We start from the raw sequence: 144,179 nt of genomic DNA on the forward strand, positions 1-144,179 counted from the left end.
TGTCCTTCCATGCTAATCCCTTTTTCCTGCACTTGGCCTATATCCTTCTAAACCTGTTCTGTATTTGTTCAAATGCTTTTCAAATGTTGTTAATGTACCCACCTCAAACACTTCCACTGGCAGCTCATTCCATATGTGTACCATCCTCTGTGTAAAAAAGTTGCCCCCCAGGTTCCCATTTATTCTTTCCCCTCTAACATTAAACTGATGCCCTCTAGTCCTCGATTCTCCAACCCTGGGAAAAAGACTGAGTGCATTCACCCTATCCACGCCTCTCATACACTTCCATTAGATCCCCCTCAGTCATCTACGTTCTAAAGAAAAAAGTTTGAGCTTGTCCAACCTCTCCCAATAACTCAGACCGTTGAGTCCTGGCAACATCCTTGGAAACTTCTTCTGCACTCTTTCCCATTTAATAACATTCTTCCAATAGCAAGGTGACCAAAACTGAACACAATACTCCAAATGCAGTCTCACCAATGTCTTGCACAACTGCAATGTAACTTCCCAACTTCTATACTCAGTGCCCTGAATGATAAAGGGCAGTGTGTCAAAAGCCTTCTTCATTGCCCTGTCTACCTGTGACTCCACTTTCAGAAAACTGTGTATCTGAACTCCAAGGTCCCTCTGTACTATTACACTCCTTAATGTGCGACCATTCACCATTAAGTTCCTACCTTGATGTGAATTTTCAAACAGTAATACCTCTCACTTATCTATATTAAGCTCCATTTGCCATTTCTTGGCCCACTTCCCCAGCTGATGCAATTTCTGGTAACCTTCCTCACTGTCCATGATACTAGCTATTTTAGTGTCATCTGCAAACTTACTAAACATGCCTTGTACATTCTCATCCAAATCATTGATATTGAAAACAAACAGTAATGGGCCCATCACCGACCCCTGAGGCAACCCACTAATCACAGGCCTCCAGTCAGACAAGCATCCTTACCCTCTGCTTTCTACCATCAAGCCAATTTGCTCGCTTGCTGTAGATTCCAGCTGAAAATGTGTTGCTGGAAAAGCGCAGCAGGTCAGGCAGCATCCAAGGAGCAGGAGATTCGACGTTTCGGGCATAAGCCCTTCATCAGGAATGAGGAAAGTGTGTCCGGCAGGCTAAGATAAAAGGTAGGGAGGAGGGACTTGGGGGAGGGGCGATGGAGATGTGATAGGTGGAAGGAGGTCAAGGTGAGGGTGATAGGCCGGAGTGGGGTGGGGGCGGAGAGGTCAGGAAGAAGATTGCAGCTTAGGAGGGCGGTGCTGAGTTCGAGTCCCTGCAGTCAGCCCTACCCCAGCTCAGGACAACACTCTCACAGACCTGCAAAGGACCTCTACTGTTCTTCATCAACAGAAGAATCCACACACTAAACAAACAGTTCTTCCTAGCCACATCAGAAATTAAAGACAGTAAGTACCAAAAACTTTCATGTACTTACCCCCACACTCGTGGTTCCTCAACTGTTCCAGAATCCTCTTGCTGTAGATTCCATACGATCTAACCTTCCAGAGCAGCCTACCAGGGTCTGCTTAATTTTGTCATTTTGTAGCAAGAAGTGCAACTGAGTATCTTTCCCACCACCAAAATCACAGTGACTTTGTTTTCATTTTTTTCTTTTAACTCCCACCAGTTATTTGCAAACAAAGCCCAACACAAACTGTGTGGGTCTGCTTTATAAAGGGCTCAAATAATGAGCTGCTGCCAAACAGACAGGAGCTCCATGAGGAGATGAGTTAGGGATCCCCCAAGGGCCTTGTAAGGGTTATCACAAGTGCACAATCACAAACTTCTCCAGTAGGTTGAGGGTATTGGGCCTGGAGGACTTGGTCAGCTTTGGGGAGGTGGAGGGGGAGCAGTGCGAAAGGGATGAGGAGTTTGGGTTGAGGAAAGCACCCCAACTCTTTCCCAGCCTTTTCAAAAAAGTTACATAGGAAGTAGGTAGCCCAAACTCACCCAACCACTCATGCCAACTGCATTATGTCATGGGCAGAGTATTATTGAGGGGGCAATTGGAGTGTTTAGATTAGATTACTTTCAGTGTGGAAACAGGCCCTTCGGCCCAACAAGTCCACACCGACCCGCCGAAGCGCAACCCACCCATACCCCTAACCTAACACTACGGGCAATTTAGCATGGCCAATTCACCTGACCCGCACATCTTGGACGGTGGGAGGAAACCGGAGCACCCGGAGGAAACCCACGCAGACACGGGGAGAACGTGCAAACTCCACACAGTCAGTCGCCTGAGTCGGGAAATGAACCCGGGTCTCAGGCGCTGTGAGGCAGCAGTGCTAACCACTGTGCCACCGTGCCGCCCACGTTGAAGATGCTGAAAATGACCCTGAAATATTTATTTACTTATGAGGATGGTCTGCTAATTTAGGTACTTCCCTATAGTCCCACATTGGGGTGTGGGAGTTTGGGAGGTGTGGGAGTTTGGGAGGTGTGGGAGTTTGGGAGGTGTGGGAGTTTGGGAGGTGTTGGAGTTTGGGAGGTGTGGAATGGCAGAAGCTTGTACTTGAGCACTTGTGCCTTACAAAGTCCTTGTGGAATTAATAACACTGCAACCCAAAAGAAGCTCCTGGCTGAACCAGCTCTGGACCTGAAGAAAGCCTGAGAACAAGCCCTTTCTCTTGAAAACTCAGAAATAGGGGCTCAGGAGCCTCAGGGTCCAATCCTCAGTCTTGGATAGTTCCATATGGCACAGACAAGTTCCCAACTGATAATACTCCCGGGTGCAGAATGGGAAGGGTGATTGGAATGGGAGGTGGCAAGGTTCCAGAATTGGACAGGAGGTTTCTCCATAATACAGAGAGGAGTAAGACAAGAGGGCCGAAATCTGTGTAGACCCAGAGGCCCAGCTTATATCCTTCAAGGAATGGCCTGTCCCCTCTGGCCTATGTGCAAGAATCAAGGCTGAACTGGAATATTTTGAGGAGCTGGGCACCATACAACCAGGACCATTTTCATCTCTGTGGAGGTTAGGTCAACAGAGAGACAGATTAGACAGATGTAGAAGACTCGTATGAAAAGCTGTCAGGGTGGGGAATGGATTTTCCAAATTGGATATGAGTCACATCTACCTCCAAATGCAGCTTGAGCTGTCATCCAGGAAGTATGTTAGTATAAATACTTACAGAGTACTGTATGAGTTCATTCACTTTGGGGTATTTTTGGCTTGTGCCAGTTTTCAAAGGGTGATGGAAAACATCCTCCAAGGGGTGCCTGGGGTAGCAGTCTATTTGGATGATGTTCTAACCCCAGGGACGACGGCAAAATAATGTGGAGAGTTTAGAGGAGGATTTTAATGCGTTTTGCTACAGTTGGCATCTGATGATCATGAAAATACTTGCAAGGAGCTATGCTTGGTGGCCTGGCACAGACACAAGTATCCAAAACTTGGTCAAGTGGTGGAAAACCTGCCAGGAAAACCAGAAGGCCTCAGCAGCAGCCTCATAGGGATGGGTGGGAAGACCATGGGTACGGGTACATGCAGATTTCACAGGACATTAATACGTAATCCTTATCGACACCCACTCAAAATGGATCAACATCACTGAATGGTCGCTACTATCCTTTCAACACCACAGAAGAACTCCACCAATCCCTGAAGTCCTTATAAGAGACAGTGGGATCCTATTTCCCTACGGGGAGGGGGGACGTGTGGGAGTTGGTGGGGGTTAGTTTCAGATCTTGATGGGACAAACAGGTAAGGCACATCCCCATGGCACCCTACCACCCCATTCTTAAGCCTTCCAGCTGGGTGGGCAGTCCAGGTATTCTAAAAGAGTGTGAGGAAACAAACTATGGGGTGTTTGGAAAAGGATACTTGCACGTTTCCTCATCAACAACAGGATAACGTCTCACACGACAATGGCAGTGGTCCCAATGGAACTATTGGTAGACCAAAGCCTTTGGAGTAGGCCAAGCTTGACTTTCCCAATCTTGGGCGGTGAGTTTGAATTAAAACAAGGCACCCAGAAAAGAGGCCACAATGGGCATAGGCCAGACAGAGATCTTAAACCGGGAGATACGAACCACTTAACGAATCTCTGCCCACTAAAAACTCAAGAGCCAGTCTTGAGATCTACTAGGATTTGGACTCGAAGATGGAGATAGAGGCAGCAGAACCTCAGTTGGAGGACACCACCGAGAATGAGCTCCCTGAAGTGGCTCTTTGATTATCTTCACAAAAGAGACTTTGTTTTATAAAACTTGATTGATTAGATTGAGTTGGTATTGAACCGCTGTTGGTAGGGAGGGTGTTATAGACATAATGGGCGGACAAAATGGCAGAGCTTGGCATGAGGGTGTGAGGCAGGAGTTAGAAGATGGGGCATAAGGTGCCGAAGGGATGGAAGCTGAAGGATTCTTTCATAATTTATTTTTAGATGTTGGATACTGTGCTGATTCTAGAGACAGGCCAAGCCCATCTCCAAACACAGCAGCTACTGCTGTTCTTCCAGAGTTCCCTGCCCCTACTTCAAATTATCACTAGAGAAAATGTACTACAGAAACTAATAGCACATAAGACAAATAGGCCCCCTGGATCTGATGGGAAATATCTGAGGATATTAAAAGAAGTAGCTACAGTGATAATAGATGATCTGTTAGTAATCTCCCAAGAATCCTTAGATGCTGTAAAAAGTCCAGAGGATTGGAAAACTGCCAAAGTAACATCTTTATTCAAAAAATGAAGCAGACAAAAAGAAACAGCCTTTGGCTTGTTAGTTTAACATGTATTATTGGAAAAAAATATTAGGGTGCATTATAAAACACATAACCGCAGAGTGTTTATGTGATTATTGTGTCTTCATGATGTTTGACAAATTTACTAGAATTCTTTGACAAGTAACAAGCAGGATAGTTAAAGGGATGCAGTGGATGTAATGCATTTGGATTTTTGATGGTATTTGATAAGATATCACACATTAGCCTCCGCTAAGGTCTGCATGTAATGATCAGTGAGGCAATGGGCTGGGAAGCATTGAGTCCAGTTTTGGAGGTTACTGCTGTACACGGATCTTGGAGATCTGAGCAGAAGCAAAAGTGAATTAATGGGAGTGCTGGTGGGAGGGCAAGTAATGAGAATGACAGAAAGAGACTGCAGAGGAATGTAGACAGCTGACAAAAACAATGTTGGAGAAACGCAGCATTTTTGGAGAAAAAGCAGTCAATGTTTCAAGTCTGATATGACTCTTCAGAACTCTGGTTTCGGTGAGTATACACAGGGTAGTGAATGGGAAAACACATGACAGATAGAATACAGTGTGACAACATTAGAGATTATGCCCTTTGTCAGGAACAATAAAGGAACTGAATATGATCTAAATGGATGAAGACTGCAGAAAGCTGCAGGGATTTGGGGGTCATTGTTTACAAGTCACAGAAAAAAACTAGCATTAGATTCTGGAGGTAATTGAGAAGAGAAATGGAATGTTGGTCATAATTTCAAAGGGAATGGAGCAAAGAAGGCTGAAAGTCTTGCTAAATGTACACAATGAACTGGTCAGACCACAGCTGGAACACTGTGGTCAGTTTGCAGCCCCTAATATTTGAAAGATGTACTGGTATTGGAGGCAGCCCAGGAAAGGTTCACTAGATGGCTGTCAGACATGGAGGGCTTTTCTTATCAGGAGAGGCTGAAGAGGCTGAGCCTGTACGCATTGGAGTTCAGAAGAACAAACAGAGGATTTGAGCTATAGGGAGAGGCTGAACAGGCTGGGGCTGGTTTCCCTGGAGCGTCGGAGGCTGAGGGGTGACCTAATAGAGGTTTACAAAATTATGAGGGGCATGGATAGAATAAATAGACAAAGTCTTTTCCCTGGGATGGGGGAGTCCAGAACTAGAGGGCATAGGTTTAGGGCGAGAGGAGAAAGATATAAAAGAGACCTAAGGGGCAACCTTTTCACACTGAGGGTGGTATGTGTATGGAATGAGCTGCCAGAGGAAGTGGTGGAGGCTGGTACAATTGTAACATTTAAGAGGCATTTGGATGGGTATATGAATAGGAAGGGTTTGGAGGGATATAGGTCAGGTGCTGTCAGGTGGGACTAGATTGGGTTGGAATATTTGGTCGACATGGACAGGTTGGACTGAAGGGTCTGTTTCCGTGCTGTACATCTCTATGACTCTATGACTCTACAGAAGGTTCTTAGAGAATTGACTGGATAGCTGCAGAAAGGTTGTTTTCCCTTGAGGATGAGTTTAGGACCAGACAGCATAACCGCAGAACAAAGGGTTGCCCCATTTAAGGTAATGATGAGGAGGAATTCCTTTGCTCAGAAGGTTATCAATCTGTGGAGCTCTTTACCACAGAAGGCTGGGTCATTAAGTATATTCAAGCCTGAGGTAGAGAGATTTTTATATCAATAAAGGAAAGTGTAGGAAAGTGAATTGAGGTTTATCAAATTAGGCTTGATCGCATTGAACGGCAGAGCATATCCAATGGGCTGAATGGCCTATTTCAGCTCCTATAACTTATGGATCCAATCTAGCCCCCACCCATGCGCCCAAAACCGGAGGGGCTAGACTCATTTCTCTTAAAGGTCAGGTTTGAAAATTCCTCCTCTGCGTGCTTGATTGGGAAGTGAGAATCTAAGCTAAAGGGAAACACACCCACAATGGTGCCGGGAAGCAGGTAATGGAAGTTTAAGTGTGAGTAGGATGGTTGACTTCATGAAGAAAGGAGGAGGGCATGCACGCCCCTATCTGCATCAACGGAATGGAGGTGTTGAGGGATGAGAGCATCAAGTTCCTCGGAATGACAAGAACCGACATCTTGTCCTGGACTTCTCATGTAGATGAGATGGGCAAGAAAGCACAACAACGTCTCTTCTTCCTCAGGTAGCTTAGGAAATTTGGCATGTCCATATGTCACTCACCAACCTTTCACAGATGCACCATAGAAAGCATTCGGGTGCACAATGGTCTGGTACAGCAACTGCTCTGCCCAAGGCAGTAAGAAACTACAAAAGGTTATGTGCATAGCCCAGACCATCACGGAAGCAAACCTTCCATCCATGGCCTCCATTTACATTTCTTGTTGTTGTGGAAAGGTTGCCACATAATTAAAGACCCCTCCTACCTCTATAATGCTCTCCTACAACGTCTTCCATCAAACAGAGGATATAGAAGCATGAACACAAACACCAACAGGTTCAAGGACAGCTTTTTCCATGGTGTTATTAGACTGATAAATGGATTCTATAACTTCAAATAATGTTGATCTTGCTAAGGTTTATCCTGCTTTGTGCACCTCCTGTGCCTGTATGCCTCACTCTGTCTAAGCACCCTATGATCTGTATGTTCTTGCTTGCTATGAGCTGCCTGTACTGATCACAAAACAAAGCTTTTCACTGTGTTTAATGTTATGACATGGGGTAAACCCCTCTGCTAATTTAAACCAGCAGCATAGAAAAGGTTCACCCCGTCTGTAATCTGTTAAAGTTCAAGAGGCAAAGAACTATCCCAGAGGTCACTATTTAAAGTACAAATTGACAACTTTATTCTTAAAACCAACATGTATTTACAACTCCTTTCTCTTAAACCTATCTTTTACCTCCCACTCTACAATACTGGCCTGATAAAAAATCCCAGTTAAGATTTACAAAAAGAAAATCACATTTTAAAACCAGTCGACTTTGCCGATTCCCCTCGGGAGATTCCTTCCAGGTCAGCCTCAATGTTCTGCTGCTCAAACTCCCCAGAGACAGGTACCTTTTAGAGAGGTCTTCAGCTAGTAGTCAACCTTTGCTGGTCTTTGGTAGTTCTCTCCCTAGCTGTTCAAAATGTTCAGTTTTATACCCTAAAACATCAGATTGTTTCATTGGTTTTAATATTATCAAAATACTAAATTCAAATTTGATTGGATTTTGGTACCTTGAGGCATAATTTAAATTAATTGGCCGAATTTGAATTTGTTTTTGTATGATGACAACTCATCTGCACTATTGGTTTCACAGTCAAATGTTATATTTTAACTTCTTTCAGTATGCTCTGTGCCAGCTTCCAGTCTCTCTTAAAGTTACAGTATACCTCTACACCTTCATAACACCTCCCCCCTTAAGAAAACATGAACCATCATAATGAAAAGATGGGTTTTTTTTGTCTCTATACCTTAACCACAATATCATGACATGTATATGACTTTAATCTGAATTCATATTAACATCTTCTCACATAACTATAACATTGAATAGATATCAATCTTATCTATACTTTATCAGTTAAACCCACGATAATGTATCCGTGTACAACATGTAAATTAAAAGTCTGTAACATAAGACTTCAAAGAAATAATTATGTATTTTTGTATTTAAAGCATTCCAAGAATGTAAGAGGATTGTGATCCGTGTTACAACCATCTCCAACACATTATTTGTGACGTTCACATTAAAATGTTATAAGGCCAGGAGCAAACTCAATAGTTCTTTTTCCTCTGGTGGGTATTGAGTTTCTTTGAAAAGTAACCAACCAGCAGTTCAAACCCATCCTTATCTCCCTGTATCAGTACAGCTCCAACTGCTATGTAACTAGTATCGGCAGCAACTTTAAAAGATTTTGAAACGTTTGATGTAGCTGAAGCTGGTTGTTAATATTCCTTTCAAATGGTTGATTGCCTTCTGGCATTGTTCTGTCCACCGAAACTTTGCATTTTAGATTAGATTAGATTAGATTCAGACCAACCAGTCCACACTGACCCTCTGAAGAGTAACCCACACAGACCCATTTCCCTCTGACTAATGCACCTAACACTATGGTCAATTTAGCATGGCCAATTCACCTAACCTGCACATCTTTGGACTGCGGGAGGAAACCAGACCACCCAGAGGAAACCCACGCAGACACAGGGAGAATGTGCAAACTCCACACAGACAGTTGCCCGAGACTGGAATCGAACCTGGCAGCCTGATGCTTTGAGGCAACAGTGCTAACCACTGAGCCGCCCGCGTTCTTTTTCAACAAATCAGTTAACGGTGCCACTACACTGCTGAAGTTTGGAACAAACTTCCAATAGAATCCGTTGAGTCCCAAGAAGTTCCTCTTTCTTCAAGGATGGCTGTGGAAATTCCTCGATGGCCTTCCTTTTTGCATGCCATGGGGTCAACCTTCCATGAGCAATGTTATGTCTCAAGAACGTCACCTCTGCTTTTGCAAATTCAGTTTTGTTGAAGTTTCTAACCAGTTTTGCTTGTTATACTTGTTCAAAGAGCTCTGCCAACTGTACCATGTGATCTTTCCAGGATTTACTACACGTGACTCCAGATAGACTACAGTTTGTTAACCCAGCAACAACTCTGTTCATGAGTCTTTGGAAGGTGGCGGGTGAGTTCTTCATTCCAAAGGGCATCACTTTAATTTGATATAGCCCATTTGAGGTTACAAACAGAAATGTATTTCGCCGTCTCTAATAAATTTACCTGCCAGTAACTACGCTATAAATCCAACTTAGTGATGTAACTAAATAAAAGCGAATTACTGCGAATGCTGGAATCTGAAACCAAAACAGAAATGCTGGAAAAGCTCAGCAGGCCTGGCAGCATCTGTAAGGAGAGAAATGAGCTGATGTTTGGATTCTAACTGACCCTTTATCAAAGCTGCTTTGACAAAGGGTCAGTTAGACTCGAAACGTCAGCTCTTTTCTTGCCTGACCTGCTGGGATTTTCCAGCATTTTTCTTTTGGTTGGTGATGTAACTGACTTGTCCAACTTTCTTGATACTGTCCTCCAATCTCTGAATTTGATATGAGTCCAATTTTGTAATGGCATTGATCTTCCAATAATCCAAAATTATTGAGTCCCACCTGGTTTGGGAACTAAGACAATCCGTGAACTCCACATGTTCTGGCTTGGTTCGATGATATCTTTGTTGAGAATGGCCTCCACCACCAATTGGACCTGTCTGGCTTTGAAAGGATTAAGTCAATAGGGGTGTTGTTTTATTGGAACAGTATTTCCTACTTCTACTTCATGTGCAATAGCATTAGTCCTCCCCATCTGATTCTTACATATGTCCTTACACTGCTGTAACAAACCTTTCAACTGTATTCTGAGACAGATAGCTCACTAACCTATTCCACTTCTCAAGGACATCTTCATTTTTAAACATATTTTGAGGCAAATCAAAATCCACACCATCAGAACTTGATTCCTCACTCTGCGGGGCAGTAACTAACACCAGTTTCTCCAGTTCTTTCTCTTTGAAGGGATTTCCTATCACTGGTAACAGTACTAATATGTCATCCCCTTGGGAAAACATCCGAGTCTCAGAGATTTTATCTGCCACCTGCTTCATTCTATGTTGTGCCCTCTTTAGGTGCTGTTTAGCTAACTCACTTACTTGATTTAATCTCTCCCTCACCTCCGATACATAATCTAAGTGTGAAATCTCCAATTTTGGTCTTGTCGAATTTCATTAGTAAATTTCAAAGGGCCTCTCACTTCCTGCCCAAATATTAACTCAAAGCGAGGGAACTGAATAGATTCATTTGGGGCGTCTCTAATGGCGAACAATATGACTGGGATTCCTTTATCCCAGTCATTCGGATAATCCTGACAGGTTGCTCTCAACATAGTCTTCAAGGTCTGATGCCACCTTTCTAAAGCTCCCTGGGATTCAGGATGATATTCTCCGGATTTAAAGTGCTGTATATCTAAGCTATCCATAACCTCCTTAAACAGCCTCGCAGTAAAATTTGACCTTGGTCTGACTGAATCTCTCTGGGTAGCCCATACCGCGTGAAGAAAGCTATAACTCCTCTACCGCCCTTTTTGCCTTGATACTCCGTAATGAAATTTCCTCCGGAAATCAGGGAAAACATCCCGTAAGGTTAACGAGTACTGGTTCCCACTTTTCATTCTCGGGAGGGGACCTACACAATCAATTATAACCTGTGTGAAAGATTCTGCAAATGCAGGAATTGGCAACAAAGTTGGTGGTTTTATTACCACCTGGCGTTTACCTACCATTTGACACGTATGACACGTATGGCAAACGTTAACCACATCCTTGTGCGTTCCAGCCAATAAAAATGTTTCTGTACCTGTGCCTGAGTTTTTCGTACCCCTAGGTGACCTCCTACAGGTAGTTTATGAGCAACCCGTAACACTTCGGCCCATTTCTCCTCTGCACTAACCTGCTGTGGTCTCCATTTCCATCTTAGGCTTCCATCTTTCATATAATAACCCTTCAGAATATTCTCTGCTTCCTTTTCAGAGTACACATCCACATATTTTTTTTTTATTATCTTGTCTTTCTGTTACAAGTCCTTTAGCCTCAGGACTAAACATTTCTGTCTGACCTTCTCCCTGTTCAGATTTATCCTGCACCATTACATCAAACAGGATGTCCGCTAACTGAACCTCAGTTCCTTCATCTTTCTCTTTAGTTTTTGCTTCGTGCTGTGATTTACGATCATGGGATCTTGTTACTACACAGTCTGGTAAAATACCAGGATACTTCTGTTGTAACTCCTCAGTGTCTTGGTCTTCCTTGGGCTTCCCGACAACAAGAGGTGTCACTCCCACCTTGGACCCTGCCAAATCATTCCCAAGAACAAACTGAATTCCTGGAATTGATGCTATGTCAACCATTCCCACTGTTACTTCTCCAGTCTTGAGTTGACACTCGAACATGCCCTTACATAGGGGAATGCTAGATTTCTGCCCACCTATCCAACAAATTACCACACTCTCAGATAACAGAGCAGAAAGAGTACAAATTCACCCATCTCTTACTATCAGTGACTGGTTAGACCCTGTATCTCTCAAAATTATAACTTCTTGCCCTTCTCCCCCTGTTCTCTTTGAGTAAACTTTACCCATAGAGGCAAATGCTTTATATAGATCAGGTACTAACTCATTTCAAGACCCTGCCTAGGCTGTGCACTCTCTTACAGCTCCTCGTTATTCCCAGGGGTTTCCTTTACTACGTCCACTAATGTCACTGGCTTAGCTTCTTTTACCACACCTTTTCCCACAATGCCTTTCTTTAATGACCAGTGCTGTGACTTTATGTGCCCCACCTTCTGGTAGTGAGAACACCCTTTCCCAGCGCCTTTCTGAAACCACCGACATTGTAATTTCCTGAGTCCCACTCCATTACAGTGGAAACACCTGAGGCCTATCACCTCCTGTCCATCCTCTTGGGCTTCTTTTTTAATGTGTGGTAAACTCTTACCAGTGTTCACTACTCTTCATTTTGCAGTGTAGGATCTCCCCTTCTCCCAATTTGAACCCCTCACAGGGCCAAACCTGACAGGAAGCACGCTCACAACTATCAAACTGATTATGTTTAATTCTTCCGAACTCAACATAAGTCTGTCCTGGTTCCTGAACCGCTGTCTATATGCTTCTGGTACCAATCCATAAGCACTTAAAATGACCTGCTTGACATCAGTATAATCTCTTGACCCCTCATGTGACACCACAGCAGATACCTCACTAGCTCTGCCTACCAGTTTAGTCAGAACTAGCATTTACCCATAAATCCTCAGACCACTTCATCAGCCTAGCCAATTTTTCAAATGAAATAAAGAAGGCTTCAACATCTTTCTCATCTAAATCTGACAGAGTTTTGACATATTCATATATATCACACCTTCGCTTTTAATCTTCATCCTGTTAATTTGACTTTGCTGACTAAGTCACAACTTCTCAAGTTCAAATTCTCTGTTTTTACTCAGCTAGGAACCTTCTCTCTCTCTCTCTCTCTCTCTCTCTCTCTCTTTCTCTTCCTCTTTCCCTCTCCCTTTGTTTATCTTTCAACTCTATTTTCCTCAATTGTAATTTAAGTTTTTAAATGCACTTGTCTGCGTCACTGACACACCTAAGTGTTTGAGTAATTCCCTGACAATTTCAGCTTTACTTTTGTCCTTGGTTAAACCCAAGTCTTTGCTAATGCTAAAAGTATGGCCTTTTCCTTTCCTTCTAAACTTTCTTGGCAAATTTGAGAATCATCTTCAAATCCCGGAATCTCTTTAGCAAATTTAAGAGCCATTTCTCTCACTTTTTAGATTAGATTACTTACAGAGTGGAAACAGGCCCTTTGGCCCAACAAGTCCACACCAATCTTCCGAAGAGCAACCCACCCAGACCCATTTCCTTGCATTTAACCCATGACCAAACACTACGGGCAATTTTAATTTAACCATAAGTCACCAAAACTAAACAAATTGTCTCACCTACATTTTATTTAAAGATCGAGGACACTAACCTGCAAGTGTTTAAAACCACTGGGTGTTGCCATACCCCAAATCTATTCAAATCTCTACAAATCTCAGACTGGATCTGTCTAAACCAGTTCAAATTGAGACGAAAGCTTCCAAGCTATTTGGGCAGCACAGTGGCACAGTGGTTAGCACTGCTGCCTCACAGCGCTATCGAGACCCAGGTTTAATTCCTGCCTCAGGCAACTATCTGTGTGGAGTTTGCACATTCCAACATTATTCTTTAAGTCCAATAGAGAATGTTAAAACCAACAAGTATTTACAACTCCTTTCTCTTAACCCTATCTTTTACCTTCTACTCTACAATACCAGTCCAATAAAAAATCCCAATTAAGATTTACAAAAAGAAAATAATCTCATTTCAAAACCAGTCAGCTTTGCCGATTCTTCTTTGTAGATCTTCCTCTGTAGATTCTCTCCAGGTCAGCCTTGATGTTCTGCTGCGCAAACTCCCCACAGACAAGTATCTTTCAGACAGCTCTTCACTAGCAGTCAACATTTGCTGGTCTTTGGCAGTTCTCCCTCTAGCTGTTCAACATGTCCAGTTTTATTCCACAAAACATTGGATTGTTTTATTGCCTTTAATATTCTCTAAATATCTAATTCAAATTTGATTAGATTTTGGTAGCTTGGGGCATAATTCAAATTGCTTGGCCGAATTTGGATTTGTTTTTGTATGATGGCAACTCATCTGCACTATTGGTTTCACAGTCAAATGTTATATTTTTAACTTCTTTCAGTATGCCCTGTGCCTCTATAAGTCCATGCCAGCTTCCAGTCTCTTTTAAAGGAACAATACACCTCTGCAGCTTCATAAATTAGGTACATGTGACAATAAATCAAATCAACTTAAATCAGAAACACGATGACAAGGAAATTGCACAAAGACTTGAGTCATAGTTGGAGAGCTGCCTTCGGTTTTCTGCTGCCTCGTTATAGCAGGTATATAAATATAATGATGAAGATACAGTGGAGACTCATTGGATGATACCAGAAATGAGGAGAGATTTAAGATGTTAGAGATTTGCAGTTGATCAGAACACTACAGGTTGACCTTGTTGGAGAACGTTCTAGGAATCAGCTTCCACCATCCATCACATAACAAAGAGAAGGTAGGACTCTGATATCATTCACCAAGGCGATGATTAGAACACAGGACCCTCGTCACAAGCTGTTGAAACAGAGTCCGCAATATCTTCCTGAAGGAAGTGAGATGGTGTGTCTGAAAAAAGGTGAGGCATAATGAATATGAGGAGTGGACAGGAGAATAGGACAAGACTGGATGATTCCTGGAGAGAGAAGGACTGGTGGAGGTGTTTCTGTCAGTTATATACAGATCCAGTCATTCTGAGATTTATTTTCAGCTTTAAGTAAATTACAGCAGGGAGTTTCTCTGCTACGGGATTTCATCATCAGTGGTATCTCCCAGTTACTATTCAAATGCAACAGTTCACTCTGATGTTCATGCCTGACTGTTTCTGCACTGTAGTGATTGGAACAAGGTCAGTCAGGTGAACCTCACTGAATATGAGTTCCCTGCTTCGGCCTGTTAATCTGGTCCAATCAGGGAGCCCTGGCTTACAGATTAAAAACAAGAGTGTTAGACATCCTGTTCCCTCTGAGGGCTGGCTCTGAGTGAGCTGGATCAGTGTCAATGACTCTCCACGTGGAAATAAAGGGTGACTTGGTGACGAGATACCAGCCTCTTTCGAGTTATTTCACCAACCATCAGATTCACAAGTCATTCATGGTACTGGGTCTCAAACAACTTCACAACCTCAAATTCCATGAGCAGTGGAATGATTACCAGAGAATAAGAAGAATATTGATGTTCACCAGGAGATTTCACATCAAAGAAAATGGATTAAAGTCTGAGCAGTTCAAACATTCACAACGGAGCATTTGCAACAGCCCTAACATACACCTCCTTTGTTTTGATCAATGATATTTTAGTTAATGTGAAGTATTTATTCAATTTTCATGCCATTGTTGGTAGAGATGAGGCTAGTTCTGCAGTCAGCTGTAACCAGCATGCATTTTCCTGGGAAATTGTTCAATTGTCAGGATCGGTGGGGGGGTGGGCACAGAGACGGCATGGCATTGCAAATATATGCAAATCAGATGGCGGGCCGAAAGGCCTGTTTCAATGCTGTACTGATCCTTGCTTTAAATACAAATACATCTTCATAAATGTACTGCTTATTTTACATTATCACCTTGTTGAGCAATAAACGCTGTAACTGCAGCTGCAGGCATAAAAATACAAAAATTACCCATCCTCTGAGTGTTGACTCGTCTTAGAGCCCTGTCTCAAGGAGTATTCATCTTTCCCCAGTGTCCAGTGTACTTCTATATCTTTTCCCTGTTTAATATCAGAGATAATGGAAAACCCTTCATTCAGCAGCAATGAAAGTGACAAAAACTAAACAAAGAACGTTGCTGTGGGAGAATAGGGAACTGCGTACTAATGTGTTGAAGCTAGGTATTAATAGCATACTAATGCCACAAAATATACACAAACATACCCCTCTCTGTTCACTGGCGAGATTCTCATCTCAGTCCAAAACCTGATTGCAGAATCTGAGTATTTCCCCTTGAGATTGAGAATCTTGCCCTGTTTTTCCAGTTGACTCATCAATACCCTTGTGACTCAGGGGCAGGGTTGATACTGTCAAAGGTGTTATTTTGTGAATTAAGGTACTCTCAGCTGCCCGAGAGTTGAAGCTGTCAGCTTCGGGTGAGGAGAACACAGATCACAGAATCCCACATCCTCCTATACCATCATTCCTTAGTTACATCCGGCCAGAACCTGGAGCTGATTGCTGGGTAATTCAATATTCATTTTGCTATCATGTTTGATTTCCTACATCACAGGTTCAAAGAAACGACCGCTGATATTTTTATTTAAACTGCCTAGCTATATTATGGTGCATATCTGGACCAGGTGGGACTTGAATCTGGGTCTCTTGACCCAGAGGAAGGGACATGACCATTGTGCTACAAGACACTTACAAACACATACTTGAGGTAATCTGCATGTGAGGAGGTGTCCCTCGGTGACATCGTCCAAAGGTTGGTGTTCCTGTTTACACTGAGCGTACCTCACCATCACCTCTCCCAACATCTACATTATTGCTAAACTCTCAGAATGCTTCTCTGACATTCAGTATTGGAGGAGCAGGAATTTCCTCCAACTTAATATTGGCAAGACTTTTAGTCCTCATCCCAAACCCTGCTCCCCCTTGTCACAGACTCCATCCGTCTCCTTGGTAACAGTCTGAGACTAAATCGTGTCCTGTCAGGTCTCATGATGAACTTTCACTCTCATATTTGCATTATTATATAATCCACTTATTTTTACTTCCAAAACATGGCTTGACTTTGCCCCGTTTGAGTTCAATCTGCACTCCATAAGCTGGACATTGTTGGAATCTCTGCTGCCCTGTCCTAATTCACAGCTCACTGTGTTGCTCCATTGCAAGACTGCAATGCAACTCCTTTGCAACAAGAATGGCATCGCGACAACAGCCTCAGTACTCAACACCAACAACTGCCAATCTCCAAACACCATCCTACAACTCACCTGCTTTATCCTCGATCACAACGTCTTCACCTTTGACAACCAATTCTTCATCCAGACACACAGAACAGCCATGGGGACCACATTTGCATCCCAATGTGCCAACATCTTCATGCACAGGTTCAAACAAGACTTCTTCTCTATGCAGGATCTCCAACCAACATTGTACACCAGGTACATTGACGACATTTTCTTCCTCTGGACCCATGGCGAGGACTCACTGATAAAACTACACAGTGACATCAACAAGTTTCATCCCACCATCAAACTCACCATGGACTGCTCTCGACTATCTGTCTCATTCTTGGACACATGCGTCTCCATCAAGGACGGACACCTCAGCACTACACTCTACCGCAAACCCACAGACAACCTCACAATGCTACACTTCTTCAACTTCCACCCAAAACATATTAAAACAGCCATCCCCTATGGACAAGCCCTACGCGTACACCGGATCTGCTCAGATGAGGAGGAACGTGACGGACACCTGGAAGTACTCAGGGATGCCCTCACAAGAACGGGGTACGATGCTCAACTCATCGACTGCCAGTTCCGACGTGCCACAGCAAGGAACCGTAATGACCTCCTCAGGAGACAGGCACGTGCTGCAACCGACAGGGTACCCTTCATTGTTCAGTATTTCCCAGGAGCTGAAAAGTTACGCCATGTTCTTCGTGACCTGCAACACATTATCAATGAGGATGAGCACCTCGCCAAGACCTTCCCTACACCTCCACTACTTGCCTTTAAACAACCGTCAAACCTCAAACACATCATTGTTTGTAGCAAACTGCCCGGCTCTCAGGACAACTCCATACAGCCCTGTCCTGGTGGACGCTGCAAGACGTGTCAGATTGTGGACATAGATACCACTATTATGCGTGGGAACACCTCCCACCTTGTACATGGCAGGTACTCATGTGACTCAGCCAACATTGTCTATCTTATACATTGCAGGCAAGGACACCCGGAGGCATGGTACATTGGGGAAACCAAGCAAAGGCTACGGCAACAGATGAATGGACACCGCACAACAATGAACAGACAAGAGGGTTCACTCCCAGTTGGGGAACACTGTGGTCCAGGACTTTCGGGTGACCATCCTCCAAGGTGGACTTCGGGACAGGAAGCAGAGGAAAGTGGCCGAGCTGAGGCTTGATAGCTAAGTTCCGTACCCAGTGGGAGGGCCTCAACTGGGACCTTGGGTTCATGTCACATTACAGGTGATCACCATTGCAGTATATACACACAGATATTCCTACACACATACACTCTCACATACACACGGACACAGGTACACACAGACGCGCACACAGACACCCACACTCACCCTTATAGACACACAACACTCCCACACTCACAAATGCACCCCCTCACAGACTTAAGACACTCTGCATCTACCACACACACACACACACACACACACACACACACACACACAATTTCTCACACTCACAACCCCCACCTCAGACAGACAGACAGACACACACACACACACACACACAGAGACAAAGACCCACATGCACACATATATTTTGTGGGGTGAATTTGCACTTGCAGTGTTACGTTGTACTTTGCTCAAAAACTGCAGGAATTTATGTAAAATACTGTTATCTCACTTATTAGATTAGAATCAATCTAAACATCGGGTCATAGACAGAGAACACAGGGGGGTAACACCACCAGCATATTGTCTCGTTATCACCATTGTTAGCAGCTAACCCGAGAACGCAACTTTAAAAAGAAGGGTTTTGTGATTTACACATGAAAGAAGTGAAACTTTCACTGTATTCTAACAGATGAAAGTTTAACAGACAATCAATTTTTAATGCATAATTTCAGTTACATCACACTGTAAATTTTTGCTATAAATTCTGTGTGTTACGATTGAGTACTCCACAATCACCTGATGAAGGAGCGTCGCTCCGAAAGCTAGTGCTTCCAATTAAACCTGTTGGACTATAACCTGGTGTTGTGTGATTTTTAACATTGCAACACTGTTCACTGACCTTCACAGGCTTCCAGTTTGTCAATATTTTATTGCTCTCTTACTCTGCCTCCTTGTGCAGTTCCCGTTTGAATGGCTGTGCCTTAATCTGCTGGTGGTCCAGGCTCTCCAATTGCCTGGTTTCAGATCCCCACCTCTCTAGTTCGCGTTCTCCCTCTGACCTCTTTAACCAAGTTTTTGATCATCTGACCTGAATTCTCCTGATATGGCTGGTAGTGATGGTAACGAAGTCAGCCAGCTAGACCTCATGGAATATGAGTTCCCTGATTGTGGCTGTTGATCTGGTCCAATCAGGGAGCCCTGGCTGACAGATAAAAAGCGGTAGTGTCAGTGACACTGACACTCTGACAGCTGACTCTGAATAGGCAGGACTAAAGTCAAGGATTGGTCATGTGTAAATAAAGGGTGACTTGGTGATGGGCTACAGTACTGCTCTCTGTGGAGTTGAATTCTGTTTTATAACACTTGCATGAAGCACCTTGGGATATTTTATTGTCATTCCTAATAAATCCAGGCTAATTTCACCCAGACAGGTATTAATAAGACAATAATGTAACAAGATGGGCACAAATAGACCTCTTTCAGCTCAGTGGTGAGACTCAGTGGTAAGGGGGCGGCACGGTGGCACAGTGGTTAGCACTGCTGCCTCACAGCGCCAGGGACCTGGGTTCAATTCCCGCCTCAGGTGACTGACTGTGTGGAGTTTTCACATTCTCCCCGTGTCTGCGTGGATTTCCTCCGGGTGCTCCGGTTTCCTCCCATAGTCCAAAGATGTGTGGTTCAGGTGAATTGGCCATGCTAAATTGCCCGTAGTGTTAGGTAAGAGGTATATGTAGGGGTATGGGTGGGTTGTGCTTCGGCGGGTCGGTGTGGACTTGTTGGGCCGAAGGGCCTGTTTCCACACTGTAAGTAATCTAATCTTATTTCACTGTCCAAAACCTGATTGCAAAATCTGAGTATTTCCTGTTGCCCTTTTTATCCCAGCTGACTTGCCAAAGCCCATGTTTTAGGGGCCTGTATTTATATAGCTGCCTCTGTATTTCTGACGGGCGATTCTGATCAGGGCTTCCTCAGGCTATAGGTCCATCCTGGCAGTGCTCTTGGGGAACAGAGCTGTCAGAGGAAGACAGACCACATGGCTTTTCCCAGCACTCAGCCGCCGTACTGAAATGTCCGGAATCACAGACTTTGACAGCTGCTGTCAAATGGAAAGTATGTAAGATAAGAGTGAAATTAAGGTTGTGTTAAAAAAGGGGGTAGGGTAGGGCCCAAGGTGTGTAGGGCGCCAGTTGGGTGGGGTGCCAGTTGGGTAGGGTGTCAGGTGGGTAAAGTATTGGGTGGGTAGGATACTGGGTGGGTAGGGTGGCAGCTGGGTTGGATTCCAGGTGGATATGGTGCCTGGTGGATAGGGTTCTAGATGGATAGGGTTCCAGGTGTTCAGGAACCAGGTGGGTAGGATCCAAGTGTGTAGGGTGCCAGGTGGGAAGGGTACCAGGTGGGTAGGGTACTGGGTAGGTAGGATTCCAGGTGGCTGGGGCACCATGTGGGTAGGGTTCCAGGTGGGTAGGGCACCAGGTGTTCAGGGTACCATGTGTGTAGACTGGCAGATCTATAAGGTACCAGGTGTGTAAGGTAGTAAGTGGGTAAGATGCCAACTGTTGTAGGGTGACAGCTGGTTAGAATGCCAGGTGGATCAGATGTCAGTGGGCGGGTTGGCAAAGGGACCAGCTGAGAGCTGCAATGTCTCAGTTCAGCTGAGGTATGTGGGAGAAATTGTGTCCAGCGGGGCAAGGGCAGGGTGGGTGTCAGAGAGGAGTGTGGGGGTGTAGGGGAGTCAGAGCTGCTGGCGGGGGAAGGTGGGTTTGGGTCTGGAGCGCGGGGGAATGAGCAGTGTTCCAAGTGGGAATGCCATCACCTCGAACATTCCTCCCGAGTCACACAGAGGTGGAAGTCGCTCTGTACTGTGGTTCCTGCAGATGCAGATGAAAGCATCTCTCAAACAGCACCATCGAGAACTTTCCCAACATAGACTCCCATGGTGACCAATATCCTCCTCAGATTCTGGCCTTGCCTGTGATGCCCAGAGACAAAGAATGAATGTGGAGGGATAAAGACAACTGGATAGAATGTCAGGTGGATCAGATGGCAAGCCTTAGATTATTCTAACACTTCAGAGTGTGTGACATGGGGTTAAACACAATTTCAGTTCTTTTGAAACATCCGAGAGGTGTTCTGAAAATAGCCTTGTGTACACAATGGGTAACCTTGATCAGTCAGAGAGTGATGGAATAATGGGAATCAGGCTTTTGGCTCACGAATCCTGATGACTTGGTATTTGCTGCTGTTACATATTCATTACACAGCCCCCACTGCTCAGGATCAGTTTATAACAAGCGGGCAGTTGGCTGTAGTTATCAAGTGAAAATCACCCTGGTGTACGTGATTGTGTAGGAGTAACGTCCACAGATTGATTTGTCTTGGCTTTTGTCCTGTGAACCTACTTGGGCTCTTTACAAGCTAATATTTGTTTTTGAATAAAAATACACAGAGGGTATCTGAAGATCTTCTCTGTCCAGGGACCCCTGCCACTAGATGTCACTGTTGTCCTGTTGCACTATCTTCATGACAGCCAGAACAAATTAACATTGAGATGAGCTGGTAAGGGTGGTTCACTTCCCCCCAGGGTCTGGGCAGGATTTGTGACTATGGGAAAATGACATAATTCAGAGAATCTAACCTCAGCATCCATTAGGTTGCTGTTTCCTTTAATTTGAAATGAGCCAATTGCTAAACTATTGATGGTCTACTCACGATGGGATGGATCACACACTGTGGACGACAAGCAGGGCTGAGCCCAGAGCTTATCCACTCCCTTTTTTTCTTGTTTTCACTTTTTCTCTTTTTTCTTATTTGTTTTCTTTTCTTTGAAGCCTTTTTGTGGACATTCAGCAGCATCACCGTAGCAGCGAGAGCAGACTGTGCGCAGAATAGCAGCAACCTCCCGGTGGTCCCGGTGATTGGAAACGGCATAATGCCCTGCCTCCTTCCAGTGGTCGGGGGCAGCAGCGGCATCGTCAATGGCAACAAGAACATGGCTCCTCCTGGTGATCGGTGTGAGGGTTGCAGGCTGACCGAGACTTCAGGCCATGACTAGGCCTACGTCTCTGCAACAGTGGCCAATTGCTCCAAAAGTCTTTATACAGGGTTAGGGTTAGAGTTGGTTAAACTTTAAGATCTGGCTATTTTCTTACCTTTTGGGCTTTTTTTTTCTGTTTTTTTCTTAAACTCTGGATTTGTAACCAAGGTGGCGCTGGAGAACGGGGACTTTGTACACTTTTCACTGTACTCATGTATCCCCATGACTCGAGTACATGTGGGCAATAAAATCTAATTCCTGTTCTAAAGTCCTTGAGGAAACTCCACGGATGGAAGTATTTCTATTTCCGACTAATCCCAGGGGACTTCATGAGATTGAATCACACAACACTTCAAAAAGTACTTTGCCGTTAGCTTTAATCTTTAACATTCTATTCACAAGTGCACACCGAAGCAGTGAGAAAGTGTTTGACATTATCCTTGCTCATTGCATTGCTAATCAGAAGTCAGATTATGGCCGTCGGACTTCACTATAACTTGCAAACCTAGAGAAAGAGAAAGACTTCCATCTCTCTAGCACCTTTCATGACTTCAAGATGTCCCAGAGTGCTTCAAAGCTAATGAAGCACTTTGTTCATGTAGTCACTGTTGTAATACAGCAGCCAGTTTGTGCATTGGAGGTTCCTGAACCGAGCAAATTGATCATGTCCAGGTGATATCTTCATGATATTTCTGAGGGATAAATATCAATTTATACTGCCGATAAATCTCCTTCTTTTCTTCAGAGAGCACTATTGGACGCACCTGAGAGGCAGACAGGACTATAGTTTGACATTCTCTGTCACAGAAAGTGCTTGAGGCCAAATCATTGAGTATTTTCAAGAAGGTGTTAGAGCTAGTTCTTAGGGCGAGAAGAATCAAAGAGTAAGGGGCAAACACGGGAACAAGGGAGTTGGATGATCAGCCCGTGATCATATTGAATGACGGAGCAGGTTCAAAGGGCTGAATGGCCTACTCCTATTTTCTGTGTTTCTATGTAACATCTCATTGGAAAGATAGCACCACTGCCAGTGCAGCACTCACTTGGTATGACACAGTAGCTTCAATTATGGGCTCAAGTTCCTTGAGTGGGACTTAAATCTACAAACTGCATGAAATTGCTGACACTAGAGTCTTGTCAAAGATTCACATCAGTAGCTTTGCCTGTGATTAACAGGTTAGCTTTTGTTTTCATATTAAACTCCACATTGTGTACAAGCAGAAACATATATAAGGATGGTTCATTTGAAAGATGAGCTTATTGGTTTCAAATTAAGATGTGTGCCTTCTTGATGGCATTCTGTGAGATTCCTGAGTACAAAGCTGATTTCATAAACACCAAAGCACACTCCTCTGAATGTCAGATGAGAAAGTGGCTTAATCTGATTAGTGCAGGTCATAATGCAAGATAATGAGTGACATTAATAAGGCTGTATTCTCTAACTGGCATTCATTGCAGTATTCCAGTTTGATCTATTGTAATGAGGATCTCAAACATTGGGAAGAAGGTACTTTTTGCGTGTTTGGTAAAAGTACTGATGCCTCAGAATCAAAAGGGTCACTACAATCATCTTGCAGCATTGCCTGAGAACCAGCATTAACTGCAGCCCTCCTTTATCTCAATGCCATCAGTATTCTGAACAAGTCATGAGGTTTCTTCTACCCACTGTCCAGAGAATTGGTAAGATCTAACTCCTAGAGCGTTTTACTTAGATCTTCACACCAAGTTTTCTTTTCAGAAACCAATGGCATTTCTAAGGGAATATATACCCTCATCGTGTGTGAACTGTGCAAGTGCTCAATCTTACAAACAACTATAGTTTGTTTTTATACAGAAACACATTATGTTGACCAGCCAGTCTCAGCATGCACCCCTCATCTAATCCCACTTTTCTCGATCCCTGACCTGTTTTATATTCCTCATTGTCAGAACACTGTGAAATGAGCATGAATAATACCTACATCAGATTCTGGAAAGTTTAATAACCCTGATACTGAACGTTAATGTGAAAGAAGTTTGGAGAATGACTTCCTATGCAAAAAATATTTAAATTGTAAGGTTGAATTAACCTTAAAAGTCTTGTCTTTCAGAAAGAAAAGCTCATTAATGAGCCAGGTATTGCAGTGCAAGATATTTAAAATTATTCATTCGTGGAATATAACCCATTGCTAGCTGGGCCCACCTTTTTTCCCCTGTCCCAGTGGAGTTCCAAATGGTGCTGAATTTGGACTGGACCTGAAATGTTAACTTTGATTTCGCTTCACAGATGCTGCCAGACCTGCTGAGCTTTTCCAGCAACTTCTGTTTCGCAGCTGAAGGTGTCTGGGCCGAGCACACTACCCTAACAATCTCTTGCAGACATGTCCTGGAGCTGAGATAACTGACCTCCAACAACCATGACCATCTTCCTTTGCTTTGATCTGTCTCATTTTCTACCCATACTCCAGTTGGAGAAAATGCAAGCGTGGAGCCGGTCAGCATGTCGCCAGTGTCTAATAATCCTGTCCCTCAGCCAAAGGAAATAATGTTGAGATAATTGCAGTCAGTTTGGCCATTCTGGCCAGTTCCTTTGTCATTCGTGCACAATATGACAGATGGCTGTGATGCGGCAATTTGCACCTCATTTCAACACAGCTTTTATTTCTTCACTACATGCATGAGCATTTGGTGTTTGCATCATAAAATGTTCTGTTATTTAATCTCCAACCTCTCACAGAGCTTCTGTGCGCTTGTCCTCTCCTTTGCGCTTCCTGCACCCTAGCTTTTCACCGGCTTAAAACCTTTTCTTTTCCTATTTCTCTTCAGTTCCAATGAACCCTGTCCATGATCAGAAATGCTAACCCAGGTCTTTGACACTGATGCTGAGTTTTTCAACCATTTTATGTTTGTTTTATTTCTGGGTTTCCAGCTTCTACAGTGTTTCGCTTCTGAAAATAACAATTGCCTTGAGACAGTGATTGAAGTAGTTCTCAGTTAGAGATTCTCATATTTGTAATGAAGATCTTTCTCAATGAAGAGGCCTGTCACAGGAGAACAATGAGGCAGAACTCCAGAATGTATGAGGAATGACTTGCCAAACCTGGGCTCTTCAATCTCAAGGAGACATGCCTCAGAGAATGCCTTGCAATGCTCTACAATGTAAACCTTGCACTGCTTATTGGAAAATAAACTCAACAATCCACTAAAGTGGAAATAAAATATTGAAGGAAGACAATAGCAAATATTCCTTTACAGTGAAGCTCGCCAGCAGGAAGGCCAGGTTGAGGTGAAATGACTGGACCTAGGTAAGTAGTTGTCTGATGTCATAAGTCAGTAACATTGAGATGCCAAAAGAGTAAGATCAGATGGGATGGCTGGGGGCTTGTTCATGCGAACCCAAATTTAATAACCTCTGCAGTCACTACCTGTTCGGCAGCACTATGGCTCAGAGGTTAGCACTGTTGCCTCATAGCACAGGGACCCAGTTTGATTCCGGCCTCTATCACTGCCTGTGTGAGTTTGCACATTCTCCCTGTGCCTGTGCATGTTTTCTCTGGGTGCTCTGCTTTCTTCCCTCAGTCCAAAGATGTGCAGGCTAGGTGGATGGGCCGTGCTAAATTGTCCCGTAATATCTGGGGATGCGCCAAGCTAAGAGGATTAGCCATAGGAAATACAGGGTTAGGGGGAGGGGATGGGTCTGGGTGGGATGCTCTTTAGAAGGTCAGTGTGGACACGATAGGCTGAATGGCCTGATTCCAAACTGTAGGGATTCTAAGATTATTATTCGGCTGTGTCTAGGATTGCTGTGTCTCACAGTCAGTGTACATTTAACAGAGACACTCACACTATTATCACTGCATCATAGCATGTGACCAAATATCCTGTTTCTCCATCTTATTTGGAATCCCTTGAACCCTGACATGCTACAAGATGTACACTCTTCTGATGTAACCCCATTGCTTAATATCAGCCCTGACACTGGTGTGTTTGCGAATGTAATTATTGTATATAGTAGCCAGCTTTAATAAATGCCTAAAATAAAACAATAAACTGCTGATGCTGGAGGTCTGAAACACACAAAGACACAGAAATTGCTGGAGAAACTCAGCAGGTCTGGCAGCATCTGTGGAGAGAAAGCTTTGAGAGCGGTAACTGTTCTTTAAGTCTGTTCTTGATGAAGTATCACTGAGCCTGAAATGTTAATTCGATTTTCTCTCTCCCCGGATGCTGCCAGACCTGCTGTGTTTCTCCAGCAGTTTCTGCTTTTGTGTGTTTAGCAAACATCTGTTGAACGTTGTAGTAGTACATTCACTGCTTTCTTATGTTACAAAGGAGAACACTGGGGCATCTGGTAAGGAATCCAGCTCGTTACAAAAACTACATGGATCGATAGAGACTGGGGAGGCCAACATGTCAATAAACATCATCATTTTTATTTAACATTGTCATCTAACTAATTATAGGATTAGGCTTCACATGAGCTTTCTAAATTTAAAAAAATCCCAATAGTTCTATCATAACTCATTGATGATGCAGATTAGCCTAGTTATATGTTGATACTAACTGCTTACGCTGCATGGAATGTTCCCCATCACTTAGTCATTTCAATTGAGTTGAATGTTGGTAATCTTAACTGGAACTCACTGATGGATAGAGGATCCATCTAGTATCTGATACAGCTTCGCTAACTGTTACCTGACTCGAACTGGATGCATACTCAGATCACAGAGCAGAGGGTATCGGCTCCCTCTCATAGGTGTTGACACTTGGGGCAGGAACAGCAATCATGGTCCTTGGAAATGCCACGGTGTGCCCCTTAGAGCCCTGGGCCTGGTTGTTGGAGTCAGAGCTAAGCCCTGTTCCAGCTCTTGAGGTAGTAACAAGGATGGCTGGAGGGTGGGGCTGGTGCAGAAGTTTGGTCTTGCCAGGATAGGGAGCAAAAATAGCAGGAAGAATTTGACATTGGAGAGCCCTCTCATGAATTCACTTCTGGTCACTCGCAAGTGACGTAGCTGTGATGCCACTTGGCATGGTGGTTCAGGCCGAGAGAAAGCTACAGCACTGTATTTTACTAAATTGGGAGCTGGCAAGATAAATATTTATTACCCATCCCTAATTACCCTCAAACTTTGTAGCTTGCTGGGCCATTTCACAGGGCAGTTAAGAGTCAATCATATTTCTGTAGGCCAGACCAGGTAAGGATGGCAGAATTCCTTCCCGAAAGGATACTAGTGAGCCAGATGGATTCTTTTGACAAATAATGATGGTTTACTAACCACCATTGCCAAGATCGAAACTAACTTTGTATTCCCGATTATAATTTGTTGAACATATGAATTGAGCTCAAATTCCAGCAGCTGCCCAAATGCAATTTGAACCTTTTTCCCCAGAGCATTAGAATTATAGTTAGATTTTATTTTCATACGTACGTAAGCACAGGGATACAGGAGTACAGAGAAATGTGCATAATGTCACCATTCCCGATGCCAGCTTAAGTACAAAAATATTCAGGTACAAAATCTTAGGTACAAAAATAGGAAAATAGGAAACAAGTTAAAAAGTTCAACATTAGCCTGGGCCTCTGGATTACTCATTGCAATGATGTCCCATTAATGTCCAACCAGCATCTCCCCCATCGAAAAAGATTGGGGAGCAGAAGTGAAAATTGAAACCTCTTGGCAATAGGGTGCCCAGAATAACATGACACAATGATCATGAGAAAATTAAATATAATGTGTAGGAGCCACTGACGTGTGAAAGAGCTTCTAATATATTGCTCCACTTCCAGTGCTCTGTCACATTTGCCCATTTCAAGATTGCACACGAGCTAAGGCATGACAATGGGAGGACACTCACACTTACCCGAGTTACCATCATCCTTCGCTCCAGTTGTTCTGATACCCATTCAATCCTTCATCAGCCATTACAAACCTCAATGTGTTGAATGTTGAATGGAATGACATAACACACTGCTGATAGTGCAACTGTAGTGTCCCTACATCTGAGACAGGAGGCTTGGTTTTAAGTCCCACCTGCTCCAGGAGTATTTCTTTTAGTTCATTCACAGGATGAGAGCGTTGCTGGATTGGTCAGCATTTATTGCCCATCCCAGAGGGCAGTTAAGAGTCAACCATGTTACTGTAGGTGTGATCTGGAATCAGCTGTAGGCCGGACCAAGTAAGGATGGCAGATTTCCTTCCCTAGTGAGCCAGATGGGTTTTTCCAACCCATTCGTGCCCATCATTCATTTTAATTCCAGATTTTTATTGAATTCAAACTCCGCCATCTGCTGTGGTGGGATTTGAATTGGGTCTCCAGAAAATTACCTGGGTGTCTGGATTAACAGATTGCTGAAGATTTCAGAGCATTTCTTAACAGGTTGTTAAAAAAAAACTCATTGATCAGGCTGTTGCCGAAGCACCTTTCTCTTGTTTTGCTCTTTTATTGGTTGCCTGTTCTATTATTCAGATCCCATCGAGTATGTTTGATCTCACAATGAGACGTCTGATGGCAATGGAACTATCCCTTGACCTGATCTCCAAGATGTGACTGCGCTAATATTGTGGCGCACACAGTTGCTTTGCTGCTACTATTGAGTTACTGTTCAAACTGGGTGATCAAGGATACAGCAAATGCTGAAATGAAATCAAATTCCTGTCTCTCCATGAGATAAATAAACCATCCGTGCCCACTGTAACCACACTGCGCACAGCTAGAGATTTTGATCGATTTTTGTGTGGAAGCTGAAAAAATGTTAACTTTTCAGCTTGAGATATCTTGAAAATGGCAAGTGAATTATTTGTTGAAGGGCTATGTACGTGCGGTGCATTTAGGATTTAAGGTATCATCCTGTCAGGTACCATGGTTGTGATCATTTTCCTTCTGACTCGGAGTTGATGATTGTAAATAGAGGCTTTGTGACTTGTGTTTGATATCTGTATTTCCTACTCATTTATCCACAGAAGCTTCTAATGCAACGAATGGAACTCATTCAGGAAGAATACATCAATGGGAGCTGGAGTGGTTCTCAATTCTTTTACAGAAATTTCCATAGTCTCAAAACCTGCATGCTTTCAAACAGCTGTTGAGGGAACAGAGAGTGGTGTTTGATTGCAGTTTTGAGTTTAGGAGCAGTATTTCTCTTTTTCCTGGGATAGGGAATGTCAGGGAAGGACTGTGGATGCTACTTGATGGAGTCAGGTGAGGGGGAGGGAGTGAGAGAGCAGCGAGGCAGGTGGCAGTGCGCACTTGGATTCCCATCATTGGTATATCTGTTCCCAATTAAGCTGTGGTTGGGATGGAGGGCCAAGGTCCCCAATGTGGGGACTCTTGTTCCCTCTTTCACAGGATGTGGTGTCTCTGGTGGATACCAGTATATAATACCCATTCTGAAATGCCCTTCAACACTCCCATTTCAGAGGTCAGTTTAGAGTGAACCTCATCAGAGATAGGCCAGATCAGGTGCAAAAGGATTGAGTGAACCAGATGGGTTATTTTTTAAATGCCAATCAGTGAGACCGTTAATGGTGACTATTATGACACTTCAAAATCACACAACAGCAGGTTATAGTTCAACCTCATGTTGCGAGATTTTTAACTTTGTGCACCCCAGTCCGACACTGGCATCTCCACATTAGTGACGCTAGCTTTCAATTCCAGTTTTTGTCTAATATCCAGAAGAGTTCTTATGTACAACAGAACAGCGTTATTCTCCCTATCACCAAGTCACCCTGGTATATTTTTCACCTAATAATCATAATTTATTTGATTGGAAAAAATGGGTTACGGGCAATGTATTCCATCAAAGGCAAGGGTGGGGGTGGGGAGTGGGAAGAGCTAAATCAAAATGGAGTTGGAAAGGGAGATAAAGCACTGTGCCCAACCCCCACCCCTAAAGATACTGGGACCATTGGTGGACATTGTGTACTCCCTCTCCAAGGACACCCGGGCACAAACATCACCACAGAAGGACAGAGAATTGGCCAGATCTGTGAAGGGCCAAGTTGGCCACCCCCCAGCAGCAGGTCCACAATGAGATCCTTATTCCCAATTTAATCAACAGGCCCAGCTGCTGTGGCAGTGTTTGAACTCATTATACTGCAAGCATTTTACTGCTTGTTCCCTGACAATGACCACCATTTTTCTTTTATTTCTCCCCTAATCAATGTGTTCAGAGATGTTGTTACACACGTCTAGAACAGGTGGGACTTGAACCCAGGCTGTGATTCATGGGTAGGACGATACCACTCCACCACAAGAAGCCCTCACACTAGCCTCTTCCAGCCACGTCAATCAAGCTCATTGATAAGACTATTGAAAGCAATCTCCATGAACCCGGTATTGAATGGCTACTGAAGGATTTATTGGGAGTCACAAGGTCATGCAGCAAACTCAACCAAGAAGGGGATGACATGGCTGAGGGAACCCAACATTGGGAATGCAGGGGCTTACTGAGAGCTGCTCTCTTGTCTTTACTGCATGCCTCCCCCAAAAATGACTGCCATTTTGTCCACATTTCCCTGCAACCAGGGATCCAGTTACAATCAATCAATCAATGGTGAAGTCCTTCACACAGTACCAGCCATTGCTCAGTGGGAGTGGGGAAGTCCACTGCTGGCAGTGGAGATTAGCTTTTGATTGCACATCAGCTATTGTGGTGGGGGTTTTGACCTCTGGATCCTAAATCTTGTGGGAGGCGGATATACTGAACAAGTAAACGTAGGGATTTCCGGGTACTATTCAATCCCCATACAAGGCTGTCACTGAATCTCCCACAATATGGGAGGCCCATTGGTGGTGCTGGCTGGTGGACCATGTACCAACAGTCTTTGGTTCCTCACATTAACTTACCGCTGTCATTGAGTCATAGAGATGTACACCATGGAAACAGACCCTTCAGTCCAACCCTTTCATACCGACCAGATATCCCAACCCAATCTAGTCCCACCTACCAGCAGCCGGTCCATATCCCTCCAAACCCTTCCTATTCATATACCCATCCAAATGCCTCTTAAAATGTTGCAATTGTACCAGCCTCCACCACTTCCTCTGGCAGCTCATTCCATACACCTCCCACCCTCTGGGTGGGAAAGTTGCCCCTTAGTCCTCTTTTATATCTTTCTCCTCTCACCCTAAATCTATGTCCTCTAGTTCTGGACTCCCTGACCCCAAGGAAAAGACTTTGCCTATTTACCCTATCCATGCCCCTCATGATTTTATAAACCTCTGAAGGTCACCCTTCAATGCTCCAGGGGAAATAGTCCCAGCCTGTTCAGCCTCTCCCTGTAGCTCAAATCCTCCAACCCTGGCAATGTCCTTGTAAATCTTTTCTGAACCCTTTCAAGTTTCACAACATCTTTCCGATAGGAAGGCGATACTGCTGCAGTAAATTACAAAGTTTGCTGCTTTAGGGAGACTGGTTCTAGGTTGATTCCAAAGTACACCATTTGGTTAACTTCAATGTTTTCAAATTGCTCCCAACAGAAGCTAACAGAAATATAGGATGGAAAATTAGCCAGTAGTTCCCTTGTCAGTCTGTCTAGGCCAGCACAGAATCTCAGTTCAAACAGGACAAACCCCATAAACCCTCTTTCATTGAAACCAAATGTGCAAGTACTGAGTCTGTAGGATAGGTGGAAATAAACGCAACACCAGTTAGATTTAAGTCTGAGGTAGGTATATTTTTGTTAAGCAAAAGGTGTTAAGGGATTGGGTCAAAGTATGGAGTTAGGTCACAGATCAGCCACGATCTTACTGAATGGCTGAACAGATCTGAGGGGCTGAATGGCCTTCTCCTGTTCCTATGTGAAAAAAACACAGTGTACTATATAGGGCTTGCTAAGGGAAACTCCGTTCCCAGGTATCACCTGAATCAATGCTGACTTCTTTATTTGGCCATTCTTTATTCAGTGAAACAACTTGCACCTTTTTATATCACACCTGTATTGGGTGTTGTTCAACAATCCTATCCATGTAAGGTGACATTACTAAAGGCCACTACTGAGAAGATGACAAGAGAGGGAACATAATGGGGGGAAACTGGGATACAATAATGTGATAATCATTTCTCTTGAGGAGCTTAGCAAGACATTCCCTCTTTACATTAAACTTTGTTTTGAACTTTGCCTCTTTACATTAAAACTCTTATCAAAACTTAAAATATAAAAAGCTGATCAAGTTTTCTAACTACTTTTCACATTCCCAATGGTGAAATCCTTTCCCAGGGGAGGGAGTAACGGCAAGTTATGTTAATGACCATGAGCAGCCTGTGATTGGGTAGTTTGCTGTCTCCACCATCTTTCCTAAACTGGGTCCATTTGATTTACAGTGGGAATATATGAGTGAGCCTGAGCAAGGTGGAGGCTGATACAATTGGAACCTGTAAGAGGCATTTGGATGGGTATATGAATAGGAAGGGTTTGGAGGGATATGGGCCTGGTGCTGGCAGGTGGGACCAGATCGGGTTGGGATATCTTGTCAGCATGGACGGGTTGGACTGAAGGGTTTGTACATCAGACTCTAAAAAGGATCTTGGCTTTAACAAGGCATATTTTATTGTAAAATAACAATTAGATACAACTTACATGGATATTTATGAGACTTTGGGAGACATGTGGATGTAGATCTTCATTCTACAAGATCTTAAGATATTTTACCTCTCTTCACCCCAGTCCTTAATACATTATTAGATTGGGTAGAGCTTAATGCAGTTATCAACAGTCAGTACCTGTACTTTATACAATAATGACAGGCTCAACTTCTGGGCAGAATGAGCCAGATTGGATTCAATTTGTCTATTCCATCTTTAATGCCACCTTCCTGTGAAAATCCTAGAATGAATATTGGAGAGTGCGACAGGCCCAAGTCTGACATCCAACCTCTAACCCTGTATGTTCACACTTTGGTGCCAGAAATGCCCATCCCTAACTGCTATAATGGGCCATTGACTTAGGAAAACTTTGCCGGTCATGTAGGATTTCTGATTACAAGGCTGCGTCATCTGTATCGCTGATTGTGATGTTAGGTATTCAACATTGTAGTGTAGTAGACCGTATAATAGTCTCAGAATATAGAGGGACACGTTCAACCTGTTGTGACTCTATAAACATCTTGGACCCACTAGATCCCCATTTCCCCTTTTCCTTCATGACTCTGTCAACAACTTCCCCATGAATGCTGGAAGTGCAGAATTCAAATTTGAATATTTCCCCAACTTGATGTTACTTTTCACAAAAGGGCCGGCAGGTGTTATTTGCTTAATTATATTAACATTTGCCACATCTCATCAACTTGCCAAATTAGAGAACTCTCTCAATGCTAAGTTTCAGAGCCATCCTAAGCATAACAGGAATTAATTATACATGGTTCACACCCTTTCAAACACAGTTAGCTAATTGTGCTTATTGACAGAATGTTTTTAGTAGGGCTTTGTTCTTCTCCTGTGAGGGGGAAGTGAAGACCTGGGTACGTGTAAACTGTCCTCATTGTTCCAGGGTGAGAGATTTGCAGACGACTTTGTTTTTAGGTTTATTCACATTCAGGTGGCTCTCTGCATTTTGATGGTTTTAATCCCATCAATGTCATTGTGTTTTACACCACCTTTCTTCATTTGAAAGAAGTGAAACTATCTCTGTATTCTAACAGATGAAAGGCTTAACAGACAATCAATTTTTCAATGTATAATTTCAGTTACATCACACAGTAAATTTTTGCTGTAAATTCTGTGTTACGCTCGAGCCCTCCACAATCACCTGATGAAGGAGCGTCGCTCCGAAAGCGAGTGTGCTTCCAATTAAACCTGTTGGACTATAACCTGCTGTTGTGTGATTTTTTTAAACTTTCTTCATTTGACTTTACATAAGAAAAATGGACCATTCAGCCCATCAATGCTGGTGTTGATGCTAGGCATGAGCCTACTCCAGCTTACATCATCCACCCCCCTCCCCCTTCCTTTCCCCAGATTTAAGTTCTTCTTAAATATATCTACATTACTCACTTTAAATACTTGAGATGGTGGAAAGGTACATTTTCTCAGGCACTGTTTGGCATTGTATTTCTGAATCCTTTATTGGATTTATTAGTGACCAACTATATTTATATAGTTTTGGCTCTGTTGTGCTGTTGAGCGTTTTCAGTTTGCTGACCTGAAGGAAAATATTAATGTTAAGAAATGTCAATGGCATGAGCCTCCCATGAAGAGAAAGCAAGATCATGTGACTATGCATCGCTTCATGGTGATGCCCATATCACAGTCAAATCATTTATACTATATTTATACAATATTTAATCATGTTTAAATTATATTTATAACATAGCCATGTTATTTATTGATATTTATTTTGGTTTGGTTTGCTCAGACTCTTGTGGCTCCTCATGTGCCCAGCAGGCTGCCTGAAGGAGCCTGCCAGAGAAACAAACAAAACAAGTCTGTCACTGTCCTGGGGCACAGAGGAGACCTGCACCTGTTTGACCCAGGGGTTCACTCTGAGCTTGAAGCCCATGCTTTACAACTCAGGAACTGAACCCCATGAGGATACACACTGACCTGACCACAGCGCAGTGTGATGGCTGCTGCTTCCATGGCAACGTAAGCAGAGACCACCCAATGTTTGAGTGCTGTCGTGAAAACTCAGAGGCTGGGTCCCATAAATGTGGCACTTGCAGTGTTTTAATCTGAAGATCACCATGGCAGGGGAGAGTTCTTCATGGCAACCTCAGCTGGCGTAGGAATTGAACCTATGTTGGTGGCCACAAACCCATCATCCAGCCAACTGAGCTTACCAACTTCCTTCAAGTTACATGTAGATGGTCATTAAGAGTTATAGAGATGTATAGCATGGAAAAAGACTCTTTGGTCCAACTCATCCATGCCGACCAGTGATCCTAAATTAATCTAGTCCCCTTTGCCAGCACTTGGCCCATATCCCTCTAAACTCTTCCTATTCATATACCCATCCAGATGCCTTTTAAATGTTATAACTGTACCAGCCTCCACCACTTCCTCTGGCAGGTTATTAGATTAGATTACTTACAGTGTGGAAACAAGCCCTTCGGCCCAACAAGTCCACACCGACCCGCCGAAGCGCAACCCACCCATACCCCTACATATACCCCTTACCTAACACTACGGGCAATTTAGCATGGCCAATTCACCTGACCCGCACATCTTTGGACTGTGGGAGGAAACCGGAGCACCCGGAGGAAACCCACGCAGACACGGAGAGAATGTGCAAACTCCACACAGTCAGTCGCCTGAGGCGGGAATTGAACCCAGGTCCCTGGCGCTGTGAGGCAGCAGTGCTAACCACTGTGCCACCGTGCTGCCCTTTATTACATACATGCAACACCCTCTGTGTGAAAAAAACTGCCCCTTAGGTTCCTCTTAAATCTTTTCCCCTCTCACCTTAAACTAATGCCTTCTCGTTTTGGACTCCCCCACCCAGGGAAAAGACTTTGTTCAATTTATCCTATCTATGTCCCTCATGATTTTATAAGCCTCTATAACATCCCCTCAGTCTCTGATGCTTCAGGGAAAACAAACCAACGTAGTGCACAAAATCCCATGCAAGGACTGCAAAAACACTACATAGGACAAACGGGAAGACAGCTAATGATCCACATCCATGAACACCAACTAGCCACGAAACGACATGATCAGCTATCTTAGCCACACACGCAGATGACAAGCAACATGAGTTTGACTGGGAAAATACTACTAATATAGGACAAGCCAAACAGAACAGCCAGGGAATTCCTAGATGCATGGCATTCATCCACAGATTCAATCAACAAACACATCGACCTGGACCAATATACCGGCCACTGCAGCAGACAGCTGGAACTGACAACCGGAAGCGGCAGATTCAAACCACTACAAATGTCGGAGGAAAGATCACAGAAGCGCTTCACAGGAGGCTCCCAAGCACTGAGGATGTCACCTAGACAGGGGACGAAATGTTTGCAACACAAATTCCCAGGAGAAAGTGAGGTCTGCAGATGCTGGAGATCAGAGCTGAAAATGTGTTGCTGGAAAAGCGCAGCAGGTCAGGCCGCATCTAAGGAACAGGAAATTCGATGTTTCGGACATAAGCCATGATGAAGGGCTTATGCCCGAAACATCGAATTTCCTGTTCCTTGGATGCGGCCTGACCTGCTGCGCTTTTCCAGCAACACATTTTCAACACAAATTCCCAGCTTGGTGAACAGAACCACAACAACGAGCACCCGAGCTACAAATCTTCTCCCAAACTTTGAAATCTGATCCAGCTTATTCAGCTTCTCCCTATAGCCCAAACTCTCCAACCAGTGCAACATCCTTGTAAATCTTTTCCGAATCCTTTCAAGTTTCACAACTCACTTCTGATAGGAAGGAAGCCAGAATTGCATGCAATATTCCAAAAGTGGCCTAAGCAATATTCTGTACAGCTGCAACATGACGTCCCAATTCCTATTCTCAATGTACTGACCAATAAAGACAAGTAGACCATATGCCATCTTCACTATCCTGTCTACCTGTGACTCCAATATCAAGGAGCTATAAACCTGCACTCCAAGGTCTCTTCGTTCAGCAGCACTTCCAGGATCCTAGCATTAGTGTATAAGTCCTGCCCCATTTTATCTTTCTAAAATGCAATACTTCACATTTATCTCAATTAAACTCCATCTGTCACTTCTTGGCCCACAGATCTGTTGCACTCTGAGGTAACCTTCTTCACTGTTTACTACACCTCCAATTTTGGTGTCGTCTGCAAACTCACTAACTATACCTCCTGTGTTCACATCCAAATCATTTATATAAAATGATGAAAAGCAGTGGACCCAGCACCGATCCTTGTGGCATTCACACCTATAAAAAAGTCACATTTATACGTGCACACAATAGCTACACAAGCACATAATCACACCTATACATTAACTCTCACATTAACCGACACACTCACCTGTACATAGACAGTTATAACCAGATAGTTAGGATATTTTCTATGGAAACTTTGAGTTCCTAGATAAGCAAGAGGAACGGACTTCCTTGCTTTATCTACCCAATCCCTCTCCAACCAAATGTTTGAAAAGGAGCCAATTTATTTTTGAATTAACAAAAAGTGAACTATTAGCTACTAAACACAAGAAGAAATGGTAACACAACACACATACCCATAGACATGAGAAGTGACTTCAAAAGTAAGTTAATTCACCTGACCTGCACATCTTTGGATTCTGGGAGGAAACCGGAGAACACCCATACAAACAAGGTGAGAACATACAAATTCCACACAGACATTTACCTGAGGCAGGAATCGAACCAGGGTCCTTGGTGCTGTGAGGCATCAGTGCTTACCACTGAGCCACCATGTCACCCATGGAATGCTTTTGACCGTGGCTATCTTGCAGCTCCCAGTGAGAGAGACTGCCTTCTCCCTTAGTTTACCTATAGTGTTGGGGTGTTTAATTGCTTGTTCTCAGTGTTATGATCTTTACAAGACACTGTTTCACAGACACTAGGCCATCTTCTTCCACAAGCAATGCAGACCAGAGTTGATCTTGCTTTAACCCCTATCTTAGTGTATTCTTGAAAGGAAAGTTCTTGCCCTGATTGCTGCCTTTTCTTCCATCATGTTCATTGCCTGAGGTAACTCCCAGGAGATTACGGTTTAGTTTGTCATGCAAGTCCCCCTTTAAGTCCACCTGTTTGAAGCTTTCTTGATACCTTGTCAGGTGTGATATTCCAGTATCTCTCTCTCTCTCCTACCATAAGCTTACACCTGCAGTCGGTTGTTTGGCTGGAACAGTTCACTTTTTTAAAAATGTTGTTGGAATTAAAAATTTAGTATGCTAACCCTGGTGATCAGGGGTTAAGATCTGGGATGATGAAAGTACACACACACGTACTTATACATGCACACAGACACACTCCATATGTTATATTTTTCCTGCTCTTGCAGTGAGAAATACAGGTTGTTGTTAAGTATTCAGGAACCTCAATAAATTACTGCAGCTAACGGTGCTGCTCAATTTCCAGGGCCGTTAACACTTCTCTGCACATTCTGACATAGGCACAGCAGAACGGTAACTTACAGCTGTCAAGGACCGAAGAAACCATTTTAGACAATTTTAGGGAAAAGATCTAATTAATTTAAGTAAGAGTGTACCACGTCATTCTGTAAAATTCTTACACTACAATTCACAGAATTTTATTGCCATGAAGATAATGTATTCAACAGAGCTTTTGTATAACTGGCAGCAGCATTTCAGGCTTGACATTCTGAAAGCTTTCAAATGGACAATAGCATATGTGGAAATGACACAGGCTGAATGTTCCAACGTCACTGTGCGTGTCTGTGCTTGTAGTTGTATGTGTGTGCGCCTGTCTGAGTGTGCGCGTGCACGTGTGTGTGTGCGTGTGTGTGTGTGTGCATAGTATTTGTGTGTTTGTGTACCTATTTGTCTGAAACTGTTTGTCTGTTGCATGTGTTTGTCAGTATGTGCCTTGTGTTTGTCTGTGTGTATCTTTTCCAGCACCACACTTTTCAACTCTGGTCTCCAGCATCTGCAGTCCTCACTTTCTCCTGTCTGTGTGTATCTGTGCCTGTGTGCCTGTCAGTGTAGGTGTCTGTGTGTGTCAGTATGTACTTATATATATCTACAAGACAATGTACACTGTATAAATGTTTAAACACATTGTAAAAGAGAGACAAGGTAAGTTATTCAACCCATTGAATATGTTCCATCACACAATCAAATCGTAGTTTATCTGGATCTTCACACCCTCTATCCAGACATGGTGCCTTTGTCCTTAATAATGTAATCCAATCAAAAGTTTCCATTGAACTCCAGCCTCAGCAGTTTTTTCAGGAAGGGAATATTTGGTTTCTCCTTATAGAAGGGAGAAGCTTGCAATGCTCACGCCTATGTGGCACAGTGTCTCAGTGGTTAGCACTGCTACCTCACTGCCAGGGACCTAGGTTCAATTCCATCCTTGAGCAACTATCTGTGTGGAGTTTGCAAATTCTCCCTATGTCTGTTGGTTTCCTTCTGGTGTTTGGTTTCCTCCTGCAGTCCAATGATGTGTGGGTTTGGGTAGATTGGCCATGTGCAATTGCCCATTGCATCCAGGGATGTGCAGGCTTGGTAGGTTAGCCATGGGAAAGGCAGGGTTACAGGGATAGGGTGGGAAGCTGTTTGGAGGCTTGGTCTGCACTCGAGTGGCCTGATTCCACATTGTCGGGATTTGAGCTGATGGACAACCTCTTCAATGGGATGTGTCCAACATGGAAATGTTTCCATATTTCTCAATCCTGACCTGGTTTGAATTTTAAATTTTTTGGCTAAATCTGAGTTGGGTCGGAGTTTTTCCGAGGGATTTTTTCCTGCGACATTGATTGGGTTCTCTCACTGTATCTTACCAAGCCTAGCTCGTTCATTACTTACCAGGCCCCTATGGTATTCCCATCCCACCTTAACGTAGGCCATTCCCAGACAAACTCGATACTCAGCAGATATCCCAGATTAACAGGAATCCATGATTGCTGCACCATCTTTAACAGCCTGTTGTGTACCCAGAGGGAACTGCCCTGCCTGGTTGCTGATCTTTGCTCTTGGGGCAAGGACCTGGAGTTCCTGCTGGGACTGGATGGTGCAGGGAGCTGGGGTTCCTGCTGGGACTGGATGGTGCAGGGGCAGACCCTTCTCTACCCCCATGACCAGCAGCAGAGACCCTGACACCAGGCCGTGCCCATCCTGGGTTGAGGTTAACCCCCCCCGGGTCGGTGCAGTCTCAGCGTCTGGGGGAATGCCTGGCGCTGTGGGGAAAAGTAAAAAGTGAGGTCTGCAGATGCTGGAGATCAGAGCTGAAAATGTGTTGCTGGTTAAAGCACAGCAGGTCAGGCAGCATCCAAGGTACAGGAAAATTCCTGATGAAGGGCTCTGGCCCGAAACGTCGAATTTCCTGTTCTTTGGATGCTGCCTAACCTGCTGTGCTTTAACCAGCAACACATTTTCAGCTGTGGGGAAAAGGTCAATGACCTTACCTCTCACCCGTATAAGACCCACCATCTTCTCCCAATAGCTCACACTCACTCTCTCTCTGCTCCTGTACCCACATCCTCCCCTGAGGCTCATGTTTTCCCACTCTCACCATTGGCTGCAGCATCATCCCTCACTCACTCTCACCCACCCCAACCTCCTGACACCACTGACCCTGCATACCCTCTGTGCTGCCCACTCCCTCACTGGGACAGCTCTCCACCTGCACCAACAGGAACATCTCCCTCAATACCTATGTCCCGCTCTCATTCCAGGAAGGAAAAGCTCTCAATAGGGCAGGAAGAGTCGGTGGGCTGCCTGATCTTCAGCTCTTCCCCCCTAATGTTGAGAGGTATCTGTCTGAAGCAAGGTATTGGATGCTGTGGAAAAAGTGAGGACTGCAGATGCTGGAGACCAGAGTTGAAAAGTGCGGTGCTGGAAAAATACAGCAAGCCAGACAGCATCCGAGGAGCAGGAGAATCGGCGTTTCGGGCATGAGCCCTTCTTCAGGCATGGCCATTCCTGTTTCATTCCTCATTCCTATTGGATGCTGTCCCTGCCTTACTGAGCTAGGACCCTCTGAGTGAAAGTTATACACCTTTACATGACTGAGTCTGGCTGATTACTGGCTTATATGACCCTAAATGGCACAGAATTATAGCAGTACTGTGTGTCTGCTATCTCTGGCTGAGGGGACAAAGTAAGGCAGGCACTGTGAGCATCAGAGTGAGTGAGTGAAGATGTCAGAGATGCAGCTTGGTGCAGTCCCCGAGCTGGGTGTACGTCATTGAGCTCAGTGTCCTTGGTGCAGCGTTACAGTGAGTGTTACCAGGGCAGCCTGATATGCTGAAGTGGATCAGAGACGTGTCATGAAGGTTCTTGGAGGCTGGCACCAATCAGATGTGAGTAATCATGGTCAGGTGGGTGCTGTGACTGGTGCCCATGGAATGTGCCTTGAGATATTGGTGCCCAGTATCAACATGGAGTCCACATTGGAGCTAACAGTGAGCTGAATCCACCTGGTACACACGTGGTTTCCATGGTTGAGTTATCCCGCTGTCTAGTTTGTTTGGTGAAGTTGGTAAGATGGGAGGCTGACTACTGAGGAGGTGAAAGTGAGGACTGCAGATGCTGGAGATCAGAATCAAGATTAGAGCTGTGCTGGAAAAGCACAGCAGGTCAGGCAGCATCCGAGGAGCAGGAAAATCAACGTTTCAGGCAAAAGCCCTTCATCAGGAAGGGCTCATTCCTGATGAAGGGTTTTTGCCCGAAACGCTGATTTTCCTGCTCCTTGGATGCTGCCTGACCTGCTGTGCTTTTCCAGCACCGCTCTACTCTATTAATAATGTGAGTTAGACTGTCAACAAGGTGGTTAACAAGCAATAACTCCCCTTGGTTGGCAAATTGCCTTCACTTCATGAGAATCTTGCCACACAGCTTATGGAAAGGGGAATGGATGGAGCAAGTGGATCATGATTTTGAGATGATCCTTGTAGTGGGTGGCACGGTGGTTAGCACTGCTGCCTCACAGCGCCACAGACCCGGGTTTAATTCCCTCCTCAGGCGACTGACTGTGTGGAGTTTGCACGTTCTCCCCTTGTCAGCGTGGGTTTCCTCCGGGTGCTCCGGTTTCCTCCCACAGTCCAAAGATGTGCAGGTCAGGTGAATTGGCCATGCTAAATTGCCCGTAGTGTTAGGTAAGGGGTAAATGTAGGGGTATGGGTGGGTTGCGCTTCGGTGGGTCAGTGTGGACTTGTTGGGCCGAAGGGCCTGTTTCCACACTGTAAGTAATCTAATCTAATCTGAACTGACCATTTGATTCTGCATGTTCATCTCACTGTAACCGACAGTGCTCAGACCTCTGTAAAATTCAGTCTGATCTTATTATAATAAATAGCAGGGGTTTAGAATGCCACACAATTCTAAATCTCAACAAAATCAACCATTCTCTACCCTCCTATCATTTTACCATGAATGATTTGTTTACAACATCTCCTGATTTACCTTATGCAGTCTTTCTCATACAATAAGATGCAGTCAGTCTAGCCTGCAGTGGTTCAAGGATAACAGTACTAAAGCTTAAATGTTTTTTGTAATTTTTTGTTGGAGAAAAGCTAAGATGTTCCTGAGCCATTATGTTTTGACAGTCTTTCTAGAAACCTGGATATGGAGTCAAAGAGTAATTTCCTCTTCCTGACTTTAACGATTTTAAATGGTGTCCTTATTTCAAACCCATGAGCTCACTCAAAGAGACTGAAGGCAGTGGATTCAATTGGAGCCTCCCTAATGGGAAGGGAGGCTGTTTCCTTTTCCCAGTCCCTGGGATGTTCAAGGCAATATGTGCTTATCATAGCTTTTAAGGATTAACAGCACCTTTTCCAATACCTGCTGAGATTGTGGGTGGTATGGCGATGGTTTAATCTGCTTTACTCCTAACCTGCACAATATTTTCTGGAATGTTCATAATAGGAAATTTGGATTCGGACCGGAAATTCTGGGTAAGCCACACTTGGTGAAAAACTGAGCTAGTCCTCATTTTCCACTGACTCCATTTATACTTCTGGCTGCTTCGGGAAAACAGCCAACATAATCTCAGGTCCCTCCCACCCCGGTTAGATCTCCTCCACTTGAATACACGTACAAACAGATTCAAGAGCAGCTTCTTCCCCACTGTTATCAGACTTTTGAACAGACCTCTCAAACACTAAGGGAAAAAAAGTGAGGACTGCAGATCAGAGCTTAAAAAATGTGTTGCTAGAAAAGCACAGGTCAAACAGCAAAGGAGCAGGAGAATCGACATTTCAGGCATAAGCCCGAAACGTTGATTCTCCTGTTCCTTTGATGCTGCTTGACCTGCTGCGCTTTTCCAGCAACACATTTTTAATCTCAAATACCAAGTCTGATCTCCCTCTCTGCGCATCTCTGTGACTGTGACACTGTATTCGGCATCCTGATGCACTTTGTATGGTATGATCTGCCTGTATAGATTAGATTCCCTACAGTGTGGAAACAGGCACTTCAGCCCAACCAGTCCACACCGACCCTCCGAAGAGTAACCCACCCAGTCCTATTTCCCTCTGACTAATGCACCTAACACTATGGGCAATTTAGCATGGCCAATCCACCTGACCTGCACATCTTTGGATTGTGGGAGCAAACTGGAGCAAACCCACGCAGAACATGGAAACTCCACACAGACAGACTAGAATTGAACCTGGGACCCTGGTGCTGTGAGGCAGCAGTGCCAACCACTGAGCCACCGTGCCACCCAAAACAAAACACAGCACACCAAGTAACACTTTTCACTGCATCTTGATACATGGGACCATAAAATCAAATAATCATTAACCATCTTAGTGATAATTCTCCTCCAAGACATCATCTCTGGGAATCAGTAGGCAAATTCATGACATCGATGCCCTGTTTTCGTTTGGGTAGATGTCTACACAATCTACCAAATCTCTATGGAATGGCTCATGGAAAACATGAGTTAGGCTAATTAGAGCTGGCTTAAATCAACAGCTGGGCATTGCCAACCTGTTGGCACACGTGACATGTCTTGAAGAATTTAACCACCTCTCCATGAAGTCCAGGCCATAAAGAACACACATTATTTTATCACATGTCTTTATTCTTTCTAACAGACCTGCCATCAGAATCTCAGGATAATTTGTTAGGTTTCCCTCTGGTAACCAGGACTGACACAGTTTGATGGACTACTATCTGAACCTAATTCATCTGCTGGATTTGGAGAAGCTCCTCAGTTTGTTATTTCTTAGGTAATAATTTTCAGTGACAATTTCTGATTCTTCCTTAAAATGCACCATCTGAGACAATCCCCTCCAAAACCACAGTCCGCCTGCTAGGCTCAAATCAAGCAAGTTTGGTGAAATAAATCACTACTCTCATTCAAGTGGTTGAAGAAATCTGTCCAGCTCAGCCCCAGAATGATCCTCCCTATCAGCTGACCTTGCCCTGTCCTGTCTGGCTTTACTTCCTGACTGAGTCACCACACAGTCTGGAAACAATCCAGGATGTTCCTCCAGCAAATTCTCAATTTCTTACACCTCAACTGACTCGTAAAACTCCCAGAGGGGCTAATGTTTACAAATGTGACAAACGGCTGTCCAGCCTAAAACTTACCCCATTTATAGAATCCCTACAGTGTGGAAGCAGGCCACTCGGTCCATCAAGTCCACACCCAACCTCTGAAGAGCCTCCCATCCAGACCCACAACACCCCCCAGACCCCACCATATCCCTGTGACCTACATCTTCCATGGATAACTCACCTAGCCTGCACATCCCTGGACACTAGGGGAACAATTTAATATGGCCAATCCACCTAACCTGCACATCCTTGGACTGTGGGAGGAAATCAGAGCACCCAGAGGAAACCCACGTGTAATGGGGAGATCGTGTCTATGTGGAGTTTGCACAGTCACCTAAGGTTGGAATTGAACTCAAGTCTCTGGCGCTGTGAGGCAGCAGTGCTAACACTGAGCCCATTCCTCTTTGCTGTTTGAGTTGAGCCTTCTAGACCCACAACCAAAACACATTACAGAGCAGTACAGGCCCTTCAGCCCTGGATGGTATGACAGGTTGGTGCAACAATCTGAAGCCCATCTAACCTACACTATTCCATGTACACCCATATGCTTATCCAATGACGACTTAAATGTACTTAAAGTTGGCAAATCTACTACTGTTGCAGCCAAATCATTCCATACCCTTACTACTGAGTAAAGAAACTACCTCTGACATCTGTCCTATATCTATCACCCCTCAATTTAAAGCTATGCCTCATGCTCGCCGTCACCATTCTTGGAAAAAGGCTCTCCCTGTCCACCCTATCTAACCCTCTGATTATCTTATATGTCTCTATTAAGTCACCTCTCAATCTTCTTCTCTCTAACGAAAACAACCTCCAAGTCCCTCAGCCTTTCCTCGTAAGACCTTCCCTCCATACCAGGCAACATCCGAGTAAAACTCCTCTGCACCCTTTTCAAAGCTTCCACATCCTTCTTATAATGCGGTGACCAGAACTGTACACAGAGTTTTGTACAGCTCATGGCTGTACCAAGCCATCATCACTGTGTTAGAGTGGCATGGAACCTCATGGTTCCGGAACTTGATCCCTCTATTAATAAAAGCTAAAACACTGTATGCCTTCTTAACAACCCTGTCAATCTGGGTGGCAACTCTCAAGGATCTGCGTACATGGACACCGAGATCTCTCTGCTCATTTACACTACGAAGAATCTTACCATTAGCCCAGTACTTCGCATTCCGGTTACTCCGACCAATTTGAATCACCTCACATTTGTCCCCATTAAACTCCATTTGCCACCTCTCAGCCCAGCTCTGCAGCTTATCTATGTCTCTCTGTAACCTACTACATCCTTCATCGCTACCCACAACTCCACCGACCTTAGTGTCATCCGCAAATTTACTAACCCACCCTTCTACACCCTCATCCAGGTCGTTTATAAAAATGACGAATAGCAGTGGATCCACTTACCCTCCCGGTACACACGAGTAACTGGACTCCAGGATGAACATTTCCCATCAACCACCACCCTCTGTTTTCTTTCAGCAAGCCAATTACTGATCCAAACTGCTATATCTCCCACAATCCCATTCATCTGCATTTTGTACAATAGCCTACTGTGGGGAACCTTATCGAACGCCTTGCTGAAATCCACATACACCACATCAGCCAGTTTACTCTCATCTACCTGTTTGGTCACCTTGTCAAAAGAACCATTTTTTACTTTTTCGCAAACACGATAGCTCCACGTCCAAGTAGGAACCAATACTGTAATATCCTAACTCCTGTCTATGAGCTCACTCTCTGCACACCTTTTGCAGTGTGAGAACATTGAGGAATACCCTTTGTCTGATTGCACCTTCCATATCCGAAAGGTGATGAAGCCACTTTGCAATCCTGGATCTTGTGGGAGTTGCAGAACTTTTGATGTCAATTTGTCACACAGTGAAGAATTGGCAGAAGGAAGAGTATTTCTGTTCGACATCCTGCTCACACAAAGAGAGGTGGCCCAGCCTTATCTATCTCATGCAGCACCTTCCTTTACTACAGGGAGCTCATTGTACATGAAAATACAATGCATGTTCTGTGAGCTAGGTGGTTAAATGCGGCATGTACGCTTTGAAAAGATTGTCATTTATTTTTTGTCACTTCATGTTTAAGTCATAACTTAGTTTAGTATTGTGCTTAAGCTCCTGTCATCAGAAATTTAGGATTACTGTTGAGATAAATGACAGTATTATTCAAATAGAGATGTTGACAAAAAAAATTACAGAATAAGGTGGGCTCAAATCCATCATTTGTTTTCCAGTTATTGAACTTTCCTTTTCTCTTCATTTTGCATGTTACTTTTGGCTCAGTTGTCGTCTTATTTGCTCTCAGGAATACAGCAGACCCTGGAAAACCCATTGCCCCCTCATTGGCAGAGTGGTAGTGAGATGACTGCTTTCATTCCTGAAGGGCTCATGCCCGAAATGTCGACTATCCTGCTCCTTGGATGCTGCCTGACCTGCTGCGCTTTTCCAGCAACACATTGTCAGCTCAGAGTGGTAGTGAGGCAACATTCATCAATACAGCCAAGTGTCAAGGCTATTCAAGGGGGCAGGTAAAATTCAACAATACTCCCATTAATCTAGAGCCCCATGTGGGCCAGAGCAGGGAAAGGGCTTCTGAGACAGAGATGGATTCTTGCAGCAATCTGCTCTTCATTCCTGATCTCTCTATCCAGGTTGACCTGAATTTAAATTTCTCCACTCTGGTGATGAGATTTAAACCATATCCTTACAGAACGTTTCATGGTTTCGCAGTAATTGAAGCAGGAGTAGGCCATTTGGCCTGTCGCGCCTGCTCCACCATTCATTAAGGTCACGGCTGATCTATCCATCATCTCAGCTCCTCCAATTTGCATTAACCCCATAATCCTTAATTTCCCGAGCACACAAAAACCCATCCAACTGTGTCTTGAATAGATTTAATGAAGCTACCTCTCCTGCTTTCTTGGGCAGAGAATTCCATGGATTCACTACTGTCTGGGAAAAGCTGTTCCACCTCATCTCTATCCTAAAGTCTACTCCCCTGATCAATATGGTGACACTATGTAACATAGAGGGACCAATGTTGACACCCTTGATGATTGGAATGCTACATTCTCAGAATAAAGCTGATGGCCTGGAGGTGGAAGATCATGCCTTAGAGGGTAATAGACCCAATAGGGTTAACTCATTTGAGAAGATCTCAACTTGATAAAATCAGGCTTGGAGCATTCCTTGGACCTTTGAGTACAGGAGTGGGGACGTTATGTTGAGGCTGTACAGGATGTTGGTGAGGCCTCTTCTGGAGTACTGTTTCCAGTGCTGGTTGCCTGTTATAGGGCTATTAAAACTGGAGAGGGGTCAGAAGGGATTTACCAGAATGTTGATGGGAATAGAGGGTTTGATTTATAAGGAGAGGCTGGGACTTTTTTTGCTGGAATGCAGGAGGTTGAGCGGTGACCTTATAGAGGTTTATAAAATAATGGTGTGTATAGATAATGAGAATGGTGGTTGTCTTTTCTCTAGAGTTGTAGATTTTGAAACTAGGAGGCATTTTTTTTTTCCTTTTTAAGGTGAGTGGAGAAAAATTTAAGATGGACATGAGGCACAAATATTTTTAACACGTCAGGTAGTTTGCATGTGGAATGAACTTCCTGAGGAAGTGCTGTATATGGGTACAATTAAAAGACCTTTGGAAATGTACATGAATAGGAAAAGTTTGGAGGAAATGGGCTAAGAGTAGGCAGGTGGGACTAGTTGAGTTGGGGATTATGGTCAGCATGGACTGGTTGGACTGAAGGGTCTGTTTTCATGCTGTATGGTTGTATGATTCCATGACTAGTAGCTTAACGTCATCTCCAATATGGTTGTTGGTGGCTCAGTGAGGGGGCTCTGCAGTCTCTGAGGCAGTTGGAGGCATGCTCATAATTCACTCCATCACTTTGAGCAGCTAATGCAGGCTGGCTGCTTTGGTGCAGTCCTGAGGAAGGGGCTGCACTGCCCCTTTCATGTATGGGTCTCCTGTCTGTTAAGGGAAAAAGTGAGGACTGCAGATGCTGGAGATCAGAGCTGAAAATGTGTTGCTGGAAAAGCACAGCAGGTCTTTCCTGAAGAAGAGCTCATGCCCGAAACGTCGATTCTCCTGCTCCTTGGATGCTGCCCTTTTCCAGCAACACATTTTCACCCTTGTCTGTTAACGAAGGGAGACAGAAGAGATGGCAACTGTGAAGAATCCAGCTGACTAAACCCAGCGATTCTTCCTGAAGATGTCCATGAGAGCTTGCTGCAAACAGAATCCATCAGTAACGAGCCTTGCTAATGACCTCATTAGGCAGGCAGCTCTGTGGGAATCTTGAGGACTTGACGGTGCTATCAAACGTGAATTAATTCTTCCATCCTTTTGACAAATCTGTCGCAATATCATCAGGAACATGACAGTTACACTAATCCTGTGCCCTGTTCTTCCAACAAACCTGCCTGCGCACTGAGGTTTGAACGCAGAACACGTACCCTCATTCCCTTGGATTTTCAGAAGGAATTTGATGGCGTTTGACTCCAGGAAATGAGAGCCAGTAAGTTAGCTGCATTGAAAGGGGATTTGGCAGGAGAGTAGAGATTGTGGAAGTACATCACTGTCAAATCCCCAAGCTACAGAATTTCACAATTACTCTCCTATAACACACACTGTTGTTCAGATGCAAAAGGTAGCTTCAATTTCAATCTCTGTTGCTTTCACAGTGAATCTATGGTATGAATGACTTGTAGAATTGAGGACAATGAGACCCTAAGAACTAGGAGTAGGCCATTCATCCCCTTGAGCTTGCTGCGCCATTTGATACAATTATGGCTGACTTCACCTTGGCCTCCACTCCAATTTCCTGCCCACTCCTCATGACCCTTCACCTTGTTATCAGTAATTTCTGAACTACAGAAGCATCATTCAGCAAATGCAGACATCCCAACAGAAAGACTTCACTTGTTCCTGTGATGTTAGCATCACTGTCTATCCCAGCATTTCTTGCCTGTCCCTAGTTGCCCCTTGAGAAGTTGGGACTGAACTGGTGCAGTCCCTGTGGAGTAGGTAGACCCACAATGCCATTAGAGAGAATTCCAGGATTTTGACACAGCAGCAGTGAAGGAATGGCAATATATTTTCACGTCAGGATGGTGAGTGGCTTGGAGGAGAACTTACAGCTGCTGGTGTTCCCATCGGGGTGGCATGGTGGCTCAGTGGTCAGCACTGCCTATTATTAGAGAGATTCAAATCTTCACTCCCTCAGCAGTCTGATTTGTGACCTATGGCCTTGGGCTGTCTTCAACATCAGATTTTGTCAGTGAGCTGTGTGTGTGCAAAACAGGAGAATATTCCCCACAGATGGTGAGAATCAGGGGGCTGTTGTCTGTTTCTGAACGCGACATTAGACCCTTGGGTGCTTGCATTTGGACAGGGGATTGAACACAGGGTGACAGACACCACATTAAGTGCCAGCCACAAGTACAAGAACTGGCTCAGAGCTGACTGGAAAGTTGAATGGGGACCAGTAAGAGCAGTTCAAACTCAACACCCTCATGTGCAGCTCCATAAGAAAAATTTTTACTTTTTCAACTAAATCTGCAGGATCTTGGTTTGTAAACTGACTGGGTATAAGAAAACCCAACAGTATTTGCAGATCATAAAATATCACATTTCTGAGGTTTTATGAAGGGAAATGCAGTAATTGCACTGAAGGTTACCATGGAAACTAGTTTTTAAATCCTGGATGAGAGTTTCTGTTCTGGCACTTCCTAAATGAGCCTGCTGTGTGAAATAGTAAATGTGAGTCTTCCATATTTGCATAGCAAAGACTCAGGGATATGTGATCTTTTACACAGCTTCATTCCTTTCTGTTCTGGTTAAAATAATATTATCTCTTAATTAGTGTGGTATGAATAAAGAAATGTTTTGTACCTGTATTTTAAGGACACAAGAAACATTTGAAATAGGAGTTTGGATTGGGTTATTTGGTTGTATTGAAATAACCGATCAGTACCCCAGTAGGATCAGAAAGTTTGCCAATGATTGGTGGGATGGTAAATTAGTGGGGACGATAGCCTTAGATTGCAGGTGGATACAGATGGCCTGGTCAGTGGCAAGTGGAATTCAGTTCAAATAAATGAGAGGTGATGCAGCAGAAGAAAGACAAGGGAATCAATGATGATGAATTGTAGGATCCTGGGAAGCAGAGAGAGGATTGGAGAAACTTTGGTGTGTATGTACACCAGTCCCTTAGCAGAATGGAAGGTGAAGTTCAAAACGAAACAGATCAGCACAAACTTATAAAATGGCAAAGGGCTCAAGGAACTGAATAGTATAATTCTGCTCCTATTTTTACTGTTCATTATTTAGATTCCCTCAGGCCCTGATCTCAGCTTTGTTAGTTGCGGTTCAGTTGGCAACAGTGAATGTCAGTGTCTGGGTTCAAGTCTCACTTCAGTGATTGATCACAAAAGTCAGGAGCCATGCTGTATGCCAGTCCCTTAGCAGGACAGCTAGATAAAGTAGTGAAGAAGCCACTTGGCATTCTCAGCTCGTTATGAGGGATGTGATAATCCGAGAGAGTGTACAGATGAGATTTACTAGGGCGTTCCCTGGGCTGGAGAGTTTCAGCTGTGAAGAGAAATTGGACAGACTGGGGTTGTATCCATTAGAGCAGAGGAGACATAATTGAGATACACAAAATTATGAGGGACATAGACAGGAAGAAACTTTTCCCCTTGGTAGAGGGATCACTGACCAGGGGCAGAAGGTTTAGAGGAGATGGGAGGGAAAACATTTTCACCTAGAGGCTGGTGGGAATCTCGAACTCACTGCCTATAACGATGGTAGAAGCAGAAACCCTCAGAACATTGAAGTAGTATTTAGATGTACAATTGAGATTCCAAAGAATACAAGGCTGTCAGCCAAATGCTGGAAAATGGGTTGAGAATAGTTAGGTGGTTGTTTTTGACTTTCACATTAGAAATTGCAGAGCCTTTGGCTTTGATCTTTCTGTTGTCATTGTCTGCAGGAATAGTGCCAGAACACTGGAGGAGAGCAAACATTATCCCCTTATTCAAGAAGGGGAGTAGAGGTAACCCTGGAAAATACAGACCTGTGAGCCTTACTTTGGTTGTGAGCAAAGTTTTGGAAAAGGTTATAAGAGATAGGATTTATAATCATCTAGAAAGGAATAAGTTGATTCGGGATAGTCAACATGGTTTTGTGAAGGGTAGGTCGTGCCTCAAACCTTTGAGCTCTTTGAGAAGGTGACCAAACAGATGGACGAGGGTAAAGCAGTTGACGTGGTGTACGTGGATTGTAGTAAGGCATTTGATAAGGTTCCCCACGGTAGGCTATTGCACAAAATACCGAGGCATGGGATCGAGGGTGATTTAGTGGTTTGGATCAGCAATTGGCTAGCTGAAAGAAGACATAGGGTGGTGGATGTTGGAAAGTATTCATCCTGGAGTTCAGTCACAAGTGGTGTGCAGCAAGGATCTGTTTTGGGGCCCCTGCTGTTTGTCATTATCATAAGTGACCTGGATGAGGGCATAGAAGGATGGGTTAGTAAATTTGTGGATGGCACTAAGGTTGGTGGAGTTGTGGAAGGATGTTGCAGGTTATAGAGGGACATAGATAAGCTGTAGGAATGCAGAGTACTGGGCTAATGATAAGATTCTTGGTAGTGTAGATGAGCAGAGAGAGCTCAGTGTCCAAGTACATAGATCCCTGAAAGTTGCCAACCAGACTGATAGGGTTGTTAAGTAGGCATACAGTGTGTTAGTTTTTATTAGTAGAGGGATTGAGTTTCAGAGCCATGAGGTTATGCTGCAGCTGTACAAAACTCTGGTGCTGTCACACTTGAAGTATTGTGTACAGTTTTGGTCACTGTATTATAGGAAGTACGTGGAAGCTTTGGAAAGGGTTCAGAGGAGATTTACCAGGATGTTGCCTGGTGCAGAGGGAAGGCCATATGAGGAGAGATTCATTTCAGTTCAAAAGGTTTGTCCCCTCACTAAGGCAGTGACTTCAGTTCCTACTCTGTCGTACTATTGGGAACATCTTCTCCACATCCACTGTATCCAGGCCTCAGTATTGTACAATTGTCAATCAAATTCCCCTCATCCTTCTAAATGGAAGGTAGGCCCAGAGTCTAACTACTTCTCATATGAGAAGCCCTTCATCTCCAGGATCATTCTTGTAAACCTCCACTGGATCTCCTACAATGCCAGCACATCCTTCCTTAGTTACAGGGCCCAAAACTGTTCTCAATATTCCAAATGGAGTCTGACCAGAGCCTTATACAGTCTCAGTAGTACATCTCTGCTCTTGTATTCTCACCTTCCTGAAGTGAATGCTAACATTGCATTGGCCTTCCTAACTTCCAACTGAAAGTTAAGAAAATCCTGAACAAGGATTCCCAAGTCCCTTAGGTTTTAGAATTCTGAAGCACTTTCTCCATTTAGAAAATAATTATTTTCACAGTAGAAAATAATGTACACCTCATTGGTGGTATGATAGCTCAGTTGTTAGCACTGCTGCCTCAGTGCCAGGGACCCAGATTTGATATCCCCACCCTCGGGTGATTGCAAACTCCACACAGACACTCTCCCAGCATTTGCATGGGTTTCTTCTGGGTGTTCTGGTTTCCTCCCACAGTCCAAGTATGTGCAGGTCAGGTGAATTGGCCACACTAAGTTGCCCATAGTGTTAGGTGGCTTAGTCAGGGCTAAATATAGGGTTAGGGACTGGGTCTGGGTGGGTTACTCTTCAGAGGGTCAGTGTGGACTTGTTAGGCCAAAGGGCCTGTTTCCACACTGTAGATAATCCAATCTAAACTCTGGGACCCTCCCCGACTCCAATGATTCCTGCAAGATTACCACCAATGCCTGCACACAATCTCCACAGCTATCTCCCACAGAACCTTGCAAGAGCTAAAAAGTCTCTTAATAGTGCCTTTCCTTTCTCCCGATTTATTTTCTTTCCTGCATCCTAACTGCAGTCACAAGGCTGGTCCCTTTTTTCCTAAAAGCTGTTCCTTTTCTCAAGGATACTGTGTCCTTAGTTTTATTCAGAGGGGTCAAACAGGCCAGGCTCAGAAACAGTTGAGTTTGGTACAAAAATGAAAGGCCTTTTTGTTCATATGTAAACAGATGAGACTTTAGGCCAAAGCTTTCATGTTTTTAAGAAGTAATTGTATAATTTAAGGGGGCATGGCCAGCTCTCTAAGCTGAGCAGTTCAGTTCAGAATTTTAGTTTGAGGGGTTCAGCTTGTGGAGCTGTGTGGAAACAGGCTGTGTGTCTCTCTCTCCTTCTACCCATCTAATTTCAACCTGTAAGCCTTTGTTTTATTTTTGCTCTGAGTTTAAGGGGTTTGTTTATTGGGACTATTGCGTATTTGGAACACTAAGTCTAGTTCTTGGTGTTTCATTCCATAATTTTGTGAATACATTTTTTAGTCTGTTTTAAAACCTGGTAGTCAACCTAGCTAACTTACTCTGGGTAAGGATCACTGTACACTTAATGAAACTAATTGCAAAGCTATGGTCTGGGCTGCCTGCTTAAGAATGTTTGGAGTGGTCTGGCCTAGTCCACTCCTAGTCCTACTGCTAGGATGCCTGTACACAACTCTGATCAGGGTTTGTTTTCCCCTTTGTAGTTCCTTAACTTTACAGATTCTACATCACTTCTTGCCATTGATTTATTTTTTTCTTCTTACTAAGATTTGCCCATCAGTCTGTCCTTTCACTAGGATATGCATCCTTGGATATTTAATTTCCAGCCCTGATCCCCTTACAGCCATGTCTCGGTGATACCCATAACATTGAACTTATTGGTAAATTGGCAGGTACATTTACCTTGTTTCATATGCTGTATTAAGTACAAAACCCTTAGTCCTGCCTTATGGCACAGGTAATAATTGGAGATTACTACTTTTTGGTTCAACTTTTGCTTTTAGTCCACAGCTGCTCATATTTCCTCCTCAGAACCTCTTTGTACCTATATTGTTGCTACCTATGTGGACCACAACAATTGAATTGTTCTCCTCCACTCCAAGTTCCTCTGCAAACCAGAGGAGATATCCTGAACTGGGGTATCAGGCAGGCAACACAACCTTTGGGTCTCTCGGATCCTGCCACAGAAACCAGTGTCTGTTCTCCTAACTATATTATCCATGATTACACCTACATTCCTCTTTTCACCCCCTTTTGAAAGGCTCCCTGTACTATGGCAGTATGGTCATTTTGCTGATCTTTCCTACAGCCCCTGATCTCATCCACACAGGGAGTAACTATCAGTCAAGCTCAAGGGCTGAGGCTCCTTCAGCACTACCTCCTGGATCCCTCTACCTGCCTCTCTTGTAGTCAGACATTCCTATCCCTGAACAAATGTGAGGTAGATAATCTAAGGGGTGTGACTAGAACACAACATCCAGGTAACTCTCTCCCTGATGTGTCACAGTGTTCAAAGCTCTCACTCTAGCTCATCATCTCTGATCCAGAGTTCCTCAAGTAACCAGCACTTCCTAGAGATGCAGTCATTACAAACCACAATGGGGTCCACCAGCTCCTACATCATCCAGTTACAACATCTCTATTTTACTTGACTCAAAAATCTGAATTTACAACATTTTGATAAGTTCATAAATATTTCCCTTTATTACCTTCAATCTCAAAGTAAACCATAATAGAGGGCCAAATTAGTAACTATCACCAACCAATAAACTTATGGTTTACCTGCAATGTCACTCTTTTGCACTCACCCCCTGATCCTGGACTTCAATATATCCTATTTTTAAAAAAAACTTTTCAGACTGTGCATCAAACAAGAAGTAAGCAAAATACACCTCTTCCTCTCTGTGTTGAATTCCCAAAATGCCTCCAAATTCCACAAACCACTATACTCACTCTAAATGCTATCATTGCTTCCTGAGCATATACAGCTTACTATCTCCATCCAATAAGTACCCCAGTGTTCCCAGCCAGTCAATGTCTTGCTAATCCCATCCAATCAATACTGCTGTAACCCTTGCCCAATCAATATTCTGGTAAACCATCCAATGTGATCTGTTAGCTCAACCAATCAGTGTGTTTGTAACCTCATCCAATCAACACCAGAGGGGTAAGATGTGTGTCGGTGCAGCAATCTTTGCCAGATGGCAAGATGGATTGAGAGACCAATTAACGAAGCATGGGCCAAATAAAAGGAAGCCGACATCAGTCAAGAAATTATGTTGAACTTGTACACAGCTTGGTTGAAGGCCCAATTACAGCATTGCATCCAGTTCTGGTCTCAGCATGCGACAGTCTTTGAGAGGGTGAAGAGGAGATTTACCAGAGTGACTATCAGAAGTGATAGATGCTATTACAAGGCTAGATTAGAGAGGTAGGGTGTTATTCATACGAAAGGAAGATTTGATAGAGCTGCACAGGATGTTAAAGATGATTTGGGAAACCAAGTTGTCATTGGCTGATGGTGTGAGGACTGGAGGTCACCAATTTGGAGTTTTGTGTTTGTATTACAGTGGAAATGTTGTAAATTAGGTGAGTGATAATGACTTGGAACTGGTTATATATGGGGTGTTGTGAAAGCAGAGGCATTCAGTAGGGTGTTCCAGTGGGGTGAGTGATGGATGGTGAGATAGTACAGCAATACTGCCTGGAGTAAAGATAGTTCCCATAGGTTATGCTGCACCAGTGAGTTTCCTGAGTGTAATCTGTACCACTATTTCCTCAGATGTATGTTTTCGCAGTCACACTGATTTAAAATTAAGAGGCACTGTCTTAGTGTGTCTGACCTCTAATGAATAATTTAATACAACAAACAATCTTGATCAAAGCTATTTAGGTGATGAGGAACTATGTGGCTAATGAATGGAGCAACACCTAAATTCTCATCAGAAGACATTGTGAAGCAAGAATGTTAAGTCTTTAACTCTATCTCTATCTCAGGAAAGAGCAGTCAGGAGACTTTGAGGACTCTTGTAACCCTGTGACAGTACTGTTGCCTTTAAGAGAGATGTGTTCTGTGCTAATTGGTCCACAGAGAAAGGTGGGGGATGGGGAGCGGTTGTCATAGTGTTGCCAAAACATATCTTTCAGCCATTCACTTGGTGACAGCTTTGAGTTCTCCCTGAGTGCTTTTTGTAACTTTAAAAAAAAGACAAAAGAATCATGAGGGGGCAGTGTCAGGGCTCTCACTCCACCAGGAAGGTGTGGAGTTTTGCTTTCAGTTAGTGAGGAAGTTCCTACTGCTGCTGAGCTAAAAGCATGAGTTCCTGGCTACCAGAGTGAAGTCTTAGACAGTGAGGCTCCCTGTTTTAAAAAAACAATAGGTGCAGATTGTTTCTTTCTTCTGAATTGGAGGGGGGAATAGCACATGAGAATTGTTACTGTGCTGCTGAATTGTATTTTTGCCAAAGGGTGTGTTTATGGGATGCTCATATGCTGGAACAGTTGGTGATTAATAGTTAAATAATACATAATCTTGTTAAGTATTCCAATAGGGTCAACATTATTTCTATTTTTTTCTTTTGTATTTTAACTGTTTTTTGTAAGGATAAAGTGTATTTTGATTAAAGACCAGTGGTGGACCAATCAGATCACATCTGGGACACAGTGCCTTATATTTGTCTTTAAACAAATATAAAGGATAGGGTCTAGGCTATCTCCTAGGAGAAAGTGAGGACTGCAGATGCTGGAGATCAGAGCTGAAAATGTGTTGCTTGAAAAGCGCAGCAGGTCAGGCAGCATCCAAGGAGCAGAAGAGTCGACGTTTTGGGTATTCCTGAAGAGGGGCTCATGCCCGAAATGTCGACTCTCCTGCTCCTTGGATGCTGCCTGACCTGCTGCGCTTTTCCAGCAACACATTTTCAGCTCGACTATCTCCTTACAATCTTTTGGTGTCGGCGTCTTTTGTAGTCCATAACAACCCTCCTCTTTGAACTTGTTATCATCCAACCCAAAATCTGGTTTCACTGGGAGGTATATGATACCATGGGATTGGCTTGGCTTGTCTAGGTCCAGTGTGGAATAGCAAAGGGGCTTTCAATATCAAAGTCTTTTCCACAACTGTGCAGTGCAAGATCCCATCTAAACTCACCTTGTTCTGTTTTTACGTAAGGAGGGATGCTCCTGCATTTCAGGCAATTCAGAGAAGATTCAGTGGGTTGGTTTCTGATAGGGAAGGGACTGGACTGATGCTGGACTTTGGAAAAATATCAAGAGACTTTAGTGAAATAGGGAGGGCTCTGAAGGAGTTGACAGGATAAATGCTGAGAGGATGAATGAATGCTTTTTTTAAATTATTGCCACATTTATTTTACAATGAGGAAAAAATAGCGATAGTGGGTTTTGAGAAGATTTGTAGCTCAGGTTGATGTTCTGGATGTAGGTTTGCTCATTGAGCTGGAAGTTTCATTTTCAGACATTTCAACACTGTACTAGGTAACATCAGTGAGCCTCCGGATAAAGCACTGGTGGCATGGCCCACTTTCTATTTATATGCTTAGGCTTCCTTGGGTTGGTGACATCATTTCCTGTGGTGATGACTTGAATCCCATTTACTAACCCTGAGAAAAACAACAGGAAATGGCAATGTGTTTGTTGATAGAGTTCCAGTTGGCATGCCATGCTTCCAGGGATTCTCATGCATTCCAACTGGAACTCTATCAGCAAACACATTGACTTGGATTCCATTTAATACCTTCTGAGAAAAAGAACAGGAAATGATATCACCATAGAATATTAAAAATCACCAACACTAGGTTATAGTCCAACAGGTTTAATTGGAAGCACATTAGCTTTCAGAGCTAGAGCAACCGGGAACTACAGGTCAGTTAGCCTGACATCAGTCACTGAGAAATTGCTAGAATCTATCATCAATAAAGTCTTATCAATATACTTTGATATTGTAGAATGTTGAACAGTACTTTATCTAGTGGATAATCTTTTCTAATGCAAATGGAGAGATTTCCACCTGCACAAAGTTGGTCTTTCCCTTGACAACTTGCCAGTTGTCAGGCGGCACAGTCTGGCAGAGACATTATTTAATGGTCATTCCCTTTTCCATCACAGCATTGTTGTAACTCTCACTCTTGAGAGCTCTTTCCAAGATGGCGCCAGCATGGTAAGTAGGTTCAGGTGTGCCAGAGCCACCTGCTTCTGGACAGTGGCATTATTTTCTCTATGCACCTTTTGTCTTCTTTTCTTCTTTATCTGTCAGGCGGAGTGGGGTTGTCAGCAGGGCAGTGGTTGCAGCGTTGGTGGCATTGCCCAGAGCAGGGATGCCTGACGGTGGTAGGCCTGGAGCCTGGATTCTTGATGGTGATGGTGAGGCAGCAGCAGTAGCAGAGCCAGGGTCTCCTGAGGCATCGTTGCCATTGCTGCTGTTCCCAGAGCAGAACACCTGAAGCTGTGCTTGAAACCCCCAATTTGAATAGAAGATGAACTCTTACTTCAGTAATTTCTTTTCATCTTTAATGTACCTTAAATGGCAAAGAATTGTAATGACAAAACACTTTTTGCTGTAGCTTCATGATATATGTGTCAATAATCATTCAGTCATTCATTCAGGCTACAGCATTTGATGATGAACAGTGAAGGAGGGAGTATTATCTTTACTCTATTTTTGCACTTATTCGGTCTCTGATCTACTGTGTGCATGTAATTCTGAAAGGCTTCCAAAATGCACATGACCAGAAAGCTGTTATTGACACCTTTCAAACAGCAGAATTCCTGCATGGTTTCTGCACGGCTGAAACTAGCCAGAGATGGAAATGGGGAAGTGTCATACAAATCTATGTTGCAGACTCCATGTGGATATGGATTGGGAGGACAAAATCCAATCCATCTCTCCTTCTCAGTCTATCTGTCTTTTTGTTTTTATCTCCCTCTCTCGCTCTGTCCCTTTACCTGTCTTTCTCTTTCTCTATTTCCCTCTCAGTAGTTCTTTTCTCTCTCCATCTCTCTGTCTGTCTGCATCTCTGTCTGTCTCCCACTCTGTCTCTTTATCTGTTTTGCTGTCTCTCTCTGTCTGTCTCTCTCTGTCTGTCTCTCTCTGTCTGTCTCTCTCTGTCTGTCTGTCACCTCAGTCCTGTTGTTCACATTGTCTCCTCTTCGGGGGAGTATTTAGGCACAAGTCACACAGAAAGGGGAGTTTAATTTTCACATTTCCTAATCATCTGATTCTTATCGATTGGCTATTATAGTTAACATTCTCATTTAAGTCTATCCCAAACAAATCTTCCTGTGAAAGGCATTTCATCCATATTTAAAACAAACAATTACTGTTCAGGAAAATTCCCCACACAAAAGTTTGATGAAAATATTTGATGAAGTTAGCATACAGGTTAGAAAGTAGGCCTAGAAATGAAAATAGGTATGGAGCTGTTTGGGGAAGTGTTGTCCTGGTTACAGAGGTATAGACCTGGTTAGGGAGGTGTGATCCTGGTTAGAGGTATAGACCTGGTTAGGGAGGTGTGATCCTGGTTAAGGAGGTATAGATCCTGGTTAAGGAGGTATGGACATTGTTGAAAGGTAAAGACCTATTAGGGACAAGTGAAGTCTGACTATCGGAAAGGGTGTTGTATACCTGAGGCAAGGATATCTTTGTGAAAGGAAACTTTTAAACTTAGAAAGCACTTTACTGGGACTGATTCCTGGGAGGAGGCGATTGTTATGAGAGTAGATTACATCCATATTCCCCCGTGTTTAGATGAATGAGAAATTGGGTTATGTCAGCAGTGGCTTAGGAGAATTGTGCCAGTGTCTGAGAGCCTCAGTAATAGCAACTGATGTGCCTGCACTGTGTCCTGAGTGTGGGTTCAGTGCTGCTCAAGGAATTCACAAAGTTGCTCAGGGCTGGAGAACGGGCTGCTGCCCTTTCCCCAGGCTGCAGTCTGATGTGAATCAGCATTGGGCCAGTGGTTCTAAACCTCAGTGAGCTGCAGGACAGCAGGGCATTGGAGCAGCTGTGTGGCTGAGGGAGGAGGGGAGAGAGAGTCGCCTCGAGTATCTATGGTGCACTGTTCCTGATCCCACCCCTGCTGACGGAGCTGCAGTCTAGCAAGGAGTTGGTCACTGACAGTGCCACCTCCTCCATCCAGTCCTCTAGCTGCAGTAGAGGGTGACAATGTCATTGCCATGAGGTCCTTCCAGTCTGGAACTGGAAACATGGTGACTATCTGAGTCTCCCCTGCACAGTGATTCATGGACTGCCAGGGTAAGGAATTCCTATTCTCTGAAGAACAGCTGTTTAACGATCAGGAATGCTCAGAGGTGACCCTACAATGCTCACTGGGTTGCCCAGTGAGATTGTGTCTTTTTGACCACAATTCTGAAAGCAAAGACACCACCAAAAAAATTAGGAAGGATATTACTAAACTGGAGAGGTTTCAGAAAAGATTTACCAGGATGTCACTGGAAAAGGAGGTTTGGCTTGTAAGGAGAGAGGCTGGATAGATCGGGACTTTTTCACTGGAATGTAGAAAGGTGAGAGCTGACCTTATAGAGATTTATACAATCATGAGGGACATAGATATGATGAATGACAAAGGTCTTTACTCTAGCATGGGGAGTTCAAAACTCGGGGGCATATTTTTAAGGCGAGAGGAGCAAGATTTAAAAAGGACATGAAGGGCAACCTTTTTACACAGAGAGTGGTTGATGTGTGGAACGAATTGCCAGAGGAAGTGCTGAATGTAGGTACAGTTACAACATGTGAAAGACATATGGATAAGTACATGAATAGGAAAGGTTTGGAGGGATATGGGCCAAACTGGCAGGTGGGGCTACTTTAGTTTGAGAACATGGTTGACATGGACTGGTTGGACCGAAGGGTCTGTTTCTATGCTGTATGAGTCTATGTCTCTATAATTTTAATCAACGACTTTTCCAATAATCATCTTCTTGGAAAATTCCTCACGATTGAGGAATGATTCTTCCATTGAATCCTTACACCCTGACACGTGGTGGGGGAGCTGGTGTTTGAAGAGATGGGATGCTCTGTTTTCCACACTCTCCATCCCCTCTTTGAGCACAGCCTCCACTTGAGCCTGTCTGTGATGCTAGATCAGTTGGCATTTTTGCAGATGCCTCGCAGGCAGAGACATTGCCCAGCCATCACTAAAGAATGCTGCATCTGCATAGGCTATTCACTATGGGTCACTCCCAGAAAATGTGTAGATGTAAGACAAATCACCACAAACCCCAGGAACCCCATCCAGGAGAAAGATATAAATAGAAAGCAGGAGACAACAGCTTCGCTTCACTTGGAGGTCGCCACTGATGATGTTACCGAGCCAGGTAATGAAACGTCTGGGTATCAAACCTACAGCTCAGCGAGCAAACCTACACCCTTCACCGTAAGACACCATTTTAGAGGTTGTAGTGGTCATAAATGCAAAGAGATTTTCACAGTAAAACACTTTATTATTAGAAACAGTTTCAATTAATGAAATTCCTGTGGTGAACCAGAAAAGACAGAACTTGCCTGTGTCAATAGACATTTTGTTGATTTTGTACCTGACACCTGATCTCATTCCTGATGAAGGGCTTATACCCGAAACATCGAATTTCCTGTTCCTTGGATGCTGCCTGACCTGCTGTGCTTTAACCAGCAACACATTTTCAAATCTGATTGAGTGTCTCTATCCAATCACATTAGTTCTTATTACTTGTCTTCTCTGTCCAGTTTCCAGCCACAGCTCAATTCTTTTCATTTCACACACTTCTCTTTCTTTTTGAGTGGGAATGACACCAGGATTGTCCTGATGAAAGGCTCTGCCCAAAACATCGACTCTCCTGTTCCTCAGATGCTGCCTGACCTGCTGCGCTTTTCCAGCGACACACTCTCGACTCTGATCTCCAGCATCTGCAGTCCTAACTTTCTCCTACCAGTGTTATCCTGTTGGTCGTATAGCATCCACAGACTAACTCAGAACTGATTCATTTCCTGCTTATGTCACTAAACTGGCTGTTCCCAAATCAGATATACACTGTTTGTATAGTATTGCCTGTATCATCTTCTCTCCTGTGTGAAAAGCCCTATCTCACTCAACCTCTCTTCATAAGACAAGCCCTCCAATCCAGGCAGCATCCTGGTAAATCTCCTCTGCCTTTGTACCCATCCTGCTGACCCCTGAGCACCAGCCTCCCTAGACCCTTTCTGAAATGTAAGGGTCTGCACCTGCCTACGGAACCGACTGATCCCACACGGACTCCGAACTACATTCCAACCAACAAAATTTGGACCCAACCAGGACAACCTGTACCTACAACAAATCCGAAGCCTCCAGCATCAGACCTCCCTCCGGATCCTCCGCTCCACCCTTGCAGCCATGCGTCGCTACCTACATTCCCTGCAATCAGCCCTACCCCAGCTCAGGACAACACTCGCACAAACCTGCAAAGGACCTCTGCTGTTCTTCATCTACAGAAGAATCCACACACTAAACAAACAGTTCTTCCTAGCCATATCAGAAATTAAAGACAGTAAGTACCGAAAACTTTCATGTACTTACCCCCACACTCGTGGTTCCTCAACTGTTCCAGAATCTTCTATCGGCCTGTCGGACGCCATTACACATGTGGCCGCTACAGCGCCCGCGGCACCAATGGCCGCTGCCGACCGTGACGTCACTTCCGCCCCCACCGACCTCGGAACCTCCGCGATCGCCGCCCAAGCAACCGCCCCAGCGATCACCGCACAGACAACCGCTTCCACGATCGCCGACGGACTCGCGACCCCCGCGACTACTGGGAATGACTACGCTTCTTTCGTCGCCACAACCATTTCCGCCCCTCCGGTTGCCGTCGCCGCAGCCACTTCCGCCCCCACTGACATCACTAACCTGCAGGACCACAATGCCTCAGGTGTCTCCGCCCCCACGCCATCTTTCGTCACCACACGTAACCCCGCCCCCACGCTTATTTCCGTCACGACGCATGACCCCGCTCCCACACTTGACCCCACCCCCACACCAAGCAACGTCACCACGTCTAACCCCGCCCCTACGTCGATCTCTGTCCCCGCCCCCAACCCCGCCCCCACCCCCAGCTCCAGTCCCACACCAGGTCCTCGCTCCCAGCCTTGCCGGATCTTCACCATCCCTCCTGACCTCCCCCTCTCTGAGGATGAAAGATCAGTCCTCCGCAGAGGCCTCACCTTCATTCCCCTACGCCCTCGGATTAATGAGTTCAACACGCGGCGAGATATTGAACAATTCTTCCGCCGCCTTCGCCTCCGTGCCTACTTTCACAACCAAGACTCCCGCCCACCCTCTGACGACCCCTTCTCCCGCCTCCAACACACCCCATCCACCTGGACACCCCGTGCTGACCTCTTACCCGCCCTCAATCTATTTATAGCCAACTGCCGCCGCGACATTAACCGACTCAACCTGTCCACCCCTCTCACCCACTCCAACCTCTCACCCTCAGAACGTGCAGCCCTCCACTCCAACCCCAACCTCACCATCAAACCGGCAGACAAGGGAGGCGCGGTAGTAGTTTGGCGCACCGACCTTTATACCGCTGAGGCCAAATGCCAGCTCACGGACGCCTCCTCTTATCGCCCCCTTGACCACGACCCCACCTCCCACCACCAAACCATCATCTCCCAGACCATCCATAACCTCATCACCTCAGGGGATCTCCCATCCACCACCTCCAACCTCATAGTCCCACAACCCCGCACCGCCCGTTTCTACCTACTGCCCAAAATCCACAAACCTGAATGCCCCGGCCGACCCATTGTCTCAGCCTGCTCCTGCCCCACTGAACTCATCTCCGCGTACCTCGACACGGTTCTGTCCCCTTTAGTCCAAGAACTCCCCACCTACGTTCGGGACACCACCCACGCCCTCCATCTCCTCCAGGATTTTCGCGTCCCCTGTCCCCAATGCCTTATTTTCACCATGGACATCCAGTCCCTGTACACCTCCATCCCCCCATCATGAAGGACTCAAAGCCCTCCGCTTCTTCCTTTCCCGCCAGTACCCTTCCACTGACACCCTCCTTCGACTGACTGAACTGGTCCTCACCCTGAACAACTTCTCTTTTCAATCCTCCCACTTCCTCCAAACTAAAGGAGTTGCCATGGGCACCCGCATGGGCCCCAGCTATGCCTGTCTCTTCGTAGGATATGTGGAACAGTCCATCTTCCGCAACTACACTGGCACCACCCCCCACCTTTTCCTCCGCTATATCGATGACTGTATCGGCGCTGCCTCGTGCTCCCACGAGGAGGTTGAACAGTTCATCAACTTTACTAACACCTTCCATCCCGACCTGAAATTCACCTGGACTGTCTCAGACTCCTCCCTCCCCTTCCTAGACCTTTCCATTTCTATCTCGGGCGACTGACTCAACACAGACATCTACTATAAACCGACTGACTCCCACAGCTACCTGGACTACACCTCCTCCCACCCTGCCCCCTGTAAAAACTCCATCCCATATTCCCAATTCCTTCGTCTCCGCCGCATCTGCTCCCAGGAGGACCAATTCCAACACCGCACAGCCCAGATGGCCTCCTTCTTCAAGGACCGCAGATTCCCCCCAAACGTGATTGACGATGCCCTCCACCGCATCTCCTCCACTTCCTGCTCCTCCGCCCTTGAGCCCCGCTCCTCCAACCGCCACCAAGACAGAACCCCACTGGTTCTCACCTACCACCCCATCAACCTCCGTATACAACGTATCATCCGCCGTCATTTCCGCCACCTCCAAACGGACCCCACCACCAGGGATATATTTCCCTCCCCTCCCCTATCAGTGTTCCGCAAAGGCCACTCCCTTTGTGACTCCCTCGTCAGGTCCACACCCCCCACCAACCCAACCTCCACTCCCGGCACCTTCCCCTGCAACCGCAGGAAATGTAAAACTTGCGCCCACACCTCCTCCCTCACTTCCCTCCAAGGCCCCAAGGGATCCTTCCATATCCGCCACAAGTTCACCTGTACCTCCACACACATCATCTATTGCATCCGCTTCACCCGATGTGGCCTCCTCTACATTGGGGAGACGGGCCGCTTACTTGCGGAACGCTTCAGAGAACACCTCTGGGCCGCCCGGACCAACCAATCCAACCATCCCGTGGCTCAACACTTTAACTCTCCCTCCCACTCCACCGAGGACATGCAGGTCCTTGGACTCCTCCATCGCCAGACCATAACAACACGACAGCTGGAGGAGGTGCGTGTCATCTTCCGCCTGGGAACCCTCCAACCACAAGGAATGAACTCAGATTTCTCCAGTTTCCTCATTTCCCCTCCCCCCACCTTGTCTCAGTCGGTTCCCTCAACTCAGCACCGCCCTCCTAACCTGCAATCTTCTTCCTGACCTCTCCGCCCCACCCCACTCCGGCCTATCACCCTCACCTTGACCTCCTTCCACCTATCACATCTCCATCGCCCCTCCCCCAAGTCCCTCCTCCCTACCTTTTATCTTAGCCTGCCTGGCACCCTCTCCTCATTCCTGATGAAGGGCTTATGCCCGAAACGTCGAATTTCCTGTTCCTTGGATGCTGCCTGACCTGCTGTGCTTTAACCAGCAACACATTTTCAACTTTTCTGAAATGTAACAGCCAGCCAAGGCAGGAAAGCCCCACCTGGTCTGGGTTTATACTTGACTCTGCTTTCCAAGCAACCAGCTTGTGGAGATTGCTGCTCAGTGACATCGGAGTTGGCCTCAAGTGCCCCCAGGCCACCTGCGGATTGGGTAATAAAAGTGTTTCTGAAAATGGACTTAGATGAATTGATCCTGAGGCACACAAACTGTGGGTCAAGTCAGTTCGGACAAACCTCCTACCTGGAGATTTTATTTTCTGTTCTGGAACAAAGAGTTGCAGCGTGCTTTCAAGTGAGTTAATTTTGGTTTGTTTTGAAGCTTTAATTCACAATCTGATTTCAATAATTTAGGCTTAGATTTTAATTTCTTTGTGACACTACTTTTCAGAGTATTTCAGATCAGCCCGTGCTGTGGTGGATCAATTTAAGTCTTACCTGTGGTGCATTGACATCAATTTGTTTTTATTCACGAACATGTCTTTAAATTTGGGTGAATATTGTCCCAAAAGTGAGGTGAATCTGGGAGGTTTGGAGAGAGTATTGGCCTGGATTCCTTCTTTCCTAATATTTGGTGCAAGGTCTGTATGGGAGCCCTTATATGAGCATTGGCAATAAATTTCGCTGTGGGCTTTGCTGTGAAAGAATCCTGGAACAACCTTGTGATGACATCACAGAGCTGCACATCACTGAGCATAAATAGCACATTGTGGGTGGAGTTCAAATATTGTCAAATGAGAGAGAGAGAGAGTCTTGGGAGCATGATGAAGGTAAATCAGATTATGGTATATCTATGGTTGCTATGTATTTAATATTAATATATTTAAATCTGAAGACAGTCCTTGACTTTTCCACCATGTCAACCAATGGGTAAAGAACCCAAACTCAGTGTCGCATCAATCTATGTGATCAAAGAAAATTCCATCAGTGGGACACAGCCCATTCAGTCACAGTTTGACAGAACATGCAGCTCAGAAACAGGCCATTCAGCCCAACTGGTCCATGCTGGTATTCTTGGTCCAAATGAGCAACCTCCTCTGCAGGGACTGTGGGGGCTCTTCCATTAATTCAACATCAACCTCATCTCTAGGAATGAAAGATGCAGTCAGGCCAGTCTCCCCTCCAGTGAGGATGCTCCAGCTTGAAGTGAATCCGCCAGGATCCCAGAGTGACAGAGCTAGAGACTTCCTAACGTACCAGAGAGGCAGAGCAGATAGCAGGCGGTGGGAGTCAGCAAGTGAGAATGGCCCACACTTTGAAGAGAGATTGAATAATTGTTTGTGATGAAGACCTGCAGTAATAAGAAATACTCAGCAGTTTCTAATAAACAAGCCTATACTGCATAAGACAGAACTGCGGGCCCCTTTGAGTCACTGCTTCATTGGCTGCTACAAAAATGCAAGTCTTTCTTTTGGACATTTGAAGCAGGTCAGGCTGAACCCTGGCAATTCACCTTTTGACGTGCTTTTGGATGGTGGGTGGAAGACGTGATGATCCACAAGGTTTGATTTACTCACTGGTCTTTGCCATGTTATCCCATCAACTGAATAAAACTCCCCCTCAGATTGGTACACATGCTGAACTGTGATGGCACTAGGAAATTAGACCATGTGGTGTTTCTCGGTGGTGTGGTATAGCTAGACTATGTGGAGAGACTGGACCACTGCGGTGAGACTGGGCAGTGCGATGTGACTGGATGGCATAGTGTGACTGGATGAAATGGGGACATAATTGACAAATTAATTTTAACGCATCTAATTATGATGTACTGCATTGTGGGTAAAACCAGAAGAAAGTCAGAAATGACTGAGAAACTCAGAAATTTAAGTGTCAGAATGCAAAGGATCTGGAGTCAAAATATTCAAATCACAATGTACAGACCCACCAGCATGAAGGAAACTTTCTATTCTGGAAGAATTGCAAATTAGAGAAGTAAACAATGTTGAAATTTGGTTGCGCCCCAATTTGTTATGTGTGGACATGTCAGTCCAACCCCATTGTAGAGAGGATGTGGCGGCACTGGAGAGGATAGAAAAGGATTTCCAAAGATGAGAGTAGAAGTGTGAGATTGCACTGTCAGGAAATGGGCAACAAGCAAAGACAAGGCTAAAAGGTCCCCCAAACATGGTCTTTACAATTCTGGACAATTTTGATACAAGTTGACAGAGCGAAGTTTGAGTTGTTGCGTTGATGGAAAGACCAAGCCTCAAATTCAGAAGAACCTGATAATTATGGTTATAGTATGGACTGTAATGGTATAGATGGCTTTACTGGTAATGGTGTAGATGCATTTAAAAGAGACTGAATAAAATATGAGTGAGAAGAGAATAACTGTTATACTGATAGAGTTAGATAGTGAGGATGCGAACTACCCTGAGTGACCTATAAACACTGATTTGGGCTAGTTGGGCTGAATGGCCTGGTATGATTCCATTGGACATACCCAAAGAATGAAGAGTGGCGATGAATTTCTAAGTCAGAATAAACATGGCTTTGCGTGTCTCACTAACTTCAGTTGAGTTTTTTAAAGAGGCAATAAAGAAGATTGATGGAGGCAGAATGGTAGGCATTGTCCATCTGAACTTCAGCAAAGAGTTCAACAAGGTTCCGCATGGTAAAATGTTTAGTAAGATTGGATCACATGGGGTCCAGCGAGAGCTAGCAAATAGGATGCAAAATTGGCTTGAAGATAGGAAATGAAGGGTGGTGATAGAAGTTTGTTTTTCAGACTGGAGGTCTGTGACCAACAGTGTGCCACTAGGGTTGATTCTAGGTCCACGGCTGTTCTTCATTTCTGTAAATGATTTGGATGTGAACATAGGAGGAACGGATAGTAAGTTTGCAGATGACACCAAAATTAATGGTATAGTGGACAATGAAGAAAGTTACCTCAGAGTACAATGGGAGCTTGATCAGATGGGTCAATGGGCCAAGGAGTGGCAGATGGAGTTTAATTTAGTTAAATGTGAGGTTCTGCATTTTGGAAAGCCAAATCAGGGCAGGACTTATACACTTAATGGTAAGGTCTTGGGGAGTGTTGCCAAACAAAGAGACCTAGGAGTGCAGGTTCAGAGTACCTTGAAAGTGGAGTTGCAAATAGACAGGGTGGTGAAGACGATGTTTGGCTCAGTTACCTTCATTGTCTATAACATTGAGTATAGGAATTGGGATATCATACAGTAGATGTGCAGGACATTGATTTGGCCACTTTTAGAATACTTTGTTCAATTCTGGTGGTCTTTCTAGAGGAAGGATGTTGTTAAACTTGCGAGGTTGCAGAAAAGGTTCACGAGGTTTTGAGCTATAGAGAGAAGCTATAGGGTAGAGCTATTTTCCCTGGAGCCTCAGAGGCTGAGGCGTGACCTTATAGAGGCTTATAACATCGTGAGGAGCATGGGTAAGGTAAACAGCCAAGGTCTATTTCTTCGGATGGGGGAGTCCAAAACTAGAGGGCATAGGTTTAAGGTGAAAGGGGAAAGTTTAAAAAGGACCTGAGGGACACCTTTTTCATGCAGAGGGTAGTGCGCGTATGGAATGAGTTGCCAGAGGAAGTGGTGGAAGCTAATACAATTACAATATTCATGAATGGGTATATAAAAATGAATATGTATATGCATACAGGAGGGGTTTAGAGGGATTTGGGCCAAATGCTGGCAAATGGGGTGAGGTCAGATTAGGGTGTGTGGTTGTAATGGATGAGTTGGATTGAAAGTTCTGTTTCTGGGCTGTATGACTCTAACTACATGTGATTTAGGTGCTGTCTTATTCCAAGATATTGAAGTTCCATGTGATATCCTTCCTGTATTTCTTCCTTTATCATTTCACTGAACAGTGTAGATTTCCCCGTTTTGATGAACACCAGTAATGCTGTCATCAACATCATTCCACTTCGAACCATGCAAAAATGCAGCCACATTTTCCATGGTCGAGGTCAGCAGAGTGAACCACTCATTACAGTGTACAGACACTCCTCTGTCTGCCACAACCTGTCATTTTATTCCAGGAAAAACCTCTCAAATTCACCTGTAAATACTACCACGAATCAATCAGCTATATTATTACCAACAGAGTGAAAGGATTGCTTGTCTCAATTCCACTCCACCATGTCAAAGATAATGGCTTTCTAGCACAATCAACTGAAACACTGCCTGCATTTCAGATCAGCTCAACTCAATAGGGTATTGATCGTGATTGTGCCCGTATCAGGGGAAATTGATTAATAAATGGGAGAATGTGACAGTGGATCAGTGAAAGGGGAGGAATGTGACAGTGACAGTAACATGAGATATTGATCAGTAAATAAAGAAATTGTGATAGTGATAACAGTATGAACTGTTGATTAATAATTTGGAGATGCTGGTGTTGGACTGGGGTGTACTAAGTTAAAAATCACGCAACAGCAGGTTATAGTCCAACAGGTTTATTTGGAAGCACTAGCTTTCAGAGCGCTGCTCCTTCATCAGGTGGTTTATATTCTCCACAACTGCCTGATGAAGGAGCTTCCAAATAAACCTGTTAGACTATAACCTGTTGTTGTGTGATTTTTAACTATTGATTGATAAACGTGAGAACATGATTGTGTCAGTAACATGAGATATTGATCAATGAATGGGGGATGTGATAATTACAGGGACACAAGATATTGATCAGTAAATTGAGTAATGTGGTAGTGAGAGTAACATGAGACATTGATGATAAAAGGGTGTGAATGAGACAGTGACAGTTACATGAGATATTGATCAGCAATTAAGTATTCTGGTAATGGCAATAGCATGAGACATTGATCAACAAAAGGGGGCCTGTGATAGAGACAGCAAAGTAAGATCATCATATAACAGGAATGCCATAGTGACAGTAACATTAGATATTGATGAGTAAGCGGTGGTGGGTGCAGGGGAATGTGATGGTGACAGGAAGATGAGATATAGATCAGTAAATGGGGGGAATTTGACAGTAAGAGTAATGTGAGGTATTGATCAGTAAAAGGGGAGTTTTAACGGTGAAGGTAATATGAGAGATTGATCAATAAGTGAGGAAAAATGACAGTGACAGTAACAGAAGTATGGATCAGTGAATGGGGGAATGTGACAGTGACATTACAATGAGATATTTATCAATAAAAGGAATAGTAAATGTGATATTGACAGTAACATAAGATATTGATCATTAAATGGGAAGTTCTAATAACGAAAGTAACTTGAGATATTGATCAGTAGATGGGGGAATGTGATCGTGTCAGGAACATGAGATATTGATTATTTAAAGTCAATTGGGGAAATTGAGAGTGTCAAAAATGTGAGATATTAATTGGTAAATGACAAGTTCTGATAGTGACGGTAAGATGGCATATTGATTAGTAAAAGAGGTGGGAAAGTGATAGTGGTAGTAATGTGCGAAATCGGTCATTAAGTGGAAGTATTTGACAGTGACTGTAATGTGGGATATTGATCAGTAAATGTGGGGATTTGTACAGTGAGTGTTGTATTGCTGTGAATCTGGAGTCACAAGTAGGAGGAATCAGAAGGTTGAGGCAGATTTTTCTTTCAGTCAGCTGACAATCTGGTAGTTTCAAGATCATTATTCTTATAGTTGACTTGTTTTTTATACGAGGCGAAAGTGGGTGCTGCAGATGCTGGAGATCAGAGTCAAGTTTCGAGTGGTGCTGGGAAAGCACAGCAGGTCAGGCAGCATCTGAGGAACAGGAACATCGACGTTTCAGGCTTCCTGATGAAGGGCTTTTGCCTGAAATGTCGATGTTCCTGCTCCTCGGATGCTGCTTGACCTGCTGTGCTTTTCCAGCGCCACTCTAATCTTGTTTTTTTATTAGCGCCTTTTGTTTATTGATTTGAGTTTACATTCCACCCACTTCCACAGTCGAAATCAAGCTTATGTCTACAGAGTTTTAGCCAGGGTTACCATCCTGTTACAGTGCTACAATGCTGCCATCAGTGAAATGAGACAGTACAGAAATAAGAAAGAAAAGAGGCAGTAATAATATAAAGCAAAATGTGATGATTCAAGTAGAAACAAGGGAAGTTTTTTCCTTATATTTACAAAACTGTCAGGCACTGATGATACCTTGTTACACCCAAGAGTTTAGTAACGGCTTTCATTTGAACAACTGGTATGAATACATCCACAGAGCTGTCAGTGAGGGAAGTCTCAGGTTTTGACTCAGTAACAATGAAGCAATGGTGATGTACCCTCAAGTCAGCATGGTCCATGGCTTGGAGAGAAATGTAGCAGTTCCATCATTTGCAGCTAAACTCATGAATCTCCTGTCCTTGTCCTTTTGCCAGCAAATGCTGTTAGGAATACTTTAGTGAGTTGCTGCTGTGAAAATCCCTCAAAGGATTGGGTCTGGTACCTTTATACTGAGGGCCAAGAAATCTGTCAGAATACCAAGGGGCATATAACTGAAGGGCAGGTATATTTATCACTGGCAAAGTCTCAAACATTGGTCACATCCATTCAGGACAGAGTGTGCCCCCAGAGAGGCACTCTCTGGGTTTCATCAACGATTGTTTTGAAGGCTCAAGTAGGTTGATGGGTTCCTTGGAGTGTTTCAGACATCCAGCTGAAGAGGGAAAGGAGCTGTTGACATAGGAAACAATTACTTGTCATCGAAAAGCTTCTCATTAAATTGTTCAGTAACCAGTAAGTAATGGTGGAATGTGCAATTATCGACTTTAGCAAATTAGTTCTATTTGAATTGTTCACATTATTTGGCTACATGCTGATTTAAGCACATCCACACTTAAGTGCTGCTGAAGGTGTATTTTCTTTCAAGACCTACTATTTTCAAACGAGGTGTAATAAGGAGTCCTAGGGAGTTGCCTGTGGTGAGTGTCATCTCTGTACTCAGGTCCTCAGCTTTTTTAATAGCATTCCGATTTACCGACTGTTGTCACCAGGACAGTGGCATCATACACATGAACTTAGAACAGAACGACAGGCCATTCAATCCCTCAGTCCTGACCCAGAAATGAAAGTCGATCAATCTCAGGATCCACAGCTGGAGTTTAAGGTAATGGTGTTGAAAGAGTTAATGTTGAAGTTGCATTGGTTGCACCCAATCTGCCGGTTAAATATTTGGCTGACGACAAGAGAGTTCAATACTAGCCTTTGCGGAGAGCAGATGCATTGCTCATAGCTCCAGAGAGTTCTGTGGAAGTAAGCCTTACAAGAAATGTTTCCTGATTTCCCTCTGCAAAAGGCCTAGCTTGAGTTTTAAGATTATGTCCCTTTGTTCTGAAAACCAGAGGAAATTATCTCTACCTACCTTAACAACTCCTTTTGATCACCTTAAGCACTTTCATGGGATCATCCGTTAGCTTTCAAGCAATGTAACCCAAGTTTATACAACTTGTCCTCATAACATACCCCTTGAACACCAGTATCACAATAGTGAATCTACACTTTAAACTCTCCAAGCGTATCATATCATTCCTGATTTGCCTCAAACTAAATACAGCACACAGGATGGGCTCTGACAAAGGCCTTATGTAACTGGAGTATGACCTTCTCACCATGACTTTCTCTAATTCTTTATAATAACGGTCCATTCTCTTTGTGGTTTTTGATCCCTTCTTTGAGCCTGTCGAATGTTGATTAGCTGGGACGTTCAGATCCAAGTGGGCCCTCCCCATTTCCTAGACCATGGCTTCCCAAGTCCCTCGCTACATTTATAGTCTCTGCCAGGATATGGTTCAGGTTAAAGGTTGTTTCAGTTAGTTCCGTGCCACCAATCCACAGTCATCTAGACTTTTCCCAGGGTGCATTCATGAGCATGTTACAGGATGCACTATTGTAGATTCTTCACAGAACAGGCACTTATCTTCATTAACGAGATGATGTATTACATGATAGCAATATTTACAACTTCATTACTAGTAAGGCTTAATTCTATAGGACTCTCAGAAACTGTGCGCAATACATCTACTCCCCACGAAGGCTTGTGCCGAACTCTCTGTCTCCACTGGACAATTTACCACCAGATTGGGCAGTCCTAAATGATCCTACGTAGTCTACCTCTATCCTGAGACTGTGCCTCCTGGTTCTAGAATCCCCACCCATGGGAAACATTCTCCCTGTATCTCGTCTGTCCAATCATGTTAGACTTTTATATGTTACAATCAAATCTCCCCTTACCCTTCTAAATTCTAATGGATACAGGCCCAGTTGAACAAATGAGGTGATCCCACCATTTCCAGATTCGGTCTAATGAGCCTCCACTGCACTCCCTCAATGGCAAACTCTATCCTCTCTTAGGTAGGGAGACCAAAACTGCATGTAATACTCAATATTGCACAATATGTAATACAAGAGTGAGGTGACAACAAGTGCTCTGTGCATGAAGACCTTTGTTAACTTGTTGAGGTCTTTGTTAACAAATGCTTGTTGAGATGGTTTGTGGTGGTGCAGCTGATTTGGTGTTGTATTCTTTCATTGATGATTGTCCTCTGTGTGAAGAGGCTGTGAAATACTCAACATATTCCAGCTTCCATATTCTCTCCTTCAATACATTTGGGACTAGGTCTAGGTTGACATATGAGTTCATCATGTTGGGTCAGCTAAGCTTTCTTGTCTTCAGAATAGAAGAATGGATTATGAATCTGGTGAAGCGTGAGCAACTGGACTCACCTGCAAGTTGCAGGTCATGCCGGTCTGTGGTGGTCAGTTAAGTTTGGCACACAGGCAACTCTGGTGAAAAGATTTTCCATTGAGTCAGCATTTAATACTCACACCAGAGAGCAGTCGATCTTTGAGATGAATAGCCAAGTCAGGCAGATTATAAAACATATGGGGGCTATCTCACAGCCCTCTGGATTTTGAATGCATGTTTCAAAGCCACTTGAGATAGTGACCATGAAATTATTATAATCTCAACGATAATGGCATTACTGGACAGGTCAGCTCCAGTTTGACATCTGGCTTGATAGATCACATTTTATTCTGTTTTTGGTTGCATTAAAATATGGAATGTTGCAGGATTGAGTTTAACAATAAAAAAGAAGTTTCTTATGCAAAATCCATGAAGATAAAATAGAATGCACTAAACTATTTATGTATAACACAAATTCAAAGATTTCAAAACACCTTGTAAAATGCAATCCCTTTAATCCCAACAATACCCCTTTACAGTTCTCATAGCAGAGAAAAAGCCCTTTTTATTGCCTATACAGGTTGACTTAGGTCTGTCAGATTCTCATGGCCAGCTATCATAAAACATAACGTAAACTTTCTCAGCTTCAAATCCCACCTGGAAAGTTTTAACCAAATGCTTCTGGTCTGTAACTTCTAAACAAAACTCCTTAGGTAACCTATTTTTAACAATTCTAAACAATCTTCTTTATTTGTCAGGTACAACTACATGACATTTCCAACTTCATCTCAGAGCCCTGCAGAATTATCCACCTGAAACCCAGAAATGTTTTTTATGTTATAGATTTTTCCACTAAGTGCAAAAAGGACAATTGTGGAATTTTCTCTCTGAACGATTAATTCACCATGCTGTTTACATTGTTCACTTGTAAACTCTCCTATTGTAAAACAAAATCTCATTAGTCTCCAGAACAAAATCTCTTGCTGTGATTTACAGGAAAAGTCAAGGTTATAGAAATACTTACAACTTAAGCTCCTCCAGATACAAAGAAATCCCATATGCCACTACTTCAGACTCAAAAATCCAGACTCAAAAATAAACAGTATTCAAATACACATAAATAGTATCTTGAAAGGTTTGTGTAGGATTGTGGTGATGTTTCTTCAGACATTTAAATCTCTAGAGTTTAATTCAGAGTTTCACCATTTACGGAGGTAAATGCTTTAAATCAGGTCAATGTGTGCACGGAAGATTTCCTGGTGTTGTTCCCAATATTTTTCTTGGATTTGTCTGGCAACAGAACTTATCTCAGAGGTTCCTCTGGAAGATTTAAATACATTTGTGTCTCTGGAAAGATTTCCTCAGTCATGGTAAATAGGCGATTGTAAAGAACATATGTCAAGGTTTAACCTTTAATGGACAAGAGAGATATACCTCAATAAGTTTGATAACAAAATCTAATCCTTGGTCCTACCTTCAGTCAACATAAGGAGTGCTCACCAGATGTAAAATTACTGAAATTCTGATAAAACACATTTAGTTAAAAGTTAAAACTTAAATTTCAATGAAAAACGTTTTCAAAATTTTAGAATGATTATCTGGCAAATAATCTCTGTGACAAAATATTTGTGCTGTTTCAAAGGGTATATTGGCAAAAATGAATGTTCATGTTTCGCACTTACCTGATTATCATGAATGTGGGGAATGCAATGGGTATTTTGAACAGGAAACACTCTGTATGGTCAATGCAAAAAAATGGGGAATACAGTGCTCGGGGAGTGTAGCCAATGGGGAATCCTTGTTCTTGTTTGTCTTTCAAGTGAAGCTGATGTTAGTTGGGTTCTGATGCGTATGTGTGCACTGCTTAGGTCAAGTTATGTCCAAAGAGCTCTGCAAGAGGGACAGGATACAGCAGGCGTTTGAATTTTGGATGAGATAGCAGCGTGGGGTTTCACCTCCTTGTGTTTTCTCTTTGTCTTTTGTTGCCAAATGTCTGATCTTAGGATTCATATGTTTGAGGGCATTACTTTTATTTTGACGATTAAATATTTAATTTTATGCTAACTGAACAGATGGAGATTAAAAATTGCCATACCAAGCAAGGTACTTAGACATCAGATGTCCCTCACATCTGCCTGCAATGCAGACTGAGAAGAGATCATCTCACAGCAGGAGAGTCAATTTAGCTCTGGAACAGGAGACAACAGATCTGAGAAAGATCGTCCAATCTTCATAAGAAACTTAAAACCTTCATGTGGTTTCTGGCATGAAAGAGATGACTAACAAAGGAGATTTGAAAGTATTCAGATTTTTTTTAGATCAATGGTTTTTGTTTGAAGCTTAAAATTAATTAATTGAAATATCTATCAGTTATCCCAGATGTTCTCTGTTGCTATAGAGATAAATGGTTCAGGGTGGAATTATGTTGGTGATTCTTTTCAGTCAATAACTGGAATTCTTTTTAAACGTTAATGGTCAATGGAGGTCTGAATGCTTGGTTATAGGAAGTACAACAATGTGAGGGTGAGTTTCAGCCAGGACTCAGCTTCTCTGTTAAAAATTGTAAGTGAAGGCTTTGCAGTGTCCTCGTGAGAGCACAGTCTAGGGTCGAAATCTCCATCGATGATGCAGCCAGTCAGTGTTGGACATTCAGGCTACATGACCTCCCTGCACCAGTTGTGATTATATCAATATGAAGCACTTATATCTATTCTATAATGAACACATGGAACCTGGACTATTCTGTAGACTGCGTATACATGAAAGTAATCCAAATCAATCAGTCGATGGACCCTCCAGGAGATATTCTATATGGTGGGTTATCCAAATAATGGATACTGTATTCACAGAATATACCTCATAGTGATTATTTGCAACTGTAGACGTGGTGTACTGTGGGTGGCACAGTATCACAGTCCTTAACACGGCTACCTCACTGTGCTAGGGACCCAGGTTCAATTCCACCCTCAGGCGATTGTGTGTGTGTGGAGTTTGCACGTTCTCCCCATGAAGTAGAACCTTCACTTATGGGTTTTAAGAGTGAGGCTGAGTCCTGACAGAAACTCACCCTCACATTGCTGTACTTCCCATAACCAAGCATTCAGACCTCTATTGACCATTAGCGTTTTAAAAGGAATTCCCAGTTATTGACCGAAAAGAATCACCAACATAATTCCACCCTGAACCATTTATCTCTATAGCAACAGAGAACATCTGGGATAATTGATAGATATTTCAATTAATTAATTTTAAGCTTCAAACAAAAACCATTGATCTAAAAAAAATTTGAATACTTTCAAGTCTACTTTGCTGCCCAAGTGTGGATTTCTTTCTGTGTGGATTTTCCTCAGGTGTTCCAGTTTCCTCCCACTGTCCAAAGATGGCAGATGGAGTTTAATTCAAATAAATGCGAGGTGCTGCATTTTGGGAAAGCAAATCTTAGCAGGACTTATACACTTAATGGTAAGGTCCTTGGGAGTGTTGCTGAACAAAGAGACCATGGAGTGCAGGTTCATAGCTCCTTGAAAGTGGAGTCGCAGGTAGATAGGATAGCGAAGAAGGCGTTTGGTATGCTTTCCTTTATTGGTCAGAGTATTGAATACAGGAGTTGGGAGGTCATGTTGCAGCTGTACAGGACATTGGTTAGGCCACTGTTGGAATATTGCATGAAATTCTGATCTCCTTCCAATCTGAAAGATGTTACGAAACTTGAAAGGGTTCAGAAAAGATTTACAAGGATGTTGCCAGGGTTGGAGGATTTGAGCTATAGAGAGAGATTGAATAGGTTAGGGCTGTTTTCCCTGGAGCGTTGGAGGCTGAGGGGTGACCTTATAGAGATTTATAAAATCATGAGGGGCATAGAAAGGATAAATAGATAAAGTCCTTTCCCTGGGGTGGGGGAGTCCAGAACTAGAGGGCATAAGTTTAGGGTAAGCGGGGAAATATATAAAAGAGATCTAACGGATAACTTGTTCACGTGGAGGCTGGTATGTGTATAGAATGAGCTGCCAGAGGATGTGGTGGAGGCTGGTACAATTGCAACGTTTAAAAGACATCTGGATGGGTATATGAATGGGAAGGGTTTGGAAGGATATGGGCCGGGTGCTGGTAGATGGGACTAGATTGGGTTGGGATATCAGTTCGGCATGAATAAGTTGGACTGAAGGGTCTGTTTCTGTGCTGTACATTTCTATGACTCTATGTGTGAGTTAGGTGGATTAGCCATAGGAAATGCAGGGTTAGGGGGTAGGGCTTGAGTCTGGGTGGAATGCTCTTCAGAGGGTTGGTGTGCACTTGATGGGCTGAATGACCTGCTTCCACAGGGTAGGATTCTATGATTCTGCTCTGGGTATTCACACTAGTGAAACCCCTGTTTTGTAAGTAAAACTAAAATGGAATATTCTGTACCTAGAGTACACCCAAAATTGAATACTCTGCATATGAGTACGTGTGAAACAGCATTTTCTGCACAAGGCAGAGAATAACTGTACTTTGGTCGACGCAAAGTGAATATCAATATCCTAAGGGTCTCCATCGATCAAGAGCTGGTCGAGACTCACCATATCAATGTCGTCTTCCAGAGAGTGGTACACCTGTGGAATTCACTGCCACAGGAAGTGTTGGGGCCAAGAATCAAGTGCTTTCAAAAATCTGTTCAGATAAAGTTCTTAGGGCTTATGGGATCGAAGGGTATGGGGGGAGAAAGCAGGAACAGTGTGAGATGAACAGCCATGGTCATATTGAATGGTGAAGCCTTCAGGGGCTGAATAGCCTGTTCCTACTCTTGTGTTATATCCCACTCTGTTTCAAATGGAGTAGCTCAGTGACCTGGCTGTCAGATTTGCCTGCGCACAGTAATTGGAAGCAAAAATTGCAGCAGTATTTTGGCCTTCAAATCTCACTCCCACAAAAGACTTATTTTTAGCATTCTCTAGCCACTGCTTACAGAAATAAATGAGGAAGAAAAGAAATCTTACTTGCAGTAACATTAGAATCTATTTTGATCAGATCATTATTTTTATAGAACTGTTCATATTTGTTCTAGTGGCAAATGTAACAAAAATATTTGTGTCAATGCTTGCTTTTAAAATGAACCTAGTGAAAAATACTGATGAGAAATTATCAAAATTTTTATTGTGTTTTAGCAATGAGTTATCATTTTAGGTGAATTCTACTCCTTCCATTTCATAGTTTATTTCTCAATATTACACTTCTCCCAATGAATTAATTTGCTTTCTCCAAAGACAGCCTGATTTCTGCATATTGGTGCTTCACCTGCTGGTTCATAGTCCCATTGCATCTGACTGTTCTGACACAGAGTTACCTAAATTTGTATGCTCCAAGACTAATTGGGTCAAGTCATATTTGGGCTTATTAAGATCAGCCTTCCATCACTTTAGAACATTGACCTCAGGCCCATCCTTGTCCTTTTCCATTGGAATCTTGAACCTGATGGAGTTCAGATCACTGTCTGCAAACACCCCCCCTCCCCCACTGATACGTCCCCCATTTGTCAAATTTCATTACCTCCCCACCACCGCCTCCTTGCCTGTTTTTGTAAAGCTTTCTGTGTAATGGCTCAGAAAGCTCTCCTGATGCGTGTTAAGAATTGCGCTCCCTCTGAACTTTCCACTGTTGATGTTGGGGGAGCTGAAATCCCAAGGCTATTGCTTTTATACTTTCCTGAGTATTGCCTAAATAACTGCTCTTGTGTTTCGTTTGGACTGTTTTGAGGTTTGGGGTGCATTCCCAGCAATGTGATTGCTCTTTTTTGGGCTTTGTGTTATTTTTGGGTTTTATGTGTGGTTAAATCTGAGAAGCCTTCTCAGCTGGCATCTGTCCTTCCTGCTGTAATACATTGCCCCCTGATCAATACTACGACAATTCCTCCTTCTCTTTTACACCCTTTGCTGTCTCACTTGAACACCCCGTTTCCTGAAATATTGAGCTGTCACTGCTGTCCGAAGGGTGGGGGAGGGAGGAGGTTTGCTGGTGTGAGTGGGTCTGAGGACAGGGGATTTTGTGTGTGTGTGTTTTGGGAGAGGGGTGTGGCAGGTGTGAAGGCAGGGGATTGGTGTGTGTGTGTGTGTGTGTGGGAAGGGGAGAAAGAAGGGGAGTGGGGTGCGGGTGGTTGTGAGGGTGGGGTATGGGTTGTGGGATGTGTGTGGGGAGGGGGAGGGAGAAGAGGAGCAGGGTACAGGTGGGTGTGAGGGCATAGGATTGTGTTATGGGTGGAGGAGGTGAGAAGGAGTGGTTTGGAGGGATATGGGCACTTTGCTGGCAGGTGGGACTAGATTGGGTTGGGATATCTGTTCGGCATGGATGGGTTGGACCGAAAGGTCTGTTTCCATGCTGTACATCTCTATGACTCTATAAATGGGGTGTGTGTGGCAGAGGGGATGAGGACTGGGATGTGGGTGAGGGTGGGAGAATGGGGAGTGGGGTGTTTGGAGGAGGGAAGGGAGATTGTGTGGATAGGGCAGGGGAAGGGGAGTTGGGTGTGGAAGGTATGTGTTGCGCAGGGTGGGTAGGGACCGGAAGAGTGATTTGGGTGTGAGTTGGGGAGGGAGAGTGAGTGCGGGAAGAGGTTGTGGTTGGGGAGGAAGTGGGAGAATGGGTGGGGAAGGTGGAAGGTGAATGGGATGTAATTGGGGGAGGGAGAGTGGGTGGGAAGGAGGGTTGAGTGTGGCTGGGGAAACAGAGAGTGGTTGACGGAGGGGGTAGGTGACGGGGAGTGCATGGGGATGGGGAGGGGGATCAAGAGTGGGTTGGAGAGAGGGGTATTGGGTGTTAGTGGAGGGTAGGCAGCAGGAGGGTGCAGGAGTGTGGGTGGGGAAAGTGAGGGGAGGGAGAGTGGGTGGGAGACGGGTGTTGGGTGTTAGTAATGGATGGGAAGGTGGGAGGCGGGTGGAGTGGGACGGAGGGGGTAAATCCCAGACTAGGAGCTGCATCCTGGGTGAAGGGAGAGGAGACTGTCCTGACAACTGTTAGTCGTTCGGCCTCAACTTTATTAATGGCCTGCATCCACCTCATGCCAGAGGAGGCAAGAATGGTGCCAAGTCTGATGGGTGTCAGGCATGACTTGGATGTGATGGGATCAGGTGTTGTTCACGGGGTCTGGTATAAAGCTGAGACTTGGTCAAGGGAGGAGTGGGAAGATCATGGTGGAAAGAATCTAGGACTTCTCTGAGAGACCTAAAGGATCACTTTAGACTCACTCAATCTCTACGAAAATTAAACAAACCTCTTGCCTGTTCTGGCCTCTCCTCACCACACCACTGCCTCCTGCTGTGTTGGAGGAGTCCTTCCTCGTCCACATTCCAGTAAAGCTCCGATGTTTATCAATGGCCCAAGGCTTTGACATTTCTATGAGGGACAGAATCTTCTTGGGAGTCTGAAGGATGTGGGCGGTGGTGAGATTTGTGGCAGAATGAGACGAGAATTCCAGCGAGGGCCATTTCAATGTTGGCAGCACCTCACTCCATCTTCTGCGCTCTTCACAAGCAGCTTGGCACACATGACCAGTCAGTCACAAAAGGGTGGGCACAGCGAGAACACTGTCCACACAGTGGGATGAGGAGCTCGACGTCAGGCAGTCCACCCTCATCTTGAAGGAAGGCATCCTTGCAAGAGGATTCGCAGTAGGTTAAAATCTTCGAGGAGAAAGGACTTGTGCCCGAAACGTCGAATTTCCTGTTCCTTGGATGCTGCCTGACCTGCTGCACTTTTCCAGCAACACATTTTCAACCCTCATCTTGAGCCTTTCTGCCCGATTGTGGGCTCCTGATTTCTAAAGAGAGGAGGACACTACAGAGGCTGGAGTGCATTACTTTCCCCTCCAACTCTATTTTAATATTGCCGTCTCCCTCTCCCTCCCCTCTCTTTTTGTGGCTGTAATGGGCTGACAGCTATAACTTGTACATTTTTCATTTCATACGAAACACAGTTGGTTTGGTGCTGAACAGAAAACTATAATAAACAACAATGATTTGATGGTGAAGAGAAAAATTAAAAAATAATCAGCAGGCGATTTGGTAGTGAAGAGAAAGCTAAAAAAAAAAAGCACAGGTGATTTGGTGATGAAGAAAATAATGAAAAATATTGGTGATTTGATGGTGAAGAGAAAATGAAAAAAAAACAGATGATTTAACAGTGAAAGGGAAAATTTTTTAAAAAGAGTGATTTGGTACAAATGGACACTCAGAAGTGTGTAAAAGTATCTTTGGATAGAATAATACGTTTAAAAAATGCTTTTAAATAAAATGTAAAAAAATAAGCAGAGTTGGTTTCTATGAGAAGTGGGTACCACAGTGCTGGAGTGCATTCTCATCGTGTTTTGAGTTAACTTGCTTCCTAATTTTTGAGTCATTGTTATTGTCATACTGCTCCTGGGGGCAGTGATTTGTAATTTGATATTAGTTTAATTTGTGTTGGAGATTTTGTTTTCAATAGAAGGGCTCATTTCTATTGCCGTCCCTTGATTTCCTAATTTATTTGGTCTTTCTTTGTCACACTAACCCTGGGGCAATTCTCATTCATTAGTTAAACGGATGTCTGGGTGATCGGGTTGATTTTATTGATGGGAAGGAATGAGTTTGGGCTTGCTTTGAATCGGAAGACATAAATAACCAGTTATTGGAAAAATGATCATGAACGTTGATGAGTAGCATTTCAACACGATGTAAACTTAAAGCACTGTCCTCCAGCTGTGTAAAATGCAGTTTAATTTAGTAATGTGAGCAGAATCCAGTTCTTCATCTCTTTTAGTCAGTGATAAACTATCGTGTAGAGACTGTTGTGAAAGATTCCTTACAAACTTCTTTCCAAATGTATTCAGCTGTGACATATCCATTCCTCCATTTGCACCCACATAATTGCAAACCCTGCCAATTTGCCTATTGTTACAAATCCATTTTTAAGTCTTTCTTAAAGCCTTGTATACTTTCTCTCTCAATTGCTCATCCAGTTGCAAGATGTTTTAGCCTTTATTGCAAGGATGGCATCCAGAAGTGGTCGCTGTGAGTCCGTACTTAGACCTCTCATCAGAAATGGTTCGAATTAATGTTCCTCACCAATAGTTCAACCAATGGTCACTGGAATTTCAAAGAATGGGAGATGATTGTATCAAAACATATAAGATCATGGCCAGGAGTTGGGGGAACATGTTGATAGGTTGCTGAAACAATGTCTCCCCCATGTGGGGAATCTAGGGGGCACAGTTTTAGACAAAGGTGTTCCCCATTTGTACCAGCAGTGAGGAGTAACATCAGTGTATCATTGATATGTCAGTCTGGGGAATTCCCTCCCCCAAGAGCAGTGGGTCATTGGGGTCACTCATGCCTGAGTTTGAAAGATTTTAGATTGAAAGAGGAGGCTGAAGTTATGGAGTGCGTACAGACAGGAAAGCAGCGTTCAGACCCCAATCTGATCACCCACGATGGTATTAAATGGTGCAGAAGATTTGATGGGCTAAATGGCCTTCCCCATGGCTTATGTTCTCAATGCAGGGGGTCTCAATATTTTCACTCCGAGGCTCTCCTCACATATTGTAAACCTCCCCTGAACTACTCTCCTATCCCAGTAACAGAGTGCTGTCATTTTATATATCAAACATTCTCTCATGCTGTTATTATGCAGGTGTTGCAGAATATATTTGCTCCACAAATGTCCCGCTCTCTCCTCCCATTAACCATTAACTTGACATCTTTCCACTCTCCCTCTGTCAACACTCTCCCTGTCCATCCAATACACTCCCTTTCTGTCCAACGTCACAGCCACCTTTAGTTCAGCTTCACTGTCCTGCGATCCAACCCCAGACTCAATCTAGTAATGCCATTTCCTCTAGCGTTCATCTATTCCTCCTCTGGCCTCCTCCTAACCTCCTTCCTTGGTCCCTGCAGTCTCTCTCTTTTCCCCTGCAACCTTCTTCTGTCCTAATACAACTCTCCCTCTCTCCCCTGACTCTCACTCCCTCTCTCCCAGTTTCTCTCTCCCAGTCTACCCTCCCAATCTCCCTTCCACCCCCACTCTCTCTCCCTCTCTGCTCTCCCTCTCTATCCCCAATCTCCCTCTCCCCCTCAATCTAACCCCCACTCTCCCTCTCCCCACCTCCTCTCTCTCCCCACTCTCCCTCCCCTCCCACTCTCCCTCTCCCCACTCTGATCTCTCTCACCCACTCCCCCCACTTTCTCTCTCCCCACTCCCCCAACTCTCTCTCCCCCACTCTCCCTCCCCTCCCACTCTCCCTCCCCTCCCACTCTCCCTCCCCTCTCACTCTCCCTCCCTTCTCACTCTCCCCACTCCCCCCACTCTCCCTCTCCCCACTCTCCTCTCTCCCCCCCCACTCTCCCTCCCCTCCCACTCTCCCTCCCTTCCCATTCTCCCTCTTCCCACTCTGGTCTCTCTCACCCACTCCCCCGACTCTCTCTCTCTCTCTCTCTCTCTCTCCCCCACTCCCCCTACTTCCTCACTCTCCCCCATTCCTCCTACTCCCTCTCTCCCCCACTCTCGCTCTGCCCCTTGCTCTTCTCTCCCTCCCCCCACCCAGCCCCACAAACTGAAAGCCCTTCCTGTTGTTGGCTCAGCCGCAGGCTGTTTCTCTGCTCAGTCAAAACATGACGTTCCATCACCTCTCAGACTGTTTATTATCTAATCAGCAAAAGTGAAAACAAAAGAAAATATAACAGCAAGATGTTTTCGGACTGGTATAAACTCCCAAATTACTCCAGCGGTGTGCAGAATCCAGTTTTATTCCCTAGTGAGTTCTGAAGGGTGAGTGTCACTGGAGGACAACACCAGTTGGGAAAAGACTGCTGTGATCTCTCGAGTCATGATATTACATTGAGACTGGATTCTTACTGAGAACAAGTATCTGAAGATGTATTCATAGGGCAATTCAATAAATTACAACTCAATCGTAGACATTAGTCTGGTCTCTTACTGAGCACAGTGGTGGTTATACATGATGAGGCATACAGGAATATTACATGACACAAAGACTTGGTTTAGACTTGCCTGATGAGAGATGCATTCAATCCTATAATACACTCTGGTCTCGGTGCGATGGTACTGCAAAACTGTTTGCAGTAATAGTAATGGAACAAATAAAACATGATTCTGAAGGATAGCTAACACATTTCTCGCTGTACAGGGTGTTATGTAAGACATACCTCCTGCCCTGATAGGTTCCTCAAACGTTGTAGGAGCATTAAAGAGACAACACTCAGAGCTCAAACTAAACATTAATATCTTCGCTAGGTTTGAACACTACAGGACACCCATTAAAACATCCCAATTACAACACGTCACAACGGTATTACAAGAAATATATCTGCAATTGCCAAGTGAACAGTAAATTCTCTGTTGGTTTTTCCTCCAACTGGTGACCAGGTGGTTTGTGCAAGTTCTGAATCAGGCGAAAGTGAGCACTACAGATGCTGGTGATCAAAGTCAAGGTTAGAGTGGTGCTGGAGAAGCACAGCAGGTCAGGCAGCATCTGAGGAGCAGGAAAATCAACGCTTCATCTGATGAAGGGCTTTTGTCCGAAACGTCGATTTTCCTGCTCCTCGGATGCTGCCTGACCTGCTGTGCTTTTCCAGCACCACTCTAATTAAGTTCTGAATCACTGTTGCGATGGTTTTTAATACAAAGGTAGGCAGAATATTTCATTGACAGGCTCAATAACAGGCCAAAATTGGACAGTGAGGCGTCCAATCCTTTATAGCTATAGAGCACATAGTTAAAGACCTTCTTACAATTCTGGGCTGTAACATGCTGAAATATCTTTACCACTTGCATTTTCCCTGGATCCCTGCGCCATTGCACAATCCTGAGCTGTTTTAGGTTCAGAACCCTTTTAACAAAGACAAAGCACAAAAAACTGAACATGTCTGCTCATTCCTCTTCATTTCAACAGATAATATTGTCAATCAACATCCATTTGTCCCTTTCATGCAGCTTTGAGAAGACTTAAGGAGTTAGCATTTTTAAAACATGGCTGTTCATAATCTTTCAGACAATTTCTAGGTTTTGATGTGAGTAAAACTTCTCTCAAGTACTGCCTTGATGTCAAGATGAAGCATCACTTTCAAACATTGTGGGCTGGTTTGTCTATGATATTTTGCAAACTCTGCAGTGTTTCGTCTGTGACTGTTTATTCACGATAAAGGAAAATGCACAGTCTGCAGCTATGTGGAGCCCAGCAGGATTTAGTTGAAGTTATTGGTGCTCTCCCAGTTGATTATCATCTGCAAATTTTAATCACAAATTTCGATTGAAAGAATGATGGATTCAGTCAAAGGTGTTACAGCCTCTGGCAATTGCATGGTTCGAAGGACGCAGGAGAGGTGCTGCTGCATAGGCTCCTCTATGGAGTGTAAAAAATGAGGTCTGCAGATGCTGGAGATCACAGCTGAAAATGTGTTGCTGGTCAAAGCACAGCAGGTTAGGCAGCATCTCAGGAATAGAGAATTCGACGTTTCGAGCATAAGCCCTTCATCAGGAATGAGAGAGAGTAGCCAAGCAGGCTAAGATAAAAGGTAGGGAGGAGGGACTTGGGGGAGGGGCGATGGAGGTGGGATAGGTGGAAGGAGGTCAAGGTGAGGGTGATAGGCCGGAGTGGGGTGGGGGCGGAGAGGTCAGGAAGAAGATTGCAGGTTAGGAGGGCGGTGCTGAGTTGAGGGAATTGACTGAGACAAGGTGGGGGGAGGGGAAATGAGGAAACTGGAGAAATCTGAATTCATACCTTGTGGTTGGAGGGTTCCCAGGCGGAAGATGAGGCGCTCCTCCTCCAGCCGTCGTGTTGTTATGTTCTGCCGGTGGAGGAGTCCAAGGACCTGCATGTCCTCGGTGGAGTGGGAGGGAGAGTTAAAGTGTTGAGCCACGGGGTGGTTGGGTTGGTTGGTCCGGGCGTCCCTGAGGTGTTCTCTGAAGCGTTCCGCAAGTAAGCGGCCTGTCTCACCAATATAGAGGAGGCCACATCGGGTGCAGCGGATGCAATAGATGATGTGTGTGGAGGTACAGGTGAACTTGTGGCGGATATGGAAGGATCCCTTGGGGCCTTGGAGGGAAGTGAGTGTGGAGGTGTGGGCGCAAGTTTTACACTTCCTGTGGTTGCAGGGGAAGGTGCCGGGGGTGGAGGTTGGATGTTGGGGGGGGGTGTGGATCTGACGAGGGAGTCACGAAGGGAGTGGTCCTTGTGGAACGCTGATAGGGGAGGGGAGGGAAATATATCCTTGGTGGTGGGGTCCGTTTGGAGGTGGCGGAAATGACTGCGGATGATACGTTGTATGCGGAGGTTGGTGGGGTGGTAGGTGAGAACCAGTGGGGTTCTGTCTTGGTGGCGGTTGGAGGAGCGGGACTCAAGGGCGGAGGAGCGGGAAGTGGAGGAGATGCGGTGGAGGGCATCGTTGATCACGTCTGGGGGGATTCTGCTGTCCTTGTCCCTATCTTAGAGCCAGGAGAGACCTGGGTTCAATTTCCACCTGCTCCTGACATGTATAACAACATCCCTGAGCAAGTTAATTAGAAAATGTTTCCATTAGTGCCTTCTGCAATGTGTTGATGGCCTAGCCCCATTGCTTTAAAGGTCTCTCTTGTAGTAATGTTCCTACTCCTGGACCAGGAGGCCTAGGTTCAAGCCTTACCGGCTCCTAAGGTAATGACACCTCTGAGCAAGTTAATTAGGAAATGTTTCCATTGGTACCTTTTGCAGAGTAATGATGGCCAAACCCAATTAGTTTAAGGGTCCATCTTGTGGCGCAGTGATAATGTCCTTCCCCCTGGATTGGGAGGCTCAGCTTCAAGTCCTGTACCTGAAGTGTGTGATAACAGCTCTGAACAGGTTGGTGAGTAAGAAAAGTTAGATTAGACAATGAAGGAAAAAGTGAGGATTGCAGATACTGGAGATCAGAGACAGTGCAGATTGGTTTGTGTGAGAGCTGTTTTCAGTTTCGCAGTCATAAATACCTATGTTGCAGTCTTATTTTGTCTCCAAACACAGTTTTTAATCTCCCCTCAGCTGACTCTTACATTTGCAGCTTTGGATCTTGAAGGGATGAGAGCAACATCTGGTTCTAGATCAAGTCTCAGTGACATTGGGCTGGATTTTCCAGGGAGTGGTCCATCCACCCTGATTGGGGAATGGGCTGTTGTGTTGGATCCCACCACACAGGAAGGGGAGGGTATGGTCAGGCATGGAGTAGGGGTAGAGGGGATGAAGGGATCGAGTCTGGTGTTGGCCAAGGGTGTCAGCTCCTGGTGATATTGGGTCAGGGTCTGGGGACGGCAGAGATCATGGGTTGTGAAAATTATGTATGGCATCAGTTGAATTTTGGAAGATCAAATTCAAGAGCGATACATATGGTAAATGGAAAAGTCCTGGGAAAAATTGGCATACATAGAGATCTGGGTGTTCAGGTCTATTGTGCCCTGAAGGTGGCAACGCAGGTTGACAGAGTGGTCAAGAAGGCATACAGCGTGCTTTCCTTCATCAGACGGGTACTGAGTACAAGAGTTGGCAGGTCATGTTACAGTTGTATTGGACTTTGGTTCAGCCACATTTGGAATACTGATCACAGTTCTGGTAGCCACATTACCAAAAGGATGTGGATACTTTGGAGCCGGTGCAGAGGAAGTTCACCAGGATGTTGCCTGGTGTGGAGGGTGAAGAGAGGCTGAGTAGTTTACGATTATTTTCATTCGAAAGATGGAGGTTGAGGGGGGACTTGATTTGAAGTCCACAAAATCATGAAAGGTATAGAAAGGGTGGATAGCAAGAAGTTTTTTCCCAGAATGGGGGGCTCAATTACTAGGGATTACCAGTTCAAGGTGAGAGGGGAAAAGTTTAAGGTAGATTTGTGTTAAAAGTTCTTTATGCAGAGGGTGGGCGGTGCCTGGAACGCATTGCCAGCGGAGTTGTAGAGCTGGGCACGATAGTGTCATTTAAGGTGTATCTAGACAGATACAAGAATGGGCAGGGAGCAGAGGGACACAGATCCTTAAAAAATAGGCGATGGGTTTAGATGGAGGATCTGGATCGGCACAGACTTGGAGGGCCAAAAGGCCTGTGTTGTAATTTTTTTTGTTCTTTGTTCTTTGAATAGTTACTTAGTCAGTCAAAATATATATTTAATAGTTTAATTTTTCCTGACTAACTACTTACTTAATTTCATTGGACCTTTCCAAATTCTCTGATTTACCTGGAGACTTTTGCTAGGGGGTAGTGGTTAAGCAGAGACGAGGAGCAGGGGTAGGCTATTTGACTCTTTGAGGTTGTTCTGTCATTTAATATGATCATAGAATCATAGAGTGCCCAGAGTATGGAAGCAGGCCATTTGGCCCATTGGGTCCACACTGACCCTCTCAAAAGTATCCCACCCAGACCCAACCCCCTGACCAATGACCCTGCATTTCCCATGGCTAATCCACCCAGCCTACACATCCCTGGACACTATAGGAAAATTCCTGTGGTCAATCCACTTAGTGCATATCTTGGGATTGTGGGAGGAAACCGGAGCACCCGGCGGAAACCCACACAGACATGAGGAGAATCTGTAAACCGCACATAGACAGTAACCCGAGGGTGGAATTTCAACGCTATGCTCTCGCTTTCTCTACAGACCCTTTTATGTTTCTAATCTCTGAAAATGCATCATTCTCTTTCCTGAATGCACTTTGTGAGCCAGCCATTTGTGCTAGAGACTTCCATAGCCTCTGGGTGAAGAAATATTACCTCATCTCAGTCCTAAATGCACCACCCCTCCCCAACACCATATCCTGATGTAGGTAATTGACCAGAGGAATCTTTAATTTCCTGGACAACTTCATTGGATTGCTCCAGGATAGGGATTTCACAGGGTTCAATTCCCATCCACACTGTGATAGCCACTGCCTGGTTATCATAGAATCCCTACAGGTCCACACTGACCTTCCGAAGAGCATCCCACCCACACCCATTCCCCTACCCTATTATTCTACATTTCCCCCTGACTAATATATCTAACCTACACACCCTGCAACTATGGGCAATTTAGCATGGCCAATTCACCTAACCTGCACATCTTTGGACTGTGGGAGGAAACTAGAGCACCCGGAGGAAACCCATGCCAACATGAGGAGAATGTGCAAACTCCACAGACAGTCACCCCAGGCTGGTATCGAACCTAGGACCCTGGTGCTGTGAGGCAGCAGTGCTAACCACTGAGTTTTTATATAGGAAGATCCAAGTCAATGTCTATCATGGTCACGTGACCGAGTTGCTAACAAGCTATAAACTAAATGCCGTTAAATGCAAGAGACTCTTCCAGTTAGACCAGGAAATGTGTTGCTGGAAAAGCGCAGCAGGTCAGGCAGCATCCAAAGAGCAGGACAATCGACGTTTTGGGCATGAGCCCTTCTTCCTAAAGAAGGGTTCATGTCCGAAATGTCGATTCTCCTGCTCTTTGGATGCTGCCTGACCTGCTGCGCTTTTCCAGCAACTCATTTTTAGCTCTGATCTCCAGCATCTGCAGTCCTCACTTACTCTTCTAGTTAGACCAGGAAATAGTATTCCTCTACCACACTAGACTAATCTGCCCTTATAGCTTTCTCCATTTACTGAGGCTGGTATCAGCAACTTCCATTGTACACAACATCTCAAACAATGTTGTAAGCTGGGATGACTACATGTATACACCAATTTTCTAGAGTTCTGTTTTGAAATAGAATTACTTATTTTACTTGTGCTGCCTTCAGAATTCAACACCTGTCACTATAGAAACCAAACAAGCAAAACAGTATGCCAAAGAGAAAAGGAGAAAGTGAGGACTGCAGATACTGGAGATCAGAGTTGAGAGTATGGTGCTGGAAACGCATAGCAGGTCAAGCATCTGAGAAGCAGGAGAATCAATGTTTCGGGCAAAAGCCCTTCAGTGATATAACAGAAGGTCAGGAAAATCCTGCTCCTTGGATGCTGCCGGACCTGCTGTGCTTTTCCAGTACCACTCTGATCTAAACTCTGGTTCCCAGCATCTGCAGTCCCCTCTTTTGCCAACAGTATAACAGTCAACCCAGAAGGAGGAGGAAGGAGCGCAGAGAGCCCGAGCAAGGAAGCCTGCATTCAGTGACCAATAACAGCCTCTGGCCCTTTCTCAGTGAGTGCAGTGTGGACTCAGTAGCTGCGACACCCCTCCCCCTATCATTGCACAGTCACAGGGTGGGGTGGAGGGGGGTTGGTCAGTGTGCAAGTAGGGGTCCTAGTCAGACCTGGATATGTAAATCTGCTCTATTTGAACCCACATTTACACAATGGTGCACTTTTCTTTTGTAAAATTGAAATCTGGACATTTTGAAAAACAGCGTTTGAGAAGTTCTCAAGATAAGGATCCCCCGTAATCTGAACCTTAATCTCAGCTGCTCTTGTCTTTTGTATTTCAAGTCGCAGTTCTGTATCTTTTTAACATCATTGGATTTTATTATCTTGACAAATCTCTCCTTATTCAGTGAAATAGCCACCAAAAATTTTTCTTTCTTTTGTCCTATTTTAAGATCAGTTCCTAAATAAGTTTCTCAGCGGAGTCCCGAGCTGAGCTTGGAGAAATATACACACCCAATTTTGTTTTATTGTTCATTCACAGGATGTGGATGTTCACTGGGGAGGCCAGCATTTATTGCCCAGCTCTAGTGTGAAGGACAGTTCAGAGTCAACCACATTGCTGTGGTCTGGAGTCACATGTAGGTCAGACTGGATAAAGAAGGCAGTTTCCTTCCCTAAAGGACCTTAATAAACCAGATGGGTTTTCTCAACAGTTGGCAATGGTTTCATGGTCATTAGACTCCTAATTCCAGTTTCTTAAAAAAAAAATCTGCCACAGTGGGATTTGAACCTGGGGTCCCCAGAGCATTTACCTGTGATTCTGGATTAATAGCCCAGCAATAATGTCATCACCTCCCCTAATCTAGTGCTCACTGGATCCCTAGTGATCTCCAGATTACTGCTGGGCATCTGGGATTTGGACTCCTGCCTGAGCTGGGAATGGGTGGAATCGAATCCAAAGGGAAAACTGGTTTAAAAATCAATCCGAAATAATTCTGCTGGTCTTACTGAAACTAAAATATATGAAACATGTCAGACCAGTTTGGGTCATTTTCCCGTTGTAATAGTTTCTCTCCTTGATAATCAACAGTTCAAAGAAAGAGGGAAATTTGTGGAAGTAGGTGGAAATAATTTAACTCTCATTGGGGTTGAGATTCCCAAACAGCTGTTGTGATTTGAAATTGCACGCAATCTCTCGGAATGTCTGACAGCCAGGAATTTGCCCCAGGAAACAATTATTACAGAGGTAATGAATATTGGCATGTAACTTTGTGGTGTTTCGATTACATTTGTTGGGCCTGTAGAGTGCCTGCCTCATTCCTAATGGAACATGTGCAATCTGTTATTCTGAAAATAGGCCACATCATTAAACAGAAAGTGAAGACATTGCAAACACATTAGCTTCACTGCTGCCTAGAAGTTACAAATTGACCGCTGGGTTTTAAGAGGCAAATACATTATTGCGATGACCATAACATGTAAAAGGTTTGCTTGAATTCAGTGGGTTGGGGTCAGTTCAATTTCGACCCAATTATAATTCTAGCGCAGTTAGCTCCTTTCTTAATAACGGCCATCACATTTCATCAGTAATGTTAAATTATTAATTCTCCTTACAAAAATAGAAGAGGTTCAGAATGACCTCTTGTTTTGATAAGTTTTTGCATAAATTCTGATGCCAGTATTATTGTGTTAATAAATCACTTTTGACTGTGGGTAGTCGGAAATGGGAGCTCCCACAAAGGTGGTTAACTAGTAGACTCATCAATCACATTGGGAGTCTAGCACAGAAAGAGGCAATCACGTTAACAAGTTCATTGTCCATGTTCCAACAGCCCTTTCAGCACTGCCTTCAGTTACTTTGCCCCTCGGGGAGTTGGGAGTGTGGGGTAATCTAGTCCCCTCTTAAAAACCATGAGGCTTCCATCTGCCGCAAGGGAACTTCAGTTGGAACGAGGCCTTAAACTTGGCGATCAGATTGCAGCAGAAGTACACATCACAGTCCTCTCCAGCTCAGAGGCCTTCACTTAATAACTAACCAGGAACAATGGACAAAACTTTAGCTGTTCATTCACAGAGGCCACATGAAGGACAGTGACCACAGGAAATGAGTTAACGAGAGTCCAGAGACAGTATTTTCCTGTCAGGGTGAAAGGGAAGGCTGGTTGGTATAGGGAATGCTGAATGACTAAAGAAATTGAGGGTTTGGTTAAGAAAAGGAAGGAAGCATATGTCAGGTATAGACAGGACAGATCGAGTGAATCCTTACAAAAGCATAAAGGCAGTAGGACTATACTTAAGAGGAAAATGAGGAGGTCAGAAAGGTGACATGAGATAGCTTTGGCAAATACGTTTAAGGAGAATCCAAAGGTTTTTACAAATACATTAAGGACAAAAGGGTAACAAGGGAGGAATACGGCCCCTCAAAGATCATCAAGGCAGCCTATGTGTGGAAATGCAGGAGATGGGGGAGATACCGAACAAGTGTTTTGCGTCAGTGTTTACTGTGGAGAAGGACATGGAAAATATAGAATATAATGAACTAGATGGTGACACCTTGGAAAATGCCCATGTTACGGAAGAGCTGGTGCTGGATATTTTAAAACATATAAAGGTGGATAAGTCCCCAGGACTTGATCAAGTGTATCATAGAACTCTGTGGAAAGTTAGGGAAGTGATTGCTGGGCCTCTTGTTGAGATATTTGTATCATCGATAGTCACAGGTGATGTGCTGGAAGACTGGAAATTGGCTGACGTGGTGCACTATTTTAAAAAGGTAGTAAGGACAAACCAGGGAACTTTAGACTGGTGAGTCTGACATAGGTGGTGTGCTAGTTGGTGGAGGGAATCCTGAGGGATAGGATTGACTGTATTTGGTTAGGCAAGGACTAATTAGGAAGAGTCAACATGGCTTTGTGTGTGGGAAATCATGTCTCACAAACTAGATTGAGTTTTTTGAAGAAGTAACGTAGAGGATTGATGAGGGCCGCGTGGTGGCCGTGATATATATGAACTTCAGGAAGGCATTCAACAAAATTCCTTGTGGTAGAGTAATTAGCAAGGTTAGATCACACGGAATAGAGGGCAGAACTGTGGGTGGCACAGTGGCACAGTGGTTAGTACTGCTGCCTCACAACACTAGAGACCTGGGTTCAATTCCTGCCTCAGGTGACTGACTGTGTGGAGTTTGCACATTCTCCCTGTGTCTGTGTGGGTTTCCTCCCACAGTCCAAAACAAATGTATAGGTCAGGTGAATTGGCCATGCTAAATTGCCCGTAGTGTTAGGTGAAGGGGGAATGGGTCTGGGTGGGTTGTGTGTCGGTGTGGACTTGTGGGCAAAGGGCCTGTTTCCCCACTGTGAGTAATCTAAACTAGCTACAGAACTGGCTTGAAGGTAAAAGACAGAGGGTGGTGGTGGAGGGTTGTTTTTCAAACTGGAGGCCTGTGACCAGTGGTGTGCTACAAGGCTTGGTGCTGGGTCCATTGTTTTTAGTCATTTATATAAATGATTTGGATGTGAACTTATAGTTAGTAAGTTTGCAGATGACACCAAAATGGGAGGTGTAGGGGACAGCGAAGAAGGTTACCTCAGAGTACAATGGGATTTTGATCAGATGGGCGAATGGACTGAGGAGTGGCAGATGGAGTTTATTCAAATAAATGTGAGGTGCTGCATTTTAAAACGGCAAATCAGGGTAGAACTTATTCACTTAATGGTAAGGTCCTGGGGAGTGTTGGTGAACAAAGAGACATTGGAGTGCAGGTTCATAGTTCTTTGAAAATAGAGTCACAGGTAGATAGGAAAAAAGTGTTTAATATGCATTCACTTATTAGTCATGTTGCAGCTGTACAGGACATTGGTTAGGCTACTTTTGGAATATTGTGTGCAATTCTGGTCTCCCTCCTATAGGAAGGACATTGTGAAACTTGAAAGGGTTCAGAAAAGATTTACAAGGATGTTGCCAGGGTTGAAGGGTTTGAGCCAAAGGGAGAGGCTGAACAGGCTGGGGCTGTTTTCCCTGGAGTGTCGGAGGCTGAGGGGTGAGCTGGTGGAGGTTTGTAAGATCATGAAGGGCATGGATAGGCAAAATAGACAAGGTCTTTTCAATGGGTTATGGGAGTCCAGAACTAGAGGGAATAGGTTAAGGGTGAGGGAGGGAAAAATTGAAAAAGAACTTAAGTGGTAATTTTTTCACATAACATGTGGCACATGTATGGAATGAGCTGCCGGAGGAAGTGGTGGAGGCTGTTACAATTACAACATTTAAAAGGCATCTGGATGGGTATATGAATAGGAAGGGTTTGGAGGGATATGAGCCAAGTGCTGGGGAATAGGACTAGATTAGATTGAGATATTTAGTTGGCATGGATGAGTTGGACTGAAGGGTCTGTTTCCATGCTGTCTATCTCTATGACTCTATGATTCTACGACAGTCTCCCTCAGATATGACGCAGTGCCTCATTCTTTTTCCCAGTAGAACTGTGAGACTACAAGCCCAATGTTGCCCATGTTCCCTACTAAAAACAACAATTGTCCTGCCACCCTCACCACCTCTTCCCTCCTGTCACTCCTCACCCTCCTTCGAGCAGTTAAAAAAAACCCTTAGTCTTCCAAGGTTTAATTTGCTAAGGAAAGTCTCACCCATGTACAAATCTGGCGCCACCATTTGAGTTCACAGCAAGTCAGACAGCATCCGTGAAGAGACTGTAAGCTAACGTGTTGAGTCCAGATGACTTTTCATCAGAGCTCAAGTAGAGAGTTCTGATCAAAGTCACCTAGACTCGAAACGTTGGCTTGTTTTCTCAAGGAGTTTTTTTTTTGTTTTCAGTGCAGAGTCCAGTATGTGCAATCATTTCTCCCTCTCCATTTGAGCATTCTGTGATGAATGGGGAAATACAGCTTGCTTTCACTTTACTTCAGCTGCTTATACCACAGCCATTCGATAAGAAAATGACAATCTCACTTCCAGTGACATATATAGCAAGCTGCATATAAATGGCATTCACTCTACGTTGCTCATTTTGCTGCCATTATCTTTTATAGTCCAGGTAATTTTATTTTATTCTTCCCCAGAGGGAAATTTTGATAAAAATAAATGTGTGAAGATGCATTTTTTAATAATGAATCTCGCGAAAAATATTCGCTGGAAGTGCTAATTTGAACTTTTCACACTGAAACCAGAGAGTAGGCTTATAATTTACTCTGAGCCCATGTCTTTACAGGCTGTGTTCTATTCCAGTTTTCTTCGGAATTCATCTCCTCCATCCTTACACCCCAAGCCCATGCCTTCTCCAAAGGCCACTGTTTGTGGATTAATGTGTTCAAGCAACAATCTTAGAGTCATTGAGTTAAATAGTTGGGAAACAGACCCTTCAGTCCAACTTGTCCATGCCGACCAGGTATCCTAAATTAATTTAGTCCCATTTGCCAGCACTTGGCACATAACCCTCTAAAGCTTTCCTTTTTAGAACTAGAATGGGTTTTTCCAGTAATTTCTAAATGTGTTTCGGATTTCTGGCATCCACAGTTCTTTGTTTTTTTAGATAATTATTCAAATGGAAATATGTGCAGAGCCATGGGAAAATGACAGGGGAGTGCGATAGGATTGTTGCTGCAGAGAGCTAGTATGGGCACAAACAGGCTGAAGAGTCTCATTTCAGTACAATCTGATCTTTTACACCTACCTATGGAGCCATGTTGAAAATTAATATCAATCTAAAATTGTCTCAAGGTCTTAGAACTCCCCCCGCCCCCCACCTCCCCAGGGCATTGTGGGTCAACCTACAGCACATGGACTGCAGCGGTTCAAGAAGGCAGCTCACCCCCACCTTCTCAAGGGGCAACTAGGGATGGGCAATAAATACTGGGCCCAGTCAGCCATGTCCATGACATAAAGTGAATAAAGAAAGGAATATATAGGTGAAAAGGGCACTGTTTAATCAAGCAGCCAAAGCACTTGTAAAGAGAAACTGATGAGTAGGTTGGAGGCCGACATATGTTACATTCTGTGGATAAACATGTTATCAAGAAAATTATTCCTGAGTAGTTTCATATAGCATCAACTGATTTGGTATTGGTCTGGCATGCCTGATGTTTTATTTTCAGGTTAAATATAATTCATGCACAACAAAAATATTTTTCATATTGAACTGACATGATAATATCAAATATTAAACAGAAACATTTAATTAACATCTGACTAGCATCTCCTTTCTGCTATATTGGGAATATAACCAAGAGTAATTTTTGGTTTAATTATATCACTATGCAATGAAAGGCTGTGGGAGACCAAACACCACCACACATGTGAATCATCAATCAACTCCAAGGATATTTCTTTTGAGATGTTAATCTCTCAGTTTCCTTTTCAATTTGAAGAGAATTAGAGGAGGGCACAGTGGAGATATAATGATTTTACCACATTACATGGAGCAATGAGCTGGGTAAAGTTTATCCTAACTTGTTGGATGAAGGTGGTTTTTCCCACAATTGGTGTCACTTTCTGTTGAGCCGGCCAACTGTGTGTTTAAACCTTACTCCAAGTCTGTACCTCAGGGCTTATGTTAATACCTTGTGGAAATAGGGCAATAGTTGCTTTGTGGCTTGGCATTACTTTGATTAATATTCAATTCTCTCTTCAGGAAAGTTGTGGTCCATTCTGATTCAGGAGCATCTTTCATTATCTGTGTGTGCCTGATGTCAGATTCTAGCAAGTTTTTAAAAATGCTTTTATTCACAACTTCTGAATCCTGTACTTCTGGGTGGGTCACTCCGGTACAAACTGTTGCACCTCTCTCTCACCTCTTCCTCATGAATGTTGGTACCACTGGTAAATCAGCTTTTGTTCATTTTTTCATGGGAATGTGGGTGTCGCTGGCTGGGCCAACATTTATTGCCTATCCCGTTTCATCCTTATGAAGGTGGGGGTGAGCTACTATCTTGAACTGCTGCAGTCCATGTGCTGTAGGTTGACCCACAATGCTCCTGAGGGAGGAAATTCCTGGATTTTGACCAAAGAAACTGAAGGAATGCTGATATATTTCCAAGTCAGGATGGTGAGCAGCTTAAAGGGGAACTTGCAGATGGTGGTGTTCCCATGGGTCTACCAGCCTTATCCTTCTAGATGAAAGCAGTCGTGGGTTTGGAGGGAGCTGTCTGAGGACTTTTGGTGAATTTCTGCAGTGCACCTTGTAGCTAGTACACACTGCTGTTACTGAGCGTCAGTAATGGAGGGAATGGATGCTTGTGGATGTGATGCCAATCAAACAGTCTGCTTTGTCTTAGATAGTAACATGCTTTGGCAACTGAAATCATCCAGCAAGTGGGCAGTATTCCATCACACTCCTGACTTACTTGTTAATATAGAATCATAGGATCCTGACAGTACAGATAGAGGCCATTTGGCTCTTTGAGTCTGCACCAACCCTTTAAACTACATTCCTCCCACACCCAGCAACACACCTTATCTCTGTAATGCCACATTTTCTATGTGTACCCTAACATGCACATCTTAGGGCTGTGGGAGGAAACTGAGCATCTTCAGGAAACCAACACAGACATGGGGAGAATATGCAGACTCCACACAGACAGTCACCCGAGGCTGGAATTGAACCTGGCTCCCTGGCGCTGTGAGGTAGCAGTGCTAACCCCTGAGCCACCGTGCTGTCAGACTGGTGCCTTGTAGCTGATGGACAGGCTTTGATGAGTCACTCGTTGCATTACTCCTCACCTCTGATCTGCTCTTGTGGCCACAGTGTTTATGTGATGGGTCCAGTCTGGTCAATGGTAACCCCAAAGATTGAGATAGTGGAGGATTCAGTGATGGTAACACCATTGAATGTCAAGGGGAGTGGTTAGATTGTTTCTTATTGGTGATGGTCACTGCCTGGCATTTGTGTGGTGCGAATGTTACTTACACTTGTCAACCCAAGCCTGGATATTGTCCAGATCTTGTTGCATTCGAACACGGACTGCTTTGGTATCTAAGGGGTCACGAATGGTGCTGAACGTTGGGCAATCATTGGTGAACATCCCCACTTCTGACCTTATGATGGAGGGAAGGTTAAAGCAGCTGAAGAGGGTTGGGCCCAGGACACCACCCTGAGGAACTCCTGCAGAGGTGTCCTGGAGCTGAGATGACTGACTTCCGACAACCACGACCATCCTCCTATGTGTCAGGTAAGACTCCAACCAATATTTGCCCCTGATACCTACTGGTTCCAGTTTTACTTGATCTCCTTGATGCCATAATCAGTTGAATGCGGCTTTGATGCCAAGGGCAGTCACTCCCACCTCACCTCTGGAATTCAGCTCTTAACGTCGAATTCTCTATTCCTGAGATGCTGCCTAACCTGCTGTGCTTTGACCAGCAACACATTTGCAGCAATTCAGCTCTTTTGTCCATGTTTGAACTAAGGCTGTAATGGGGTCAGGAACTGAGTGACCCTGGCAGAACCCAAACTGGGCATCACTGAGCAGGTTATTGTTGAGCAGGTGCTGCTCGATAGCACTGTCACTGACCCCTTCCATCACTTTACTGAGGGGGGGAAATGTAGGATTACATGGATAGCGATGGGTCTGGGTGGGATGCTGTTCAAAGGTCTGTTTGGGCTTAATGGCTGTAGGGATTCTATGAAATCTAATATTTTGGAGCAGTCAAATATAGCAATGGGACAGTGGGGGGGCTCACTTAATTGCCCTTTGGAACTATCTATCCCCGGTTGCTACAGCGTTTACCAAGTACTGGCTACACCAGCACAGAAATGGATCCAAGTAAAACGGAAGTTGAGATTGTGTCGCTGGAAAAGCGCAGCAGGTCAGGCAGCAACCAAGGAGCAGGAGAATTGACATTTTGGGCAGATGAAGGGCTTATGCCAGAAACGTCAATTCTCCTGCTCCTCAGATGCTGTCTGCCCTGCTGTGCTTTTCCAGCGACATACTCTCAACTCTGATCTCCAGCATCTGCAGTCCTCACTTTCTCCACAAGTGAAAAGGAACTCAGTGCCACCAGGCCCTCTCTTGAAGGAAAGAAATCTTCACCATAGATAACGCATCTTTGAAAATATTGTGAGTACTTATCATCATAAATGACTAACAACTTATTCCAGCTATGCAGAATAAAAACTTTTATTTGCATACTTGCATAGATCTCATTTTCAAAACAATGAAAGCTTCGCTCAGCCAAAAGTTAAGTGCATGTAACAAGTACGTTTAGCAGGGTTTAATCACTGAATCCCTACAGTATGGGAGCAGGCCATTCAGCCCATCGAGTCCTCTGAACAGTATCCCACCCAGTTCCCACTAACCTATGTCTGTAACCTTGCATTTCCAATGGCTAACCCGCCTAACCTATAACATCCCTGAACATTATGGGTAACTTAGCCTGGCCAATCCAGCTAACCTGAACATCTTTGGACTGCAGGAGGAAACTAGAAGGAAACCCACATAGACACGGGAGACAATGTCTGAACTTCACATAGAGGTGGAATCAAGCCTGGGTCCTTGGTGCTGTGAGGCAGCAGTGCTCACCAACCAGCCACCATGCTACCCTTAATCCTGATGTCATCTTCATAATTCAATGTTGGCATTTTTTTTCCTATGCTCTTAACTGCTCAAAGAATGTTCTAGTAAAGTTTACAGTCCAATGGTCACTCCTTTTGTCACCTGGAGATGCCCCACTACTTTTAAATTCACTTTCCAAACTCAAATTCAGTTTTTAGTCAATAATGCCAAAATGGCTTCTTTGTGAGTTAATAATTCATGTCCATTCAGATCCACGTTCCTCTTGGTTATTTGAAGAGTGATACTGTGATGCTTTTTATGTTGAAATATAAGTATTTTATGCTCCTATTGGCTTTGATCTCTGAGCATGCTGTGAGATTTTTCACCTCCTCCTGATCCCATTTCGAACATGCCTTATTTAATTCTTCCCGAGAGACGTCAATAGCTTCCTTGTTCTTCTTCATTGTTTTCCTTTCCAATGCTTTTTGTTTTCTACCCAACACACAAAGCACATCTTTCCAGACCTCATCAGGCTTCGCTTTCTCTTCATCTCTGTTGACAGAAAAGCACTTCCAAAGAATTAGGTTCGTGATGGCCAGCATTCGTAGCTGATAGATAACTAGCATCAAAATGATCTTCCATAATCACAGCCTCCATTCCAATTTATGTCATTTCATTGTTTTGATTCACAACTGATGATTAAGTCTGCAACATGAAAGTTTTGTTCTCATTCGCTGCTTTTCAAGACTGGATCTTCCCTTTTGCACTGCCTATATCACCTTCCTTCTTCCCTAAGGCTGTATTGGAGTTTGAAACTCTCATTACTATTTGATGATGAAACTCCAATGGTTTGTAAGCCTTAGTATTGAATTCCGCACTCAGCTGTCTGTTTTAGTTAATTAGCGGTTCCATTTCAAAACACTTTTCAAGTGATTTCGTACAGACTTCTGATATTTGAAGTTGGAACTTTGTTGAGTTTGCCTCTAAAACTTTATTGTTGCAGCATTTTAATGCCTCATTCAAGTGTTTTACTTCCTGTGACTGATGCTTGTATTTTTCATCAGCAAACTCAACTTTTTGTGCAGGAGAGTGGACTCTCCACATTAATCAGTTTTTCCTTTAGTTGCTCATTATCAGTATTTGCCCACAGTAATGGTGGGAGTTTGGTAAGTTCAAGCAACATAGAAACATAAAGACTATGATTAGGAGTAGGCCATTTGGCCCTTAGAGCCTACTTGCCATTCAATATAATCATGGCTGATCCTCCATCTCATAGCCATATTCCCATACCCTTTGACCCCTTTAACATCTAAAATCGAATGTCACCCTGTCATCCCAATGTCGCTTTCTACACTGGTCAAATCGTTCCCAATATAAATTCGATCACTTCAATAAAACTGGGAACAATTCCCACAGAGGAACTCTATTTTTAAGTTATTTTGCAACTTGATTGACATCATATTTACAAACATCCACTCCCTCACTGACACTCAGCAGCAGCAGCCTGTACTATCTACAAAGTGTACTGCAGAAATTTACCAAATATCTTCAGACAGCACCTTCCAACCCATGACCACTTCCATTTGGAAGGATAAGGGCGGCAGGTACATGGCAACACACCATCTTCGAGTTCCCCTTCAAGGCCACTCACAATCCTGACTTGGAAATATATATTGCCATTCCTTCAGTGTCTCTGGGTCAAAGTCCTGAAATTCCCCCCCAAGGGCATTGTGGGTCAACCTACAGCACATAGACTGCAACAGTTCAAGAAGGCAGCTCACCACCACCTTCTCAAGGGGCAACTAGGGACGCAACACCCGTGCCTGCCCTCTGTTTGAATAAAAAACACAACTTTATGCAAGGGACCAGGTCCAACAGATCCCATGAATAATCTCTATGAAAATCTTTTCTTTCATCAAACATCTGGAACGCAAATTATACCATACCCTGGTGACTCTGAAATTATTAATCAGTTTATTTGGTTTGTTTGAACTGTTGGAATACTCCTCCCTTACAGACAAAGCCTGTGCCTCCTGCAGTAACCTAACTCACTGCAGCAGGATTCAAGGCACAAGCTCCTGGACTATCCTGAGTGGTCTTCTCCATTTTAATAAACTCTGACGGGACAGATCTCACTTGTACCATCGCCACTGTGCTTTCACCCCTCTTTCAAATATGAGTGCAGAGATGTTCTATCTTGATACAATGGAAAGATGTAGTCATTCAGGCATCACTCCTACTCTCAATTCATTTATATCTGGTCAGACATAAATGGAATAGAGACTGCTTTTCACCCCTGAATGCAGATAACTTGCTCGCATGTTAATATAAAAACATAGAATATAGGAGCTGAAGGAGGCCATTTGGCCCTATCAAACTTCTCTGCCATTCAACATGATTATGGCTGATCATCCAATCTGTCCCTTGTTCCTGCATACACCCCATATCCCCATATCCTTGGCCCCAAAAACTATATGTAACTCCTCATGGAAAACGTTCAATGTTTTATCCTCAACTGCTTTCTGTGGTAGAGAATTCCACAGGCTCACCACTAACTGGGTGAAGAGATTCCTAAATGGCCTAACCTGAATCCTGTAACTCTAGTTGTGGACTCCTGATCATTGAGAACAACCTTCCTGTGTTTACCCTGTCCAGTCCTGTTAGAATATTGTAGCTTTCTACGAGATTCCACACCACTTCCCCCATCGCCCTGCTCCACCTTTCTGCTAAACTTCAGTGAATAAAGTCCTAACTAATCCAATCTCGTTTTGTACATCAGTCCTGCCATCTATGGAATCACTCTGGTAAACCTTCGCTTTATTCCCTCTACAGCCAGAACATCCTTCCACGGATAAGGAGACCAAAACTGCACATAATACTCCCGGTGTGGTCTCTCCATGGCCCCAGACAATTGCAGCAAGACATCCCTGCTCCTGTACTTGAACCCCCTCACCGTGAAGGCCAATATATCACTTTCCATCTTCACAGCCTGTTGCAGTAACACACTGAAGACCCTGAGTCCTTCTGCATGGGGAAATAGAATGACCCAACATGCGCTGGTACAGATGGCACTATCCGCTGTCCTGATGGGGCCCCAGCAGAACAATCCCACACAGGGCACCTGTCGCCCCTGGAATGAGTCAGTCACAGAGATGTTTAGAAAAGCGTGTAAAGAACATGAACAGTGGAGTGTGATGCTGCTGAGATCAAGGTGGGCTTCCCTGTATTTGACGCTTACCATAGCCCTGACCTCTCAGAGCTCTAGAGGACTCAGCTCAGTGACCTTGATAATTGGAATGATTGGTTTTATTAGTTATACCTCATGAAAGGGAATGAGTGGGACACCAAAACTTGAGTCTTTTCCAAGTGATCTCCAAAGGATCCTGACCCCATTTCAGTCCATTAATAACACACTGCCGCCAAGGCGCAGTGGGGAAAAGCTGTGATCTTTCTGCTAAAGTTAAATGGGGGTCCATTCAGTTATCAGATCCTCCCAGTGCTTCAAATGCATGTATGTATAGTCTCATTCAAGTCAGAGGTGCATTTGGTTCATTTGGACAGAGTCAAACTCCAATGTTTGCTTGTTTCCTTGATGTGTCACTGTACAGAATCGAGCTATGTTTATGACTATTTATATATATATATATATATATGTGTATGATATTTCATGAATTAAGTATATGTTGAAAAACAATTTTTTGAATTGTTTGTTGTCACAATGCGTCTCGTTGGTGAAGGGGAGGAAGGAGTCAGCTTCATTATCTTGTTTTTCGCTAAGCCTCCCTCAGTTCATATCTCAATGTTAGTCAGTAATCTGCCTTTTCTCCTTTCTCCTCCGTTTTTACCTTCATTTTCACCTTCAATTGTCGCTGGGACAGGTCTGTCATGTTTTCATTTACAGTGTCCCCTCTGATCGTCTATCTGGCTCTCTCTCTGTCTCTCTGTAACTGTGCGGAATAAACCCTTTGACTGATCAAAATAAACTCACGATCTAACCCATTCACTCTGACTCCCAGCTGCTTCCAAGCATTTCTAAAGTTAATTCTCACCCTGACAGAACAGAACAGCACACAACGGACTGGAGTGGGCAGTTTTCGGTTTGATGTTTTGAATTTCCAGTTGCTACTTACATTTCTGGTCACACCGTGTGCTGTAGTGAATCTATCCTTTACTGCAACATTAGTTCACTAACAATGGAGGCCTATCAGTGTCATAAATGTGCATACTTTGATTTCGATTCTCCCTGTCTCTTTTAAGAGTTTTATCGTGTGCGTGTGACTGGAAATAAACTGCAAGAGGACATTCTACAGTCTCCTGTCTTCACCTTCAGGGCAAAGCGAAGATAAATCCTTACTCCGTGAATCAGCTCAAGTTATCTAAACTGTGCCTGGCCTCAGACCATGCCCGCTGAGGCAGAGCTGAAGCCAATCCAGCTGCCAAGATGTGTTAGGTCTGTATCAGGGTAATATGAGATTGAACTAGGCCCAGGAGGGGTTGTCCAATGTTATATGCGATCTCCCATTGTTCCTGGTCACTTAAGTTGGCATGAGATTGCTCAGTGTTATCATTTTGTTTCTGTAGCTGGACCCAATTCTGTTGCAGTCAAAGGTCACAACCATTCATAAGTCTTCCATTTCAACAGGAATACTTCATAGAACATAGAAAAGTACTGCTCAGAACAGGCCCTTCGGCCCATGATGTGCCGAGGTTTAATCCTAATGTAAAATAACATAACCCAACCTATGCACCCCTCAACTCACTGCTATCCATGTGCATGTCCAGCAGTCGCTTAAATGTCCCCAATGACTCTGCTTCCACCACCACCACTGGCAGCTCATTCCATACATTCACAACTCTCTGCATAAAGATCCTACCTCTGATGTCTCCTCTATACCTTTCTCTGAATATCTTAAAGCTATGACCCCTTGTGCCAGTCAATCCTGCCCTGGGAAAACGTTTCTGGATATTGACTCTATCCATGCCTCTCATTATCTTGTACACCTCAATCAAGTCACCTCTCTTCCTCCTTCTCTCCAGAGAGAACAGTCCGAGCTTAGTCAACCTTCATAAGGCAAGCCCTCCAGTCCAGGCAGCATCCTGGTAAACCTAGAATTGGACACATTATTCCATGTGTGGTCTCACCAGGGTCTTGTAGAGCTGTAGCAAAACCTCGCGGCTCTTAAACACGATCCCCCTGTTAATGGAAGCCGAAGCACCATATGCTTCCTTAACAACCCTATGCACTTGGGTGGCAACTTTGAGGGATCTATGGCCTTGAACACCATGATCCCTCTGTTCCTCCACATTGCCAAGAATCCTGTCTTTAATCCTATATTCAGCATTCAAGTTCAACTTTCCAAACTGCAGTACTTCGCATTTATCCAGGTTGAACTCCAACTGGCATTTCTCAGCCCAGCTCTACATCCTGTCTATGTTGTGCTGTAGCCTGCAACAACCCTCAATACTATTAACGACACCTCCAACCTTTGTGTCATCTGCAAATTTACTAACCCACCCCTCAACCTCCTCATCCAAGTCATTCATAAAAACTACAAAGAGCAGAGGCCCAAGAACAGAGCCCTGCGGGACCCCACTCAACGCTGACCTCCAGGCAGAATACTTTCCATCTACACTCTGCTTTCTGTCAGCCAGCCAATTCGGAATCCAGATAGCTAACTCTCACTGTATGCCATACTTCCTGACTTTATGAATGAGCCTACCACAGGGAACCCTATGAAGTGCCTTACTGAAATCCACATACACCACATCCAGTGCTCGACCTTCGTCGACCTGTCTCATCACCTCCTCAAAGAACTCAATAAGATTTGTGAGGCATGACCTGCCCCTCACAAAGCCATGCTGACTGCCTTTAATCACACTATGCTTTGCCAAATAGTCATAGATACTACCTCTCAGAATTCTTTCCAAACCTTTGCTGACCACAGACATGAGACTGACTGGTCTGTAATTGCCAGCAATTTCCCTATTACCCTTCTTGAAAAGAGGAACAACATTCGCCTCCGTCCAATCCTTCGGTATGACTCCCGTGGAGACTGAGGAGGCAAATATCCTCACCAGTGACTTAGCAACCTCCTTTCTCACTTTCCGGAGCAGCCTAGGATAAACCTGGTCTGGCCCTGGGGACTTAGCTATCTTAATGTTTTCTAAAATTTTCAGCACATCAACTTCATCAATCTTGATCTGGTCAAGCCTGTATCCCAGCTCCTCAAAGTTTTCATTCACAACAAGGTCCCTTTCCTTGGTTAAAACCAAAGCAAAAAACTCAGTTAGGGTTTCCTCTATCTGCTCAGACTCCACGCACAAGTTCCCTCCGCTATCCCTGATTGGCCCACCTTCTCCCTGATCATTCTCTTATTCCTCACGTATGAGTAAAATGCCTTTGGGTTCTCCCTAATCCTTCTTGCCAAGCCTTTTTCGTGTTCCCTCCTGGCTCTCCTCAGTCCATTTCTGAGCTCCTTTCTAGCTAGCCTGTAATCCTCTAAAGCTGTGCTAGACCCTTGCTTCCTCCACCTTATGTAAACTGCCTTCTTCCTTTTGATGAGAAGCTCCTCTGTTCTCATCATCCAAGCTTGCTTAATCTTACCCCTTCTCACCTGCCTCAGAGGTGCATCATTTGCAATAACTGCTCCTTAAACAGTCTCCACATGTCTGCTGTGCCCTTTCTGTGGAACAATTGCTCCCAGTCTGTACTTCCCAACTCCTGTCAAAAGTTCCTTTTCCCCAATTAAATATCATTCCTCGGTAACTGCTCCTTTCACTCTCCAAGGCTGTGGTAAAGGTGAGGCAGTTGTGGTCACTGTCACCAAAGTGTTCTCCCACCACGAGATCTGACACCTGTCCTGGCTCGTTGCCAAGCACCAAATCCAAAATGGTCTCTCCCCCCATCGCCCTGTCTACATACTGAGTCAGGAAACCCTCCTGAACACACCTGACAAAAACGGCTCCATCCAAGCCATCTGCACTAAGGAGGTTCCAATCAATATTGGGAAAGTTGGTATCACCCATAACAACAACCCTGCTACATCTGCATTTTTCCAAAATCTGCTGGTCTATGAGTTCTTCAATCTCTCTACTGCTATTAGGTGGTCTGTAGAAAACCCCCAATGTGGTGGCTGTTCCCTTGCTGTTCCCAACTCCCACCCATACTGACTCAGTAGACAAACCTTCCTCAACAATCTTCGTTTCTGTCGCTGTGATGCACTCTCTGATTAGCAATGCTACAACCCCCCTTCCTCTTTCTCCCCCCTCCCTGTTCTTTTTAAATGTTCTGAACCGTGGAACATCAAGTAACCATTCCTGCCCCTGTGAAACCCATGTCTCGGTTATGGCCACAACATCATAGCCTCCAGTACTGATCCATGCTCTAAGTTTGTCACCCTTATTTCGGACACTCCTTGCGTTAAAGCAGACACACTTGAATGGATCCCTTTGTGTCATTGCGTGAGAAACCTTCCTGATAGATTCGCTACATCCTGTCACTGTCCCATGTACAACTGCCACCCTCTCAGACATGTGGCTCTGGGTCCCATCTGTCCTGCCAAACTAGTTTAAATCCTCCCGAACCACATGCCCTTTCCTCCCCTGAGTGTAACCCAGCTGTCCTTATCCTGAGTCTGAGGAGTGACTACCTCCCTGTACATCCTCTCAATTTCCCCCTCAGCCTCCCGGATGTTTCCTTTTGGTTCTTTGTGCACAGCAATCTCCAAATTGAGTCACTTTGCAACTCGATGGTGTTCTCTATAAAAACCTCACACCTGTACAACCTCATCTCAATTTTCCGTCAATCTCAAATCTTTCATTGAGGTGGGGTCTTGTGTTATGTGGAAACTGAGGGTGGAAGAGAGTCGAAAAGTGGGAGATACCACCCCTCAGGAATGGGGTGGGTTTTCAGATGTAATTACACCCTTCTCAGCTCATTACAAACACCTGACTGGGGAAAATCTCAACATTTACAGACAGGACGATCTGGAAGCTCCCCCTTGTGCATGCACCCCCTCCTCCTCCACCCCCCCACCCCCAGACTCTCTCTGTGGCCCGGCTTGTACAAGGCACCTGGACAGAACATCCTGGTCTGCAACCCAGGAGCATCACCCACCTCAGGCCTGCAGCCCCAGGCCATCCCTGGAGATGGCAGAAACCGGGGGATAAAGCAGGAGCGAGGCCTGACCAGCGGCTCTCCTAAAGACTGTCCAGGAGAGAGAGGAAGTTCTTCTCCATGTCCTGGATGGGAACAGGAGAGCATCCCGACAGAGCAGGGCAGCCCAGGCACAGGGGGCTGTGGAGCTCAGTGCTGCCGGCTGTTTCAGGGGAACCTGGCTCCAGTACCACACCAGGGCGACTGAGCAGCTGCACTCTGCCAGGGTCTGACCCACTGCCCACTCAGTGCCTCCGACTTCACTGAGAGGGAGGGGATATTATCATGGTGTCTTTGCAGAGGATGGTCTCCCAGGAGGCTGGGTGCCAGGCATCTCCATCTGCATCAGCTCTTTGATGACACTGAACCACTTTTCAGTCAGAACAATTCAGTCCCTCACTTCCCCACACTGCATTTTCTTTAGTAACACACACACATACACACGCGCGGATAATCACATCCATCTTTATCTATTAATGCGGCCAGAGTGCATATGCCCTCATGCTACTGTCTCGGAATGATGGTCTCCATCAGCAGGAGAGCAACGTGTACAATCAGAATGAATATGCATTGATCAGTGGGGATGTCTGATCTCAGACCCCTGGCCATTTTGAGGAGCTGGCTGTGGAGCTGACAGGAGAGCAATGGGGATCAGTCTGTGCTGAAGCGGACAATGGGATCTACAGCCATCTATAACACACACACACACACTCACACACACACACATTCACATGCACACACACACACACACTCACACACACTCTCACACTCACACACTCTCACACACGCAAACACACACTCACACACACTCTCCCACACACACCAACACACACACACGCACACACATTCACATGCACACACACTCACACGCACACACAATCACACACACACTCACATACACACACTCACCCACACACATTTGCACGCACACACACACACACACTCTCATGCACATGCACACACTCACACACACACACACACACACTCACATACACACACGCGCACACACACTCACACACACACACACTCACACCTACACTCACACACATACTCACACACACACATTTGCACACACACACACACACTCACACACACACACACTCACACTCACGCACACACACACTCACACGCATACACACATACTCACACACGCACATGCACACTCACACACACACACACACGCACACTCACACACACACTCACACACACACTCACACACACACGCACACACACACACACTCACAGGCACACATGCACACACACTCACACACACACTCACACGCACACACACACTCACATACACACGCACAAAATTCTCACACGCACACACACACGCACACACGCACGCACACACACGTGCACACTCACACACACTCACATGCACACACACACTCACACGCACACACACACACGCACACTCACACTCACACGCACACACACACCCACATGCACACACTCACACACACGCACACTCACGCACGCACACACACTCACATGCACGCACACTCACACTCACGCACACACACGCACACTCACACACACACGCACACTCACACGCACACACGCACACTCACACACACTCACACACACTCACAGACACACACATTCACACTTACACACATGCTCACACACACACACTCACACACACACGCACAATCACACACACACACGCACACAATCACACGCACACTCACACTCACTTGCACACACACAAACACACACAGACACATACTCACACTCACTCTCACAGACACACACACACTCACACACACACATACACACACTCACACACACATACACACACGCACACACGCACAATCACACACACACTCACACGCACACACAAACACATACAGACACATACTCACACTCATTCACACAGACACACACACATTCACACGCGCACACACACACACGCACACTCACACACACTCACACACACACCCACACGCACACTCACACGCACACACACTCACACGCACACACACTCACATACACACACTCACACACACACATTTGCACGCACATACACACACGCACACACATTCACATGCACACACACACACTCACACGCACACACACACTCACACACACTCACAGACACACACATTCACACACACACACATGCTCACACACACACACACACACACACGCACAATCACACACACACACACGCACACAATCACACGCACACTCACACTCACTTGCACACACACAAACACACACAGACACATACTCACACTCACTCTCACAGACACACACACACTCACACACACATACACACACTCACACGCACAAACAGTCACACACACATACACACACGCACAATCACACACACACTCACACGCACACACAAACACATACAGACACATACTCACACTCATTCACACAGACACACACACATTCACACGTGCACACACACACGCACACTCACACACACACACTCACACACACACACACACGCACACTCACACTCACGCACACTCACGCACACACACACTCACATGCACACTCACACTCACCCACACACACACGCACACACACGCACACACGCGCACACACACACAGGCACACACAGACACAGACACTCACACACACACACACCCACACACTCACACACACATTCACATGCACACACACTCTCTCACACACGCACACACAAACACACACTCTCACACACACACACTCACATTCACATGCACACACACACACTCACACACAATCGCGCGCGCACACACACAAACACACGCACACACACTCACACGCACACACACTCACATACACACACTCACACACACACATTTGCACGCAAATACACACACGCACACACATTCACATGCACACACACACACTCACACGCACACACACACTCACACACATTCTCACACACACACACACTCACACACACACTCACACTCACGCACACACACACTCACACGCACACATACATACTCACACGCGCACACGCACACTCACACTCACACACACACGCACACTCAGACACACACACTCACACACACGCACACACACTCGCACACACACTCACACTCACACACACACTCACACGCACACATGCACACACGCTCACACACACACACTCACACGCACAAACACACTCACGCACACACACACTCACATACACACGCACACACACGCATACACACACGCGCACACTCACACACACTCACATGCACACACACACTTACACACAAGCACACTCACACTCACGCACACACACACACACGCACACACACTCACACGCACACTCACACTCACCCACACACGTGCGCACACACGCACACACGCACACACGCACACACACATGCGCACACACACACGCACACTCACGTGCACACACACATGTGCACACTCACACGCGCGCACACTCACACACACATGCACACACACACTCACACACACGCACACTCACACTCACGCACACACACTCACACACACACTCACCCTCACCCACACACGCGCACACACACGCACACACGCACACACTCACGCGCACACACACATAGGCACACACAGACACAGACACTCACACACTCACACACACATTCAAATGCACACACACACACTCACACACACTCTCTCACACACGCACACACCCACACTCACACACACACATTCACATGCACACACACACACACACTCACACACACTCACACACAAACACACACTCACACACACATTCACATGCACACACACTCACACGCACACACACTCACACACTCACAAACACACACTCACACACACACATTTGCATGCACATACACACAAACACACACTCTCTCGCACATTCACATGCACACACACACACTCACACGTGCACACACACACTCACATACACACACACACTCACACACACACACACACTCACACACACACTCACACACACACTCACACTCATGCACACACACACTCACACGCACACACACATACACGCGCACATGCACACTCACACACACACACGCACACTCACACACACACACACACACACACTCGCACACGCACACACTCACAAGCACGCATGCACACGCGCTCACACACACACTCACATGCACAAACACACTCACGCACACACACACTCACGTACACACGCACACACATACACGCACACTCACACGCACACACTCACAAGCACGCATGCACACGCGCTCACACACACACTCACACGCACAAACACACTCACGCACACTCACGCACACACACTCACACACACACTCACACTCACCCACACACGCGCACACACACGCACACACTCACGCGCACACACACATAGGCACACACAGACACAGACACTCACACACTCACACACACACACACCCACACACTCACACACACATTCAAAGGCACACACACACACTCACTCTCTCACACACGCACACACACAAACACACACTCACACACACTCTCACACACACACACACACCCACACTCACACACACACATTCACATGCACACACACACACACTCACACACACTCACACACAAACACACACTCACACACACATTCACATGCACACACACTCACACGCACACACTCACACACTCACAAACACACACTCACACTCACACACACACATTTGCACGCACATACACACAAACACACACTCTCTCGCACATTCACATGCACACACACACACTCACACGTGCACACACACACTCACATACACACACACACTCACACACACACACACACCCACACACACACTCACACACACACTCACACTCATGCACACACACACTCACACGCACACACACATACACGCGCACATGCACACTCACACACACACACGCACACTCACACACACACACGCACACACACTCGCACACGCACACACTCACAAGCACGCATGCACACGCGCTCACACACACACTCACACGCACAAACACACTCACGCACACACACACTCACGTACACACGCACACACATACACGCACACTCACACGCGCACACTCACACGCACCCACACACGTGCACACACACACACTCACATGCACACACACTCACACACATGCACACTCACACTCACGCACACACACACTCACACGCACACTCACACTCACCCACACGCACACACACGCACACACACACGCGCACACCCACACACTCACACACACATTCAAATGCACACACACACACTCACACACACTCTCTCACACGCGCACACACACAAACACACACTCACACACACTCTCACACACACACAAGCACACATGCACACACGCTCACACACACTCACACGCACAAACACACTCACGCACACACACACTCACGTACGCACGCACACACATACTCACACGCACACTCACACGCGCACACTCACACGCACCCACACACGCGCACACTCACACACTCACATGCACACACACTCACACACATGCACACTCACACTCACGCACACTCACGCACACACACACTCACCCGCACACTCACACTCACCCACACGCACACACATGCACACACACACACGCACACACACACACTCACACACACGCACACTCACACACATACACTCATGCACACACACACACTCACACTCACGCACACTCACGCACACTCACGCACACACACACTCACACACACACTCACACTCACCCACACACATGCACACACACACACACACACACATGCACACACACGTGCACACACACAGGCACACACAGACACAGACACTCACACACTCACACACTCACACACACATTCAAATGCACACACACACTCACACACACTCTCTCACACACGCACACACACAAACACACACTCACACACACTCTCACACACACACACACCCACACTCACACACACACATTCACATGCACACTCACACACACTCACACACAATCTCACACACACACACACACAAACACACACTCACACACACATTCACATGCACACACACTCACACGCACACACACTCACACGCACACACACTCACATACACACACTCACACTCACACACACATTTGCACGCACATACACACAAACACACACTCACGCACACACATTCACATGCACACACACACTCACACGCACACACACACACTCACATACACACTCACACACACTCACACACACGCACTCTCACACACACACTCACACTCACGCACACACACACTCACATGCACACACACATACTCACTCGCGCACACGCACACTCACACACACACACGCACACTCACACACACACTCACACACACTCACACACACACGCACACACACTCACATGCACACACACACGCGCACACTCACGCACACGCACGCGCACACTCACACACACTCACATGCACACACACACTCACACACACACGCACACTCACGCACACACACACACACTCACACACACTCACAGACACACACTCACACGCACACATGCACACACGCTCACACACACACACGCACACAATCACACTCACACTCATGCACACACACACTCACACGCACACAAACACACTCACATGCGCACATGCACACTCACACACACACGCACACAATCACACTCACACTCATGCACACACACACAAACATACTCACACGCACACACTCACACTCACACACACACTCCCACGCACACATGCACACACGCTCTCACACACACACACGCACAAACACACTCACGCACACACACACTCACATACACACGCACACACATACTCACATGCACACTCACACGCGCACACTCACACGCACACACACACTCACACGCACACACACACACTCACGCACACACACACACCCACACTCACACTCACACACACACCCACACTCACGCACATACATGCACTCACATGCACACACACTCACACGCACACACGCACACTCACACTCACACACACACACGCACACTCACACACACTCACACTCACACACACACACGCACACTCACACACACACAAGCACACTCACACACACTCACACTCACACACACACACGCACACTCACACACACACACGCACACGCACACAATCACACACACACTCACACTCACATGCACACACACAAACACACCCAGACACATACTCATACTCACTCTCACAGATACACACACACTCACACACATACACACACTCACACGCACACACACACATACGCACACGCACACAGACACATACTCACACTCATTCACACAGACACACACACATTCACACGCGCACACAGTCACATAGACGCGCGCACACACACACTCTCACACATGCACACACAGACACACACAAACACACAGTCACACAGACGCGCGGGCACACACACACACTCACACATGCACACACAGACACACACAAACGCACACACAGGCATGTACACTCACACATGCATACACACTCACTCACACACACACAGCCACACACGCACACACTCACACACACACAATCACAGACACATACTCACACTCATTCACACCCACACAGTCACTCAGATATGCACACACAAACTCGCACGCACACACGCACACACGCTCGTACACAGTCACACACTCACTCACTCACACATACACTCCACACACATAGAGACACACACACACAGACATGTACTAACACACACAGACACACACAGACACACGCACACTCACACTCACACACGCACACACCCCACACAAACACACACACATGCACACACAGATAGACACAGAAACACTCACGCACATAGAAATACATACTCACATACACACACAGACACACAGACACACACACACTCTCTCTCACACACACACAGACACATACACACACACAGACACATACCCACACACACAGACACATACACACTCTCACACACACTCACAGACACACACACAGACACATACACATTCACACACACACTCACACACAGATCCTGACACACTCACACACGCACTTACACACAGACACATACTTACACACACAGTCACACTCAAACGCACCCACACCCATGCACACACACACACACATGCACACACAAACACACAGACACACAAACACACACACAGACACACAGTCACACTCACACGCACTCACACCCATGCGCACACACACATATACATGCACGCACACAGACACACAAACACACAGACACACTCACACACATAGAAACACACACTCACATGCACACACAGACACACAAACACACACACACAGACACAGACACACACAGACTCACATATACACAGACTCACACACACTGACTTACAAAGACACACACACACAGGCGCGCACACAGGCACAGACGCACACACAGGCACAGACGCACAGACTCACAGATATGCGCAGACACACATACATACACAAACTCATGCACACACATACACACACGCAGATTCATGCACACACACAGACTCACATGCACAGACAGACAGACAGAAGACACACACACACACAGACACAGACTCGCATATACTCACACAGACATTCACACGCACACACAAGAATACAGACAGACAACACAGTGGCACACACACTCATATAGATGCAAAGACAGACTCACACTCACATAGTCACAATGACACAAACACACGCACACAACCACAAGCGCACACACACACACACACATACACATGCACACACACCCAACACAAGCACAGACAAACACACTCATACACATAGATCTACACAGACAAACAGACTTGCACATTGACATACACAAACACACAGATAAACACAGTTGTCATCACACACAGGCACGAACACACAGACGCATACACACACACGGATATACATTCAGAATCTCTCTCACACACACAGATGCATACTCACACACAGGCTCTCATACAGACAAATTCAGAGACACATTCTCACACACAAACAAGACACACACACACAGAGTTTCAGAAATACACAGACAGACACTCACATACACACACATAGGGACATGCACAAAGACACTCTCAGATACATACACTCATGCACATATACGTACACAGACATGCTTATACTCACACACACACACAATCACATATATACACAGACACGCACTCACACACACACAGACACACACAGACACACACAGACACACACTCACACACACACATAGACACCCACAAACTCGCTGACACACACAGACACACACTCACACACACAGACAGACAGACAGACACACACAGACACATACACTCACACAGACAGACAGACAGACACACACACACACACACACTCACACACACAGACACATACACTCACACACACACACACATAGACAGACAGACAGACACACACACACACACACACACTCACATAAATACTCAAGCGGAGCAGAGCAATAAATACTGGGACTGTCATTCCCGCCTGCTCTACAAGAGAAACATAACCACTGGAAAGTGGGAACTTCAGTGAATTCCCCACATACTTCTACATAACTCCCTTACTGATGCTCAGGGAGATCATTGGTGCCAGGAGACCAGATTCATTTACAATTGATGTCAAACCAAGTATCTTAATGTGTCAAGAGTATGAAGCAAGGGTTCCCCTGAGGGCAGGAATGCCTCTATGGATTACTGCCTGTCCCCGTATGTTAATGTACGTGTGATAGGGATGTGGTGGTGTCATGGGAATATCTCTAGATGGTAATTCCGAACCCCAGGCTAATGCGTTCAAAGCTCACCAAGGCAATATAAAGACTGACATCAGTACATGCAGATCCTTCTGGTACCCCAACAGCCAAATCCTTCATGTCTAATTTCCCATTTCCCATGTTATGGAATGCATCTTTGTCTGAATGGTTTTGAGTCAAGCTCCTTGTTAAAAATTGCTCATTTTGTTTGGATTATAGCCAGTGTGCTTGTCTGATTGGGCAGATTACTGGCAATGTTGAAGAACTCCATTAAGTTCTCACCTCAATTGGATGCCTGAAAATTACAACTTTAAGTGAAACAACTTTAAGGGAAACATTGAATCCTGTAGGATTCACTATTAAAACTGGAGATGTGTTCCACAAGGTCCTTTCTTTTATTCTTTCTCAGGATGAGAGCATTGTTGGCTACGACCAGCAACTATTGCCCATCCAGAGTGCAGTTAACATTCAGCCAGCTCACGTGGGTCTGGAGTCACGTGTAGGCCAGACCAGGTAAAGATGGCAGTTTCCTTCCCTAAAGGACAGTAGTGAACCAGATAGATTTTTCTGCCAATCGACAATGGCTTCATGATCATCATTAGACTGATAACTGTGGGTTTTTTTTCTATTTACTTAAAATTCCACCATCCAACATGGTGGGATTTGAATTTGGGGTCCCCAAAACTTTAGCTGAGTCTTTGGATTAATTGTTCAGCAATAATATCACTAGGCATCACCTCCTCCAAGTTCACAATTTGGCATTGCTAAATTCCTAAGTGAAATAACTTTAACAGCAGCATCAAAGCAAACAATATAAAATAAAACAATGTTGCTTTCTGCTTCTAATATCCGCTGCTCGTTGGTGATCATGTTTCCCAATCCCTGATCCTGCTGGTGGCTGCTGATGTTTCCTCTCCCTGACCATCAGTCAGGGAGTTACACAGGATTGCAGGGGACTGTGTTTGAACAGCTCAGGCCTCAGCTTGTAAAGGGGCATTCATCCACTGCTGAGAGGTAACTGTATTGCATTGACTGGCTCCGGAAACCTCCTCTCACTCACCCTGCAACTTGCAGTCTCTCCCCATTCCTGAACCTCTGAGACCTGAGGCTTTAGACCGCCTGCTTAAACCATCACTTTCTCTTGGCCAAGGGCTTGGTTTTTCTTCCATCATCGTTCTCCTGCAATGGAGGGTCTGCCCATGGAAATGGAAGAAAGATGTGTAGTGCCTTTCACATCTCAAAGCATGTCACAGCCAAAGGAATGCACTCAGAGGTTTCATTCCCCACTTCAAAAGAACTGTATCAACAAGGATTTTGAAAGCAGCAAGAGCAGGAACGGTTTTCAGTCACTTAGTGAAAGGTTCAATGGGAACTGGAAGCTATTTACTTATCTATGCAGTCTTAGGAGTTGTGTGTGTGTTTGTCTGTGTGTCTGTGTGTGTGCATGTGTGTGTGTATCTGTGTGCATGTGCGTGTGTGGGTCTGTGTGTGTAAGTATGTTTATGTGTATGTATGTGTGCGTGCGTGTGTGTCTATATATATATATATATATATATGTGTGTGTGTGTGTGTGCATCTGTGTGCATGTGCGCGTGTGTGATTGTATATGTGTACGTGTATGTATGTGTATGTGCATGTGTGTCTGTGTACATATATGTGTGTGTGTGCATCTGTGTGCATGTGCGTATGTGTGTTTGTATGTGTGCATGCATGTGTGTCTGTGTGTATATATATGTGAGCGTGTATATGTGCGTGTGCACGCGCACATCTGTGTGCATGTGCGTGTGTGGGTCTGTGTGTGTAAGTATGTTTATGTGTATGTATGTGTGCGTGCGTGTGTGTCTGTGTATATATATATATGTGTGTGTGTGCATCTGTGTGTGCATCTGTGTGCATGTGCGTATGTGTGTTTGTATGTGTACATGTATATATGTGTACATGCGTGTGTGTCTGTGTATATATATGTGTGTGTGTGCATCTGTGTGCATGTGCGTATGTGTGTTTGTATGTGTGCATACATGTGTGTCTGTGTGTATATATATGTGAGCGTGTATATGTGCGTGTGCACGCGCACATCTGTGTGCATGTCTGTGTGTATGTGTGTGTGTGTAGATATGTGTGTGTGTATAACAAATAGAACATCGGACATATAGAACACAGAACAGTACATCACAGTATCGGCCCTTCGGACCTCTCCCTCTATTGGACGGCAGTAGTAAGAAGTGATAGCGGAGGTTTCTGGTCGAAGTCAGCTCAATTCCCACAGCTGAAAAGGGCATTGCAGAGGAGCCAGTGTCAAAGAGCAGTGAAGACCAAAGCAATACATTATTGTAGTGTGTCCCTCACTTTACACAGAGAGTGGTAGGTGCGTGGAATGCACTGCCAATGGTGTAGGTAAAGTCAGAGATGTAAAGGACATTTAAGCTACTGCTGGGCAAGCACACGAATGGCAGTAAATTGAAGACTGTGTAGGTTAGTTTTAGAGAATTCGACGTTTCGAGCATAAGCCCTTCATCAGGAATCCTGATGAAGGGCTTATGCTCGAAACGACGAATTCTCTATTCCTGAGATGCTGCCTAACCTGCTGTGCTTTAACCAGCAACACATTTGCAGCTGTGATCTCCAGCATCTGCAGACCTCATTTTTTACTCGAAGATTTTAACCTACTGCGAATCCTCTTACAAGGATGCCTTCCTTGAAGAAGCTCTCTTCCTCCCTCTACAAGGATTTCAGTGAGTCCCTCTCTCACTGCACCCCCCAGGTCATCTCCTCTGCCCAGAAACTCTTCAGCCACGTTCTCAAACAGACTCGTTACCACAGCCACATCTCCTTCCTCAGCACCTGTCTACGGAACCGACTGATCCCACACGGACTACGTTCCGACCAACAAAATTTGGATCCAACCAGGACAACCTGTACCTACAACAAATCCGAAAAACAGACCTCCCTCCGGATCCTCCGCTCCACCCTTGCAGCCATGCGTCGCCACTTACATTCTCTGCAATCAGCCCAACCCCAGCTCAGGACATTCCTGATGAAGGGCTTATGCTCAAAACGTCGAATTCTCTATTCCTGAGATGCTGCCTGGCCTGCTGTGCTTTGACCAGCAACACATTTGCAGCTAGGTTAGTTTTATCTTAGATTAAGATAAATGCTCAGCACAAGGTTGCGGGCCGAAGGGCCTGTACTGTACAGTACTGTTCTATGTACTATATGTTCTATTGGAGGGCAGCAGTGGAGAACTCATTTAGCATCATCAGTCAGTGAGGAGGATTGTAAAAGGGAGACAAATAGAGGAAGACAAGATCAAAATGCGATTGTGCTGCTCTCTTTTCATGTCAATTGTCAAATTAAAGTCAGGGGCTGACAGGAGTTACGGATCACTTGGAATAGTAAAGCTATAGTCATAGGCACATCATCTTCAAAACTATTTTAACACTACAGAGCAAATTGATCATTAACCAGGCATCAGTACGTGACTGCGACTCTATAATTCTTCAAAGCAACATTTGACTTCAGAAACCTCTTGGGTTTTTAACATAGCAAAGCACAATGCAAGTTTTAGTCAAAATAAATACATAGCTCACAATTTTAATTGAAAATACATAAAGCCAAATGCTTTTCTCCCCAAACACTGTTTGAGTAACCTGGTGCAGTGGCACAGTGGTTAGCACTGCTACCTCACAGTACTAGAGACCTGGGTTTAATTCCCACCTCAGGTGACTGTGTGTGGGCTTGCTCTGGTTTCCTCCCACAGTCCAAAGATGTGTAGGTTGGGTGAATTGGCCTATAGTATTCAGTGAAGGGGAATGGGTCAGTGTGGACTTGTTGGGCCTGTTTCTGCACTGCTAGTAATCTGGTCTCAACCCATAGGTGATATGAATTTTACCTTAACATCCATATTCATGCTTATATACTTTTACAATGTTAATTCCTTGATGGATTATGAACCTAAAATGTCAGGTTTTACATGATAATCCCAAATTACTTATCCAATGAATAGATGTGATTTTTCAGAAAGAAATTAACTGACTGCTGTGGCTGTATAGTGGATGTTATTTTGTCGTTCAACATGTCGATTAACACACTGTTGCATTTGTAAGCGGATTTGGCTTACATTATCGTAGGACGATGATGCAAGTTAATACCTAATATGAAGCAGTGTTAATTAGACAGTCACAATCTAGTCATACCTTAACAAAGACCTCTTTACCCATTTCCCAAACGTTATCAATGTGTTTGGGTCACTTGTATCAAAACAAAGACCATGGAGAGTAGGCTGATTTGATATGCAAATATAAGTAAAACATTTCAAATTCGAAATAAAAATAGAACGTGCTAAAAAAAACTCAGCAGGTCTGGCAGCATCTGTGGAGAGAGAAAGGAGAGTTCACATTTCGAAAAAATAACTCTGTTTCTCTCTCCACAGTTGCAGCCAGACCTGCTGAGTTTCTCCAGCATTTTCTGTTTTTAATCAGTTTTTGATAGCCTGATAATTTGTAGGAAACATCAAGCCTAAAAATAGGAAGATTTAATACGAAACTAACTTATATACACAGATAAATTAGTTAATAAGGTTAATACAATGCTTACTTTCAGAAAACAGAACAATTAAACTGCTTCAAATGCACCTAAAATCAAACAACAGAACTGCAGAACAATTAAATTTTAACTCTGGGAACAAAAGGGGTTAGCACCATAGAAGGTAGAATTTTTGCTTCCTTAAGAAATGCAAATTAAGCGGCTGTTGACAGCATCACTGTAAACTTTCAAGATCGGAAAGCTGATTTATCAGTTTGAGAGAAACTAGGACTCTGTGAATCCTAGCTACAAAGGAGAATATCATCTTTTTCAAAACCTTGAAAACATTTTGAACATTGAAACAGAAAGCTTGGGACGAATAGCAAGTATTTCCACACTGCTTCAGAAACGCACGAGCTAATTCTTTTAAAAATAGGAAAAGCTTCTCTGACCACGTTCAGATCCAGCTGTATAGAGTCATAGAGATGTACAGCAAGGAAACAAACCCTTTGGTCCAACCTGTCCATGCCGACCAGATATTTCAATCCACTCTCCCTTTCACCTGAAATCCCTCAATGTTGGCTGCTCCTGGTGAACTTGTCACATTGGAAATCAGTTCAACAAGTGGACAATTATGGCAGTGTCAATCATTTTAGTCATGGTACGCTGTCTGTAGCAGAGTCAGTGGTCCTTTGGACCAAACTGATCTATGCTGTGGTGATACTTTCTTGTCACTGTTTCTTCTAAATCTCACCTCATCTGCAAAACCTCTTATTAATTTCTCACTTAAGTTTTTATCCAACTGCTCCTTCAAATTTGTCAATGCTTATTCACCTCAACTGAATGAGTTGGCCATGAATTCAACATTCTAACCATGTCATGGTGGGTCAGTGGTTAGCACTACCACCTCATAGCACCAGGGATTCCACACTTGGGTAACTGTCTTTGAAAAGTTTGCACATTCTCTCCATGTCTGTGTGGATTTCCTCCCATAATCCAAAGATGTGCAGGTTAGAGTGGATTTACCATATTAAGTTTCTGCATGTAGTCTAGGGATATGCAGGATAGGCTGGGTTAGCCATGGGAATACAGGGATAAGGTGAATCTGCTGGGATGCTGTTTGGAGGATTAGTGTGGACCCAATGGACCAAATGGCCTGTTTTCACACTGCAGTATTTCTATAAAGCTCTGGATAAGGGTTTTCCCTTGAAATTCTTCATTCAAACTCTTTCACCACCTTAAAGATCATTGAAAGATGGTTCTGCTGATTTTTCTGGAGAAAACAATATCAGCCAATTCAAGCATTCTGTTTAAATTTATTCCCCCAGGTCAGACATCATGCTTGTAAATTTTGTGGTACTCTCTCCATGTATAATCTGGATGGCAGAATTATCTACTGTACTTCAAGACCAATTAACCAACACTGTACAAGTTCTGGAAATCATACTTGCTACTCCCTTCCCTTTGTTATGCTCTTTTTTAACTTCTGTCTCGACTTGCGGTGAATTATTGATCGATACGCTCTTTGCTTGTTCGCTTCATCTGAACTTTTGTCATTTCTCTGAGCAAAATGCAACATCTCACAAATAATGATATTGGAATTCATTTGAAAATGTGTCTGCATTCACGAGTCTTCCTGTATTTTCCTACAATAATCTTCAGTAGTAGCTCCATCTCAAAAAGACAAAATCATGAACTTAAATTACGATTATGGCACTGACCCCTTTGGAACACCATCTCCCATTTGCTTACAGCCTGAATTGCTATCCTGAACTCTCAGTCTGTTTTTTTGCCTTGCTTTGTAACCAGCTTCCTATCTATTCCCTTATCCGCTCCCCACCTCTATGTGCTCTGACATTAGTACTGTACCTTACTGAAGTTACTCCTGTCAGCTTGTGCTTTGACCTTGAATATGACGTAGCTGCTGGTGGCTTGAGGCAGCAACTGGTATGGTAGCTTAGTGGTTAGCACTGTTGCCTCACAGCAGTAGGGTCCCAGGTTCAATTCCAGCCTTGGGTGACTGTCTGGGTCGATTTTTGCACATTCTCCCCATGTCTGTGTGGGTTTCTTCCCACAGTCTAAAGATGTGCAGGTTACGTGAATTGGCCATGATAAATTGCCCATAGTGTTAGGTGCATTAGTCAGAGGGGAATGCGTCTTGAGTGAGTTACTCTTCAGAGGGTCGGTGTGGACTGGTCGGGCTGAAGGGCCTCTTTCCCTACTGTAGAGAATCTAATGTAATAAAGTGCCAGAGCATTAACCGATTTCTAACCCAATGTTTGTACAAAGTGCTGCGAGTTCTTTCCATTGTGGTGGAAGTTGTTAGACTTCGATGTATACGCTGAACTTCAGTGGCGGTGGCTTCTGCATTGGTAAGGCCCATCCAGGAATCGCAGTGGTGAGGGGTCTGTGGGGGTGAGCTGGTGCTGAAGAATGGTGAATAGCAGCAACACAGCGAAGGGGACTTGTACCTGGCCATAGGCCTATGAAAGTGGTGAGGACTGCAGATGCTGGAGATCAGAGTCAAGATGAGAGTGGTGTTGGAGAAGCACAGCAGGTCAGGCAGTATCCAAGGAGCAGGAACATTGACGTTTTGGGCAAAAGCCCTTCATCAGGCTCTCCATAGGCCCATGGCCCAAGGCAGAGGACATAACAACATAGACTGTAAAGCTGGACGCTTTTTATTTTTGTTGTTTTTCTGCCTTTACATTCTGTTTTGGTTCATTTTTCTGTGTTTTTAAGATGGTGCCATAAACTGTACGACATGTTTCACTGTATTTTGCCACAAAATATCCATGACAATAAATTAATCTTTGAAGCCTGTAAATAGTCTTCCAAAAACTGGAGTCAATTTGTACACCGAATGCAAAAGTGAAACATCATTGTGGGTGTGGTCAGTGGCTATTTCTAAATGCGATTTGCATCCGATGTCTTCAACTCCTTTGCGCTTTTGCAACTTTTCCGGGATCTCCTGCCTTGATTTGATGCATTGTTGTCACATGTACCTAAGCACAGTGAAGAGTTTTGTTTGGTGAGCAGTGCACACATTTCAGAGCAAACAAGCTTTTACAGATCATAGGGTGCTTAGACAGAGCGATCCCTAATGCCTAGCGAGAAGGAATTAGTCAGTAAAGCATGCACTAGTGGGTTGCAAATATCAGGATTAGCAACGATTGTAAGTATAGCATGGAAAGACCATGAAGGAGGACATTTATAAACAGGATATACACAAAAATAATCTTTGAGGCTTGAAAAATGGTGTCATTTTATATTCTGGGATATCGCGTATGCCTCAATTTATGGTAAGTCATTGAATATTCAATTATACAAAGTAGGAATCTCACTTTGTACTTGCACCAAATTCCCTGTTCCATTAGGGAGTATGGCTTGAGGGCGTGCGGCTGGGAGATGGGTTCTCTAAACTATGCATTTCCTCCCTGCTAGTACATTGTACATGAATACACCTTTTGATTGTATACCCATAATACACATCCACTGTGACTACTGTTCAGTGTTGCAACAAATGTAAGGTCGTGTGGGCACTGGAATCTGAATTAAGGTGAGAATGTGCAGAAATGACTGGCAGTAGTTCTAACAGCAGCTAAGTAGAGAGAAATGGAATTTAGGGTTGCAGCTTCCTCCTCACCCCCGATGGGTTTGGTGATGGGAAGGGCTATTTACTTGGGTGGGTGGTGGGTGTTGGGTCAGGTTCTGTATATCCAGGGCAGGAGGGTTTGTGGCTGACCCTTGCCCGCTCAAGGATATCATTGTGTTGCTGCTGGCCTTCACCTGCTTGTTGGCACTGGCCTTACCGTGCGGTGAATTGAAGAACTAGACCCTATTGGTGTTGTTTCTATGGATTTGTGGTGTGTGGGGGCTGGGGACAGTGATGGAGCTTCATCCAAAAGCACTCAGCATCTCAGACCTCGCATCTGGAAGGAGGTGCCTGCTAAGAGCGAAAACCATTCTGCCCTTCCTTTGCTGCTGACCCTTCCTCTGCTGCTATCCCCAGCTTGTGATTCCCCCTTCCATGTCTTTGTCCGTTGATAATCCTGGGGCTCTTCTAGGCTGCAATACAGTCAGTGGCCACCACTTCCTTGCTGGCGCTGCTGAGCAACAAAGGCCTGTCAGTCTCTGATTGGCTGGCATCTCTTGGCAGATAGGTCTTTGCCCACAGTGGCTTGTTCCAATGGCTGGTTCACCGATGCCCATTCCAGTGTTTGGTCAATACCTAAAGTGACAGTCCTCACTGAAAAAGAGGCGAGGTAGGTCTCTCACCAACGGCTGAGAAACCTGTCCCCTTTCCTTAAATACTGTCTTACATTTCGGGTCCCTTCAACAGAACTGGAATGGATTAGACGGGTTGACAGAATTAATATAGAAGAAGGGAAACAAATCTGTAACATTGCAATGGACAGGGGTGAGTAAGTGATTGTGCAAGGCCAATGAGAGTGTGAGAAAGGGCTCTGTAGGTACTGTAGAAGAGTTGGAGTGTTGCTGCAGATTGGCACTGGGGTGGGAACATGGGGATTCTGGGATGAGAATAAAGGATTCTGGAAGTGTGACAGAAGGAAATGGGGAGATTGTAGGTTTCTCAGTTGTCAGAAATAAGTTGATCCAATCAGATCAGTTCACACTGGACTCTCCAGCCATATTATGTATTCAAACTGATTCATTTTATGGTGTCTCAGTCTCCATTCCCATTTTCTTTCTCACCAACCTGTCTCAGTTATTATTCCTTGCATTGTTCTAAACCTGTGCTACAGAGGGAACCCTGTGCCTTTAGCTCACTACGCCAATGTATCTTGTGTATATTCTTGGACAGACCGTTCATATATAAACATATGTACAAAAGCAGGCAACTCAGCCTGATCTCCCATTCAATAAGAACATGGCAGACGTGAGTTTACCCATAAATCTACATTCCTGTATAACCCTGATGATGGTCATTAAGTACAACAAATGTTGTTTTAACTGGCACTCTCGATAAACCAGAAAAAATTGTATGCCTCAAATACCGTGAAGTTTACTGTATTATTCTGGTTGCTAAAATTTATTTAGTGTCAATATTATCAGTGAAAATATACTTGTTGTTCAATTGAGTAGCCAGATGAAATATCAACAGAATCAATTTCTCCTCAAATATTGCAATCTGCTGCGATCCCCGAGTAGTCAATTGAGGGTGAATGAGAAAGCTCTCAGCTGCTAAGTTTTATTTAAGCAAAGTCGCACTATTACTTAAGTGATTTTTGCTGTAAATACAGTATAACAGTGATGTTATACCCCTGCATTACATTACTATTGCTTGGTGTGGGTTTTTACATCAATTTTGAGGACATCTTGATTAAGTGGAATGTTTGATCAATCAGCACACTCCTGGCCCCATAGGTACTGGATAATAAAATGTTTACTTTGTCTATTTATCGCTTTCTCAAAATATTTAAAGGTCCTGCATTCACTGGCTTTTGAAGAAGGGAAGTCAAAAGACTCTCATCCCTCTGAGAGAAAATATATTTCTTCATCTCTATTTTAAATGGGTGCTTAGTTATTTTTAAACTATGTCGCTAGTACTAGTTTCTTTCACAAGTGGAGATATCCTTTGTACATCCACCCAGCCAAGTCCCCTCAGGATCTTATATGTTTCAATTTAGTTACCTCAGGGTCTTCTAAACTCCAGTGGATACAGTCCTAGACTGTCCAGACTGTTTTTCATGATGAAATCCACTTAAATTTCTTTTTCCTTTTACTACCATAGCAATGGTCCATAATAGTCCCTCACATTCCAGAATGGAGAAATCTATCTCATTAAATCATTCCTCCATTTGAAGATTGTACACCAATCTTTTCTTGGTTTGCAATATATTGAAAGCATGAGTTGATCTTCTGTTGTTTTATTGAAAATACCTGAGTCTGACTGCCCTTTTGTAATGCTGCTTAACATCTGCAGTGCCTGGAAATAAATTTGAGCAGTTAGTACACTACTGGGGCTTGCAATTCATTATATGTGCTTTAAAGAGGCTACAGAGGGCTTCAACAACAAGTACAAAATTTGAAGTCCTTGCCATTCCGAACCCAGGGCTGCTTTCTGGGTGAAATGAGAAATGTGTTTCCTGGCAAGCTGTCAAATCTGGAGCATCACAAATCATCACATAATCCAGCTGTGCCATAATTAAACTGAAAGTATTACCTGCCAGAAAAGAAAACAGTTTGATTGAAAGAGCTTGTTGCTGGAATTAGGCCATTAATATTATCCTGAAGTCTACATCAAACCTTCAAAGAGCATCCCATCCACACCCAACCCCTACTCTATCCCTGCATTTCCTATGGCTGATCCACCTAGCCTGCACATCCCTGGACACTATGAACAATTTAGCACGGCCAATCCATCTAACCCACACATCTTTGAACTCTGGAAGGAAACAAAGAACAAAGAATATTATAGCACAGGAACAGGCCCTTCGGCCCACCAAGCCTGTGTCGATCCAGATCCTCTATCTAAATCTGTCGCCTATTTTTTAAGGCTCTGTATCTCTTTATTTCCCATTCATTTATCTGTCTTGGCACATCTTAAATGATGCTATTGTGCCCATCTCTATCACCTCCGCTGGCAATGCTTTCCAGGCACCCACCACCCACTGCGTAAAGAACTTTCCACACATATCTCCCGTATACTTTTCCCCTCTCACTTTGAACTCATGACCCCTAATAATTGAACCTCCCCACTCTTGGGAAAAAAAGCTTCTTGCTATCCACCCTGTCTGATTTTGTAGACCTCAATCAGGCCTCTCCTCAACTCTGTCTTTCTAATGAAACTAGAGCACCTGGAGGAAATCCATGCAAGCACATGGAGAATGTACAAACTCCACATGGACAATTACCTGAGACTGGAATCAAGCCCAGATCTAAGGGAGTAGTGTTAACCACTGAGCCTCCATGCCACCCCATGAGCTACTGGGGAGTTAATAAAAGTTACATGCCACTTGCTTATGACAATTGTCACAATTCTGAGGTCGAGCATTTTACTATGTTTTGGGACTGTGGTTTAAATTTAAGCTAAAATGGTCATGTCCTGTTTTAGAGTCTGCATGACCATAGGTCTGGGGTTATTATAGACTGAAAGAGGCCAAGATGGTGCTCCTGTTACAATGGTGTCAGGCAGTCATGGGTCGTGACAATGACAGCACTCCCACCACCCCCGAGAGGTGTTCAAAATATTGAGTTGCAAATGGTTTTGCTACATACTGTTCATTTATCTCATTCTGTGATAAAAGAGCTGAGAACATGGAAGGCAAATCAACATTTCTAGATGATCTCTAGCCGATTGCAAGGCCGATGTGTTTGTTGTTGCCATGGGGATGAATGCAGAGGAAGCCATTTCTGGAGATCAGGTTGCTGGCTTCCCTCAGACCTGATCAGTGAATGTCTCAGATGGATGGCAGCTTGCTGTTTAAGGGAGGCTACATTGTTTTGCAAGTTACCAGGGTGAGGAATGAGATGAATTTTGTTCAGTGTTGCTAGAGGATTTAGGGAAGCTCCCTGAAAACTGAGAAAGGAGACTGGTGGTCCAAAGTTGCTCCTTAGAGAAGTGAGAGATACAGAAACAACTGGAATCTTGGAACAACAGCTCACTATAGTCATCATATTGGATAGAGTTCTTCAGGCTCAAGGGATCAAAGGGTCTGGAGAGAAAGCAGGTACAGGGGACTGAGTTGAACAATCAGTAATGAGGCTCAAGAGGCCGAATGGCCTACGCCCACTCTTATTTTCTACGTTTCTACATTTTTAGCATCAAAGTGTCTTGTTGGTGTCTCAACCGATCATAGCAACCATGGAAGATTTTGATTTGATTTATTACTGCCAGGTATGCTGAGGTACATTGAAAAGTGTTGCCTTACAGACAGATCATACTATACAAGTGCATCAGGGTAACAGAACAGAGTGTTACAATGTTACAGCTACTGATAACATGCAGAGTGAGGAGAAAGTGAGGACTGCAGATGCTGGAGATCAGAGCTAAAAAATGTGTTGCTGGAAAAGCGCAGGCGGTCAGGCAGCATCAAAGGAGCAGGAGGTTTGACATTTAGGGCATAAGCCCTTCTTCAGGAATGAGGAAGGTGTGCCAAGCAGGCTAAGGTAAAAGGTAGGGAGGAGGGACTTGGGGGCGGGGCGTTGGGAATGTGATAGGTGGAAGGAGGTTAAAGTGAGGGTGATAGGCTGGAGAGAGGGTGGGGGTCGGAGAGGTCAGGAAGAAGATTGCAGGTCAAGAAGGTGGTGCTGAATCCGAGGATTGGGACTGTGGTAAGGTTGGGGGAAGGGAAATGAGGAAACTGGAGAAATCTGCATTCATCCATGCAGGAGACCATGGTAACACGACGCCTGGAGGAAGAGCGCCTTATCTTCTCCCATATTCCCAATTCCTTCGCCTCCGCCGCATCTGCTCACAGGAGGACCAGTTCCAATACCAAACAACCCAGATGGCCTCCTTCTTCAAAGACCATAATTTTCCCTCAGACGTGGTTGATGGTGCTCTCCACTGCAAGTCCTCCACTTCCCGCTCCTCCGCCCTTGAGCCCCGCCCCTCCAATCGCCACCAGGACAGAACCCCACTGGTCCTCACCTACCACCCCACCAACCTCCAGATACATCGTATCATGCTTTGTCATTTCCACCACCTCCAAACAGACCCCACCACAAAGGATATATTTCCCTCCCCTCCCCTATCAGCGTTTTGGGAAGACCACTGCCTCTGCGACTCCGTCGTCAGGTCCACATCCCCCACCAACCCAACCTCCACTCTTGGCACCTTCCCCTGCAACCGCAAGAAATGCAAAACTTGCGCCCACACCTCCCCCCTCACTTCCCTCCAAGGCCCCAAGGGATCCTTCCATATCCGTCACAAATTCGCCTGCACCTCCACACACATCATTTACTGCATCCACTGCACCCAATGTGGCCTCCTCTACATTGGGGGGACAGGTTGCCTCCTTGCGGAACGGTTCAGAGAACACCTCTGGGGCACTCGCACCAACCAACCCAACCGCCCCGTGGCTGAACACTTTAACTCCCCCTCCCACTCTACCAAGGACATGCAGGTCCTTGGCCTCCTCCATCGCCAGACCATGGCAACACGATGCCTGGAGGAAGAGCGCCTCATCTTCCGCCTAGGAACCCTCCAACCACAAGGGATGAATGCAGATTTCTCCAGCTTCTTCATTTCCCCTCCCCCCACCTTGTCTCAGTCCCAACCCTCCAACTCAGCACCACCTTCTTGACCTGCAATCTTCTTCCCGACCTCTCCGCCCCCACCCCCTCTCCGGCCTATCACCCTCACCTTAACCTCCTTCCACCTATCGCATTCTCCTGCTCCTTGGATGCTGCCTGATCTGCTGCACCTTTCCAGCAACACATTTTTCAGCACATGCAGAGTGAGATCAACATTACCATTAAAGATGTCCATTCAAAACTCTGATAACAGCAGAGAAGAATCCGTTCGTACATGCATATGAACCTTTATATCCTCTCCCCAGTGGAAGAAGGTGGAAGAGAGTGAGTTTTGAGAAGATTTGTAAATCAGGTTGAGATTCTGGATGTAGGTTTGCTCATTGAGCTGGAAGGTTCATTTTTAGATGTTTCGTCACCATACTTGGTGACATCTTCAGTGAGCCTCCAGATGAAGCACTGGTTGTGTAGCCCGCTTTCTATAAAATGTTTTGAAACTCTGTGAATCTCAACACATAAATAGAAAGGGGGCCATACCACCAATGCTTCATTGGGAGGCTTACTGAAGGTATTACCCAGTATGGTGATGGAACGTCTGAAAATGAAACTTTCAGCTTAGCGAGCAAACCTACATCCGGGTGGAAGAGAGCATCACTGGGGTTGAAGGAGTCTTTGGTTATGCTGGTAGCTTTCCCAAGGCAGTGGGAGGTATAGGTGGGATCATTGGATGGGATGCTGGTTGTGTGATGGACTGGACAGTGTTCACAACTCTGAAAAATGTGTTGCTGGAAAAGCGCTGCAGGTCAGGCAGCATCCAAAGAGCACGAGAATTGATGTTTTGAGCTTATGTCCGAAATGTCAATTCTCCTGCTCCTTGGAAGCTGCCTGACCTGCTGCGCTTTTCCAGCAACACATTTTTTAGCTCTGATCTCCAGCATCTGCAGTCCTCACTTTCTCCTAGTGTTCACAACTCTCACAGAGTAGTTGCCACACCATGCTGTGATACAATCAGGTAGGATGCTTCCTATGGTGTATCTATAAAAATCTGTAGGAGTCCACATGGACATGCTGAATTTCCTTCGCCACCTGATGAAATAGGGAGCTACTTGTTGTTGGACTTCTGGCTAAGCTAGTGTTTAACATTATCAACCCGCTTTCTTCACTGTATTCCTCATGCTCCTCCCTCTTCATCCCTCCCAGGGATATTAGGTCCAACTCTTTCCGAATGGAGAGCAATTCTGAGGAACTCTCTTTGATATTATTTTAAAAAGCCTCTTGTTCTTTAGACCTCATTCGGCCTTTCTGAATTTGTTCCCGAATTCTCTGCCTGCTCACCCTCAGGATCCTCCTGCAGCATCACTATGAATCTCTTCTCTTCCTCTTGCCCAAGTGTCTCCTCCATAATTCATCAATGGCCCCACATGATGGTTTATCACATGGATTCACATGTCGAGATTCAAGTATTCGAGATATACTTAGAATATTGTTTAAAAGACACGTTTGGCCTGTCCAATCCTTTTTCAGATTTTGACTTCAGCAATTATAGTGCTGCCTAGATACTTAAGCTGATCGGTATGTTCTAACATGTTTTCGTTTACTGTGATGTTGAAGATTGGAATATCTTTTTCTTATAATTTGCCTCAGTGTTAACTTCCTTGCAGTTCAGTGAATCTGCCACTTTCCTTCAGAACAGCATTGACTCATTTCTGCAAGTCCTCTTTCTTCATTGCTCTAGGTACGTTTTCATCAGCTTAGAAGCTGTTGTGGGTGACTATCCTTTATATAATCTATTCCTGCAATCTCGCTAAGAAAGCAATCACTAAATGGGGAGAAAGGAGTCACTGAGAGAATGCAGCCTAGTCTCATTTCTCTTGATCACACTCCCAATATCCAATTCATTCTCTTATCTTTGATTCGATTTGATTTGATTCATTGTTATCCAATGTACAAGGAAAAGTTATGTTTCTCGAGCAGTACAGACAGATCATAACATACAAGAGCCTACAGACCAGAGTGATTGAACGGAGTGGGGCGTACCAAGTTAAGGCTGCACAGAAGGTGTGCAAAAGCAAGATCAACACTAGATTTGACATGTGAGAGGTCCATTCAGAACCCTAATAACAGCGGGGTAGAATCAGCTCTTGAACCTACTTGTACATGTGTTCAAGCTTGTGTTTCTTTGGCCTGTTGGAAGAGGTAGGAAGAGATTATAACCGGGGTGGGATGGGTCTTTGATGATGTTGGCTGCCTTTCCCATGACAATGAGAAGTGTAGATGGAGTCCATGGATGGGAGATTGTCTTGCGTGATGGCTTGAGCTATGTTTCCAACTTTCTATTTTGTTTTATTGTCTTGGGCAGAACAGTTGCTCTACCAAGCCATGATGCAACCAAATGGATTCGATGGTGCATCTGTAAAAGTCGGTGTCGGTGCTTATGGACATGCTGAATTTCCTTAGCCGCCTGAGGAAGAAGAGGCATTGTTGAGTGTTCTCGACCTTTGCATCTACATGGGTGGTCTAGGAGAATTTGTTGGTCATTGTCACTCCCAGGAACATAATGCTTTTGATCCTCTCTGATCATTGCTCCTTGATTCCAAGAAATATTTCTGATGAGTCATCTTTCTCATCAATGTTATCTCTGGAATTTTGATGAGATGATTGCATTCAACTTTGTCAAATGTTTTAATATAATCAATAAACATACATTGATGTTGCTTTTTTCATTTCAATTGCTCTTTGTACCAAGCTTTATAAAAGATAAATCACATTTTGTTTTCTGACATCTTCCACAACGCCACACTGAGTGCATGAAATCTCTGATTAATTTTCTCTTTAACTCAGGTCATTAGGATTCTGTGGATGATCTTCATGAGATGGTTCATTAGTCTGATTGTTCGAAATATCTCATAGTGTACTGCTCAGGGTTTCTTTGGCAAAGTGAAAAAAAGAGACTTGATTCAATCTTTACTGAAAATGCTAGAGATTTAGGTCTTGTTAGTAATCCAAGTCAGTTTTTAGTTTGTAGTTCTCCTATTTTTCCTTTTCTTATTGTATCCAATGTTTGTGATTTCTCATTCTTTGTTTAGTTCTCATCATGAGGATTTCTGTGGACCTGTGTTTTCATTCTTCAATTAGTGCTTCAATCTTCAATCATCCTTCCCTCCCCTTTCTGCCATATTGGACCATTCTTCACTTTCAAAAATCCGCTGGAGTTACAAACTGATCCAGATCCTGAAATTTCGGGAAAAAGTTGGTGAATTTCCTGAGGGTGTGAGTATTTCAATGTCTCGACTGAGACACCTTTGTCAGTCAGCCATTTTCCCTTTCTTTTTATGTATTTCTTTTCTCTGACTTCCTTAAACTTATTCTTTCTTCTATCAACTCCATGAAAGTTTGCTATCCACTTATCACGGAGACTCGTGACTTTCGCTAATACATTAACTTTTGTACTTTTCGTTGACCGAGACTTCCTTGATCATATTGAACCTGTCTTTCATGTTCATTGTTTCTTGCACTTATAGTGCTCCAAAGCAGCTCATTATTTGGAATGATTCTTTCATGATGAAGTGTCCCAATCGTTCAAGTTCCTTGGCTTTCCTTTTACCTTACAATGAGTTGCAATCCTGTCATTGCATGGTTACCACGGTGACTGGTCAGACTTTGACTCTTTAATGGACTTTCTAAAATGCTAGTTTATCATGATGAAGTTGATCTGGCTTCTTGTTTAGTTACTTAGAAATTTTCAGCTCAAGTGTTGCCTGGATCGATGCTTGAACTCAGAGTTTTTAATGGTTTGTTTGCTCCAACTTTATTGCGAACTGTTTACTATCAGGCTTTTGTTTCACGGCTGATCAGTATAAAAGGAGAATGTTCCTCTCTGTGGTTTAAAGTAGACGCTACCCACAAAAAAGTGCTTGGTCAAGAGCCATTCGTTACTGTAAATGTTTTAAAATGTGAATTATATTCAACTCCTAATTGGATATTTAGAACATAGAACAACACAGCGCAGAACAGGCCCTTCGGCCCTCGATGTTGCACCGACCTGTGAACTAATCTAAGCCCATCCCCCTATGCTATCACATCATCATTCGTATGCTTATCCAAGAACTGCATAAATGCCCCTAATGTGGTTGAGTTAACTACATTGGCAGGCAGGGCATTCCACACCCTTACCACTCTTGGAGTGAAGAAACTGCCTGTGACATCTGCCGTAAATCCATCACACCTTAATTTGCAGCTATGCCCTCTCATACAAGCCGACTTCATCATTCTAGGAAAAAAGATTCTCACTGTTCAACCTATTTATTCCTCTAGTCATCTTGTATGTCTCTATTAAATCCCCTATTAGCTTAGTCTCTCCAATGAGAACAGACCCAAGTCCCTCAGCCTTCCCTCCAGACCAGGCAACATATCTCTCCTCCACACCTTTGCTAATGCTTCCACATCCTTCCTGTAATGGGTTGACCAGAACTGTACACCATACTCCAAGAGAGGCCGTATTAGCATTTTGTACAGTAGCAGCATGACATCACAGCTCCAGAACTCAATCCCTCTACCATTAAAACAAAACACACCGTATGCCTTCTTAACGGCACTATCTACCTGGGTGGCAACTTTCAGGGATCTGTGTACATGGACACTGAGAATCCTCTGCACATCCACACACCCAAGAATCTTTCCATTGATCCAGTACTCTGCCTTCCTGTTATTCTTCACAAAGTAAATTACCTCACATTTAGCTGCATTGAACTCCATTTGCCACCTCTCAGCCTAATTATGTGGTTTATTCAAGTCCCCCTGTAACCTGTAACATTATTTCACCACTCCACCAACTTTCGTGTCATCTGCAAATTTACTAATCCATCCACCTATGCCTGTGTCCAAGTTATTTATAAAAATGACAAACAGCAGTGGTTCCAAAACAGATCCTTGTGGCGCACCACTAGTAACTGGACTCCAAGCTGAATATTTTGCCTCAACTTCCACTTGTTGCCTTCTTACAGAAAGCCAGTTTCTAATCCAAGCTGTTAACTCACCCTCAAACCCCATTTACATTTCTTTTTGAAGCAGTGGTCAGTGGGGTTGCCATGGGGCATGCTGTCAGGATTGATAGTATCCATAGCCCTTTTCTCAAGGAAAGAGATGCAATGTGTAAACAAATTCCTTTGACTACAGAGCATGTGTGAATAAATGTAGTTACCAGCATGTGAGAATAAATCTCCTTGAGAGCTTAATTGATGATCTTAAATTATTTTGTGTTGTAGTTCTTGGCAGAGTTAAGAATATATAGTAAATATTGTCCAATAGCAGAATTATGACTGAAATTGGATCCAGTGTTCCAAGATTTTCAGGCACAGACTAGTTGGACACAGTTCGCAAGGTATTTGCTATTATCAAAGAGTTAGATGCATCTGCCCTGACCCATCTGAGTCTACCTTCCCAATCCGAATCGAAAAAAGAATACAATTGACAATTAACAGCTCCTGATGAAATTCCATCATCATGCATTGTCGAATTAATTGGCACTCTCCTCTCTTGCTGGACAAAACCTTGCTCTCTTTTCATTTTTTTAAAAAAAATGTCAGCCCCGGTAAAGGCACAATGACAAGCTTCGATCTTATTTCTCCATTGAGTGTTGCTTAAGTTTCGTACTGCCCATTATTAAAAAGTTTTCGATTTCTACTGCCATTGTAGCATGTCACATCATTGACAGCGCACAACCACCTCTGAGTTCACAGAAGAAACTTGAATGTAGATCCCAGACTTCTGTTTCCTTTAGCTCAACTTGTGTATTTTAAGGAGGATTATGGTCAGCGTGTGAGATGATACTGTCCCCATTTGATGGTGAAATCTTATGAAGTCAGTCCCAGTTAGAATGGATGGACTGTTTCCAGACCTCAAACCTGATGAACTAATTGGCATGTCTTGCTGTTGCTGTGGTTTCTGACTAATCAGGGAGTATTCTGAGATGGTTTGCCTAAGCAAGAAGAGAATGGTCTTTATCTAAAGGGACTCTTGCAAAGACAACACGGAATTCAGTATCTGAAGGGAGAGCTTGAGGAACGGATGGACAAGGAGCAGACTGTGACTGACCACCTCACCAATCAGGGCTGATAGCTCCTGCCAGGCCCTGAATCCAGAGTGGCAACAGTTTTAATGCCCTGATTGGGTCTGGCAAGTTGAGTGCTTGGCAACTCTGTACTGGCAAGTGCCCACTCTCTCACCTGCTTTGCATTTGACTGTGTAACTGCACTGCTCTGTCCTCTGACCCACACAGGTCATCCTCGCAACACATTCCTTTCTCTAGCCCACACCAATAGTTACTCAGTACTTGTTACCTCGCATTAACAGTTACTCAGTACTTGTTACTTCGCACCAATAGTTACTCAGTACTTGTTACCTCGCACCAATCGTTACTCAGTATTTGTTACTTCGCATTAACAGTTACTCAGTACTTGTTACTTCGCACCAATAGTTACTCAGTACTTGTTACCTCGCACCAATCGTTACTCAGTATTTGTTACTTCGCACCAATAGTTACTCAGTACTTGTTACGTCGCACCAATCGTTACTCAGTATTTGTTACCTCGCATTAACAGTTACTCAATACTTGTTACCTCGCACCAATCGTTACTCAGTATTTGTTACCTCGCATTAACAGTTACTCAATACTTGTTACCTCGCACCAATAGTTACTCAGTATTTGTTACTTCGCACCAATAGTTACTCAGTACTTGTTACCTCGCACCAATAGTTACTCAATATTTGTTACCTCGCATTAACAGTTACTCAATGTTTGTTACCTCACACCTATAGACACCGAATACATGTTACTTTACACACCTGCAAATTCTCATTTCCAGCTAGGCAGCACCGATCACAGGTTCGTCTTAGTGACTAAATACTATTCTGAGAAAGATAGGGGACAGTTGGGTCAGGGACATGAAGGAGTAATGTGGTATTGGACGGCTGTTGTCCTGGGTGTGATGTGTTGAGTGATCTGAAAGTGGAGGCAACTAGTCATTGTAAGAAAATCACGTAGTGTCTATGGAGACTGCAGGAGGATCCATTTCAAGGTATTGGTTCCAGGATCTTTACAGGGATTTGAGAGCCCCGACATCATTTCAATGACCCCCCACTGTCACCACATAATTTGGAAGAGATTGCTTATGTTTGAGCCGCACTGTTCCATAAGCTGTCACATAATGTCTACCAATCCAGTCAAACCACTAAGGTGGTCTATGTACCTGACTGATAGCTATTCAAGATGAAAACATTTCACACCAGCTTTCATATCATGACTCACTGGAAATCAAGTATTGTTATTCCTGAAGTTGATGTGAGAGTTAAAGATTGTTTTAAAATGCAGAATTCTTCAATTTATCTGACTTTTAGACCAAGATTGACCAAGTACAGACAGGATTTTTGTATTTAGAATCTATTTATTTGTCATATATCATAATTCATAAGTACAGGCTGTCACAAGGCTAGTCCCTTTCTTTCTAAAAGCTGTTCCTTGGCTCAAGGAGACTGTCTGTGATTTCTTTCAGAGGAACAATGAACTGGGCTGGCCTCTGATCAGTCTGGTTTGGGACAGAGATGAAAAGGATTTTTGAGAGGCCTTTTGTTTATATGTAAACAGATGAGACTTCAGGCCAAAGTGGTCAGGTTTTAGAAATGACCTGCCTAATGAAAGGGGAGTGGTCAGCTCTCTAGCTGAGCAGTTTTAGTTCAGTCTTGAACTGGGAACTTCAACAGGGAGCTGCGTGGAAACTCTCTCTCTTTCCAATCCTGCAGCTTCAACCTGTAAACATGTGTAAACATGTGTAAACATGTGTAAACATGTGTTCCATTTATATTGGTTTTTAAAGGGAGTTTGCTTATTGGAACTGTTGTGTATTTTCAGAACAGCATACTTTGTGTAGATTGGATAGACTGAGTTCTGTAAGGGTTCTTTATTCTGCTCTTTGCGTTTCATTGTGTAACTTTGTGAATATATTTTTGTCTGTTTTAACATCTGGTAGTCAACCTAACTAACTTACTCTGGGTAATTGTCACTGTACACTTACCAAAACAAATTGCATAGTTATGGTCTGGGGCTACCTGCTTAAGAATGTTTTGAGTGGTCTGTAACAAGGTAAATAATTGCAAACTATTGACATGTAATTCTACCAGTTAAAACTCTAATCCCTTTTAAAAACCTCACACACTTCAGTGCTCTCTGGTCTCAGGATCTATGGGGATGATTCATGTCCTGATCTGAAAGTTGCTTCTAGATCTTTCTTCTCTGGATGCTTTCATATGTTTGTAAGACCCATAGGGTGACTGCTTCAAATACAGGTTCCTGATGTATTAATTAAAATTCACAGCTTACAAAAACTGATAAAGGAAAAGTAAATGATTTCTTCTGCCTTAAATTGTTTTCTTTCTGTGAGATTCAGTGGAGATTAAATGTCTTCTTATTGTTGATTTGTATCTTTCCAAAACCCTGCTGGTATTTCAGTGATGCAGCACTATTTCTATTTGTTATTATTCCAAAATACAACATACATAATCTCATAAACCACAGATAATGATCTTATACAATGCCCTTGACAACACATAGAGAGCGAGCTGAACCTGTGAGTTCGGCCATATCTCACAGAGAGTCAAATACAGCACTGGGTATTAACCTGGACTTTCAATAAAGAGTACATGGAAAAGCACAACATTGTCTCTTCCATGTGAAAATATGTCTCTGCTTCCATGAATGTGCCAACCATGTGGTATGCCTTACATTTAGCTCTCTGACCAAGCTGGATTCAGCAAATAATGATGCACTGCACAGAATGCACCAGACAAGATGAAATCTCACACTTTCCACTCCATATGGTTCCAGAATTAAGGTGAATGAAGTGGTTGTTTTGTAGACAGAACTTGAGTTCTGATTTGACAAAACCCATCACTGAAGCTATTCACCTTCCTCTCTCTCATGCTGCAGAAATACTAGTTTGCCTCTTGAATTGATATTCCTGCAAGTTGTCCTTATAGACCAAGGGGAAACACTTCAAGAAAAATGCATCTTTTTTCAGCAATACTCAAAAGGAATAAAATTGTTCAGTGCAAAAATAAAATACCAGGGTGAATTAAACTTTGTGACATAAATGTGGTCTGTTGCTATTTCTAAATAAGAGAAATCACAGAGCTTCTGATCAGCAGCAATGGAATCTGAAACATTTCATTTTAAATTCATCATCTAATCAATCTTATTAAAACAATGAAATCCATTTGACTGGAAACATCGCAAACTGACACTTCTACATGAATACAAATAGGTTTCTCTTTGTGCAATTTTTCATTAGCATTTGGGAAGTGGGATTGATTTCAAATGTCAATTCTTCCAGGAGCCAGATGCAGTTGAAACTGTTTTAATCATTTTCCTGAGCTTTATCCTATTTGGCTCACTTCCAACAGGAATTCAGGGAAGGAACTGGAATCATGAGGCTGTTTATCCGTGTTGTCTTCAAAGTCTTGCTGTAAGAGAGTGTTAAGGTGAAAGGAGTTGAAATATTTGTGCTGGATCAGTAGTTAGATTAGATTACTTACAGTGTGGAAACAGGCCCTTCAGCCCAACAAGGCCACACTGACCCGCCGAAGCGCAACCCACCCATTCCCCTACATTTATGCCTTCACCTAACACTACGGGCAATTTAGCATGGTCAATTCACCTGACCCGCACATCTTTGGACTGTGGGAGGAAACCGGAGCACCCGGAGGAAACCCACGCAGACACGGGGAGAACGTGCAAACTCCACACAGTCTGTCCCCTGAGTCGGGAATTGAACCCGGGTCTCTGGCGCTGTGAGGCAGCAGTGCTAACCACTGTGCCACTGTGCCGCCTTACGAGTGTAATGACACCCTCGTCACTGAATCAGTAACTTTCTCAAGGTTTCCGGCTCCTTTCTGGCTGGGCGGTCCTGTTTAAGTTTATCCCAGAACTAGGAAAATGATCATTTCACCCTCATAGCTTGCTGCTTTGGAGATGTGCAGCGACTAGAACACAGCTTTAAAGCAAACAGTGACTTCCTCCCAAAGGATCAGGATGGTCAGAGTTTTGGAGAAATGGCAGTTCACTGAAGAACACTGTTGTTGAAAGATCCCTGGCACCCTGCACCCTGTTCCAGTCTCTGCAGCCTTGAATAAACCACACTTGGCCAAGATTTGGAGGTGCCAGTGTTGGACTGAGGTGGAAAAAGTTAAAAATCACACAACACCAGCAAGTTTATTTGGAAGCATTAGCTTTCGGAGTGCTGCTTCTCTATCAGGTGGTTGTGGAGAATAACATTGTAAGACGCAGAATTTATAGCAAAAGTTTACAGTGTAATGTATCTGAAATGATATATTGAAAAAGACCTGGATTGTTTGTTAAGGCTCTCATCTTTTAGAATGACCATGTTGGTTTCAGTTCTTTCATTTGTAAATCGCAGAACTTTTTTTGAAAGTTACATTCTCAAGTGAACTTTAACAATAGGTGCATGTTGTCTCAGGTAATGCATTGAAGGTGTGAGGTGCCATGTGAGAGGCCAAAGTACACCATTGAGATTTAGGTCAAACTAATTGCAGGGTTATCAGTGGAGCTGCCTTTTATACTCCATTATGGCTTGATTCACTTCCACATGTACGTCAGCACTGGTTTTACCTGCTCCTTCACTGGTGCCAATTATAAAAGGTGCTCTGAGTCATCTTAAAATGCCTGGATAACGCGTTCGTACATCATGACAAAACAGATGGTTCGTTGTTAAAGAACTCAAGGCTGTATCTCAGAAACAGCAGGAGAGCTCTTAGCCATATCCTGGACTACAATTTACCGGTATCACTAGAACAGATGATCTGCTTTGTTGTCTCCTTACTCTGTGAGATCTTGCCGTGTGCAATTTGACTGCTGTGTTTTCTGTGCTTCGCCTGTGACAAATTTGCTTTGTTGGTTTTAAAGAGTTTTTGGACTGGATAAGATCATGAAGGGCACTATGTAAGTGCATGGTGTTTTTACCTAATGGGGGTTACTGTGTATAATTAGGTATCTTCATATAATTAGGTATCTTCACAGTGATAAGAACTTGTCATAATATTTAATAATGGTCACTTGGCTCCTTCAGACCATTATAGGGACTGACTCCATTTGCAGGCCATGGGGGTGAATTGAGGCCTGTGCTGAAATCCCACCTTCTCAACGACACCCCTCACCCTGAGGCATGGTGATCCTCAGGTTAAACTCAGCACTAGATGTCTCTCTCGCTCTCTCATGACAGGGACAATGGTGACCTTACCTCATGATGTTGGGAAAGAGACTGGAAACTGTTACAGCTGACCATTTCTGAAGCTAATGTAAAATGGCTGAAAGTGTTTCTCGGTTGACATAAATGACTGAGGAAGATTTTTAGCTGAAACAGCAACTTCCATAGTGTGCTGTTTGAATAAACAATGAGCTGGAGCAATTGTAGCCTTCACAGAAGGAGTTTATTAAGATGAAGATAATACACAAAAGGTTTCCTGAAATGCACAGAAAAGAATTGCATTGAATATGAAGTAAAAATGCAGCTGTTGCCTGTGTAGAGAGCAGTTGATAAGGGACACCTTTGACTGAGTGGAGTTTCCTTACTAGGCTGCTTCAAAGTCTCATCTTGGTCATCGGATAGAAGGGAAGAATCTGACCCATTAAACTTAAGACTCCCAGGTAATTGTAGCCATGGGTTATAGGTATAAAAATTGAACTTAAGTATACAAGCATTAAAGGATTTAACCGCATTCCCATGGATACTCAGTCTCAGGCAGGTGGAAGAAGCCCTCTTGTTATTATCAGGGGAGAACTGAATAACTGACACAGAAGCTGTACCCTGCAATGTGGTTGAATAAGATGTGTTGTGAAGGCCCAAGGATAGGTGACAAGGGGCTATGGGAAATCTCATGACATCATGGGACAAACCAAATCC

This window comes from Hemiscyllium ocellatum, chromosome 22 (assembly GCF_020745735.1).
Source record: "Hemiscyllium ocellatum isolate sHemOce1 chromosome 22, sHemOce1.pat.X.cur, whole genome shotgun sequence".
NCBI lineage: Eukaryota > Metazoa > Chordata > Chondrichthyes > Orectolobiformes > Hemiscylliidae > Hemiscyllium > Hemiscyllium ocellatum.